The 144179-nt window shown below is 45.3% G+C and overlaps 2 protein-coding genes across 6 annotated transcripts; one reads left to right on the forward strand and one right to left on the reverse strand.

Moving 5' to 3' along the window:
- The first annotated feature begins 4774 nt into the window (after nt 1–4774).
- On the forward strand, nt 4775–67640 carry LOC143171986 (structural maintenance of chromosomes protein 5-like). Of its 5 annotated transcripts, none has more exons than XM_076361181.1 (7): nt 4775–4909; nt 6329–6467; nt 7638–7690; nt 12175–12309; nt 13438–13578; nt 46816–46888; nt 67241–67640. In XM_076361181.1, exons 4-7 carry the CDS (start codon nt 12253–12255, stop codon nt 67255–67257), a joined length of 288 nt encoding a protein of 95 aa, XP_076217296.1. In that variant the 5' UTR covers nt 4775–4909; nt 6329–6467; nt 7638–7690; nt 12175–12252; the 3' UTR covers nt 67258–67640. The 5 variants fall into 5 exon arrangements, 4 of the variants coding, with proteins under 4 accessions (XP_076217296.1, XP_076217293.1, XP_076217294.1 ...); XM_076361178.1 differs by lacking the exon at nt 67241–67640 and adding an exon at nt 65171–65991; XM_076361179.1 differs by lacking the exon at nt 67241–67640 and adding an exon at nt 65171–65991 and having other exon boundaries at nt 6329–6454.
- LOC143171985 (Krueppel-like factor 9) lies at nt 58717–75994 on the reverse strand. The gene is made up of 2 exons (XM_076361177.1): nt 75257–75994; nt 58717–59602 (listed from the first exon to the last, which is right to left on the reverse strand). The coding sequence occupies exons 1-2, from the start codon at nt 75720–75722 to the stop codon at nt 59379–59381; spliced, it is 690 nt and encodes a 229-aa protein (XP_076217292.1). The 5' UTR covers nt 75723–75994; the 3' UTR covers nt 58717–59378.
- Between the last annotated feature and the right edge of the window lie 68185 nt (nt 75995–144179).

The raw sequence follows: 144179 nt of genomic DNA on the forward strand, positions 1-144179 counted from the left end.
GAAAAGAATTCAAAGTGAACTCTGTGATAGACCACCCAACCAGGATGAAGGGGCGGATGAAGCATTCTACAAGCGGCTGGCAGAAGTCTCTCAATCGCTAGCCCTTCTTCTCGTGGGGGACTTCAACTTCCCGGACGTCTGCTGGAAATACAACACGGCAGAGAGAAAGCAGTCTAGGAGGTTCCTGGAGTGTGTGGAAGACAACTTCCTGACACAGCTGGTAAGTGAGCCTACCAGGGGAGGTGCCTCGCTCGACCTGCTGTTTACAGAGAAGGACTGGTGGGAGATGTGGTGGTCGGAGGCCGTCTTGGGCTTAGCGACCATGAAATGGTAGAATTCTCGCTTCTTGGTGAAGTAAGGAGGGGGGGCAGCAAAACCGCAACCATGGACTTTCGGAGGGAGGACTTTGGCCTGTTCAGGATGCTGGTTGAGAGAGTCCCTTGGGAGACAGTCCTGAAGGGCAAAGGGGTCCAGGAAGGCTGGATGTTCTTCAAGAAGGAAGTCTTAAAGGCGCAGGAGCAGGCTGTCCCCATATGCCGTAAGAAGAACGGGCGGGGAAGACGACTGGCCTGGCTGAACGGGGAGCTCTTGCTGGGACTCAGGAAAAAAAGGAGTTTCCCACTTGTGGAAGAAGGGGCAGGCGACTCAAGAAGTGTACAGGGATCTCGTTAGGTCATGCAGAGAGGAAATGAGAAAGGCAAAAGCCCAGCTAGAACGCAATCTGGCTGCTGTCGTTAAAGACAACAAAAAAAGTTTTTACAGATATATTAATGACAAGAAGAGAGCCAAGGAGAATCTCCATCCTTTATTGGATGCAGGGGGGAACATTGTCACCGAGGATGAGGAAAAGGCTGAGGTACTTAATGCCTTCTTTGCCTCAGTCTTTAATAGTCAGACCAGTTATCCTCAGGGTACTCAGCCCCCTGAGCTGGAAGACAGGGACGGCGAGCAGGATGAACCCCCCATAATCCAAGAGGAAGCAGTCAACGACCTGCTACGCCACCTGGATGCTCACAAGTCTATGGGGCTGGATGGGATCCACCCGAGAGTGCTGAGGGAGCTGGCGGAGGAGCTTGCCAAGCCACTCTCCATCATTTATCAGCAGTCCTGGTTAACGGGGGGAGGTCCCGGACGACTGGAGGCTTGCCAATGTGACGCCCATCTACAGGAAGGGCCGGAAGGAGTATCCGCGGAACTACAGGCCTGTCAGCCTGACCTCGGTGCCGGGGAAGATTATGGAGCGGTTCATCTTGAGGGCGCTCACAAGGCATGTGCGGAACAACCAGGGGATCAGGCCCAGCCAGCACAGGTTCATGAGAGGCAGGTCCTGCTTGACCAACCTGATCTCCTTCTATGACCAGGTGACCTGCCTAGTGGACGAGGGAAAGGCTGTGGATGTGGTCTACCTGGACTTCAGTAAGGCCTTTGACACCGTCTCCCACAGCATTCTCCTAGAGAAGCTGGTGGCTCACGGCTTAGACAGGTATACTCTTTGCTGGGTAAAAAACTGGCTGGACGGCTGGGCCCAGAGAGTTGTGGTGAATGGAATTACATCCAGTTGGTAGCCGGTCAGGAGCGGTGTTCCCCAGGGCTCAGTTTTGGGGCCAGTTCTGTTCAATATCTTTATCAATGACGTGGATGAGGGGATCGAGCGCACCCTCAGTAAGTTTGCAGACGACACCAAGTTGGGCGGGAGTGTTGATCTGCTCAAGGGTAGGAAGGCTCTGCAGAGGGACCTGGACAGGCTGGATCGATGGGCCCAGGCCAACTGTATGAGATTCAACAAGGCCAAGTGCCGGGTCCTGCATTTCGGCCACAACAACCCCATGCAATGCTACAGGCTTGGGGAAGAGCGGCTGGAAAGCTGCCTGTTGGAAAAGGACCTGGGGGTGCTGGTTGACAGCCAGCTGAATATGAGCCGGCAGTGTGCCCAGGCGGCCAAGAAGGCCAATGGCATCCTGGCCTGTATCAGAAATAGTGTGGCCAGCAGGAGTAGGGAAGTGATCGTGCCCCTGTACTCGGCACTGGTGAGGCCGCACCTCGACTACTGTGTTTAGTTTTGGGCCCCTCACTACAAGAAGGATGTTGAGGTGCTGGAGCATGTCCAGAGAAGGGCAACGAGGCTGGTGAGGGGTCTGGAGAACAAGTCTTATGAGGAGGGGCTGAGGGAACTGGGGTTGTTTAGCCTGGAGAAGAGGAGGCTGAGGGGAGACCTCATCGCTCTCTACAACTACCTGAAAGGAGGTTGTAGCGAGGTGGGTGTCGGTCTCTTCTCCCAAGTAACTAGCGATAGGACGAGAGGAAATGGCCTCAAGTTGCGCCAGGGGAGGTTTAGATTGGACGTGAGGAAAAATTTCTTTACTGAAAGAGTGGTTAAACATTGGAACAGGCTGCCCAGGGAAGTGGTTGAGTCCCCATCCCTGGAAGTATTTAAAAGACATGTAGATGAGGCGCTTAGGGACATGGTTTAATGGGCATGGTGGTGTTGGGTTGACGGTTGGACTCGATGATCTTAGAGGTCTTTTCCAACCTTAATGATTCTATGATTCTATGGTTAAAGTCACAGAGCTCGTGATTCTGCATACTTCTGATGGTACTTTTCTATAAATGAAATCAAGCACAAAGTCTAACTATTGGACTCATATCAGCAACACTGTTATGCAGCTCTGCTTCATTCCATCAAAGTAATCAGATTTAGATTGATACGAATGAGAACATAATCAATTACTTTATTCTGCTCTCAGTTATTCTTTAGAGACCTTGCTGATATGATGATTTTGTTGGTATCACTGAGGGTAATATTTATCCCTAGAGTATGAAGTGCTATCCTGACTGCAAATAAAAAGCCCAAGTTCTTCCTTCACCAGGAAACAACAGCACCTTTCTGTCCGATTCTGCCTTTGCAGGAATTAAAGAATGGAAGGAGGATTTGAAAGATGACTTTAAATTAGTTCCACATCTGCTGAGTTTCAGTCTACAGAATAGGCAAATTGCTAGACTAGTGAAAGAAGGGCTGCAAAACATCTGAAAAAGAACAAATGCATTAAGATTCCTGTACTGGCAAACCTCAATTGTACGGTGAGGTAAAAAAACATTCTATCAGCTCTGCCCATAGAAACTCCCCATGCAACTAATTTCTGCCCTGGATCCATTTTTATTATTTGTTCCTCTCCTGCTGCTGGAATAGCTGTAAAGGGACCACAGCAGGGCAAAGAACAGTTCTGAGACTGTGTTGTACTAGGCATGTTTACTGTCTGAAAATGTCTTCAAAAGCTGTAAATATGAGAGAACCCACAAGTAATTGCTTTGAGCCCAGTATAGTACATCTATAAAAAAGAAACCTTCAAAAACAACTATAACATCCCAAACAGTAAAGGGCTTGCATTTGATTGCTACAAATGTAGCTTAATGCTTAGCGTCTCAGTGACACTGGTGGTAATCCTGTAGTCCAGGTGCCAAAATCTCACAGATCTCTAGGATCTTTTCAAAAGGACATCTATGCTTCCTGTGGACTTCCAGATCTCTTAAGTAACACATGTAAAAAATATTTTTTCCATTATTTTATCAAAAATTAAGAAAAAATAAACAAACCCAGACAAATACTGCAGTCTAGAAACAAGAGGACTTCACTTGACCCAAACCTAAGCCTTTCCCTATTAAGGAGTGAGGGTATTTAGAAGACACTCACTTCAGAAGAACTGACTTCAGAGTGGCTGCTGCATGCCCAGAACTGATCACGCTGCCCGTGCCCCAACTGCTTGGTCATGCTGCCATCTCATGGGAAAGCCACTAACATCACTCTCCTACAATACGTTACGTTGTCTGATAAAGGCAATTAGGGGTAGCACTCGATAACAGCTAAGGATACCTCGGTTAGCATGGTGGTATCAACAGCCCTGAGGCCTGCTAAGCCTCATCCCACTCCTCTGAGGAAAGGCTGCCGAAAAGAACCGAGGCCCTTATTGCCACCTCACCTCCTCCATCTGCCTCCCACGCCTCAGCAACTTAACAGCAGACCCCGATACCACTCACACCTCTTCTGAGAGGCAGCTGTTGAGGGGCCACCTCAGGGACCTCCTCTTCCCACACACAAGACCAGAGCAGAAAAACACACCCAAATAACGCCCTATTATAACTTAACACCACAACCAGAGGCACTTCCATTCAGTACAGCGCGCCGGTCCCAACATGCATTGCGTCCCCTCGGCAATGCACGCTGGGAAGCATAGTCCTCCTGTCGCAGTGCCCACCGGGAGATGTAGTCTTGTAAGGCGGAAAGGGATTTCCGCCGGCCGCGCTTTGTGTCTGTTAGGCCAGGCGGCTGCCTGAGCCTGTCCTGAACGGGCAACTCCCGTTACAACTAGGGGAGCACGCAAGCAGCTTAGCACCACTAGCCATCTTGTTTTCTGAAACTAAAAGTAACGCAAAAAAACCCAAAACCCTCCGCCTCTCTTCTAAACGAACTCCTCTTTACGGCCTCGACCCTCCTCCAGCCAATAGGCACCAGCGTGGCATTCTGCGAGCCAATGACCAGCTTCACAGTAGCTTGATCACGCACCTTCAGCCAATGCGTGCACCTTTCACCACAGGACGAATGTCCTGTCTCTGTTTTCTTGCCTGTCCATGGGAGGGAAGGGGAGGGGAGGGGAGGGGAGGGGAGGGGGTGGGGTGGGGTGGGGTGGGGTGGGGTGGGGTGGGGTGGGTGTGTAAGCAAACGTAAGTGGGTTCCTTTGCAGATGTACAGCGTGGGGAGGGGGTTGGGGGGGGTGAAGATGGCAGCGGCAGGCAAATGGAATCTGGGCGCTTGTCAGCTCGGTAGGAGCAGCACTTAGCAGACAGCGAAGGCTACTGAGCTGTGCACCCGTTTCGTCGAGAGCTCCATAATAAGGATCTTCATGGAGAATTTTCAGTAAGTGGCAGGTGTTTTGTTACTTCAGGTGATGATGGCTGAGTGGCTGGCGTTGGCCGTGGGATGTCTTTGAGCGTTGTTATGCGGTCTCCCTGTTGGAGTCGTGCCAGAGGTCGCTGGCTAGCATGAATGCTCTAGGTTTCCTCCCCTAATCCTCCGTTTTACAGTGGATGCAAGGTTCAGGAACTGGCTGTTAAGTCAGAAGAGCTAAACTTCAAGCACCAGGTTTGCAAGACAGGGAAGTACTTGCTGCAGCTGTTACCAACTATGGTGTAATGAGCGGAGCGTCCCTCAGTTAATGGAGGGCCTTAATAAGGTCTTGGATCTCAAGATGAGCCAGGGCTGGAGGAAAAAGCTGTGTAAAACTTTTTTTTTTTTTTTTTTTTTTTTTAAATGCTGGACCTTATGCTCAATAGGAGGAGAGGATCTGCTGTGTGGACTATGGAATCCTATAGGTTCTTTGTGCAGTACTACTACTCTGACAGCTGTGTTCTCCAGCAGAGTCCATGTGAACCTTTCTTCCCCTAAGGTGTACTAAGGATTTAACTGCCTTCTCTTCTAGAAGTACTTAAGATATGTTATTGTCTTATCACTTACTGTATCTTGTTTCTTTTTTGGTGTTAGTGCTTCAGTTTCTCTCTGTGTCTGGTATGGTGTGGGAACAGAACAGCAAATGGTGAAGTTCATTATAAATGTGGGGGTGTTACTAATCATGCTAATGTTATTTAGTTTGTCTTGAATTTGTATGCTAGTGCTTGTTTTTTTCCTGTAGTTCCTATTGCACTAGACCTGCTGCATGCACCCAATGAAAGATAATGTCTAATATAAGTAAAACTGTAAAAAAAACCCCAAACAAACAAAAAACCCCACTGAAACCAAAAAGAAATGGTAATAGGCTAATGCTTTAAGTTGTTGCAACTAGAAAAAGGTACTGCACAATATCCAGTCTATGAATAGGGAGTACCACAGAATCCATAGACTTCTTGCAGAACTTGAGATCCATATGCATCATATGGATTGGACTTGAGTAGAATCTCCTTCTGTGACTGCAGTGCAGGAGTCACCTGGAATCAAATATAACAGACTTAGCTGAACTCACTTTTTTTAAGCTGTAAAATAATATGAAGTCCTAGTTAAGTCACTAGAAATTGTCTGGATTTAACATTTCATTCTTTATAATCTTGTTGTGAAGAAAGCTGTAAATAACATGGCAAGTAGGATTTTATTCCACATTGTTTTAATGTAGTGTTAGTTTTCACTCTGAGGATTTCTTATCATATTTGAGGGTTGAGTCTAGGTTTGATAAAAGTATGTCTGTAATGTAAATATAATCGTAAGGTGGCTTTAAGCAAGTGAATTTTTTTTTTAACCTTATAAACAATATGTTACATTAGAAAATAAAATTATTGTGCTTTCCAGAACGTATGACATATGTGAAGTACATCCGGGATCCAAATTGAAGATGATTGTACGTGTTAGTGGAACAGCAAAGTTGAGCATTGTTTGTGCTATCTGCCTGGGATTGACTGGAAAACCTTTTATCGTGTAAGCTGATAAGGTGAATACAAAGTTTTGTAAAATTTTGATGTTTAATCTGAGTTTTATTGAGGGCTCAGCCCATCAGAGGGGAAAAAAAAAAAAGACTGTCTTGTTTTTTTTTTTTTTTTTTTTAATTTTTATTAAAAAAAAAAAAAGTGTCTGAATTGTAGAATAACCCTGGTCCAGAGACAAAGGCTTTTACCAAAGGGATGGGCTTATTTAACTGTTTGTTTGTTTTGGTTGAATTGTGAGATGGAAACGTGAATTCTCCTAGAACCTTACTAGGCTAGGTGTTACATTGGAAGATTTCCAGGCTTCTGTAGTGGGGTAAGAAAATGCCTCCTATTATGTAAATAACACTCAAATAAGAATGCCAACTAAAATTAAGGAAAAATTATAATTGTCTACCATAAATTTCCAAATCTATAAGATCTATAGAAATAATGTCATTGCTGTGTCTGAGAATTTATCTAAAAGCCTGGAGCCATTAAACTTTGATTTAAATGCAAGTTGGATGATTTGGGGATAAGTGTTCCTATTATCTTTAATGGGACTATCATTTTTACTCACAAGAGACAATGTGCTGGCATAATAGTAGGAAGCTTGTTTGCATTGTCAGATGTTCTAGTTTTTCCTCTTGTTTTGTTGGATATTTTGTATAGATGGAATATGTTTCAGTAGAACTTTGAAACACTAAATCTGAGTAGTTAAATGATTTTGTATATTCTCCAGTTACAGCTCAGTCTTGAGCAAATGTAAATATGGAAATTGTCTGCATGGCAGTACTGTATGTTAGTATTATTTATTGGCCCTTCATATATATATATATATTTTAGACTATTAGAGTTAACACTTGGACGTGTTTTTCATTTGTATTGCCTCTGTTCCATTAATTCATGGAAACTCTTTCATCTCTGTGGATCTGTTGATTATAATTTGTTCACTTTTGGAGGTTGAAATTGATCAGAAATTAACATGTAGAGGAAGTTCTAATACTGCTAGTTAATGAAGTTAATAGTGTCTTTAGTTATTGTTAATAGAAATCCAAAATAAATTTTTAATTTTACACTGTCAGTTTTCAATAAAAATATACCGTTACAGAAACCATATTCCACAAATACATATTTTTGTAAGAGAGGCTTTTAAGTAACTGTTATTTTGCAGTAATTTCTGTGATTTCATTTTGTAGGTTTGTCTCTCCGTAAAGCAGGGCCACTTGAAAGGTGTAGTTGAAACTGAACTGTAAGTAGTAAAATTATATTTCCTCATGCATTTTAATAAGATTATTTCCCCACACAGTCATGGGGGGGGATATCTAATATGCAGAGATCTTTCTTTAAGCAGGTGCCTCCCCCCCCAATTTTAAGCTTAAAAACTTATCTGTTGTGGGTTGACCCTGGTAGGCAGCTGAATGCCACACAGCTGCACACACCCACGCTCCCCAGGTGGGATGAGGGAGAGAACTTGTGGGTTGAGATAAAGATAGCTTAATAAGTGAAGGAAAGAGGAAGGGGGGGGGGCAAGTGGGAAACACACCGAAACAAGTGATGCAAAGGCAATCACTCACCACTTCCCACAAGTAGACCAATGCTCAGCCAGTCTCTGAGCAAATGACTACCTACCCAATCCCCCTTCTCTTCCATTTATATTGCTGAACATGATATTATATGGCATGGAATATCCCTTTGGTCAGTTGGGGTCAGCTTCTTGCCCACCCCCAGCCTACTTGCTGGTGGGGGCAGAATGAGAAACAGAAAGCCTTGACCATGCAAGTACTACTTGGCAATAGTCAAAACATGGGTGTGTTAATAACACTGTTTTAGTCACAAATTCAAAACATTGTGCCATAGGGACTGCTATGACAAAAATTAATTCCATCCCAGCCAGACCCATACACTTGTATCACAAGAAATGATCAGTGATGGCTGGTCCTGACTTTCACATTCTGAAGCATTTTACCTTGTCTTGCTTGGTGTTCAAAGAATGTATAGAGAAAGAATGACTTATGTGGCATGTTCAGCTTTTGATTATATTTCAGGTTCAGATGATTCAGTACTGCCGTCATGATGTAGTAGTTGGAATTCATTTTTAAAAAAGTCTAAAATTATGAAACAAATTGCTCTGCTTTTACTTTCTCATACTGATAATGCTTATGTGAGGGGCTCATCTACATTCTTACTGAAGCAAAACAGAAGAAAAAAATAGATCTAATTCCAACTAATGTAATCTTCTAGGTAAACTTTCACAAGACAGAGCAACTGAAATATCATTTGGACTTGATCTGTGAAATTACACCAGTATGATACCAGGACTGTTGTGAGAAATATGCCCACCTAACCACAGTTATCGGTATGCAAATATGACTGAGTCAATCATCTTACCCCTATAAATAGTGAGCAGCCCAAGAGCCCTTTGAGCTCTCCTGCACGGCGGTGGGCTGCATGACAGGATCTCCCCTCGAGTAGGGACACCTCTCAAGGTTACTCCTTGAGGTTGAGAGATTCCTTGCTGCAACAGATCCTTGGTAAGTGACTAATAACGTGCTAAACTTTGAAATCTTAGCTAAGTGATATAAAGGATTAACTGTGCATATATAATCCTGTAGACATGAACTGTTGACCAAGTCTGGGACTAGGACTGGATCCAGCTGCACCTAGGCTCCTGTCTGAGAAGGAGTCTAGAAAGCAAGGGGGTCCTTTCTGAACCTCGTGACTCAACGGGAGGGTCTCCCTGACAGTTCTGTCTGACCCTGTCCTCTATGCAGTAAATAATCAAGTGTACCTTGCCATCGAATCTTGTTAAACCACTGTTGCATTTACCATTGAACTTTGTTAACTCACTGTTTTCTATCAATAAAGTGTATTATTGCACTTCACTCATAAGAGAGAAGCAGTCTCGCTCTATCCGTGACAGACTGATGTCATCTACCTGGACTTGTGCAAAGCATTTCATACTGTCCTGCACAACATCCTTGTCTCTAAAATGGAGAGATGTGGATTTGACGGGCGGACCACTCAGTGGATAAGGAATTGGCTGGATGGTCGCACTCGGAGTTGCGGTTGACAGCTTGATGTCTGGGTGGAAACCAGTGATGAGTGGGGTGTCTCGGGTCAGTATTGGGACCAGTATTATTTAACATCTTTGTCGGGGACATGGACAGTGGGATTGAGTGCACCCTCAGCAAGTTTGTGGATGACACCAAGCTGAGTGGTGTGGTTGATACTCTAGAGGGAAGGGATGCCATCTAGAGGGACCTTGACAGGCTAGAGAGGTGGGCCTCTATGAACCTCATGAAGTTCAACAAGGCCAAGTGTAAATTCCTGCACCTGGGTTGGGGCAATCCCAAACATGGATACAGGCTGGGGGATGAGTGGATTGAGAGCAGCCCTGCGGAGAAGAACTTGGGGGTACTGGTGGATAAAAAACTGAATATGAGCTGGCAATGTGTGCTCGCAGCCCAGAAAGCCAATTGTATCCTGGTCTGCATCAAAAGAAGTGTGGATAGCAGGTCGAGGGAGGTGATTCTGCCCCTCTACTCTGCTCTGGTGAGTCCCCACCTGGAGTACTGCATCCAGCTCTGGGGCCCCCAGCATAAGAAAGACATGGACCTGTTAGAGCAGGCCCAGAGGAGGGCCATGAAAATGATCGGGGGCTGGAGTGCCTCTCCTCTGAAGAAAGGCTGAGAGAGTTGGGGTTGTTTAGCCTAGAGAAGAGAAGGCTCCAGGGAGACCTTATAGTGGCCTTCCAGTACTTAAAGGGGGCCTACAGGAAAGATGAGGAGGGACTCTTTATCAGGGAGTGTAGTGACAGGATGAGGGGTAACAGTTTTAAACTGAAAGAGGGTGGATTTAGATTAGATATTCGGAAGAAATCCTTTACTGTGAGGGTGGTGAGACACTGGAACAGGTTGCCTGGAGAAGTTGTGGATGCCCCCTCCCTGGAAGTGTTCAAGGCCAGCTTGGATGGGGCTTTGAGCAACCTGGTCTAGTGGAAGGTATCCCTGCCCATGGCAGGGGGGTTGGAACTAGATGACCTTTAAGGTCCCTTCCAACCCAAACCATTCTATGATCTTGTAGCACTTGGGAAATTTAATGGGATCACACAACAACAAATGAGAGGGAGGAGGTAGCCATACTGGTGTGACGATGGAAGAAAGAAGGAACTGTGTGACCTTTAAGGCTTGCTAATTAGATAGTTTTGTATGTGCTGTCAGTTGAGACTGACAAGGAAAGCTATTGATGTTCCCCATGTATTTGTTTAGGTAGCAACACTAGCAGTGGTATCTCGCTATCCCACTAGTTCTGCTGTTGAGGTGTTCTTAAACAATAAAGCTGTAGGGAAATGTGTATGAAGTCTTCAGGTCTCCCAGCACCTTCCCCGTGCCTTTACCTGCGTGGCTTCTGCAGTCCTGCATCCCTGACTTTCCCAGTCAGTCTCTGCATGTACTTTATGTACTTTTCACTGGTTACATCCAGTCAGTTCCTCAGAGTTGGATCCTGTAGTCGGTAACCAAAGGGGAAGAGTTGTTTGGGCTTCTTTCTCTGGAAAGGAGAAATGGAGGCAGTCCTGCTAAATGGCCCTGCAGCTATAACAGGGACTGCTACCAGAGCCTTTTTGGTAACTTCTGTGGCTCAACAGTTTCTTGAGCATAGAGCAGGACTTAAAGGTGTTCAGGATCAAATTATGTAAAAGTAAAATTATCCTGATGGAAAGTAGCCCATAAAGGAGGGAGAAGACTAAAGAATGCCACATGCTGCTTCTGAATTTATGCTCAGACAGATTAGGGTTTTTGTGAGAATATCTAAGTTGTCTCATAATTGCACCTTAACAAAAAGTTATGGCGGGGTCCTTCCCAGTTCTTATGGATCATCAGGGATGGTAGTAAAACAAAACCTTGTTAGAGCTTAGACAAGCATCTATTTACTCTTCTGTTCAAGAAGAAAAGCATTCAAGAAAACATGATGAAAAAAGTTAAAATTTAGAAAATTAATACTTGTTTCCACAGTATTTTCTTGTGTATTCACAATATTTGTTTAGAGTAGAACTTTCTGCAGACTCTACCAACATAACTTGCATTTAAAATGGCTTTTCTTTAGTACATATGTCAGTTTAGTGGATATTACTGTGTTATAAGTCTAGTTAATTTGCTATCTGTTAATTTGCTACAGGCAATGGGAAGCACGCCTTTCCCTCCAATCATGTTTTGAGCTGTTCCTTTGCCTTGGATGCTGCCATCCTGATATCCTTAGCTGATAGGCATATTCTTAACTTCCATGTTACATAATTTTTGAGTTAATCATAGCATTTGTACTGGAAAGATGTGGCAGCAACAGTGGAATAGAATCTTTAATTTTCTGAACTAAAATATCTTGTTCAGAAAAATGATAGCTAATTGAAAAATAACCAACCAATCCTCACCCTTAACAGCTACCCTCAAAAGCTGCCAACGAAGCCAAACAGCCCTGGGCAAGAACAGCTAAGGTTTAAGCTTAAGATATGCCAGAACAGCTCCAACAAAACCACATAGGGAATCCCTACAAATGTTTGGAGGGGGGTTGGGTGACTGTTTTAGGAGATAGCTCTGAAAGTTAAGCAGAGTATGATTATCTGACATGGAACTGTAAGTCAGGTGATCTTGATGAGAAATAGGTTGCTGTATTTAAATTCAATATTGATGTATTGCATTATTTTAACTAATGCTGCATCTTTATAACTTTATTTTGTAGGACAAAGTTTGAGAACTTGCAAAACTGAGTAAGATTAAGTTGCTTGAAGCCACTGAAGAATCTATTGGTCCTCTAGAAATGTACCAATTTCACTGCGAACCGAAAAACTTCAGAAACAAAGGAAGAGAACTGGAGGTAAACGTGCACATTCTAGAGACATAGAAAAGTGACTGTAGGGAAATTAGCATAATAAAATTTAACGTGAGATCTTATAGAAGAGGTAGGTGATATTTATTTACAAAATCTGTAAGTGGGTTGACTTTACCCACTCATGCTCATCTCTTCTCAGATTTCATTTACTCACACACTTATGCTTGCAAGCATTAAGACATATCTATGCAAGTGGACTGGATACAGAGTACAAGGGATACCCATTGTCAAGTCCTCATCGCTTCTCTGGGATTCTTGACTGTCAATAACAAACTGTTTTCTGGACAGATCTTTTGTGCCCTTTAGGAGTCATCAACTGTTATGGGGTGATCCTTTGCCTCAGTCTTGCTGACTTCAATTTTCATAAATTTTGGACAAGATTGTTGCCTGTTACCTGTTTTTCCTTGTTTGGAGTATAACAGATGGGCTAACAGGAAAAGGACTGGTGTATGCAATGTGCTGCAACCTTGTTGCCATCCTCCTGGCATTAGGATGCAGGGTCTTTCCCTGATAGTCCCCTGTGCTGTGATCTTACCAGAGAACAGGCTCTTTGATCTTGACAGAAATAACGTGTTTCTCAGTGTTACTGCTGGGAGCAGTGTTTTGGGAACAGTGTCTGTCTTTATCTGTACAGGCCATTCTTGTAATCTTCTCTTGTGCTTATGCACACACGTGCATTTCCATTCATACATGCTGCATTCATCTAACAACCTTAATATTTCTGTTACAAATCTCTGAGATCTTTCATAAGCATTTTTACTACTTGTATTTAGCAGAATCAGTTATGGTTGTTTAGAAGCTTCTAGATTAATGGAGGCTTGACCTGTAAGGAATAACTTAATTGGGAAATGTTTAAGCTCTTTTAAAAGGTTTTCATCAGATTAAGGCTGCTGTTTAAATTAGTTTTGTTTTCACAGAAAGTATGTGATAAGGTACTTGAAAGAGCTGGACAACTATTCCTAGTTGGATTGTTCCCCTCTAATGACTGCTGTACTAAAATGTCCTCCGTAGTGTTAAATTTCTGCTTAGTTATTGTACAGGTGAGGTATGGACTATTTCTGAAAAGTATTTTCATGGAGTTAACGTAAAATATAAAAATATATATTCTTATAGAACTTGTGCAAAGACAAAACTAACTCTTTGGAGAAAATGAGACAGACGATTGAACAATACAAACGAGATGTTGAGAGATACCATGAATGCAAGTGCCACCTAGGCTTAATTGAGATGCTTGAGAGGAAAAGGCCTTGGGTGGTAAGCTTTTATTTTCTTTTTATTTTTCTTACCTAAACCATTTTTCCTAAAACTGCAATATTAGAAATATGCCAAAAATTTCTTTAAAAGAATTTTGATCAGAGTAGCTTGAATTGCTTGGTGCAAACAGGACAGGTCTTGAAATACTGTTCTTGGCCTAACTTTGATCAGAAGTCATCTTGCATATGTAGCTATACTTAAGAAGTTACTTAAAACGTAACTTAAGAAGTTACTGCCCATTTAGCAAAGCCAGCAAAATGGGCCAAAAGCAGTACTCCTTTTATTTGTTGCAGACACAAATGGCTTAATTTAAACTGTTTCTAGCTAGTTCCACTTTGTTCTTCCAACTGTAACTTTTTTACAGGTGTTCTGCATCGGAGGGAATGGTGCAGTGCAGGTTTCTTCGCAGATCTCAATAAGAAAGGCCCGACAACAAATAGCTTAAAATAGATGTTTTAATAAGATAGAATAAAAAGAGGAATATAGATAGCGAGTAAATCTTACGACCCTTCAGATGCTGGGAACCTTGCTTTCATGCAGCATTGGATGGACCCTGGATGGATTTTCCCACAGCATGCTGTGCAGATCCTGTCTGTGGAGAGGTTCCTCTTTCCTTCCGTACCGTGGTGCCTTTTATTTTGTGTAACAAAGCCATGTATCTTCTCCTGATGGGTTGGAATGATAACATCCACCAGCGCACAACGCAGGCCGGCATGGGGCATTCCAGCAGATTCCCTTACAGCAGCTACTCATGCTAACCTATGGGCTTCTCAAGCCTCAAGTACAAGGCCCAATAGAGTAGACATGGCTTGCCCAAGATCACTAACTCCTTGAATACAATGTCTTCCACAAGGCTCCGAATATACCTGGCATTTACCAGGTACACATCAATTCTTTACAACCAGCTGATAGAAACAGACTCATTTCACTGTTTCAAATTCTGGCATAGCTTTTGCTTGTAGTTCTTTATGCTGTTGTCTTTTGAATAGTCTTTTAACTTCTTCTATGTTTTCATTTCCTTTAATTAAGACTTTTCAGTTGACTTCTCTGATTTTCAAGCTGCTTAAGTTTATTGGAAACCACAAAACTTATTTTTCTGTCCAAGTTCATACTGGACTTCTGTGTGTTCTTTCAAGCACCTTCCAAAGAGGAGACGAAGTTGAAATACTGGGAACTGTGTTGAAATGAGACATAGTAAAGATCTCTGACCTTGACTCAGTACTGTGGTGTGGTGGGTTGACCTTGGCTGGCTGCCAGACACCCCCCCCACACACACACCTAGTTGCTTTCTCACTCCCCTTCCTCAACAGGACAGGGGGAGAAAATAAGATGGACAAGCTCGTGGGTTGAGATTTGGTTTCTTCACCGAAAGGGTTGTCAAGCACTGGAGCAGGCTTCCCAGGGAAGTGGTTGAGTCACCATCCCTGGAGGTATTTAAAAGATGTGTAGATGTGGCGCTTAGGGACATGATTTAGTGGTGGACTTGGCAGTGTTCCGTTTATGGTTGGACTCGATGATCTTAAGGGTCTTTTCCAACCTAAATGATTCTATGTTTCTATGATTCTAAAGGCAGTTTAATGAGAAAAGCAAAGGCCACGTGTGGAAGCAAAGCAAAAAGAGGACATTTATTCTCTACTTCCCATCAGCAGGTGATGTCCAGCTACTTCAGTATGCATAGCAGTTGCTTTGGAAGACAAATGGCTTAACCACAAATGCCCCCCCTCCTTTCTCTTAGCTTTTATTGCTGAGCGTGACATCATATAGTATGGAATATCTCTTTGGTCAGTTTAGGTCAGCTGTCCTGGCTATGCCCCTCCCAAACTCTTGCCCACCCCCAGCCTACTGGCCTTTGGAGGGTGGTTTGGAGAGAAAGCCTTGATGCTGTGGGAGCACTGCTCAGCAGTAGCCAAAACATTGGTGTGTTATCAACATGGTTCTAGCCACAAATGCAAAGCATAGCATTATATGGGCTGCTATGGGGAAAGCTAACTCTGTCCCAGCCAGACCCAGTACATGTGGTCAGAGGCTACCACTCAAAACTTCATCTTGCAGGTCCCCTAGGTCTGCAGCTGGGACCCTGTGCTCTGTTTCCTTAAGAGTGTAGTTTCCTTTGTATTTATATGACAATCATAAGAAAATTGGTGAACCTGCCTTCAGTGCCTCATACTTCCAGGCTTGAAGCTATCCTTCACACGCTCAAGAATATATTGATGATTTTGAAGCTGCCTTGACCATCCCTGAGGCTGACCCTTTTAAAAAAAACAACTGTGTTTGTCAAAGTTGTCAAACCAGATTGTGGGGCTCACTAAAGTCTGTTACGAGACTTCTAAAATAGAACCTCTTTCTGTTGTCATATCTTGTCCAAGTTACACTAAGGTACTAGAGTACATCTGCCAAGTGATTACTGTGCTAGTAGAGGGGCGTCCAGAGCTTGTATGATACTTGGTAATTGTTGCTTTTGTGAAAAGACCGCTCCTATGTTCCTGAATGTCATAGCTTCTGCCGTGTAGTTCACATCCAGTCACTCATCTTGTACTACCAATGAGAGAGGAATATATCTTATGTGTTTATTTCTTGCCCTTTTTCAGTCTCTGTTTTTGAGTTATGAAATCTACCTGTTGGATTCTCTCTGAGAAAGAATTGAGATGGCTTTGTGTACTTTGTGTATTCTCACACTTCATATGTGAATATACGATGTAGGGAAAGAGAACATGCTTTTTTGATGCACAAGCATAAATTGTTTGATCACAGGTGATATGCATATGCCTGCAGAGTAAGAATACATGTGGACTGTGCATCTTGAAGAACTGGGGTCACCAGTAAGTCACGCTTTATATGCACGCACACATTTGAATTTGAAAGAAAATTCTGAAGAGTTTGAACATAGTTTGAGGTTGTATGCTGTAGCTAAAAAAAAAGCATAGTTTCTAAAGCCTGATAGTGATTATATCAGTTTTGAGTCTCTCATGGAAAAAAAATTGACACTTTCTATTTTTCTGTCTAGAATTGCATAATCACTGAACATCCTCAAAGCAAACTTAGTTCTTCAGAGCACTACAGTGGCTGTAGAGAAGAACAGAGTAGAATCAGAGTATAAAGCAGTAAGTGTATAGCTAAGAGCTTCAGATGTAACTCTTTCTGTGAATACTGGGATATCCACCGTGGAAAATATCTTGTGTGGAAGCCTTTATAGCATAGAATAAAGATGCTTCTGTGCCTCTCTTTAGGAATGGGTGTTACCATTGCTTTAGCCCTGATTTCTGTAGCTTGATTCACTACTTCAGCTTCTTCATTAAAAGCTGAATAGGAACTTTGCTTTCCTCAATTAAGACAGCTAAGCATCTGTGAAAACATGGTGAACATTCATTATGTCCTGGATTTTGTTATTATCATACGTAGTCCAGGTACAAAGGCTAGCTATTCTTTGGAAGTGTTCTTTCTTCTGAGTCTGTGGTAGACGAATAGACCCAACCCACGTGGGAGATGTAGGCTCAAGATGAACCAGAAAGTACTTTAGAAGAATAGAGCAGAGCAGTTTTACCCTTTGTTTCATGGTTTACATTCTCATACTGTAATTAAATGCCCTTCTTGGAGGAGAGAAAACAGCATAACCAATCCTTCCATTGATAAGATTAGGAAGCTATGCAATTGTATTGGGTTTACATGGCAAGGTTTTGGGGAGGGGGCCTGCAGGGGTGGCCTCTGTGAGAAGAGACCGGGGCTGCCCCCCATGTCAGACAGAGCCAGTTTCAGCCAGATCCAAAACTGCTGGCCAAAGTGAAGCTGGTGGTGCCTCTGTGAGAACATATTTAAGAAAGGGGAAAAAACTGCTGCGCAGCAGCTGGGAGAGAGAGGAGTGAGAATATGTGAGAGAAACAACCCTGCAGACACCAAGGTCAGTGAAGAAGGAGGGGGAGGAGGTGCTCCAGGCGCCAGAGCAGAGATTCCCCTGCAGCCCACGGAAAAGACCATGGTGAAGGAGGTTCTTCTGTGCATTATAAGTTTTTACTTAAATGGAAATCCAAAGTCAAGCTTCCCCACGTGCTGCATGAAGAAGTCTTTGAATTAAGTCTTTAGCCCCTTCTAAGAAGTTTCCTCTCCTGTATTCCCCTGTGAGTAATATGTGTTGCACTCTGGGGTTTGTCTATTGTTTTCTACTTTAAGATGCCCTGTCATGGGGAAAACTCAGTATATCTTAGCTGAATTATGTATTATCTCAAATGAAGTATATCTTGAAATAATACATTTCAAGTGTCCCCTTCCCTTCCAACTTCTTAGGTTTTTGGCTGTGATAATTTTTATTTTCTTCTACAGCAGTTCTGCAGTAAGAGAGTCTTGCCCCAAAGCTGACCTTGAAGTGCTAAGATGAGATTTATCTCCCAAACAATTTTGAGCCTTTAGAACATCTGAATAAATATCTGGTTAAGATTTGAAGCAAACACAAAACCCACTTATTCCATCTAAGAGAAGATGATCATATATGTTCCTTTTGTGAGGTCTTAGCACTGGGATATTGTGGAGAGAGCAGCATATTCATTGTGTAGGTGTCTGTGTATGTGTTGTGGGTTTTTTTTTTTTTTTTTTTTAAAACACTTAGATGGAAAGGCCAAAAAAGCATGTATTCTTGAACAAGTCAAACTAGCAACAACAGATTTCTGGGGGTTTTATTTTGCCGTGACAGTTTAAGTGAGAACCTTAGTGTTATTTTACCAACTTCTGGTATTTAATTCATTTAATGAGCCTAAGAAGCAAATCTCTGTTTGACCTGCATTGAACATTAGGGAGGACTATTAGCTCCATCTGCTAATTGTCACAGTTGCCTGCATGTTTATGATGATTGTTTGAAAGAGCCTTGCTAAACTGTCTTGCTTTGATAGCTTGTTAATTTTTAGGTTCATTTGTTGCAAATTTGTTTAAATAATTGATGTTAATACTCAGTATGTACATAGCAGCATTTACTACTTAAGCCAAGTTTTAAGAAAATGCAAATTCTGTTTTTCTATGTATAAATTTCCAAACTTTAATTAAATACTGTCAACAAACATACGTTCAAACACCAATTCATGAGAAAACATTGGCTACTGGTAACTATATTTTCTTAAACTAGCTTCTCATTTTGCACGTGCTGGTTTTGTCTGGGATAAAGTTAACTTTCTTCATAGCAGCTAGTATGGGGCTATGTTTTGGATTTGTGCTGAAAACAGTGTTGATAATACAGGGATGTTTTCGTTACTGCTGAGCAGTGCTTACACAGAGTCAAGGCCTTTTCTGCTTCTCTCACCACCCCACCAGCGAGTAGGTTGGAGTTGCACAAGTAGTTGGGAGGGGGGGACACAGTTGGGACAGCTGACCCCAACTGACCAAAGGGATATTCCATACCATATGACGTCATGCTCAGCAATAAAACTAGGAGGGAGGTTGGTGGTGGGGGGTGCTGTTCAGGGCATCGGTCGGTTGGTGGTGAGCAATTGTTTTCATTTGCATCACTTGTCTTTCTTGGGGTTTATTTTTCTCTCTTTATTTTCTCTCTTTATTTTCATTTTCCTTACAATTTATTATCCTCCCCCCCCCCCCCAATTATTAAACTGTCTTTATCTCAACCCATGAGTTTTCTCACTTTTACCCTTCTGATTCTCTCCCCCATCCCACCGGGGGGGAGTGAGTGAGCAGCTGTGTGGTGCTTAGTTGCTGGCTAGGGTTAAACAATGACAGCACAAAACCAATTGTACCACTGATGAGCACAACAGAATACAAATTGCTTATGAATACAGAATGTAAGTGGATTCTGTTGTTTGGTAAATGCCTTCCAATAAGTTGTGATTGGAGCCCCACACTAGTATAGAACTTTCCCCAAGTGCCCAGATGGAACTCTTTCCAAGTTGGTTCTTATGCTGTTGGCTGAAACAAATTTAAAGTTCTTTCTAGGCTAGGTTTTTTTCCTGGTAGTATCTCTGTTGAAAACAGTATTCTTTCTACTTAGAGTTACTTTTATATCTACGTGGCTTTCATTGAGGCACCTTTAGAAAATGAACAGGAACCTGTAACATTGCCATGCACTTTAGAATACATAGGAGGGAGTGGGAATCAACGCTTGTGTATTTTTTGTATTTATTTGCATATATTTAGCATGTGGATATGACAATCAAGTGGCAAAGCTGAATGAAAATTGACTTAACTTGCTGTTGACTTGTCAGTGCATTTATTCTAGCATGTCCTTCACAGCCACATCAGATGTCTATTGTTTTCCAGTCTTCCTGTTGAATGTTGAAGTTTTCCTCTGCCCAAATGCGGGTTCTCTTTGTACCCTGAAGAATTTTACTTGCCTCAGGCTTGGATCATGCATATTCAATGTTGAAACTGTTTCAGATTTTCGGTGCCTAGAGATGAACACAAAATCCTACTTCATGCAGCTTTCCAGGGCTTGAAGTGGGAGCTTTTATGTACAATTGAAAGCTGAGGTTCCCCACTTAAGATGATTCAGAATTTACTTTGGCTCTGGAAATGATAGAGGCATAAGTATAAAATTGATGTTTCTTTTATGGAGGAAAAAAAACCCACCACAACCACATGGGTGTGTTGCCTTTCCCTGGATCCTTTGCATTCATTATCATGAGGTCAAACTCATACATTTCAAATGAAACCAATTGGCTTTTAAAACTCTGGGATACAAAATAGACTTCAGTTTCAATTTAGAAGCTTCTAAAATGTTCCTTTAAAAATGTGGGGTTTTGAATGTAATACAGGGCATATATAGATATGTAATGGAACATAAGCATTACCTTGTACAGTTTTATTATGTCATTTTGAACTGGCATAAATATCTTGGCTGTGACTAAAAGGGCCATCCTCAACTTCTGGCTACATTATCTGTATAGCTTTAATGCCAGTCCTTTATGCCCCTGTGTAACACTTGCCTCCTTTTCTAGCATTAACTTTGTAGAAGTGGAGAGGGGGGAAAAAAAAATCTAAAAAAAGGTTATGCTTTTTTTTTTTTAAACCTTTCTGAAAATATCAGCACAGTATAGGAAAATATCTTTCCCAGTGTGTTTGTGAAGTTTGTGAAGTGCTTAACTGTATTGCACAATCTTTCCTAGTGCTCTGTGGAGGGAAGGGAAAACAGAACTTTTGAGTTGATGTATGCTATACAGAACAGCAGCCCTAATTCTTCAGTGAACATAAAAACTCTGTTGCTGATCACTCATGATAGCACCTGTTACTACTGTTTCTGTTGTACTCAGTAAATAGATAAGTTAAATTGCCAGAAAGTAATGTGAGCTGTCTATCGATGATTGATTGTGTCCCATATTTAAAAAATGTAGAAAAAACACTTGTCCAAATATATAGTTTCCAAATGATGAACACTTCAGGGTTTGGGGTTTTTTTGCCACTGGAGGGGCTCCCATATTATACACAATTTTAAAAATGGGGTGATAATTATAATCCTATGCTTTGGAGAGCTTTCTTTAAACTTCCCCAACTGTCAGAAGTTTTGAAGCAAAATATTGTGCAGATGGATTTCAGCTTAGGGTTTTGTGCCTCTAGAAAAAGTGAAAACAGTGCATTCCTACGGTGTAACCGTCCATTAAAAAGATGAATTGCATGTGTAATCACTGAATAAATGTATAGAAAAAAAATCTTTTGGATTAAAAGCTCCCAGTCTCTTGGTACATAATCCTTTCCAATTCAGAGTTGTTGGCAGCTCCCACCTATCTGCAGCTCAGTGCTCACTTGAGCTAGAAGACAGCAATAAGCAGTTATTCCCAAGCACTTCCTATTTTGCTTGTGGAAGCAACAGGTCTGAGGTAGGGAGTGCACATGTGGGAGATAGGTAGGTGAGATTTCTGGGCACAGAGAGGAAGAGATACTTAAGGCTCTTCAAGCTCTCTTGCCTGGATACTGCTGTTTTAAGATAATCTTTAGCTTAGTGTTTTATGAAGGTAGTAGCATTGTATTATAGAAGTGTATTGGGTATATACGGCAAGGTGTTTTGGTGGGGTGGGACACAGAGGTGGCCTCTGTGGGAAGAGGTTAAGGGGCTGCCCTGTGCTGGGTACAGACAGTTCTAGCCAGCTCCACAACAGACCCACTGCAGGCCAAAGCTGAGACAATCAGCAAAGTTGGTGGTGGCTGTGTGAAAACATATTTATAAAAACAAAGGGAGGAGGAAGGAATAAAAAGAACGATGAAACAGCAGAGGGAACACTGAAGTCGGAGAAGGAAGGGGAGGAGGTGGTCCAGGGGCCAGGGCAGTGATTCCCTGCAGCCCATGGAAGAGCCCGTGCTAGAGCAGATGGATATTTCCTGAAGGAACTGAGGCCCATGGAGAAGCCCATGTTGGAGCAGAGTTTTCCTGACAGGAACTGCAGCTCATGGAGAACCTGTGCCAGAGCAGGGGAAAAGTGTGAGAGGGAAGGAGCAGCAGAGAGAAACTGCTGTGTACTGGCCATACCCATACCATGCTGCTTGCAGGGGGGGATAGAGGAGTCTGGAGAGAAGGACTGAAGTTGAGCTTGGGAGAGAGGGAAGAAAAGGTGGTATTTTAATGTTTGGTTTTGTTTCTCACTACCCAAATCTATTTTAATTAACAGTAAGTTAAATTAATATTCCCCAAGTTGAGTCTGTTTTGCCCATGACAGTAAGGGGTAAGCAATCTCCTTGTCTTTATCTTGAGCTTTCTCATCCTATTTTCTCCCTCTGCCCTGTTGAGGAGGGGAAGTTAGTGAGTGGCATGTAGGTGTTTGGCTGTTTGCAAGGGCTAACCCCTCTTCCCCCCCCCCCCCCCGCCCCGCAAAGTCATAGGACTGGGCCAGTTATCTTACCTATAGTAAGTTCTGAAGAGTTTAGACTTAAGACTAATGTTTAAAATAGAAAACTGTATCTGCTTTTCACTTATTTTACAATATTGATTTAAAAATTGTAGGTATTTTTGTGTTTTGGTAGTTGTATTATAAAGGTCTGTTGTGGTTCAACCCTAGTCGGCAACTAAGCACCACGCAGCCGCTCGCTCACTCCCCCCACAGTGGGATGGGGGAGAGAATCAGAAGAGTAAAAGTGAGAAAACTCATAGGTTGAGATAAAGACAGTTTAATAGGTAAAGCAAAAGCCGTGCGTGCAAGCAAAGCAAAACAAGGAATTCATTCACTACTTCCTATCAACAGGCAGGTGTTCAGCCATCTCCAGGAAAGCAGGGCTCCATCACGTGTAACGGTTACTTGGGAAGACAAAATGCCATCACTCCGGATGTCCCCCCTTCCTCCTTCTTCCCCCAGCTTTTTATTGCTGAGCATGACATCATATGGTATGGAATATCCCTTTGGTCAGTTGGGATCAGCTGTCCCAGCTGTGTCCCCTCCCAGCTTCTTGTGCACCCCCAGCCTACTCGCTGGTGGGGCAGTCTGAGGAGCAGAAAAGGCCTTGACTCTGTGTAAGCACTGCTCAGCAGTAACGAAAACATCCCTGTGTTATCAATATTGTTTTCATCACAAATCCAAAACATAGCCCCATACTAGCTACTATGAAGAAAATTAACTCTATCCTAGCCAAAACCAGTACATTCTCCACCCCTTATTCCATACCGTTGACATCGTGCTCAGGTCCCACACTATCCAATACATCCTCATTAACCACATCTCCCCTTCCTGTCCTTTGATATATACACAGATATCATTACCTTACTCTATGGACCACCCCTGTCAAATGTCCATTAATGTCCACAAAATGTCCACTGAGTTAATTTAGTTCATGACTTTGGGCTCCATTTGTTATGGTGGTCACTCAGGACAGGAGAGATGGTGCGTTGCGTGGAGTTATTGGGCACCAAAGCCAGCTCAGGTTAGGTCACTGCTGCACTTGCGCTGCTTCTTGTAAGGCTTGTCCTCCATTGGTTCAGGTGGTTCCTGCTATAGTAATTCTTATAACATGCAACTCAAATCATGGGTTACAAAAATTTATATCTTTTACAGTTGCCACCCCAATCCCTTTGGAGCAGACCATTGGGTTTAACATTGCAATGAACTCCTCCCCTTGCCCCTGCTCCGGCTTGGACTTATCCATGGACCACAGTCCCTTAGGGATGTACCTGCTCCAAGTGGAGACTTTGAGGTGCACCTGTTCCAGCGTGGCCTTCTCCATGGGCCACAATGCCTTCAGAGATATACCTGCTCCAGCGTGGCCTTACCCACAGCCACAGTCCCATCAGGAGTGAACCTGCTCCAACATGGCCTTACCCATGGCTGCAGTCCCTCCACAGGTGTACCTGCTCTGTGGTGGGCTTCTCCATGGCCACATGCTTTGAGGTGCTCCAGCATGACCTCATGCACAGACACTGATGCTTCGAGATGTACCTTCTCCAGCGTGGACTTATCCCTGGGCCACAATCCCCTCAGACATACACCTGCTGTGGCACAGACATAACCACAGCCACAGATGCTTCGAGATGTACCTGCTCTGGCATGGGCTTATTCACGGCCACAGACACTTCGGGGTGTCCTGCTCCCGTGTGGACTCATCCTCAGGTCACAGTCCCTTCGACTTGAGTTCACCCTGGAGTTCCAGCCTGTCCAGTACAGCAGCACAGAAACAGCAGCGATGCCCTGGCCATCTGCCAGCCCAGGCACATCGCCATTGCTGTTATCAAAATGTTCCCAGGTACAGCAGAGTAAGATGATAAGCAGTACAGCAGTACAGCAAGCAGTGAAAGCAAAAAGCAGCCACTAACGAGCACTAGACTCTAATATACAGTAAGGCAAGCAAGCCCCATGGCAAGCACAGGAGCGTGCCAATTAATAGCTAAACAGCAATAACAGCCATAAATTCGATCTAGTACATTCCAATCAAATCTGTCATTATCTCGAACCCCTAGTGCCCCGCGTTGGGCACCAAAAAGGACTGTCGTGGTTTAAAGCCAGACGGCAACTAAGCACCACACAGCCGCTCACTCGCTCCCCCCACAGTGGGATGGGGGAGAGAATCAGAAGGGTAAAGGTGAGAAAACTTGTGGGTTGAGATAAAGACAGTTTAATAGGTTCTGCTGGTTTTGGCTGGGATAGAGTTAATTTTCTTCATAGTAGCTAGTATGGGGCTATGTTTTGGATTTGTGATGAAAACAATATTGATAACACAGGGATGTTTTCGTTACTGCTGAGCAGTGCTTACACAGAGTCAAGGCCTTTTCTGCTCCTCAGACTGCCCCACCAGCGAGTAGGCTGGGGGTGCACAAGAAGCTGGGAGGGGACACAGCTGGGACAGCTGATCCCAACTGACCAAAGGGATATTCCATACCATATGATGTCATGCTCAGCAATAAAAAGCTGGGGGAAGAAGGAGGAAGGGGGGACATCCGGAGTGATGGCATTTTGTCTTCCCAAGTAACCGTTACACGTGATGGAGCCCTGCTTTCCTGGAGATGGCTGAACACCTGCCTGTTGATAGGAAGTAGTGAATGAATTCCTTGTTTTGCTTTGCTTGCACGCACGGCTTTTGCTTTACCTATTAAACTGTCTTTATCTCAACCTATGAGTTTTCTCACTTTTACTCTTCTGATTCTCTCCCCCATCCCACTGTGGGGGGAGTGAGCGAGCGGCTGTGTGGTGCTTAGTTGCTGGCTGGGGTTAAACCATGACATAGGTTGTCTCCCTGCAGCCCATGGAGGTCCACGGTGGATCAGATATGCTCCCTGCAGCCCGTGGAGGACCCCATGCCAGAGCACTTGTCTCCTTGAGGCAAGAAAAATTTAGCTCTATTACAAGAGCATGCTTTTGATCAGTTTACCTTGGCACCTTTTGACTCTGAGCAGAAAAGCAGAATGCGTTCTGATTTCACGTACCTTTGCTGATTCTGATGTTTTCTATGGCTGGTATGCTAGCATCACCTCTGCTTAGAACTGGAATTAGAATGTGAGAAAATGACTTGTGGCATTTAAATGTTGAGCTCTTTCTTAAGGAGTTAGTGAAATACAATGCAAAGTCACAGGCAGTAGTGAAAAGCAATAGGAAGTTTAAAATAAAAAGATGTGTATTTTAATATCTCTTCTAATAGCAACAGTTTCGTGAACTGGATGATAGAAAGCATGTTCTTATTAAGAACTGCAACGAATTGCTGAAAAAGCTTGACAGGTGTGCAAACTGAGTCCAGATCACTATTTTCCAAAATAATTTCAAAAAGTGTTTACAAAACAGGAATCTCCAGTACATTTCTTAAGTTTTGTTACATGTACACCATTATAACTTTTCTAACAAAAAATATTATATACTTAATACTAGAAGTGTACCAGTAAAGGATCATATGTATTTCTGGTAGTACTGACTTGTATGAAGTCAGGCAAAAATGCCAGGAGGCCTGCATGGATGAACAAGGAGCTCCTGGACAAACTCAAACACAAAAAAGGAAGCATACAGAAGGTGAAAGCAGAGACAGGTAACCTGGGAGGAATACAGAAACATTGTCTGAGCATCCAGGAATGAGGTTAGGAAAGCTAAAGACCAGATGGAATTGAATGTTGCCAGGGATATCAAAGACAAATAGAAGGGCTTTTCTAAGTACATAGGTGACAAAAGGAAGACTAGGGAAAATGTGGGCCTGCTGCTGAATGAGATGGGGGACTTGGTGACACAGGACATGGAAAAGACTGAGGTACTGAATGCCTCCTTCGCCTCAGTCTTTACTAGCAAGACCGGCCTTCAGGAATCCCAGGTCCCAGAGCCCAGGGGGAAAGGCTAGACAAAAGAAAATGGACCCTTGGTGGAAGAGGATCAGGTCAGGGAATACTTCAGCAAACTGGACATACATAAGTCCATGGGCCCTGATGGGATGCACTCACGAGTGCTGAGGGAGCTGGCTGATGCCATTGCAAGGCCACTCTCAAAAATCTTTGATCAGTCATGGCAATTGGGAGAAATGCCCGAAGACTAGAGGAAGGCAAATGTCACTCCTATCTTCAAGAAGGACAAGAAGGAGGACCCAGGGGACTACAGACCGGTCAGCCTCACCTCGATCCCTGGGAAAGTGATGGAGCAGCTAATCCTGGGAATCATTTTCAGGCACATGGAGGACAAGGAAGTCATCAGGAGTGGTCAGCATGGATTCACCAAGGGGAAGTCATGCTTGACCAACTTGATAACCTTCTATGATGAAATGACTGGCCTGGTGGTTGAGGGGACAGCAGTGGATATTGTCTACCTAGACTTCAGGAAGGCTTTCGATACTCTCTCCCATAAGATCCTCATAGAGAAGCTGATGAAGTATGGGCTGGATGAGCAGACAGTGGAGGTGGATTGAAAACTGTCTGAATGGCCGGGCCCAGAGGGTGGTGATCAATGGCACGAAGTCTAGTTGGAGGCCAGTAACTAGTGGTGTACCCGATGGATCAATACTGGGTCCAGTCCTGTTCAACATCTTCATTAATGATCTGGATGATGGGGCAGTGTACCCTCAGCAAGTTTGCTGATGACACAAAACTGGGAGGAGTGGCCGATATGGCAGAAGGTGGTGTTGCCATCCAGAGGGACTTCAACAGGCTGGAGAAATGGGCTGACAGAAACCTCATGAAGTTCAACAAGGGGAAGGGCCAAGTCCTGCACTGGGGAAGGAACAACTCCAAGCACCAATATATGCCGGTGGCCACCCATCTGGAAAGCAGCTTTGCAGAAAAGGACCTGGGGGTCCTTGTGGACACCAAGTTGAACATGAGCCAGCAATGTGCCCTTGTGGCAAAGAAGGCTAACGGTATCCTGGGCTGCATTAGGAGGACCGTTGCCAGCAGGTCAAGGGAGGTGATCCTTCCCCTCTACTCAGCACTGGTGAGGCTACACCTGGAGTCCTGTGTCCAGTTCTGGGCTCCCCAGTACAAGAGAGACATGGACATACTGAAGAGACTCCAACGAAGGGCCATGAAAATGATTAAGGGTCTGGAGCATCTCTCCTATGAGGAAAGGCTGAGAGAGCTGGGACTGTTTAGCCTAGAGAAGAAAAGAGAAGGCTCATGGGGATCTTATCATTGTGTACAAATACCTAAAGGGAAGGTACAAAGAGGACAGAGCCAGGCTCTTTTCATTGGTGCCCAGAGACAGGACAAGAGGCAATGGGCACAAGCTGAAACGCAGGAGGTTCCACCTGAACATAAGGAAACATTTTTTTTTACTATGACGGTAACTGAGCACCAGAACAGGTTGTCCAGAGAGGTTTTGGATTCTCCCCCTTTGGAGCTATTCAAGGGCCATCTGGACATGGTCCTGGACAACCTGCTCTAGGTGGCCCTGCTTGAGCAGGGGGGTTGGACCAGATGATGTCCAGTTGTCCCTTCCAACATCTACCATTATGTGATTCTGTGTGATTCTGTGTATTAGAGGAAAAGAAAAATTAATTAGACAACTAACAGCAAAAATAAAATAGCACTTCTGTATAAGTATGTGATTATTAGAATAGAATGTATGTAGCAAAATAAAAGGTAACATTTCAAGTTTTCTTGAGTGTAAGCTCATCTTTTAGCTTTTGTAATTACAGTATTTTTGTATTTAATTGCTCTCCCTAAAGGAAAATTCAATTATTAAAAATGGTTTTACATGGTTATTTCTAATTCTAGGTCCAAGTTAGATGGCTAAACCTCTTGAAAAAGCTGGTCAAGCAAATTAATGAGAAGTCCAATAACTTCTTTAGTTCTATGTAGTGTGCTGGTGAAGTTGATCTTCATGTAGGAAGTGAGGTATGACTTAATTTTCATATAGAAGAAGAAATTCATGTTGTCGTGCATCTTCCTTGTGGTTAGTCTGGCTGAGATGGAGTTAATTTTCTTCATAGAAGCCCATATGTTTCTGTGTTTTGTATTTGTTACTACAACAGCGTTGATAACACACCAATGTTTTAGCTATTGCACAGCATCAAGGCCTTTTCTTTTTCCTGCTCTGCTCTGCCAGCAAGTAGGCTGGGGGTGTGCAAGAAGGGAAAGGGACACAACCAGGACAGCTGACCCCAACTGACCAAAGGGATATTCCATACCGTATGACATATTGCTCAGCAATAAAAGCTGGGAACATGTTAGTGGTTATGGCATTTGTGTTCCCAAGCAACTGTTACACGTGCTGAGGCCCTGCTTTCCAGGAAATGGCTAAACATCTGCCTGCTGATGGGAAGTAGTGAATGAATTCCTTATTTTGCTTTGCTTGCGTGTGCAGCTTTTGCTTTCCCTATTAAACTGTTATTATCTTGATCTGTAAGTTTTTCTCGCTGTTTCCCTTCCGATTCTCTCCCCCTTCCTGTTGGGGGGGGAGTGAGTGAGTGACTTGGTGGGGGCTTAGCTGCTGGTCAGGGTCAATCCACCACATGTTAAGTGTTGTTCATAAGCCATTCAGGCTGTGGGTCTGTTGAGACTGATCTGACCATCACGTACCAAATCCTATTCAAATGGAGAGAGTCCATCTAAGTGGTGGTGCTATTATCTCTGCCAATTAGGAGAATCTCTCATTAGCTCCCCTCAGTAAGATACCACCCTCAAAAAGGTCAGCGCAGCACCATTTGTTTTGAAAGTGTGCCACATAATTTTTCCACTTAGGTTCCTGATCATCAGGCGTGGTTATCAAAATACAATCTACAAATCTGAGAAGCTAATTATTTGTTTGATAAGCTGCATTAGAAGAGAATTCTTCCTTAATGGGGGAGAATGAAATGGTAACCAAAACCAGCTTGCAAATGGTTTTAGTTGCAGTAAGTATCACTTTGCTCCAGCACATCTGTCATGGTCATACAGCATTCATCAGCATGGCTGGGCTTCAGTTTTCCTTGGAAATGCTAACCTGTTGCCAGCAGGGGAAACACTGAGGGTGAGAAAGGTGACCTTTCTTCAAAATCAGAAAAACCTTGCACTTGGGCAAATTGAGTTTGTAATTATGTCAAATCATCTTAATTCTCTTCCAAAGTCTGTATGCATTTGCCTAAACCTCAAGGATTCACAGTTCCATGTTTCTATAATAGAGATTTTTAGTATATGAAAGTAAATACCTTACACTTTGCAGTCCTGAGGATGTTTGTCTGCCTGTGGTTGTAGTAAAACACTGGGAACACCAAAAGATTGCTTGTTTTCCTGACTTAGCAGATCAGCTGATAAACAATAAATCCTATCAAATATTAGATGCTATCTGGTCTGTACGTTACTCATCCCAAAGCAAGACATGAAGGTAGCAAAGAAGCCAAACACTGTTCCTACAGACTTAAAATTCATTAAGACAGTTTTAAGACTCTAAGGGGGTATGGCTTATTTACTTTATGGCAAGTTTTAGACCTTGTCAAGCCTACCGTTATCCAGGGACTCTGCTCTGATGGGTCACCCAGATTCATATGCATTTTGATGTCTGTGGTATGCAGCAATCTGAACCAATCTGGCATGTGCCAGCTTCTATGGGATGGGCTTCTCATTGTCTCCTTGCCACAACTCTCTAAAACTAGAAGTATTCTGCAACTAACCATCAGGGAGTCACCTTCACTTCTTTCTTTTACCCTAAGTATTAGTGTTGCATATAGAAGAACAAGCACGGATGGCCTCAAACTGCAGGATTTCTGCTTCTACAATAAATATAGAAAAACATTAACATCTTAGAACCCAAATTCCTGAAACTTGTGAATCTTCAATGTAGCTCTCATTAAAATGATAGGCACAGATAAAGATTGTCTTATGTAGACCAAATTGTAAGCAATCAGTATGGACTTTCTGCACTGGGGACTATAATCCCATTCCTGCACTGAGTTTACATGAACTTCAGAAAGATTAGCAAGTACTCCAGAGATTTTTGTTCTTTTTTTTCTCTTAGAATCATGAATTTATTTCCTTGCATGGGCCTTCTTTGAACCACATCTGTTATCCCCGCACTTATGCCTCATTGACTCAGACTACTGTCAAGCATCAATTTTCTGTTAAAGAAAAGGCCAGAATTGGAATCCTTGTGTGTGGTTTTCCTGACTCCACAGATAAAAGGGAAATTGTAGGGGCTTTGTATCTCATCTGCTAGTGGAGGAAAAGTAGCCTCCCATGTTGTTTTGGGATAAAGTTTCAGAATAATTAAATTAGAGTGCTTGCACTTGGAAGGCATCAGATGTTGCCCTGGGTGCTTAATGTGTGTGTGTGTGTGTATACATATGTACACGTTTGTGTATATAGAATCATAGAATATCTCAACTTGGAAGGGACCCATAAGGATCATCAAGTCCAACTCCCTGCTCCTTGCAGGACTACCTAAAACTAAATCATATGACTAAGCATCATCCAGATGCTCCTTGAACTCTGACAGGCTTGGTGCCGTGACCACTTCCCTGGGGAGCCTGTTCCAGTGACTGACCACCCTCTCAGTGAAGAACCTTTTCCTAATGTCCCATCTGAACTTCCCCTGACGCAGCTTCATTCCATTTCCTCATGTCCTATTGCTGGTCACCAGAGAGAGGAGATCAGCACCTCCCCCTCCGCTGCCCCCCTTGAGGAAGTTGTAGACTGCAATGAGGTCTCCCCTCAGCCTTCTCTTCTCCAAGCTGAACAAGCCAAGTGACCTCAGCTGCTCCTCATAAGTCTTGCCCTCAAGACCTTTCACCATCTTGGTCGCACTCCTCTGGACACACTCTAATAGTTTGATGTCCTCCTTATATTGAGGCGCCCAAAACTGCACACAGTACTCGAGGTGGGGCCACACCAGTGCAGTGTAGAATGGGACAATCGCCTCCCTCGTATGGCTAGCTATGCTGGGCTTGATGCACCCCAGGACCTGGTTGGCCCTTTTGGCTGCCAGGGCACGCTGTTGACTCATATTCGACTTGCCATCAACCCAAACCCCCAGATCTCTTTCCGCGGGGCTGCTCTCCAGCCTCTTGTCCCCCAATTTGTATGTATAAGCAGGATTACCCCATCCCAGGTGGAGAATCTTGCACTTGCTCTTGTTAAATTTCATACAGTTGGCGATTGCCCAGCTCTCTAGTCTATCCAGATCTCTCTGTAAGGCTTCTCTATCCTCGAGGGAGTCCACAGCTCCTCCTAGTTTAGTATCGTCGGCAAACTTACTTAATGGACATTCGATTCCTGCGTCCAGATCATTTATAAAAACATTAAAGAGCATTGGCCCTAAAACTGAGCCCTGGGGCACCCCACTGGTGACTGGTCACCAGCATGATGTAACCCCATTTACTATAACTCTTTGAACCCGACCCATCAGCCAATTGTTCACCCATCGTATTATGGACTTGTCTAGCTGTGTGCTGGACATTTTGTCCAGAAGGATACTGTGAGAGACAATATCAAAAGCTTTGCTAAAATAAAAAAAACCCCACATCTACTGGCTTCCCTTGGTCAACTAGATGGGTGACCTTGTCATAAAAGGAAATTAAGTTAGTTGAACAGGACTTTCCCCTCGTAAACCCGTGCTGGCTATGACCAATGACTGCATTGTCTCTCAAGTGTTTTTCAATAACTCCCAGAATAACCTCCATAATTTTACCAGGCACTGAAGTGAGACTGACAGGCCTGTAGTTTACTGTAGTTTACTGCGTTTTAGAAGATCTGGCTGGTACATGCCATTCTTTTCTTTAAAGAACACAGTTGAAGGACCTGTGATAAGCCACCTACAGCATTTACCTGACTGAAAGTAGCAGAAAAGTGGTGCTTGCTGTTCCTTCTGATCTTGCAGTTTCATTATCTCCACACAATTTGCTCATTTCTCTTCCATGTTACTTCTGTCTTACTTGTTCTGTACTTGTAATCTTTCCCCTTTTGTCTAATTGTGTTTTTTCTCCTTATCATTGGCTCTGCTTTTCTATGTTTTCTCCTACTTTGAGAAATAAGAGAGTGGATTTGGATTTTATAAGGATAGAGGTAGCTCTACCATAAATAGTGCTTCCAACATATGAGAAGCTGTAGAAGATGATTGTGTAGGGTTCCAAGTCAGTTTTAAAAGTTGTGTTCGCTGTCAAATGACTAAGAATAGTTAAGGAGGAAAATAGAGTGTGCAGAGCTAACCAGAAAAGTCAGAGTAAAAATAAGAAACAAGCAAGAAACTTCAGAGGCTTTAAAAAAAATAATAATCTATTTAACATTTATGGTAAGAGGAAGGTCAAGGAGTCTGTTGGATCACTATTCATCAGGAAGAGATGGCTGAAGGTTGGGGTTTTTTTGTATGATCAACCACAAGTAGGTGACCACAATAACATATGGTGAAGCTATAATGGCCTACCACAAAGAACAGTATTGATATGGCACTTCATATAAAGATATTAGCTGATGAGGTGGTTCAGGTGAGCTGCATCAGAGGATAATTAAAAGGCTGTCAAGAGCAGGCTGAGGAGAAAGCCAGACCCTGCAGTTCCAATGGCTTATCTGCAGTTCCTCAAAAAATTACTGGAACCTAAGCTATATATAATCACTTACTGAAAAGTGAGATATGGAATAACAGGCAACAAAGTGTCATACTAATCTACGTTCTTTTTTATGTATCCTATGGATATAGGAGTAACTGTTACCTCGATTTTTTTTTTTATGCTTTTGACACTTTTCCTGGATATTATTTTAAGCAAACTACAGATGGGAAGGGATGTAGATTAATATGCAGTAGGCTTGATCAGGAAAAATGTATTCTGAATAGTCATGATTAAATATCAGGATGAGTAGATGAATTGAATATGTTCTTCAGGACTGAGTCTTGGGTTTGAAAATCAGTATTTTTAATACCAATCTGTGATGAAATAGAGTATGCTTATTAAAATTGCAAATCAGCACTGTGTGGGAAGTGACTGCAGATTTGCTGTAGAGCACGATTAGAATTCAAAACAATCTTAGATAATTTTATTTGAAAACAGAATGCGTTTCAGCACAGACAAGGATAGGGCTTGGTATTTAAATGGGCATAACCAACAGCAACATCCGGTCTAGGGCATAAATGCCTAAATGAAGGGGGCAGAGAGGAATTACTGTGGATCATGAGTTGAGCATCAGTTGCAAGTAAATGGTTAAAAGTCATCCTGAGTACTACAAATAGCCGTACAGATTGCAAAATGCATGAAACTTTTCAGTCTGTTGGGCTTGTCACTAACAAGATTTTGACTAGGGTAAAAGTGTTCAGCTATGGCTACCACACTTAAGAAAGGTAGTACACTTGGCTGGAGATACTCCAGAAGACAACTATGCAACTTGTGAGAAGTTTTGAAACCTTGACTTTGCACTAATGCAAATAGCTTAGCTCAGAGGAGGGGGAGACTGAAGAGAGACATCATAATTGTGCCCAAATATCTCCCACTCCCACCCTGCCCTGGCACAAAAAAGAAAAGCAGCCAGTGTTCTCTGCCCATAATGGATAGGGTAAAAAGTAATGGTCTCATTTGCAGCAAGAAGGTACAGATTAAATATGAAGAAACATTTTCTCGTAGTAAGAATAGTGAAGCATGGAAATGTATTGTCTAAAGGGATGAATGGAGTCTCTTTGGGGGTTTCTAGGAATAAATTAAACATACTCTGTCAAAAAGGTTATAAAATTGATCCTACTATATTGACCGACCAATCAGCCTCACCTCTGTGCCCAGTAAGATCATGGAACAGATCCTCCTGGAAGACATGTCGAACCATATGGAAGGCAGGGAGGTGGTTAGAGACAGCCAACATTGCTTCACCAAGGGCAAATCGTGCCTGACCAACCTAGTGGCCTTCTATGATGGAGTGACTACATCAGTGGACAAGGGAAGAGCTATGGACATCATCTACCTGGACTTCTGTAAGGCCTGTGATACGGTCCCCATTACATACATTCTGGACGCTAAATTGGAGAGATATGGGTTTGATGGATGGACTGTTAGATGGATAAGGAACTGGCTGGATGGCCGCATCCAAAGAGTTCTAGTCAATGGCTCAATGTCCAAGTGGAAACCAGTAACGAGTGGTGTCCCTCAAGGGTCTTTGCTGTGATCAGTACTATTTAATATTTCATCAGTGACAGAGAGAGCAGGATTGAGTGCACACTCAGCAAGTTTGCAGACAACACCAAGCTGAGTGATGCAGTTGATTCACTAGAGGGAAGGGATGCCATCCAGAGGGACCTTGACAGGTGTCGTGGTTTAACTTCAGTCGGCAACTAAGCACCACGCAGCCGCTCGCTCACTCCCCCCCACCCGGTGGGATGGGGGAGAGAATTGGAAGAGCACAAGTTAGAAAAACTCGTGGGTTGAGATAAAAACAGTTTAATAATTGAAATAAAATGATAATAATACTATGATGATGATAATAATAATAATAATACACAAAGCAAGTGATGCACAGTACAATTGCTCACCACCCGCCGACCGATGCCCAGCCAGTCCCCGAGCAGCGGCCCCCCCGGCCAGCTTTCCCCAGTTTATGTACTGAGCATGACGTCACATGGTATGGAATGTCCCTTTGGCCAGTTTGGCTGTGCCCCCTCCCAGCTTCTTGTGCACCTTCAGCCTTCTCAGTCGGTAGAACATGGGAAGCTGAAAAGTCCTTGGCTAGTGTAAGCATTACCTAGCAACAACTAAAACATCGGTGCGTTATCAACTTTGTTCTCATCCTAAATCCAAAACACTGTACCAGCTACTAGAAAGGAAATTAACTCTATCCGTGCCGAAACCAGGACAATATCCACCCCTTATTCTATACCATCTGCGTCATGCTCGTCTCATATTTTCCAGTACATTTTCATTAATCACCACCCCTTTATATATATATATATATATACACACACAGAGATATCATTCCCTTCGTCTGTGGGCCATCCCTCTAAAATGTTCGGTGAGTTCATTTAGTCCATGACTTCGGGCTCCATCTGTCATAATAATCTTTCAGGGCAGGAAAAATGGAGATGGTATGTGGTGTTGGATTGTTCCATGTTGAAGTCAGTTCTGGTACCATCATCACTGTGCTTTGCTTGGTTTCACTGAAGTTATTCTTCATTAGTCTGGGTGATTCTTATTGTAATAACATTAGTATGGCATATAATATTATTAGTATTATTAGTATATCTGTGTATTATTAGTATAACTATTATAACTATAATTAGTACTTAACATCACATAATTCAGATCATTGGCTATTCTCACCCAAAATCAAATCCCCTTGAGGTACACATCGGACTTCCCCATCCTCCCGCATTATCCACCAAGTGCACCCAGGTCCTTGAGCAAAAGCAATCCCATGGATGGGTCTGCCTCTGCCTGAGGCAGGAATAACCCAGACTGTCTTCCCCAGCATATTTTTTATGTGCACTACAGGGACTTTATTCCCATCTACAGTACGTAAAAGTTCTGACTGGGCAGGGCCTGCTCGATTGGCAGATCCCCTCGTGTTGACTAAACAGGGGGGCTTTGCTAAATGTGTATCCCAAAGTTTGAATGTCCCGCCACCCATTGCTCTCAGTGTAGTCTTTAACAGTCCATTGTATCGTTCAATTTTCCCAGAGGCTGGTGCATGATAGGGGACGTGATACACCCACTCAATGCCGTGCTCTTTGGCCCAGGTGTCCATGAGGTTGTTTCGGAAATGAGTCCCATTGTCTGACTCAATTCTTTCTGGGGTGCCATGTCGCCATAGGACTTGCTTTTCAAGGCCCAGGATAGTGTTCCGGGCGGTGGCATGGGGCACGGGATATGTTTCCAGCCATCCGGTGGTTGCCTCCACCATTGTAAGCACGTGGCGCTTGCCTTGGCGGGTTTGTGGGAGTGTGATATAATCGATCTGCCAGGCCTCCCCATATTTATATTTCAACCATCGTCCTCCATACCAAAAAGGCTTTAACCGCTTGGCTTGTTTGATTGCAGCGCATGTTTCGCATTCATGGATAACCTGCGCAAGAGTGTCCATGGTCAAGTCCACCCCTCAGTCACGAGCCCATCTGTATGTTGCATCTCTTCCTTGATGGCACCCTGAGGTGTCATGGGCCCACCGAGCTATAAATAATTCACCCTTATGTTGCCAGTCCAGATCCACCTGAGCCACTTCAATCTTAGCAGCCTGATCCACCTGCTGGTTGTTTTGATGTTCTTCAGTGGCCCGACTCTTGGGTACGTGAGCATCTACGTGACGGACTTTTACAACCAGGTTCTCCACCCGGGCAGCAATATCTTGCCACAATGCGGCAGCCCAGATGGGTTTGCCTCTGCACTGCCAGTTGCTCTGCTTCCATTGCTGCAACCACCCCCACAGGGCATTTGCCACCATCCATGAGTCAGTACAGAGATAGAGCACTGGCCACTTTTCTCAATCAGCAATGTCTAAAGCCAGCTGGATGGCCTTTACTTCTGCAAATTGGCTCGATTCACCTTGTCCTTCAGCAGTTTCTACAACTTGTCGCATAGGACTCCATACAGCAGCTTTCCACCTCCGATGTTTTCCCACAAGACGACAGGACCCATCAGTGAACAGGGCATATTGCTTCTCATTTTCTGGTAGTTCATTATACATTGGGGCCTCTTCAGCACGCGTTACCTCCTCCTCTGGCAATATTCCAAAATCTTTGCCCTCTGGCCAATCCATGATCACTTCCAGGATTCCTGGGCGACTGGGGTTTCCTATTTGAGCCCGTTGTGTGATCAGTGCGACCCACTTACTCCATGTAGCATCAGTTGCATGATGTGTACAGGGGACCCACCCTCTGAACATCCAGCCCAGCACCGGTAGTCGGGGTGCCAGGAGGAGCTGTGCTTCAGTGCCGATCACTTCTGAAGCAGCTCGAACCCCTTCATATGCTGCTAATATCTCTTTTTCAGTTGGAGTATAGCGGGCCTTGGATCCTCTATATCCCCGACTCCAAAACCCTAGGGGTCGACCTCGAGTCTCCCCTGGTGCTTTCTGCCAGAGGCTCCAGGTAGGGCCATTCTCCCCGGCTGCGGTATAGAGCACATTTTTTACTTCTTGCCCTGCCCGGACTGGCCCCAGGGCTACTGCATGAACTATCTCCCGTTTAATTTGTTCAAAAGCTTGTCGTTGCTCAGGGCCCCATTTGAAATCGTTCTTCTTTCGGGTCACTTGATAGAGAGGGTTTACAATCAGACTGTAATTTGGAATGTGCATTCTCCAGAAACCCACGACACCTAAGAAAGATTGTGTTTCCTTTTTGCTAGTTGGTGGAGACATGGCTGTTATTTTGCTGATCACATCCATTGGGATCTGACGACGTCCATCTTGCCATTTTATTCCTAAAAACTGGATCTCCTGTGCAGGTCCCTTGACCTTACTTTGTTTTATGGCAAAACCGGCCTTCAGCAGGATTTGGACTATTTCCTTCCCTTTCTCAAAAACTTCTCCTGCTGTGTTGCCCCACACGATGATGTCATCAATGTATTGCAGGTGTTCTGGAGCTCCACCCTGTTCTAGTGCAGTCTGGATTAGTCCATGGCAAATGGTAGGGCTGTGTTTCCACCCCTGGGGCAGTCGGTTCCAGGTGTACTGAACACCCCTCCAAGTGAAAGCAAACTGTGGCCTGCACTCCGCTGCCAAAGGGATTGAGAAAAACGCATTAGCAATATCAACTGTGGCATACCACTTGGCTGCCTTTGACTCCAGTTCGTATTGAAGTTCTAGCATGTCTGGCACAGCAGCACTCAGCGGTGGCGTGACTTCATTTAGGCCACGATAGTCTACTGTTAGTCTCCACTCTCCATTAGACTTCCGCACTGGCCATATGGGACTGTTAAAGGGTGAGCGGGTCTTGCTGATCACTCCTTGGCTCTCCAGTCGACGAATCAGCTTATGGATGGGAATCAGGGAGTCTCGGTTGGTGCGATATTGCCGCCGGTGCACTGTGGTGGTAGCGATTGGCACCTGTTGGTCTTCGACCTTCAGCAACCCCACAACAGAGGGGTCCTCCGAAAGACCAGGCAAGGTGGACAGCTGTTTAATTTCCTCCATCTCCAAGGCAGCTATACCAAAAGCCCACCGGTACCCTTTTGGGTCCTTGAAATACCCTCTCCTGAGGTAGTCTATGCCAAGGATGCACGGAGCATCTGGGCCAGTCACAATGGGGTGCTTCTGCCACCCGTTCCCAGTTAGACTCACTTCGGCTTCCAATACAGTTAGCTGTTGGGATCCCCCCGTCACCCCAGAAATACAGATGGGTTCTGCCCCTATATAGCTTGATGGCATTAGGGTACACTGTGCACCGGTGTCTACCAGAGCCTTATACTTCTGTGGGTCTGACGTGCCAGGCCACCGAATCCACACAGTCCAGTAAACCCGGTTGTCCCTTTCCTCCCCCTGGCTGGAGGCAGGGCCCCTCTAATCCTCATCACAGTACTCATTTCTCATTTCTTGTACGTACGGGTCAGAAGTTTCTTCATTAAGATCAGGAGTAAGATCAGCCCTTCTACTCTCTCTGGGGAACTGCCCGCTGGAAACTGGAGCAGCAATTTTCCTGGAAGAACCTCTTTCTGTGATTGTTTTCCCTTGCAATTCGCGTACCCGTGCCCCTAGGGCTGCAGTAGGTTTCCCATCCCACTTCCTCATGTCCTCTCCGTGGTCACGCAGATAAAACCATAGGGTGCCCCGTGGTGTGTACCCTTTATATTCTCTCTCTTGAGCAAAAGAACGCTTACTTCTAATAGCCGAGATACTGGTCCGTACAGGTGAGGAGTAGGACCTATCCTCTCTGAGTTGCTGGATCTCCCGGGACAGTTTTTCGGACAGTTTCTCCACAGCCGAGACGAGGGAGGAAGAAAGACTTTCCTCGTATTGCCGGAGTTGACTAGCGAATTCATCCACTGTTTGTTCCTCTCCATCTTTCCAGGTCATCACTGCCAATGAATTGGCGTATGACGATGGTGAGCTCCTTATAAACTTCCGCCACATGGGTCGTGTGCACTTGACTTCGTCTGGATCTTTGGATAGTTGTTTATTGTTCAGGTCATCATAAATCACCTCCAGCACAGCTAATTCTCTCAGAAACTGGATACCCTTCTCCATGGTGGCCCACTTGCTTGGGCGACATATGACATCTTCCTTAAAGGGATACCTTTCCTTCACGCTTGACAAGAGTCGCCTCCAAAGGCTGAGGATACGTGTCCCTTTTCCAATTGCTTTATCAATGCCCCCTTCCCTAGAAAGGGATCCCAGCTGCTTGGCTTCCCTACCCTCTAATTCCAGGCTACTGGCCCCATTATCCCAGCATCAGAGCAGCCAGGTGACAATATGCTCACCTGGACGACGGCTGAAATCTTTTCGTATATCTCGCAGCTCACTCAGGGATAGAGATCGGGTGGTCACTGCCTCGTTTATGAGTTCTTCCTCTTCCTCCTCCCCGGTCAGCGGCCGGCTCTCCTCCTCCCGTTCTCGTGATGGCCCTTCTCCAGGGTAGTCGTACAGTTCTTCCTCCGGTTCCCTTTTAGAAGAAGCTTCTTCCTCCCTTACTAAACGAGCCGACTTCTGCTTCCAAAATTTCTTCTTGTGTACAGGGGCGACTGATACCGGCACAGGCTGGTTCTTTGGTTCAGCCACAGGGCCTGTTGCCGGGGTTGGAGTGGCCGCAGTGCAAGTGCATGTCACCAGAGTCCGAGTAGCCGCAGGGCCTGTTGCCGGGGTCTGAGTGACTGCAGTGCAAGTGCATGTCACCGGAGTCTGAGTGGCCGCAGGGCCTGTTGCCGGGGTTGGAGTGGCCACAGTGCAAGTGCATGTCACCGGAGTCTGAGTGGCCGCAGGGCCTGTTGCCGGGGTCTGAGTGGCCTCAGTGCATGTCGCCGGGATTGGAGTGGCCGCAGTGCATGTCGCTGGGGTCTGAGTGGCCGCAGTGCATGTCGCCGGGGTCTGAGTGGCTGCAGTGCATGTCGCCGGGATTGGAGTGGCCGCAGTGCATGTCGCCAGGGTCTGAGTGGCCGCAGGGCCTGTTGCCGGGGTCTGAGTGGCCGCAGTGCATGTCGCCGGGGTCTGAGTGGCTGCAGTGCATGTCGCTGGGGTTGGAGTGGCCGTAGTGCGTGTTGCCCGGGTTTGAGTGGCCGCAGGGCCTGTTGCCGGGGTCTGAGTGGCTGCACGGCCTGTCGCTGGGGTCGGAGTGGCCGCAGGGCGCGTTGCCTGGGTCTGAGTGGCCGCAGTGCGTGTCGTTTTACTGTCAGAGCCAGAGACCTTCCCTTTCCTTTGAGGGCACTGAATGGTGTTGAACAGGGCTCGGTAGGCATGGGCCAGGCCCCAGCACGTTGCAATGAGCTGCATCTCTCTGGAGTTGCCAGGGTGACAGCATACTTTGTCCAAATATTCTACTAACTTTTCAGGATTCTGCACTTGCTCAGGGGTGAAGTTCCAAAACACTGGGGGTGCCCATTGGCCTAGGTACTTGCCCATCTTGTCCCACACACCCTGCCACTCATAATTATTCAGCCTTGGGGCAGATCTCTGGATGATATTCTTAAATTGCTTACCAACTTTAGACAAAACCGAAACAGTATTCCCAAGAAGTATTAATAGAAGTATCTTAACTGCCCAAGGCTGTTCAAAATACTGAAAAATTACTGTAATGAAGGAGGAAACATTATAGAAGAAGGTAGTGACGCTGCCATTCTGTATTTCCTCCGTAAAAAAACTCTCAGAAAAGTTACTGCAATTGCTAGTTGTCTCCACGAAATGATCTCCGTGGTACAGTAACGGCTTCATTGCGAAGTTTACATACCACACTAACGTCAAGGTCAATGTTCTAAAAACAAACCTCACAAGCGAGACATTACTATTCACTGCAGACCACAGCAAACTGCAAAACCCAACACCAATCTTTAACATGTACAGCAGGAAAAAGAGCGCGATGCAGATTATACAAATCAATATCGAGAACAGAGAAACCAACATTGTGACCCACAACTACTAACAGATATAAGTTCTTTAATACACTCCGGTTAACCTGTTATTATCTCAAACCCTTCGAGCCCCACGTTGGGCGCCAAAAAGGACTGTCGTGGTTTAACTTCAGTCGGCAACTAAGCACCGCGCAGCCGCTCGCTCACTCCCCCCCACCCGGTGGGATGGGGGAGAGAATTGGAAGAGCACAAGTTAGAAAAACTCGTGGGTTGAGATAAAAACAGTTTAATAATTGAAATAAAATGATAATAATAATAATAATATGATGATAATAATAATAATAATACACAAAGCAAGTGATGCACAGTACAATTGCTCACCACCCGCCGACCGATGCCCAGCCAGTCCCCGAGCAGCGGCCCCCCCCGGCCAGCTTTCCCCAGTTTATGTACTGAGCATGACGTCACATGGTATGGAATGTCCCTTTGGCCAGTTTGGCTGTGCCCCCTCCCAGCTTCTTGTGCACCTTCAGCCTTCTCAGTCGGTAGAACATGGGAAGCTGAAAAGTCCTTGGCTAGTGTAAGCATTACCTAGCAACAACTAAAACATCGGTGCGTCATCAACTTTGTTCTCATCCTAAATCCAAAACACTGTACCAGCTACTAGAAAGGAAATTAACTCTATCCCTGCCGAAACCAGGACAACAGGCTTGAGGAGTGAGCCCATGTGAACCTCATGAAGTTCAACAAGGCCAAGTGCAGGGTCCTGCACCTGGATCAGGGCAATCCCCAGTATCAATACAGAGTTGGGGACGAATGGATTGAGAGCAGCCCTGCAGAGAAGGACTTGGGGATACTGGTGGATGAAAAACTAGACATGAGCTGGCTATGTGCGCTCGCAGCCCAGAAAGCCAACCGTATCCTGGGCTGCATCAAAAGAAGCGTGGCCAGCAGGTCAAGGGAGGTGATTCTGCCCCTCTACTCCACTCTCTTGAGACCCCACCTGGAGTACTGTGTCCAGCTCTGGGGCCCCCAGCACAAGAAAGACATGGACCTGTTGGAGCAGGTCCAGAGGAGGATCACAAAAATGATCAGAGGGATGGAACACCTCCTCTGAAGAAAGGCTGAGAGAGTTGGGGTTGTTCAGCCTGGAGAAGAGAAGGCTTCGGGGAGACCTTATTGCAGTCTATCAGTACTTAAAGGGGGCTTCTAAGAAAGATGGGGACAGACTTTTTACTAGGGCCTGTAGTGACAGGACAAGGGGCAATGGTTTTAAACTGAAAGAGGGTAGATTTATATTGGACATAAGGAAGAAATTTTTATGATGAGGGTGGTGAGACACTGGGACAGGTTGCCCGGGGAAGTTGTGAATGCCCCATTATTGGAAGTGTTCAAGGTCAGGTTGGATGGGGTTTTGAGCAACCTGATCTAGTGAAAGATGTTGGGGGGTTGGACTAGATGATCTTTAAAGGTCCCTTCCAACTCAAACCATTCCATGATTCTATGACCTTTTGAGGTCTAAAGCTTTATGTAGACCTCCATCATTTTTTTAGATAACACACAACACCTTCTGTTCTAGCTATTTTGACTGTTTTTTTGTTTTTACCCAGCTGTTGCAGAATCTCATTTACAATGACAAGGTGAGAGTGTTTTTTGTCTGCAACATTTTATGATGGATGCAAGGAAATGGAACTTAAAGGCTTTTTGTAGGTGACAGTGTCATGGAAATAACTGGAATTACAATTTAGATCAGCTTAGAACAGCAGCAGTTTATTGCTATAGCTATAGGAGAGAGGACAGTGCAGCAGAGTGACAGCCTTTACTGATATGAACTCTGCCCAACTGGGGTGTCGTGGTTTAACCTCAGCTGGCAACTGAGCACCACACAGCCGCTCGCTGACTCTCCCCCCGCCCTGGTGGGATGGGGGAGAGAATCGGAAGAGTAAAAGTGAGAAAAACTCGTGGGTTGAGATAAGAACAGTTTAATAATTGAAATAAAGTAAAATAGTAGTAATAATAATAGTAATAGTAATAAAATAATATACAAAACAAGTGATGCATTATGCGATTGCTCACCACCTGCCGACCGATGCCCAGCCAGTCCCCGAGCAGCGGCTCCCTGGGCAGCTTTCCCATAGTTTATATACTGAGCATGATGTCATATGGTATGGAATATCCCTTTGGCCAGTTGGGGTCAGCTGTCCTGGCTGTGCCCCCTCCCAGCTTCTTGTGCACCCCCAGCCTTCTCAGTCGGTAGAGCATGGGAAGCTGAAAAGTCCTTGACTAGGGTAAGCACTACCTAGCAACAACTAAAACATCAGTGTGCTATCAACATTATTCTCATGCTAAATCCAAAACACAGCACTATACCAGCTACTAGGAAGAAAATTAACTCTATCCCAGCCAAAATCAGGACATGGGGCAGTTGCAGAGTTTATATTCTTTTAGGTTATACAACCCATTCTTCACCAAAACTGTGTCAGATAAGCAAGATCTAATAAATAACAACAGTGATTGAAATTCTGCAGATAAGGAAGCTCTAGACAGTACATCCTTTTAGAAATAATCCACTCCTTTTATGAATAATCCACTGATTTTTTTATTTTTTAATGAGTCTTCTTGCCAGTGCTGACTGTCAAGACCATTAGCTGCAAATGTTTCTTAACTGGTGAGGCCTGCAAAGGCCTATGAGACGATAACTATTTTGCTTCCACAGCAGCAAGTTGGAAGGATGGATGAACAGTGATATATATCTATATATACACACACACATATATGTGTGTCTATATATATATAATTTTGTTGTAGAACACCTGGTAGTCAAGACTTAAAAAGTTGTAAACAATGAGAACCTGCAAAGAACTGATGATTAAGAGCTTTGGTTTTTAAACTTTGTGTAAAAGCATAAAAGCATAAAAGGTTTGATGTGCAAGATTTTTTTGGGTTTTTTTCCCCTCCAAATCTCATAGTGGCTTGCTTCTCCAAAGAACCTACTTTTTCTCAACTGTAGTTTTAAATGAAAAAGAATGTTTCTTGTATCTTGCTATTTTATCAGTAAGGGCTCCTCCAATGTAAGCATGTTGCATCAAAAATATAGTTGTTAAATTTTCTGGATTATACCGTGTCTGTTTTTTTCCAAAAACTGGGATTTGCTTGTGGTAAATAGTGTCCCCCTAACTCACTTTTCCTATTAAAATGGAAAGGCTTCAGCTGAATTGGACTCATTGTATAGACAATAGCTTTTTGGCAAATAGCCATAAAAATTCATTAGTGCCATTTTGGATATAACTGTTAAATATTTGAAAGTACATGTTATCGATAGAATGTTGAATACCTAAAATAAAATATCAGTTATTTAGTTAACTATTAAAAAAATTAAACTTAATACTGAATTGTGAAGAGTATGATTTGTAAAGAAATTGAAACTGCCATCTGTATGTAAAATGTACTTAAAAATGAATGAGTCCCAAAACACCATCTGAAAATATGCTGTATCCTAATTTTCACCAGAAAAGTAGCCATTGATAGAATTTTATACAAAGTTTGGTATCCACTTGGGTGGGAGTTTTACTTATCAATTTAATTGACAAAGTTCACTGACAGAATGCTGTTATGTCTGGCTTTCTCATGAAAATGAGATGTTAAAAATAAAATAACCCTCTGAAAGGGTTATGGTCTGAAAGGTTTCAGGTATTAAAAGTACTTTAGTTCTTATTTTGAATAAAGGAGCCTTTAAGGGAATAGAAAACTACATATTTCTACATCCCAGCCCAGAATACGTCACTGTTGATCAATGGATCTCTGTCTTACTGTGAAATGAGTTGATAGAATTAGTTCCATGAAGATTAGTGTTCATATAGAAATATTTGATAGAAGTATTAAATGAGTGTGGAAACTTGGGCTGTAGCTCAGGGACTGAGTGGGCAGGAAGAGTCTCCTTGACTTAATTGAAGATAAAAGGCCTATCTGTCCACCTCATTGCAAGATCTGGGTTTCAAATGTGTTTGTTGATTTTCAAAATATTTGGCTTCTTGGAACCCTGAACTTGTATAGTTATTTTTTTTTTTTAATTCAAGGAAAATGTTTCTTCTGTTTAGTCTCTGAGGATCACTATGTCAATTTATTTTCAATATCTAAATAGGTAAAGCTACATACATGCACATGTGTTAGGACTTGATTTTTCTATGGCTAAATAGCATTGATTATCTCTTCTTAATGCTGTCCTTGTAGAAATTAATGGGATTTCTTCCTAGAGTTCTGTTCTTTTCTCATGTTTCAGGCTGAGGTATGTAATATAAATCTGACTACTTCTTTCAAGAGAATGGTACTTCATTTCCTGTTTCAAAAATTCAATCTTCTGGATGTATGCCTGCCATGTTGCACAAGTGAAGAGGATAATAGGGTTGTGAGTGTTTGCTTTTCCCTTGGAGGTCTGTCACTATAGACCAGAGGTCCTATTCTTGACATTTCCAGCTACAACCTTAATATGACAGACACTCATATTACTTTTCCCCAGACAGTGTGACAAGCAGCAAAACCATGCAACACTGTCATGTTACTGGCCAATAAAGATTCACTGTCCAGTAGTGCTGCTAGCTAAAGCCTTTAAACAAACAAACAAAATCCTATAAAACCAACTTTGTATACAAAAGCAGCTATTGCTATTTCCAAATGGGCTATAAGACTGCATGCCTCCCATGCGTATGTTCCAGTTAGTAACTTGATGATTCATTTGGCAGATGCATCCTTGCCATGTTTAGAACTCTTCTAGCTTACAAGTAAGTCTTTTGAACTGGACAGTGTATTTAACCACAAAAAAACACACTAAGTCACTTAGTGGAGCTACAGCATTATTTAGCGGTCCTTATCTGTGTATAGGACCCCTGTGTTGCTGCCAGTTTTCTTGCTGCTCCTCATGCTTTTCTACTGCCATTCAGCTCCTCTGGGACTTTTGCTTTAAAAACACATAGAATTAATTTCAGCATAACTTTGAGGAGGAGGGGATGAGTGGGAGCTTAGGTTAAATATACATACAGTATCCAACTTTTCCTGCTGACTAGGCATAATTTCTTAAAAATGTAGAAATGGAAGTACCCCAAATAGTTCTGACAGTTGAAGTATAAGTTGAGCTTTCTCCAAAAATAAGTACTCTTCCCTGCTGTTTAGATCAGCTGATGACTATGATAAAGATCTTCCACCATCTGTTGTTCTGACAAACATCTGTCTGCGCATGTATTGAGACAGAGGAAAAAAGCAGCATGGAAACTGTGACTTGCTGTAAGAAATAAAAAAAATATTGAGAAACTAAATACTCAAAAGCCCTTATTTATAAATCACCTTTTACTGTATTTTATGACTGAAAATGGTATTTGTGCATGTACATTATTGTTAATTAGGAAAGACTAAAAAACAGTACTTAGGCAGATGGGGCTGGGCTTCTATTGGAAGAAAAATAAATGAGATTTCTTAAGGCTGTTGCTGATTTGAACTTCTGTGTTCCAGGCTTTGGAATTAGTGAGAGATGATCAAATGCACCGAGCTGGTCTGGACTGCAGGATGCTTGCTAAAAAGTATGGTAGGTGCTTTTTAGAGGCCAGAATATGCATCTGCTCCTGGTCCAATAGCAAATTTTATTTAGAATTAACACTACTGGAGGCTCTTGTTTATCATTCGTGTCAAGGTGCCCGCTCTTTTGTTACTAAGCACTCTGGGTGATGCTTCCTTTCTAGAAGCTTCTGGACCATCTTCAAACACTACTTCCTATAAACTGACTGACTTATGGTTTCTTTCATGAGCCCGCAGTTACTTGCTTGTTCCCTTAACAAGGCCTCTTAATTTTTGTAACATCTCTTACAAGTAGGTCTTAATTTTCACCTTCCTTGTCCAATTCCAATGCCATTCCATTATGTCTTCTAGAAAGCAAAGTGTTAGAGCAAGCAAATATGTAAGATGTGAAATTTGTCATTCAATTTAACAAACATGCATAATATTAACATGTTATCTGATACTATCTATGCTGTCCACGCTTAGGGTTTAGGTGGGGGAAATGAGGGAGAGCTGTAATTAAAGATGCTTACTGTTTGCTAAGCTGAGAACGGATCCTGTGTCCATCCCCAGGGAGTGGTTAAGGGATGGTCCTGGGCAGTGCATAATTCCCACTTTTGTTCTTGTGCTCCCAGAACCTTTAGCACCACCTGTGCTGGAAAGGAGCACCATGCTGAGCTGGAGAGCTATATTGGCTCAGTAGTATCCCAGTAATTTTACATCAAAATGTTTTGTAATTTTATAGGAGTTGTTTTGATGTTTCGTGCATCATTTCCCTATCCTCTCACCTGTCTTTAATTGACCTTCTTGAAAGATGCACTGTAGTTTCTTCTGATTTGACTGACACAGTACATGATGGGAGGTGTTGGGTAGGAGACCCTACATCACAGGAAGGAGGGAACCTTAGCACTACAGCTTCACTATAAATAACACAGAGCCAAAGTTACCATTTTCAGTTCTGACTCACTGAAACAAAATGTCCAAAATAAAACTTTTCTAGATATTTTTTTTTTTTACGGAAGCATTTTTCCCAGTGCCTTGCTAATTCAAAATAAAGCCAGGATTCATTACATCATAAGGCTTATTGATCCAGCTGTCCTTTGCATGTTACAACAGCCTGGACTAAATATGGTGTTTCATATGCAGGGGGTTATTTAGGAGTACTTACTATACTTAAACTTCATTTTAATTCCGTGTTAACTTAATCATTGACAAGGATGAATTGTTAACTGGAGAGACAGAGGAGAGGGATGTAGGAACTGGATGCATTTAGCTGTTGCAAGTTTTTCAGGCACTACTGTCATGGTCTGTTTGGATCTCTCAAATTTACAGGACAACGTACTCTGTGAATTAAACTTTATTTTATGAGCTCATTAGGAAAGAAAACAAACACACGACAAACAAGGGCTCAATCCCCTTTGTACAGACTAGTCTAACACGTGAATTCACTAATTCATCACTTAAGTCATGAAGTTTCTCACTCACAAGTTCTCTAATTCATAACTCACAACTCATAACTTATAACTTGTAACTCGTGCACCTATGAGCAAAATAGTTACCTAGCCAATGGTGAGAGTGCTCATCCTTCCTCCTCCATCACAGTGTGGGTGTCCCCTGTATCACACTGTGAAGCATGAAAGCCTCAGCAGTCCAGCTGCTGTTGGATCTGCTTCAAAAACATTTTGGGTAAGCTGACATATTTATACCATCCAGCTTTGAAGTTTGGTCTATACCGTTTCCATGAGTTAGCGGATTCTGAAGAAACTGCCAGACAACCAATATGCAAGGATGATGGCTGCAGGAGACAGCAAGCTGCAGGTGATAATGGCTGCATAATGACCTTTAGCCCTTTCTGGCCACCATGTCCTGCCTATGTGTTGCCTTTTTCTTTGACCTAATGGCGCTGCTCCCAGTATGCATCAGGCCTTAGTATGAGCTGCGTGTTAGCCAAAATCTGAGCAGGAGTTGAGTGAACAGTCACAACTACTGTGGCAGATGTTGAAATTCAGCAGGGAAAACGTGGAAAAATAAAGGCAAGTAGCAACAGCAGAGGCAAAAGATGAGAGGTGATAACCAGTCTACCTTCTCACTATAGCAGCATACCAGCCATCTTCCTCTCCTATGGCCCTTTCCCAACAGCTCAATCTCCTGCCAGCAATTCCTGTCTCTGTGCTTTCCACCAAATTCCATCAGCTTTTCTCCACAATTCTGCTCCCCAGTTGCTCTCAGAGTAATTCCTTAGTTATCCAGTGTTCCTTCTGTTACTCTATTCCCCCCACTAATATTTTGTCGACAGTGTATGTTTGTTTCAAAATGAAGAACGTGGCCTTATACATGTCATTAGCTAGAGTTTAGTATTGCAAATCATTTGCATCCACTATTGCACCTGGAACTACACAAAATCTTGGAAAATATGCCCAGTGCTTATCTGTAGAAGAGCAAGTCATCCGTTCTCAGAGACTGATAGTCTTTTTGGGAAGCATGGAGATGAGAACATTGCAAGTAAGCTGGAAAAGAATTACAAAATTCACTTTGTTGGGGGAAAGTAACTATGGGTGGCAGTGGACAAAGCTGGCTTTGCTAGAAGCAAGAATGAGAGAACAGATGATAACTGAGAAGATGGTTGCAGAAGACAGATAACAAGGAGCTTTGGAAAAGAAGAGAGAGCAGAAGATGACACAGGTGACATGCAACGTGGATGGCTCAAAGTAAATACATGCTTTAAGGTAGTCAGGATTATGTAATTTAAAAGTATATGATTAGACATCTAGGATGAAAGCTTGGAGGAAAAGAAAGACTATGATGAAAATAAATAAGGATATTAGACAATGAGGGGAAGAGAAGTAGAGGAAAAAAGCTAGAACAGGAGAAATTCTAAACTTGACATTATTTAGCAGACACATGGCATACAGTATTATGCAATAAATAGTGTAGAAGAGGCAGGTGTCTTTGGGAGACATGACTGTACTGGAGAATTAGTGTTTTCAACAGAACATAAAATCCATCTTTTTCCTCCACCTAGTGATGGGAAGGAACATTTGCCACCTTCTGGGATCATAATGAAGAGGCAAGGAACATATGCACTAGGAAGGGACCTCATGTTCATCTTTAGATTCTTCCCTTCCCCAGTTTGCAACCAAAGCTTTAGACTGTGATCGTTATGTTGCTTGATCTTAACTGCAATCCATTAATACTGCTTTACCTCAATTTGGGTCATGTTATAGCTTTGTTATGGACAACAAAGGGTTTTTTTTTCCCCCAGAACTGCAAACTGTGAACAGAATAAATCCAAAGGAGATGATCAGTTGAGAAAGCAGAAAGGGACTTGCTCTCACACACCACTAGCAGTATCAGCCCTGCTCTGTACTGCTGCAATGATGCTTAAAGGTTTGTTTAGGCCAAAAGCCACTGATGTTAAAGAGTTTTCTATGGGCCCCAATGGCTGAGGAATCTGGATCCACTTAGTAACTGCTTCTGAATCTAATTGTGCTGTTCATGAAGGATTTTTGTGGTCAGAACTTTTGTACTGTTTAAAATATGCTTTGCTGTATAACATGTACTGGTTTGATGCCAGTATAAAGTGGTACAGGCTCCAGTGTGTATGCAGCTCCTCAAACATCATTATGCCTTAGACCAGTTTACTCACATAAAATTACTGGAATAAATTATATTGAGACAATCTCCTTTACTTCAGTTTAAAGGAATTTACAGTAAGGCGTTCCCATTTGAAATGTTTCAGTTAAAAATCATACCCCTGAGAAAAATGGTTCACTGGATGTAAGCTGAATGTCGCTTAGCTTCTAGGTAAGGCCTGGTTCATCTGTCTGTGATCCAGTAAAACAGGCACAGTGATTTACTACCAACTTTGCATATATTAATAACACAGTTGTGGTTTTCCCTGTCTTTGTGTTTTTGACAGAGCAGTTATACATGGCTTTTCATAGGATCTCAAAAATGTTTTCCATTTAGAAACACTGTTCAAGGCCACTGAAACAGTGGTTAGCAACAGAAGAGCCCACATATGCTCTCTACAGGGAGCTCTCATGTTACTTACACCTTCCTCCTCATCATCTCGCCTGAAACCTGCTGCTGTCTTTATGGGCTCTGCCCATTAGCCACAAGAGGAGGAAAAAGCCGTTTGGAAAGCCTAAGACTTTTCTTTGCACATTGTTAGCACAAGATTAGGAGGTGTCTGATATTGGCAATGCTCTTTGGTGTCTTTGTGCCTTCTGAATTCTCATGAGGCCTTTTGGGATCTCTGGGTTGGTATGTAAGAATGATAAGTTGTCCTTATCTACTAAGTGTTTTCTTAGTCCTGTACTTTACACACTCCACTTCTCTTATATCTCATGTTCAGCAATGCAGATTTTTAGGTGTTGTTTTGATCAGCACTGCATGGCCTAAGAGGCAACAGACAATACTGAAACAGAGGCTCACAGTTTTTGATATGGAAAGCAATAGGATATTTATCAGTTATAAGTTGGGGACTATAAGCCAATAGAAACCAGAAATGGTTGTAGCCACTTCAAAAATAGAAGCTAAAAGCAACAAGGACTCTGATCTCTCCCTGCAAAAGGAATAGGTGAGCTCCATATGAACAGTGTATAATAATACAGAAACAAATGTTTATTAAGGATTAAAAAATGGTGTCAATCAAGAAGTTCCTGTTTTGACAGGTGAAGAGTTCCATAATACCTGTGGGAGTGTTTGAGGAGGTATTTTAAGGGACAAGGAAGTTTTCAGTTGAGGACAGAATGGCACTGAAAGCACTGCAATTGCAAAATTCATGCCATTGTGAAAGCTTCTTTCACTTTAAGGCAATCCCTTAAAGCAGACTTCGATAAGTACATTGTTCTGACAATTACGACTTTGCATTAAGTTATTGTTGATGCAATTTGTCAGATATGGCTAGGAGATGTGAGGAGCTCAACCTGGAAGAGATTTTTTGCCCCACAGAAAAAAAACATTGGGAAAGTAGCAGTTGTTATGGAGCTCTGTTGCAGAAAGGAAACCTCCTTGGCTCTGAATGAGTGCTGAACAATATGTGTTTTAGACTCTCATGGAAGTGAAAAAAGTCATCCTAGCAGGTAGGAAATTATGTAGCTTTCTGAACCATGCTGTGGGCATTTAACTGAATTTTTATGGCATTGTATGTCATATTTCATTTCTTCTTCCCTTGGAGGATGGGGGGGGGGTCTCCTTGTAGAAATTGTGTTCTCTGAATCAGTTGGTCTGTATTGAGGGTCACACCTCCTCATATCACAGCTGAAGTCTTACTGCTAGCATTTATTGGAATGCTTCCAGTCTTCATATATTGTGACTATTCCAGGCAAAATTTACACAATTCCTGGGAGGACTAGTCTGTAGAATCTATTAGATCCCATTGGCTGGAAACATCCAAGGCTAAGGCCTTGTCTACACTGGGAAGATTTTGGTAGCTTTTCCGATTAGACCACTAGAGACAAAAATTAATGAGTTTTAAGGTGAGGAATGATAAATTTATGAAAAGTGCTATATGATGAGATTGCAGGGAAATGAGCTCAATGCCCCAGTTCTATGTATGTTATCCTAAAAGTGATGGGGGTGGGGGGGGTGGGGGGAGTGAGAAAACTCCATACTGAGTTTGTTTTATTTCTCTTTTGGCTGTTCAGCCTGAGGACAGAAAATAAGGTCTCCCCTATAGCCATCTCTTCTCCAGACTAAACAACCCCAACTCTCTCAGCCTTTCTTCAGAGGAGAGGTGTTCCAGCCCTCTGACCGTTTTCATGGCCCTCCTCTGGACCTGCTCCAACAGGTCCATGTCTTTCTTATACTGGGGACCCCAGAACTGGATGCAGTACTCCAGGTGGGGTCTCACCAGAGCAGAGTAGAGGGGCAGAATCACCTCCCTTGACCTGCTGGCCATGCTTCTTTTGATGCAGCCCAGGATACAGTTGGCTTTCTGGGCTGCAAGCATGCATTGCTGGCTCATGTCCAGTTTTTCATCCACCAGTATCCCCAAGTCTTTCTCTGCAGGGCTGCTCTCAATCTATTCATCCCCCAGTCTGTATTGATACCGGGGGTTGCCCCAACCCAGGTGCAGGACCTTGCATTTGGCCTTGTTGAACTTCATGAGGTTCACACGGGCCCACCTCTCAAGCCTGTCAAGGTCCCTCTGGATGGCATCCCTTCCCTCTAGCAAATCAACTGCATCACTCATCTTGGTATCATTCACAAGCTTGCTGAAGGTGCACTCAGTCCCACTGTCTATGTCATTAATATCATGTCAAAACCTGAAGTCTGCTTATATATCTTGTTCTAGCTGCAGATAGCACTATCCCATCCCTCTGTCTCTGCTTGCCTTGCCAGAGGGCTAACTATTGCTAGAGGGTTAAAATATTCCCTTGGGTCAAGGGTCTAATTTTGCTCACACCCTAGCACAGTTCAGGTACCAGGTTAAGTTACTGTAAGTAGTTGCTCTTAACTAGTTCTGACTATAAATGTCAGTGAGCTTTTTGGGGCAGGGCTCCTTGTCTTTCCTTCCTTCAGAGGCTGAACAGGTAGATTTTCTCCTTACATTCGTGAACCCATCCAAATCCATGTAAATCTCAAGGTAGCAGCATGGTTGCACAAGCTTAAGCACATTAACTCATGGGGCGGCTGCATGGTGCAAGGAGGAGCATCAGCTTGAGCTCAAAAGCCACTGAGCAATGGGAGAGAAACTTCTTAGTAGCTGGAGCATGCTAGTGAGGTAATATTCTTCCCCCACTGTAAGTTATGCCACAATTAGTCTTTGTCTCCCTGGAGTAGTGGGAGAAAGAATACCTGGGAAAATACTTTGGCCTGTTCAGGACGTTGGTTGAGAGAGTCCCGTGGGAGACGGTCCTGAAGGGCAAAGGGGTCCAGGAAGGCTGGACGATCTTCAAGAAGGAAGTCTTAAAGGCGCAGGAGCAGGCTGTCCCTGTACGCCGTAAGAAGAATGGGCGGGGAAGACGACCGGCCTGGCTGAACGGGGAGCTCTTGCTGGGACTCAGGGGAAAAAGGAGAGTTTACCACTTGTGGAAGAAGGGGCAGGCGACTCAAGAAGAGTACAGGGATCTCGTTAGGTCATGCAGAGAGGAAATGAGAAAGGCAAAAGCCCAGCTAGAATGCAATCTGGCCGCTGTCGTTAAAGACAACAAAAAAAGTTTTTACAAATATATTAATGACAAGAAGAGAGCCAAGGAGAATCTCCATTCTTTATTGGATGCGGGGGGGAACATTGTCACCGAGGATGAGGAAAAGGCTGAGGTACTCAATGCCTTCTTTGCCTCAGTCTTTAACAGGCAGACCAGTTATCCTCAGGGTACTTGGCCCCCCGAGCTGGAAGACAGGGACGGCGAGCAGGATGAACCCCCCATAATCCAAGAGGAAGCAGTTAATGACCTGCTACGCCACCTGGACGCTCACAAGTCTATGGGGCCGGATGGGATCCACCCGAGAGTGCTGAGGGAGCTGGCGGAGGAGCTCGCCAAGCCACTCTCCATCATTTATCAGCAGTCCTGGTTAACGGGGGAGGTCCCGGACGACTGGAGGCTTGCCAATGTGACGCCCATCTACAGGAAGGGCCGGAAGGAGGATCCGGGGAACTACAGGCCTGTCAGCCTGACCTCGGTGCTGGGGAAGATTATGGAGCGGTTCATCTTGAGGGCGCTCACAGGGCACGTGCGGGACAACCAGGGGATCAGGCCTAGCCAGCACGGGTTCATGAGAGGCAGGTCCTGCTTGACCAACCTGATCTCCTTCTATGACCAGGTGACCCGCCTAGTGGATGAGGGAAAGGCTGTGGATGTGGTCTACCTGGACTTCAGTAAGGCCTTTGACACCGTCTCCCACAGCATTCTCCTAGAGAAGCTGGCGGCTCACGGCTTAGGCAGGTATACTTTTTGCTGGGTAAAAAACTGGCTGGACGGCCGGGCCCAGAGAGTTGTGGTGAATGGAGTTACATCCAGTTGGTGGCCGGTCAGGAGCGGTGTTCCCCAGGGCTCAGTTTTGGGGCCGGTCTTGTTCAATATCTTTATCAATGATCTGGATGAGGGGATTGAGGGCACCCTCAGTAAGTTTGCAGACGACACCAAGTTGGGCGGGAGTGTTGATCTGCTCGAGGGTAGGAAGGCTCTGCAGAGGGACCTGGACAGGCTGGATCGATGGGCCCAGGCCAACTGTATGAGGTTCAACAAGGCCAAGTGCCGGGTCCTGCACTTTGGCCACAACAACCCCATGCAGCGCTACAGGCTTGGGGAAGAGTGGCTGGAAAGCTGCCTGTTGGAAAAGGACCTGGGGGTGCTGGTTGACAGCCGGCTGAATATGAGCCGGCAGTGTGCCCAGGTGGCCAAGAAGGCCAATGGCATCCTGGCCTGTATCAGAAATAGTGCGGCCAGCAGGAGTAGGGAAGTGATCGTGCCCCTGTACTCGGCCCTGGTGAGGCCGCACCTCGACTACTGTGTTCAGTTTTGGGCCCCTCACTACAAGAAGGACGTCGAGGTGCTGGAGCGTGTCCAGAGAAGGGCAACGAGGCTGGTGAGGGGTCTGGAGAACAAGTCTTATGAGGAGCGGCTGAGGGAACTGGGGTTGTTTAGCCTGGAGAAGAGGAGGCTGAGGGGAGACCTCATCGCGCTCTACAACTACCTGAAAGGAGGTTGTAGCGAGGTGGGTGTCGGTCTCTTCTCCCAAGTAACTAGCGATAGGACGAGAGGAAATGGCCTCAAGTTGTGCCAGGGGAGGTTTAGATTGGACGTGAGGAAAAATTTCTTTACTGAAAGAGTGATTAAATGTTGGAAGAGGCTGCCCAGGGAAGTGGTGGAGTCCCCATCCCTGGAGGTATTTAAAAGACGAGTAGATGAGGTACTTAGGGACATGGTTTAGTGGGCATGGTGGTGTTGGGTTGACGGTTGGACTCGATGATCTTAGAGGTCTTTTCCAACCTCAATGATTCTATGATTCTATGAAAAAGTAGAGAAACAAGACCCAAGCATAATAACTAGCAATGCTAAGATCTTTGAAGCTGGCTCATACATCACTCAACTCATGGATTTCATCATGTGCAGCAGTATTTTTTTATAATTCAGATTGGTTTACGTGATCACTCTCTCTCTGACTCCAATCATGCAAAACAACATTCGTTTTTGTATTTTTTTTTATTTGAACATTATATATATATGTACAAAACCATCTATGCCTACTTTTTTTTCCTTTTTTTTTTTTTAACAATTTTATGTTATTTACAAAACAGGACAGCAAAATAACTTATAAAGAATACCGATACTGTACAAAAAGAAAACTGATAACTGATTAAACTGTTGGAAAGTTGGTATTTTACAGTGTTACAGATCGCTAATCTGTAAACCAGCATTTTGAAGTATGTGTCCAGTCTGGTGTATGGTGGGCTAAGTCCATCTGCAAACTGAAAATAGATCTGCAATACAGGTCATGAAAAATTGTTCAAAACAGATGTTGTATAGCTATACCTTCAAAGCCATGGCTTCTCTATAGTAATGGGCTTTCTCAACCAAGGAGAGGAGCTGTCCTAACTTCAGCACTATAAAGTATTTCCAAAATAGTACAAGTACATACAGTATTAGAGAACCTGATTTTCCTTTCTTTCCCAATATTTGCAACACTTTTTCAAAACTTAACTTCAAGATGCAAAGAACTAACCTGGAGTTTGTTTCATATGTTAGATTTGTTGTTTGCTTTTACTAAAAAAAAAAACCAACCAACTTTAAAAAGCCAAATGAACAAAACAATAAAATATAAATCTCTAAACCTGATCATTCCCAATATATTCTATTAGTGGTTAATGAATCACATTAATCCCATCTGTCCTATGCTGAAATACAGTATACATTAGAGCAAATCAGTTACTGTTTAGGAGTCGGGTTTGTTTTGGTTGGTTGTTGTTTTTTTCAGAAACAGGATTTTGTCACAAGTAATAACGACATGAGTCTATATGTTCCTTTGTTTCATGGACCAAAGTACCCCCCCATCTGTTAATTCCTTTAGAAAGCGAAGAAACAATGACATTTCTTTAAATGTGCATTCTACCCCGACTATTCAAGCTGGGATCCCTAAATTTGGACATTTACATCCATATGTAGGTTATTCCTGGTAGCCAAAACATTTACATATTGATTTAAGAGGTGTTTATCAGCTGTAGCTCCCCATTGTAGTTGATAGGATGTGAGGATATTTCACATTTCACAGGCTCAGGCCTTAATTTTCCAAGTACTGCATTTGTCCTACAAAATGGCAACAATACAGACTATATGACAGACTCTATAAAGTTTGTGTGATCTTCATAGAGAAGAATGAAGATGAATGTGAATGCTCCTTTGAATGTCATGTCATTGGGTTACACATGGCCCTGACCCCACTCAACAAGGCAGCATTAACAGTACTGGTAAGCAGAACATTCTTTATATTTCTAGATCAATAGAAATACTGCTGCTACCTATTTTTATTAGGAAGAACACATGTTCCTACAACTCAATTTGGACACCAGAAATAAAAGTTTGGTTTCTAAAATAAATGTTTCAAAAAGCTGAAATGGAGGTAGAAAATGTGCTTGGTTTCCTGATGTCTTCACTGAAGAACACACATCCCTTTTTATTGCATAGACTGCTCAATATCCCTAATGCCTTAAAAGCAGTTCTCCTCACATAGACGGAATTTATCATGAATTATATGCAAACTATTTCTAATGCTGAAAGCTATATACAGCTGTAGAAGAAAATACTCTCTGAGTTGATTTTTTTATGTTTGTTTCTAGGAAGCAAGCTTTTTATCAGGTAATGCAATAAGATACTGTAATTGTAGGTGTACTAACAAGATTGTTATGTAAAAAATTTTACAAGATGACCTAAATTCATTTGTGGGGGAAAACACTTTGGATTTCAGTGTGATTATCCTGAGATTAATTTGGCCAAAAGACTCTAAGGGCTGCACATCCCCTTCCTCTTCTTGAGGGGTGAAAACAGAACAGAAGAATGTTTCTGGAAAGAAAAATGTGTAAACATAATTATTCCCCTATAAGTAGTTGGGGAGGGAAAAAATCACTGATAACCTCTTACAGTTCATGTTTTTAACATAGCAAAGATGGAATACTCAGATAATGACAATGATTTAAAGTTTTCCTTCAGTGATGGTTTTGCTCCTCTTAAAGAGCAAAACATAGTTTTAAAATAAATATTGCCTTTCTCAGTATTTGATGTGTCATGCATGACACGGGTACAATGCAAGGTACCTAGAGAAGCTTATGACACTAGGAATATTATGACACACCTTCTGTGTTGTATTTCCAATTAGCTCATGGGTTTCCCCCATACTCTACAGCAACAGCTATAAAGAGATATAGGAGCCCTTTCAAAATGCTCTTTACAATAATTTTAGCTGTTTACATTAATAGAGTGCTCTTAAGGAAATGTCTACTCTCTCCATAAGCACACACACCTGCCATTGGATTTTGCAGGAGTTAGATAAGCATATGAAGAGAATAAATCTTTAAGGCAAGTGTATGAAGAGAAAAAAAACCTTTAAAAAGGAGCAGTTTATAAAGATGACAGCTGCTGTTATGCATCCATTCAAACAAAACACAGCAAAATAAAGCACTGTTAGTGGCATTTCTATAGTACAGTACTGTATTTCTTGTCAAATGAAAGTATAGGGTTAACTGAGAGATGTATTTTTTCTGCCCTCATACCCCTGCCACATTACACAGGCTGATTTCTATTTTTTCTAGGTAAGTAAATAATAGAGCTAAATACACATACTGTCAGAAAATGACTGAGCTGTTGTGGATTTTTTTTGCTTTAAGTATCTGCTTGAATTATACACATTTTTACTGGAAAAAGTGCAGCTTATATTCAAAAGTATAGTTAATACAAAGAAAAATTGAAAAGACACATTTACTTTAATTGGTCTTCTTGAGTATAAATTCACCTTTTTTTTGTGTATCAATCAGATGCTATTAGTAACAAATACAATGTTTCTCTTAACCGCCTTTTTAAATGAAGGATCATTCTGAAATAGAAGTAAACCCACTTTTAAAATGGAGTTTTTACTTGAGAATTATTTAAGCGACTCAGAATGTGGTTTTACTCAATAAATTTTAAATATAAGCAGCATTACATTGTTCAACAAAACATGTTCATGACACAGCAATCACAAAGACCTTGGAATCATGCTACTGTGGTGTCACAGGCCAAACCATCCAGTCAGTATATACACCAGTGTCAATGCTTTAAATTACAAAAGAAAGTCATTGCCTAGTCCAATCACCATCCCTTCCCTCACTCACTCTGCAATTCATTTGCTTAAGACTGTTGTTCCTAGCAAAGGGTGGGGAGGGGGACACAGAGTACTTATTTTTTAGACTTCAGCTACATGTGCTTTCAAACCGTGAGTAGAGACTGTGAACAGCACGGCAGCAGACTACTCTTGCACTGTTCACCATGTCCTTGTCGCAGCTTGCTTCCCCCACTCCCCTCCCCAGGCCAGCTCTGCCTTCACAAGGAGCTGGACTTTTTGGATCGCTTGATCATGCTGGGATGAAACTCAGTGTGGCGCCGGGCATGCTTTGTCAGGTGGTCGCTCCGCATGAACCGCTTCTCACAGAGGGGGCACCGAAACTGTTTTTCACCTGTGTGGGTTCGGTAGTGCCGGGTGAGCTCATCGGAGCGAGAGAACTTTTTAAGGCAGCTGGGCCACGTGCAGGGGAATGGTCGCTCACCTGCAGGGAGGAAAGGATGACAAGAAATTTAGGGGAGGGATATAAACACCAGCACATACAAACTTTGCTGCAGCAGGACAGCTGAGAAGCTGGGGAATATGCTGCTGAGGGGAAAAACTGCCTTTATTTCTTGCCATGGTGTCAGTGTCTGCAGATCTGTTGATCACTTCATCAGGTTTCAGTCTCACCTCTAGCAGAAGCCAAAACCCCCTCCAACCGCGTGAAACTCTCTCTAGTGCAGAACCTTACATGACTGAATGCTGTCATAACAACAGATGAGCTCTGCCTATTCCTGTACATTTTTTATGTTGTGCTCACTACAAAGGTTTGAGAAAGGAACACTACTATTATTCCTCTAACACTTCCATTCGGCTGAATAAAATAATCTGTAACTATTAGAAAAGAAGCAAAAAAAAAATCTCACCTAGGACAAGTAATTCCAGTCTGGGAAGAATTGAGTGGGGAGGGGATTGGGAGAGCTGTGCAGACCCAGGGCTACAAATATGTACAGCAAAAACGCTGTGGCTGTAGAGAGAGAAGGCCTATGCTCCCTCTCTTTTCCTTTCCCTTTCTCCCAGAAATCCAAGCTGCTCCACAAAATAAAGGACTCCCCTCAATCTCTTAGATGGCTGATTTGAGGGCAAGAAAATTATCTCATTATTCACAGCTCTATCAATATAAACGTTTGCTATGATGGTAAAGAACAAAACCAAACACCTTAACCTAAAATACACTGCACCTTTGTTTTAAAAGCAAGGATGTGAGGAGTGAACAGTACTCACTATAATTTCCCTAACACCCCAAACCCCTGCAGTTAACCTCTGCAGGTTGCATGGGCCCTGCATACAGTCACAGACCCAATTTTTCCTGATCTGCAAAGCTGACTGTAGTGGGTTGACCTTGGCTAGCTGCCAGACCCCCACCCAGTCATTCTCTCACTCTCCCTCCTCAACAGGACAGGGGGAGAAAATAAGATGGACGAGCTCATGGGTTGAGATAAAGGTAGTTTAATGAGAAAAGCAAAGGCAAAAAGAGGCAGATGCCTCCCATCAGCAGGCAGATGTCCAGCCACTTCCTGGGAAGCCTTAACCATGAATGCCCCCCCTCTTCCTTTCCCTCAGGTTTTATTGCTGAGCATGACGTCACATGGTATGGAATATCCCTTTGGTCAGTTTAGGTCAGCTGTCCTGGCTATATCCCCTCCCAAGATCTTGTGCACCCCCAGCCTACTCCTTAGCAGGGTGCTGTGAGAAGCAGAAAAGGCCTTGACTCTGTGTAAGCACTGCTCAGCAATAACAAAAACATCCCTGTATTATCAACACTGTTTTGGTCACCAATCCAAAACATAGCCCCATACTAGCTACTATGAAGAAAATTAACTCTATCCCAGCCAAAACCAGCACAGTTATCAACCCTTGTTTGGTCACCAATCTAAAACGCAGCACGATATGGGCTACTATGAAGAAAATTAACTCCATCCCATCCAGACCCAGTAGAATCTCCACCCCTCATTCCAAACCATTTGCGTTATGCTCAGGTCAGTACACTGACTCAATTATATGACACAGAAGGAAATGAAAACTTTTAAGTTTGCATGAAAGCTTTCAGTCACAGACATCACATGCCAGTACATTTTGATGCCTTAATTCCCTTTCTTAAGAGTCTCCCAAAGGGAATATAAATAACAGCTATGTGACAGCTAGTTATAGTCAACCATGAAATATAAAAACTATCCCAGGAGTGTTTCCAACTTGGAAGAGCTGGAAAGAAATTCAAGAACTCCAGTGTTTCTTGATACTGTGAAGTTTGACACAACACACAAGCTTACTTTATGTTTACAGATCACAAAAAAAGGAGTCATTTACAAGCAAGTGTGCCTTGGAATAACTCCTCAGACACAGCAGCAGAGATGAAAGACCAGACTAAAGACTTGAGGAATTAATAGCCCAGAAGCCAGGATGACAACTGGTAATGGAAAGCATTGCAAAGCTTTAGAGAGAAGAATGGGGGCAGAGGAGTGGGGAGAAAATGACTGATGGCATCCAGAAGATGTGATGTCAAAGAGGAAGATGATAGACTAAATAAGCTGAGATTTAGCCACACAATGGGCCCTTAAAGCCCTAGTGAAATTCTCATAAGTTATGTAGTAATTTTAATGGTTTAGGCTTCTAATTATATGGTATTCCTTGACAGGCAGACTACTCTGTCCCAGAATGACCAGCATTTGGTAGTTTTAGCTAGATGAGTAAGAGTTTGCACATTAAGGCAGCCTCTTAGGCCAGCCACAGCATAATCTGCTTCCTGTGCAATTTCTTTCCTCATCTCACAGCAAGACTGGCTCTTGGTCAAGGAAGAAGGAAGCAGAAATAGCAAAATGCCAATTTAGCCTGGTGCATTAACCCAGACCAGGGTGGAAACATCACTGCAAGCTATTCTGACCTGTGGGTTATTTTTTACAGATTTCTTGGCTTCCTGCTGTACGTTTTTAAACGTGGTTGGAAGCCTTTTGGAATAAGCATTGCCTGTATAGAAGAAATTAAAACTGTATGTTTGCTCATATACACGTGAAGGCCATGATCACAGCTACAACCCAGGGCAACACTAGGAGGTGTGCACAACCATACAGAGCACTTGTGTGATGGCACCATGCTAACCAGTCTCTTCTGGCTTTGCTCTGCTTGATGTCTGCACATGACATTTGAGTCAAGCATTTCACTTGTACTGCTCTTTTACTATCTCATGGTTTCTGTCATAGCTTCTTGAAGCAGGCATCAGTAGGAGGCGCAGAAAAGCTTTCTGGATCCCCCAGGGAGCGTGGGAGAAATGCTATAAATCTTGCATGTGTGGAGGCATCTAGTATATGGCTCTATATCAGGTACCTAACACTCCAGAGCAGTGGAAAAAGTTCAGGCATCCTGCCCCTTCCCCAGAAGCAACATTTCTTATAATCTACCTCAGGACAGCTCTTCAGCCTGCAGAAATGCCTAATTCTATTAGAGAGAGATTAGGTATCTAGGCTGGCAATAACAAGGTGCTACTGACTTCTGTGCTCTAGTCAGACATTCCCCTTCCCCGCATGTTTTTCCCCTTAGTACTGCTAAGGCTTGAAATGAGCAGAATAAACCCTTAAACTGAAGTGGTATTATGTACTATTTCCTTTGTTGTCAGTATGCTACTTATGTTTTAAAACATGTCTTAGCTTGGATTTCAACCAAGTGATGGAGGAATGGCCACTGATGTATCAACAATACCTTAAAACCATATGCGATAGAATCTGAACAAGAGATAAAACTTTATTCAAAAGACATATCCAGGGCAGCTTACAGAAGTAACAAATGAAACAAATTCATTTAAAGGTTATTGGAATAGGTGTCTTCAGAATGGTGGACATAACAGCACAAGCTAACATTGGTTCTCCATAGATCTTTTTTGAAGTCTAAAGAACTCGCACTTCTGCATCAGATCCTGTATGGATATAAAGCCATTGTGGATCCTTTTGATCTCTGTTCTCTTGCTCCAGTTGATCTTTTCTCCCTGTTCCTTCTCACATGTTCTCCCTCAAATAGAAGGTTTTTAATTTCTCTACAAGTTTAAACTCTGTATCTAAGCTGCTTTTTATGAGCTGAGGCAGGTAACTTTCCATTTTTTTCTGACTAGGGGGGTCAATTATTTAGCTTTTTTTGGTCCTGCCCTGAAACATTCCAGATTTTCCACACTGTGGTCTTATGCAGGGTTTCTGGGGGAGGAAGAAGAAAAGAAAAGAAAAGAAAAGAAAAGAAAAGAAAAGAAAAGAAAAGAAAAGAAAAGAAAAGAAAAGAAAAGAAAAGAAAAGAAAAGAAAAGAAAAGAAAAGAAAAGAAAAGAAAAGAAAAGAAAAGAAAAGAAAAGAAAAGAAAAGAAAAGAAAAGAAAAGAAAAGAAAAGAAAAGAAAAGAAAAGAAAAGAAAAGAAAAGAAAAGAAAAGAAAAGAAAAGAAAAGAGAAAAGAAAAGAGAAAAGAAAAGAAAAGAAAAGAAAAGAGAAAAGAAAAGAAAAGAAAAGAAAAGAAGAATATAAAGTCTGCATTAGTAGATTCATTAATAGTACAGGTATTATACCAAATATCCTGATTCATCATTTGTCTTCTCACTACAAGACGCTGTTTTAGATGTGGATGACTGAGGTTAGGAGCTGCAGTTCAGTGGCTTTAACAAAGATGACTTAATTTAGACAAGCAAGTGTCTGGGCTGTCTTATTTTTCCAGATGGAAAATGAAAAAGTGGTGTTTGAAAAAGCCAAAGACAAAATTGATAATCACACACTTAGGCTACTAAAGGCTTATAAAAGGACATGCACTAGGACTGGAACAAACTGAGCTTCTGTGGTGCAAACTTAATTTTAAGTTAATACACCATGGAATGAACTTAATTTTAAGTGAATTACTGGAATTGTTTGAGCACTGACTTTACAGAAGACTTTCAGAAATTGCTGTTGGTGTGGATGGAAGTCTGGCCAAGATGAGCTGTTTGTTAGACTTGCTTTGTTTTTCTGGCTGACAGTAGTGAAGTTGGACACAGCCATGAGTCCAGAGTCTGGGATCTATGTTAGCTAATGCAGAACAGTTTGTTATCAAATAATGCTAATGATACTGCTTCACACATTAACTAGGAAGTCAAATGGACTATAGTTGCAGCTGCATGAACAGACAGCTAATTAGACACCCTTGACTGATGTATGTACAAAACAAGATACCATCAGGTACATGGTAGGACTGTGCTGCCTAGGATGCATAATAGCAACTATATTAAGTATCAAAACTGAAGAATGGTTCCGAGTTTGACTTATGGGATGCAGTGTCTGTACTCGATTCCTATTCTGTGTCTAGCCATGTGACATGGCATAGCTGTAGCTATTATCTACTGCTGCAGGGACTTCCACCTCTGCCTGCAGCACCTGCCCTAAAATCGAGAGGTACAGAACTACAGCAGGACTGACCCCTTCCTATCAGGGATTTGAGGGAGCTGATGGGAAAGAGGGAGATGGGAAAGCACACAACTATGGAAAGCTGAAAAGGAAATCTTTTGCCATCAGGCAAGAGCAAAACTACTTAGGAAAACAGGACTGTTTGCATTAAGTCAGAGGGGGGGAAGGGGAGAGGAAAAAAAAAAGGGGGGGGGGGGAAAGACGACAGTATTTCCACAGCTTCAACACACAGATTCAACTCTGCGTGGTTCAAATAGGAGAATCTAGCATACCTTCTTGTCTTTGTCTTCCAAGATCCTTCTGAAGCTCTGTGGCTGCTGGAACTCGAACTTTCCAAAGAAATCTTGGTATCCCGAAAAGATCTGGTCCTGAACTACAATCCTTGACTTAGACACGACCACAATAAGCATTTTTTTTTTTTCTTCTTCCTGTGAACCCACTCAGCCACCACTCTTGTGTTTCTCAGTGTCTCACAAAGTATCACAGGTTCTGTAGATGGATGAGTGCAAAGAACATGGTCCAGCTTATTGCAGAAAAAAAGATGGACAGGCTTTCTTCCTTGCCTCAGAATAGCTGTTATCTCAGGTCTCTCTTACTTTTGTCTTCCAGTGTCCTTGTTTCCCCCCCACACACTGAATGAGCAGTTTCCTGTGGGACATGTGGACACTCATTCAAAATCCAAGATATTCTGATGAAGACTAATCTCACAGGCATCTGTACACCCACTTCTGAGCAGTGGACTGGAGACATTTCAAGCAGCCTTTTTCCTCTTCTGAGAGAGTCCAAAATTGGATCATTAAAACATGGCAACCAAAGCTACAGATGATGGTGAGAAACAGCACACAGCAAGATCAGCAGTGAGGATGGGATGTACTATTTGTATAAAACAAGGACTTCTAGAACACTTAAACCTCAACCAGCTAGTCTTGCAATGGATTTAACAGACCCCTAATCAATGTCGGGTTGATTAGGATAGGCAACGGATGGATAATTTGCATCAATAAGTTTATTCCACCAGCACTCAGGACTTAACACCACAAGTTGATTAAGGTGTTAAAAATGCCACCTTCAGCAAGTAGACTGCTCTGACATCCTCAAAACCACCACTCAACAGCTGCTTACATGTGCAGCTGTTTGAGTTTCTTTCAAAAAAACCAACAAAACAAACAAAAAACCAACCAAAACCAAACCCAGATGCAAAACCACCCACTAAAACCCAGCTCTACTGAGCTGTTGGGAGTCCTAGCTCATGCCTGAATCCCAGTGAGACTCAATCTTGCTGTTACCCCTATCTGATACAGTGTCAGATGCAAGGAATATCCTTGTAGCTTCTCTACTGGATTATATCCCTCCTAGTATGCCTTAGAAAAGGCTTTATTTGGGGGATTGTGCTCCCTTATGTCTATCAGTCAGGGAAGCTACCTGGGAGATGAAAGACCTCACCTGAGAGTTAAATTCACACTTTTCATAGCTGAGAGGAATATCCTCAGCAATGGACTCTTGGGTACTCTGGGGCAAGTCTCTAACCTCTTCTCCTTTTCCATCTTTTCTCTATTTGAACTTCCTCCATTTTGTAGTAATATTTAAATATTAACTGAGCAATGGAGAGAGACCAACTCATAGCATGGTGCTTAGGGCACTTAACCTGGTATTGAGAAGCACTGGGTTTAGGTTCCCATTCCATCTAAATAATTAAATGCTTGTTAAAGAGGAACAGCTTCAACAGGGTAAGGAGCAGAAACTTTCTCCAATCAGAGGGGTCTCTTTCTAAACTCTACAGAGCAGGGACTTGAAAACTGGTCTTTCAGCTACTGATGGCATTTTCTAATTACTGAGCTACTGGGTATAATAGCGTTATGGAACTTGTCCCCTCCCTCCTCTCTAGCACAAAGAGGAATGACTTGGCATAGGCGCTTTGCTTCAGAAGAAGGTTCGTGGTTAGGTATCCTGAGCAAAGATAGAACCATCTTTCTCTCCAGCCTGGAGTCAGGCACTGAACTACCGACATGCTAACACAGACAGCCCTATGCACAGCTGGAGCTCCCTCTTTGAGGTGCTTGGCTCTCCCTTATGCATTTGCGTTGCAAAGGAAGACCTTTCTTCGGATTCCACTTGGTGACCTGGCTCTGCAGAGATCAATGTTGCAAGCATCTGTGGGGCTAGCTGAAAGTAACTACAGTCAACATGTCTGTAGGACCTACCACAACTAGGTAGACAACAGCTAAGCTCAGCTTGCTCAGAGCAAGCATTGTCCTCACTGCAGTGTACTCTTCTGTTCTCTGAAGATGTGTGTGAAGGAGGTTAAGTGGTGGTTATCTTATCAAGTTGCTCATGTACAGACAAGCTTAACACTTGTGGCCAGAAACACACATGGTTGCTGTACTTAATGCCTTCTGTCCATCTTTGATAAAACTGAGGTACATTACTGGTCTCAATTTTATGTGTATTCAGAAAGATAATATAATTTTGATTATTTTAATATTAATTCATTAGTCAATATTTCAACAGACTCTTCCTTCAAGTTTAAGGTATTTATAGAGTGTTCTCAGGCTATTCACAGTCACCATAGCTTACATCTAGATGATAAACTACATTACCACAAATAAACATTTGAAGTGTGCTTTACCATCACTACCCCAGAGTTTGGCCTTTTAATCTTAACTTGGCTTCTGCCTGCAGGTTTGGGAGCTCTGTGAGGCAATGAATGACAGCGCGGTACAGAACAGCACTGCAATTAATGAAGGGGAATGATCATTCCCACATGGATCCTAACGCCTAGGAGTGCAAGAGACACAAACTTAAAAAAAGCACAGGTGATGCCTACCACATGGTCTTCAATATCATAACACAACAGCATGCAGGAACTCAGTAGAGCTGCATTTTCAATACATCCATCTGGCAACAGGAGTCACATCCTTATGGGCAATGCCTGCTCACTGCTTCTTTCCTACATGTGTACTTCCTTACATGGATTGAATTAATATAACCCATGCAAGCTTTTCTGAGGTGTTTTCCCCACTGTGAAACATACACTCACTTAACTTTATTTTTTGAAACAGAAATAAACCACAACTGAGTCAGACAACACTGGACTTAATCTTTATGATTTCTGCCTACCTTGCTCAGCTAGCAAGGCTTCCAGTTAATATGATCATATTTCTCCAATACCTGGAAATATGCCTATTAGAACCCTAAGAATTTGCATGTTTTTATAAATCCTTGAGAACAGGGGTTGCAGACAAAGGTCTGGGTTTAGCAAAAATGTCCTGCTGGCTCCACTTTCTGCTCTTCAGTCTTATTGTAAAGGAACTGGCAATGTGTCATTGCATTGCATAAATTTCAGATTATGCTCACATAAAATACTCAAAAAAGCTCAAGCAGAGGACTGCCAACATATCTATATGTGTACAGTCTGTCAATCTAGTGATAATCTAGAATACAAATAACAAAGCAGTACAGTCATAGAATCATGGAATCATTTAGGTTGGAAAAGACCCTTAAGATCATCGAGTCCAACTGTTAACCTAACACTGCCAAGTCCACCACTAAACCATGTCACGTCTACACAGCCTTTAAATACCTTCCCTGGGCAGCCTGTTCCAATGCTTGACAACCCTTTTGGTGAAGAAATTTTTCCTAATATCCAATCTAAACCTCCCCTGGCACAACTTGAGGCCGTTTCCTCTCATCCTATCATTTGTTACTTGGGAGAAGAGACCGACACCCACCTCGCTACAACCTCCTTTCAGGTAGTTGTAGAGAGCAATAAGGTCTCCCCTCAGCCTCCTTTTCTCCAGGCTAAACAACCAAACTAAACTGATATGGCACCTGGATCAATATTATGATATCTATATTGCAGCACTAATCAGCTGCTGTGTGTGTCTTTCCCTTCTGCCAGAAATGCTCCTCAGATTCACCTTGTAGAATGGCCATCTATGGATCCATGCTTCTGCCTACAACCTACTACTGACTATCAATTGGAGCAAAATTGATACTTCTCCCAAGTAACTAGTGATAGGACGAGAGGAAATGGCCTCAAGTGGCACCAGGGGAGGTTTAGATTGGATGTGAGGAAAAATTTCTTTACTGAAAGAGTGGTTAAACATTGGAACAGGCTGCCCAGGGAAGTGGTTGAGTCCCCATCCCTGGAAGTATTTAAAAGACGTGTAGATGAGGCGCTTAGGGACATGGTTTAGTGGGCATGGTGGTGTTGGGTTGACGGTTGGACTCGATGATCTTAGAGGTCTTTTCCAACCTTAGTGATTCTATGATTCTATGAAAATGTCTGAAGAGTTTAAGGGTGTATCAACTGCCTAATGTTACAAACTTTGTATCGTTTGGACCTGATTTACAAGATGGCAGTTGGCTATAAAACCTAGTTAGAGGGAAAACTTTTCATACAACAGGATTTTTTGTGCATCTAACCTTAATTAAGAGTACCTGATGTAGACATGAACTTCCCACCAAATTGTAGCACTAAATTTTGGGAAGTGTCTGGAATTTACACCACCCCCACCCCCCACCCCCCCCGGTGAGTTAACTTCTAAAGGTCCTGTAAGAGGCATCTCACAAACTAACATCATGGTACCTTCTCTATCCCTCTTTTCTAACCAGGAGGATCTGCTATGAGCTGCCATATGCCCTTTAACTGGCTTGCATTCACACCATCATAGCAAGTGTACATTCTTTAATTTAGTTTCTCCTGCCATTCTTCTCCTTTCTTTTGGTATCTTGTCCTTTGCTCAGTGCTCCCTGCCCAGGCCTTCTGGCTGAGATTGCTTATTTACTCTCATACGTCTGTCTTTATTTTCCCTGGAGATCCTCTGGTCTGCACATCCTCCTCTGTTAAGTTCACCCTCCCCCCTCCTCATTTTTGAGGCTAACAGTAAACCTACATATTACTGGCCATATCAAACCTCTAAAACTACCTATTTAAAGAAGTCTTTGCATTTTCAAGCTAATCCTCTGCATATCTGCTCTTACTTCCAGGGCTCTGGTCTTGTGCACATCTTGCCTATGTCTGGGCCTTTTTCTATGCTCAGAAAGCCCTCAGGGGAAGTCTGCAAGACTTGCCCATGCCACCTCAATACTCAAGACTGTTATGCAGAAAGACCACTCTTGTAATCCATCCTGCTACTACCAAACTTGATCAGAGTTTACCTGTCCTATTCTCATAATACTACCTAAGTATTATGAGACTAAGGTAAGGTCACCTCATATTTCATATCCTCCACCTGCCCTCCAGACAAACAGATTTTGGCTTGTGAGCTTTGGGATAACACCATCTTTTATCTTCTACTCAAAGTGCCATGTACCTCAGAGATGCTATGGGAAATAGTTCACACAATCTTACCTGTAATAGTGCTCCTGTCCAAGACATCAGAATTTAAATAATAAATTCCAAGTTAGTTTTGGACAGTAGTGATAAGACAGGAAAGGCAGTAGTTTAGTTTCAGTGATAGGCTTGTCCTTGTATCACAGGCTTTTGCAAGTTAATAAATTTTGAATTTCGGTATACATCCAAGATAGAATGAAGAAGTATCTGATTATATCACAGAAACACTGGGGGTCTGGCAAGAAATGAAAGGCCTACCCTCTGGAAAAGAGAGTTCAGACTTCCTTAGCTTCCTCCTGCAAATCCTATTCTAAGTCATACTGAGTTCAGTAGGAATGGTGGCACAACCAAGGGCTGCTTGCTTAAGTAGCATGTGCAGCACTATCCACTGACTTTTTTGTTAAGATCACCACAGAAGACAGTTTTAGACGGATGTGCTGGGTCTGGCTGAGATGGAATTAACTTTCCTCATAGCAGCCCACACAGTGCTGTGCTTTGCATTTGTGGCTAGAACCATGTTGATAACGTACCAATGTTTTGGCTACTGCTGAACAGTGCTTGCACAGCATCAAGACTTTCTCTCCAAATCCCTCACCTGGCTCAAAGGCCAGTAGGCTGGGAGTGGGCAAAAGGCTGAGAGGGTACATAGCCAGGACAGCTGACCTGAATTGACCAAAGGGATATTCCATACCATATGATGTCATGCTCAGCAATAAAATCTCAGGGAAAGGAGGAGGAAGCAGGGACGTTCATGGCTATGATGTTTGTCTTCCCAAGCAACCATTACACGTGCTGAGGCCCTGCTTTCCAGGAAATGGCTAAACATCTGCCTGCTGATGGGAAGTAGTGAATGAATTCCTTATTTTGCTTTGCTTGAGCACACAGCTTTTGCTTTCCTTATTAAAGTGACATTATCTCAATCCACAGGTCTTCTTGCCTTTCTTCTATTTTCTCCCCATTCCGCAGGAGAGGGGAATGAGAGGTGCAGGGTAGCTGTTTGGCTGGGGTCAACCCACCAGTCTTCTGGAAATTTAGCTAGACTCAAAGGCTCAAGCAAACAGTTATTATACAGATAGTTTTGGTCTCTGAAATATATAATGCCTTTGGACCAACAGGTTTAGAGAATTACTAGTAAGATACAGACCTTTAACCTCTCAACATCAAGTCTTTGGTCTTCTAACTTTATTTACTCTTTCATGTCTCATTTTCTGTTAGCTGACCAAATACGGTCCAGTGAATTTTTAGATTCTCAACATTACACAGCACAAATCAGTATTCAGAGCTTTCCACCTTGCTTAGTTAGCATCCATGAGTAAAAAGTCATGTTGGTACAAGCAAGATCATAGGTGTGAACCAAAGTCCTAAAGTCATTGTCCAAGATTGAGAGACAGCGGTTAAATATTGAAATTTTAAGAGCAGGAAGTTTTTAATTGATAATTGTGTACCTACTTCAACTAAAGGCTACAAAGCAGCAAGAAACCAAATTAAAGCCTGATTAAGAAGTGGAAGGTAGATGGAAAGGATTCAAAAATTTGAGATGAGATAAAAGATTTAAAAAAAAAAAAATGGTACTGAGGAGGGAGCATTAACACTCCACAATATGTAGTTATGAATAACTCTGGAGGCTCAATCAAATCCCACTGTTGCTATGGAATTGTTCTGCCATTTATAAAAAGTAATTAGCATTAGCAGCATCATTTAGTATTTCAGTTGGTTACTATTAACTGTTTACATTAGAAAGCTCTCAAAGTTTATTTACTGCTGCATTTTTGTAATGTTTTTAATCACACAGAACTACAGTAAAGGTATATTAGTGGGTCCAAGTTAAGCATTTAATACTTGGAGTTATGTGCCACCCGCAAGTGAGTGGCCTTCGTAAGCCTCACACCACTTCAGAAGATACTTAGAACTATATTGCATACAGCAGTGTGGGTTGTACAGTATATTAATTTTCATGTTAAGACCCAAAATGCTATCCCAGTTGATGTCCATTTTGGTCCCCGTATCAGGGCGGGTATCTGAGCACTAAGTGGAAGTGATACTAATATATTTCCTTTGTCACTTGTGAGCCAAAGTTTTGCAAGGCATCAGTTACCTTCAGCCTCCAAAAGAGGATTTGAGCTGAAATCTTTGAGTTGATAACACAATAATCCCTACGGTATTGAGGTGTCCTGGTTTCGGCTGGGATAGAGTTAATTTTCTTCCTAGTAGCTGGTATAGTGCTGTGTTTTGGATTTAGGATGAGAATAATGTTGATAACACACCAATGTTTTAGATGTTGTTAAGTAGTGCTTAAACTAGTCAAGGACTTTTCAGCTTCTCATGCCCTGCCAGGTGCACAAGAAGCTGGGAGGGGGCACAGCCAGGACAGCTGACCCCAACTGGCCAAAGGGATATTCCATACCATATGACATCATGCTCAGTATATAGACTGGGGGGAGTTGGCCAGGGGACAGCGACCGCTGCTCAGGAACTGGCTGGGCATCGGTCGGCAGGTGGTGAGCAATTGCATTGTGCATCACTTACTTTGTGTATTCTTTTATCATCATCATCATCATTATTATTATTTCCCCTTCCTTTTCTTTCCTATTAAACGGTCTTTATCTCAACCCACGAATTTTACTTTTTTCCCCCCAATTCTCTCCCCTATCCCACTGGGGGTGGGGGGGGAGTGAGCCAATGGCTGTGTGGTGTTTAGCTGCCTGCTGGGTTAAACCACAACATGAGGTTATTTAAGGGTCATCACTGACCATCTTCTTTCCTTGCTCATGGAGACAGTCTTAACTCCACCTAAACGCAGAGTCCACCACTGAACCACATCCAGTAATTCTCCTTTCTCCTGACCTCTTGAGCCAAGCACATAACAGATCTCCTAGTAGGGCATAGGTAGATAACCAATTCCAGGTCTCTTCCTTTGCAATACAAATATAGCTAGATGAACAGGCAAGTCAGAGCAATAGAAGTTTAGTCAGTGTTCAGATTTGGCCATGCCCTACTCAGACTGCACTAAATACTAAAACAATAACTTGCAACACATTCCCTCAGTGATAAATTCATTTTTTACTTCACCACTTACTATCACTGCCAATATACAAAATCCAGAAGTCATTTACAAAACAGATATGAAGCACATGGCAGTGTGTTTCCTTTGATCCATGCCTTTCCTTACTCATACACAGCCCTTTAATCTAGAGAAATTAAAAAAAGTCTACAATTACTATGCTCTTAATTGTTAGGCAGAACCAGAGGAAAGAAGAGTTGCTGCAGCAGATTTTTTTTAATCACTAAGTTTCCATTTTGCCACACCCTCTAAACCACTTGGGAGAGTACATGGGTATTAAAGGACACAGTCTTATGAATGAAGCCCTTGTGAAAAATGCCATCTCAGTTGAGATGGGTTATGATAACAGGAACAGCTGAGCAAAGAAGCCAATCCCATATGGACAGTGGCTAAATCCTCTAAGTTGAATGAATCACATCTAGGGAGTACAAGTTAACCTGCTGGTATCATTTGCAAAGTAACCTAAGTCCCTGAAGAAAGTCTCTTCCATGGGGAGTCCGTGGGGCTGACACAGGTTTTTAAGTCTCATACTTTTGGAATTTTCCCCTTAAGTTAATTTTGTCCTTCACCTGCTTGAGGGGGTCTGCCAACAAAAGCCAAAAGGTGTAATTTATAACCATGCAAGGGAGACGTGGCCTCCCCTTTGCAAGGAGCTATGCCAAGATTTAACAGTTCACTTCACATAGCCCAGAAGTAAGACAGAGTATGGTGCCAACATACAACACAACCATCCTACGCTTCAGTACTCAAGCCATTACTAGGATCCTGAAACATCCAGTTTCCCTGGCATGAAGTAAAGCTTAAAGATACTAAGGGCTATCAAAACACAGACTGCAAAACTGATGAATTAAACCTGACTTCAAAAAGGTAAAAACAATAGTTGAGCATTACCAAATACACATCCTTTCGAAGAACAGCAGGAGAGCTTTTTTTTTTTTTACCCAAGGCAACTGATTTATTTTTAGAAAATGAGCCAAAAATCTTTACTACTGCAGGTGGATATGCCCTGAAGGAAGCTGCAGCCTGTGGAGAGCTCACACTGGAGCAGGCTCCTGGCAGGGACTGTGGCCTGTGGAGAGGAGCCCATGTTGGAGCAGTCTGTTCCTGACGGACTCTACCCCACAGAAAGGACCCTGTGCTGGAACAGTTCTTGAAGGACTGTATCCTGTGGGAGGGACCCCACATTAGAGCAGAATGTAAGGAGGAAGGAGCAGCAGAAACAAAGTGTTACAAACTGACTGCAACCCCTATTCCCCATCCCCCCTGTGCCGCTTGGGGTGGGGAGGAGGTAGAGAAGTCAGGAATGAAGGAGTGAAGGTGAACCTGGGAAGAAGTGGGTGGTAGTGTTTGAGGTTGGGTTTTATTTATTTTAAAAGTTTTGGGTTTTGTTTCCTCACTATCCTACTCTATTTTTAATTAGCAATAAATTAATCTTCCCCAAGTAGAGTCTGTTTTGCCCATGACAGTAATTGGTAAGCAATCTCCTTGTCCTTATCTTGATCTTGAGCTTTTCCACCTTATTTTCTCCCCCTGTCCTGTTGAGGAGAGGGAGTGAGAGAGCAGCTAGGTGGGGATCTGGCAGCTAGCCAAGGTTAACCTACCACAGCATCTATAATGAAGGTGACTGTTGCATAACCAAGAAACTTATGTGCTGTAGCACTGGATCAGAAAGTCCGATTCAAGAAGCTCATAAATAAAAGCAATACAGCAATCTTAGAATATCAGTCACCAACAGCTTCTCTTCAAGCTAATCTGTTTACCAAAAGCGTATTCCACTTTCCAAAGGTTGCTACTTTTCTAAAACACAAGATTTTCCACAAGACTTGCTCTTCTGCTCCCTGCCTTTTTCTTCCTTGGGCTTTCCTCCATTAATTGCCGGCCCTTTTGCACCAGGGCTATTGGAAGAGCTGAGCTAGGCTCTCCCTTGAGGAGTCAGGAAGCCCACGGGGGTGCGGGAGGACGAGCCACGCCCCGCTGCCGCAGCCCTGCCCAGGGCAGCCGGCACTCTCACCCCCCGCGGTGGCAGGCGGCCTGCTCACCGGCCGCTGGCCTGGCAGATACCGCACCCGACCAAGCCGCGCTATTTTAGACAACCCCGAAGGCTCTCGGCCAGATTTACGGTGACACCGACATAGGGCTCACACGGGACCCCCCTCCACAGGCTCCCCACCCGAACTGTGGGAGGGGAAATAAGTGATATTGCGGCAAACGATCCCCACAGGGTTCACCCGAGGACAAGCAGCTCCCTCGAGCCCCGCCCCGCAACCCCCCCCCCCCCCCCCGCGCGCCCGCGGCTTGCCTGTGTGCACTCGGTAGTGGGCTTTCAAGTGGGAAGACTTCCCGTAGACCTTGCCGCAACCGTTGTAGGGGCACTTGTGCCGCTTCTCAGCCGCCAACTTCCCCTTGGGGGGCACGGCGTCACGCAGGTGGGGGGGCTGCCCCGGCGCCGAGTTGTGTGCCGGGCTCGACCCCGGCTCTGTGGTCGCGTCACTGTCAGAGCCCACATCCTCGTCCGGGCTCTCCACGTTGCCGCTGCAGACGGAGGGGACGGGCAGGGGCCGGTACTTGTTCAGCTCCAGGAGGCTCTTGGCGATGGTCACCAAGGTGCAGTAGTCCTTCCAAGCGTCACGGGGGTCGCACAGCTCCTTTCCCACCTGCTCCTCGCCCGGCACTTTCAGCCGTGCCGCCTCGGGCACGGCAGAGCCGTTGGAGATGGACACCAGGCACTGGGCAGCCACGAAGTCCATGTAGGCGACGGCCGACATGGTACGGGAGCAGCCCCGCCGCCGCCGTGCACAGTCCCACTCCCGCTGCCAGCTGCGCTTCGCCAAGTCCCCAGGCGGCGCAGGGCACCTCAGTACACTCCCTTAGGGCCTGCCGCGCTGTCGCGCCAGGTGCTGCAAGCCATGGTCCGCCAACCGCTGGAGGGTCAGTCCAGTATTGGGCAGCGTGCTGCTGGGACGAGGCTCAGAGACACAGCTGCTAGAACTGACCTCGAGTAGATCACTGGGGGATATTTAATAAAAGAAAACGTGAGGGGAAAAAAAAATTCAAATTGCCCCCAGGGCTCGTCTTTCACCACCCCCCCACCCCCCCGCAAGGCAATATTCAGCAGACGGTGGGCAGTGCTGAGGAACAGCGCTTCGTCGGCCTGGGTCTGGCGACAGCGGCGGACACCGAGGCGCGGCCGCTAGTAGAGAGGAAACTGCTGGCTGCCCCGCGCACTCCTGCTCAGGAACGGCCGCGCCGAATCCCATCACGTTAAGTTCAGAGCCCCCCCCATCAGCCAACAGACAGCACAAGTCAACTCTGTTTACCTTCTTGCCTCTTTCACTCAGATGAGCCTTTTTGCATGGAGGGTGTGCCCACCAGGCGGCAGACCCACCAATCCCTGTGCTCTCTCCCCAGACCGCGTGCTACTCTGGGTGCCTTGGCGCGACCGTTTAAAAGGGCGATGATGCGAGGCGAGCGAGAGGAGGGATCCACGTCTCCCTCGCGGCTCCCTCGTCGCAGCCTCACCGAGGTTCGATTCGCACCACCGACCCCGTGCCCTCCTACGTGAGGGGTGCGCGGTCCTGCCGGCAGGCTGCGGGGGGCCGCCGGCGCCGCCGGCGCCGCGCGGCATCGAGAGGGTTAAGTGTCTTGCTAGAAGTCCTACAGTCCCAGCAACCAGCCGGCTAATGAAAAGTGAGCCAGCTGATGTCACTGGCAAGGGCTCGGCTAATCAGAGCGAAGTTCCGAAGGATGTGCAACACTTGTAAACCCGGTGGGCCGGCCACGGCTCTGCGGGCCAAGCGGCTCACTCAGGTGCTCCAAAACCTCCAGCCGACTCTTCTGTAAAACTAGCAGACCTTCTCTCCACCCAATACAAAAAAGCACAAGTTTAGGCAATGTAAAATTACTTAATGAGTAACTTTTGTATGTATTCATATGTGTGTTTTTAGTCGACTTCCTGACTTTCCATCTGGAGGAATCTCATTGAGTCTCATTTCTCCCTGCCAGGAAAAAAGCAGCCATGCCACAGGCAGCTCTGTATCTCCACGAGGAAACAGGGTCAGCACAAGTTTTTTGAATGAACCTGCTGCTGCACACACATTCCCTCACAGAGAGCTGCAAGAGACTGCTCAGGTCACTGTGCAGTAGATATGAAGTAAAAACAGGTCCATGGTGCATGGGCTGTTCCCTGACACCCTTTGACATATCTAAATCAAGGATTAAAAGTCACACTTATAATATAATCACTGGGAGAGAGGAGGAGGGCTCCAGTCTATTGCCAGTATAGTAGGGTTGGGCAGAGTGGACTACTTCCTCTGTTACAGAGGAGATAAAAAACTAAACAACCTCAATAGTCTCCACAAGTCTGTTGTGGGGAAAGTTTCTTCCTGGACAAATTGTTGGTAACTGGTTCAACCCAAAGTGCATGGGAAAAACTACAAATTGGGTATCTGAGGAATATTTTAATGCACTTTTGCACCCTATCTTGCATTCCTCTTCTAGTCCTATGCTTCGCAGGAACAAAAGAAACTTCCACCAATGCCATTTCACGTATCTCCCTTTCAAAACCCCCAAGCCCAAGAAGTCAAGTTTTGCAACAATGCAGAAAAAAAGGTACTTCCTGGGCCCTGCAAACAATCAGGGAAAAAAAAAAAGTAAAAAAAAAGAGTGTAGGACTTTAATATAGATTCAGTGCAAGAAACAGGAATCCAGTTTCCTTTCAAAGCCCCTTAAAGAAATTCAAACACTTGGTAACATGACTTATTTCAGAGAAGTGTAAGAAAGCCAGCGGCAAAATAGTATGCCTTTAGGTATATGCTTATTTGTAATACGTGTTTTGAAGGTCTGAGCATCATCCATTGAAATATGAGCCGAGAGCACTCCTTGACACTGAGAACTCAGCGGTCATTGTCCAGTCTCAGTCTGTCTAGTCATGCATTCATCTTCATCTTGTTTTTTATAGTTGTCAAAATGCTTGAGTGTCTTGAGGGGATCTGAACAACTCGACAGATAACAAAACAAATCAAGGGTTGTTTACTGGGATTTTCAGGACTCAGACATTAAACTAGTCTTTTCTGTCTGTTTGTGAGACTCTGCATGCCGTTAAAGTTATCACCTGCCTTTGCTACTGTGTGGTGAGCAGTCAAACTCCCACCCAGCTGCTCTCTCCCTCCTACTCCTCCTCAACAGCACAGGGGGAGAAAATAGAATGAAAAAGCTTGTGGGTCGAGACAAAGACTGGGAGATTGCTTACCAGATACTGTCACAGGCAAAACAGACTTGACTTTAGGAAAATTAATTTAATTTATTGCCAACTAAAATAGATTTGGATAGTGAAAAACAAAGACAAAAAAAAACCCCACCACCTTCCCCCCACCCTCCCTTTCCCAGGCTCAACTTCATTCCCAACTCCTCTACCCACCCTGCAGTGCAGGGGGGATGGGGGGTGGGGGGTTATGGTCAATTAATAACAGTTCCTCTCTGCCGCTCCTTCCTCCTCACACTTTTCCCCTTCTCCAGTGTGGGTCCTCTCCAGGGGCTGCAGTCCAGCCAGGAAAAATCTGCTCCAGCATGGATTCTCCATGGGCCACAATTCCTTCAGGAAATATCCAACTGCTCTACCGTGGTCTCTTCCACAGGCTGCAGGGGAATACCTGCTCCAGTGCCATGGAGTACCTCCTCTCCCTCCTTCTTCTCTGACCTTGGTGTTCACACTGCTGTTTCTCACTCTCTCCCCACCCCTCTGCCTATGTGGTGTTTTTTGCCCTTTCTTAAATATGTTTTCACAGAGGCACCACCAACTTCTCTGATTGACTCATCTTTGGCCTGCAGTGGGTCTATTGTGGACTCAGCTGTGTCCAGCACAGGGCAGCTCCTGACCTCTTCTCACAGAGGCCACCCCTGCAGCCCCCCCATCAACCTTGCCACATACACCCAATACAATACTGTTACTCAGTAGCATTATTCAGTTCACTTTTTATCCTGTCTTTCTGAGGAAACAAAATGTATGTTGCCATGCTATCTGTCCACCTGTCTTTCTGTTTATTTGGCTCATAATACCTCTGAGCCCATTATCCAGTTTCAAGTGAATTTCATATTGAAGATATGAACTTCCTTCAAATTTAGTGAAAATAGGTGTTAAGCAGAGAAGAGAGAAACCCCTTTAGTACCTTCACTGAGGACGTAGTTGAAATATGAGCTTGCTCTTTGTTAGACATTCAGATATCTTGACAAGAGCCCACAGTTTGAACATACACCATAGGAGACCAGGATTCCTTGGTTCCACTGCTCAGGGGACTTTTATTATCTTATAAAATGTTTTTACTACTTTGTTGCCAATATAAGCCACAGTTAGCAAATAAAAGTAAGGTTGTTTAAAGTAGTTTCCTATCATCCAGAAAAGCTACCTTCTCTACCCAAATAACATATCCTTCACCTCTATCCATTCTGGCAAATATATAGAGCTTATAGTGTGCTGTCAGGGTTAACTGACTTTGACTCTATAAGAGTAGAAGGAAAAATGATTTTCTGGACCAAGTGCTATTAAAAAAAAGGAAGGAACTTGCTATCATCCATAAACCATGAATACCAAGACATGAAGTATGTTAGTTTGTGTATTTTTCTGTTTCTCAAGTGTCAGGAGAGAGCATAATGGGGAAACACTCTGCCTTTGAAATTATTTGCATAGGCATTTATAAAGCATTAATCAAAGTAAAAACAGGGTGCCTCTCAAATCTTTGTATAGATATAAAATATTCCTTTCAGACAGAGGAGTTTTACTCTTCTTTTATCAGTGGCGAATTGAGGCCCAGCAAGACTGAGCTATCCATAACCCAGTGTCACCAAGGCCTTATAAAAGGCAAAGAATCAATCAAACCTCAATTTCCACTGCTTCAACCACAGACCATCCTTCCTTGCAAAAATAGACAGGGCCCAAACCGTAAAGAGCTTTATAGATTGCTTTTACTCTCTTTAATGGAATATGGAAATAATTAGGAAGTGAGTAAAGAATATGAAACAGCATTGCTTTCTTCCCACAAGAAATAAAAATTAGTAGATGTCAGCCATTTTGTACACTAGCTCACTAAATGTCTAGGTACAACCCCATGCAATAATAATCCTTTGCTATGGATAATTGGTGTAAGGGTGAAATCATTTAGCATATTATAGCTGGGAGAAAAAACGTAAAACAAATGAACTAGTGGTTCCATCTGTTACTGGATGATCTGTAAGTTGATGAAAATCAAATAGAAAACATGAATAGAACAATTTGTCTAACAAGGCAGCCATCAAAGCATGAAGGCCAGTTTTACCCTGTTCTTTGAGCATTTTTCCCAACTGATCCTGCATCTGTTGGTCTCTGGTGCTTACAAGGCACTAGGCAGAATAACAGGCCCTGTTATCCAGATCTGATCAGAAGGGGGTACAGAATGGGTTGTTGTTCATGTACCACTAATACTGTAAATAAATATGGTATGTTCTCTGTAGTACCAGTGGCTAAAACCTTCTCTTTCCTTAAGAGGGGCAATAACATTTTCCACTGAGAGCTGACCCCCTGGTTCATTAAATTGGATATAAGGAACATAGTTTCAAGTTGCAGTTTCGTCAGCTTTTTAATAGCACTTCCAGAACTTCTTTGGCTGACACTGTCCAAAACTTGCTAATAGGAAATGTCATAGTATGTCTTTTACTGACATGACAATGACTTCCCAGAGGTTGACTTGCTGAATCCAAATCTGATTGTCATGTTAATAAATACTCAGATATATACCTAGAAGAGACAACTCTGATTTCATTGGGCTGTCAAACAGAAGGAGCTGTTCTGGTGAAAAGGATTTCACAGATGCTGTGCTGGTAGAGAAAAACTAAAAGCATTTTTCTTCCTAAGAAGCTATTTGGAGAGAGGTAGGGAATCATTAAGTTTAAATTTGATGCACAGCAGGGTAACACAACAAATTCAATTCTTCGGATCAAATGTAACATGTAAACTGAGTCGGCTTGAGGTAATAGTGCTGGTGATGATGGGATACAGAGGAGAAACATACTCAGAAACTTCAGACTGATGGCTCAGGGCCACTAATAATCAAAATTATCACACTGTCTAGGCATAGCAGGATTGAGTTCATTCTCTTTCTCATTATCCCTTGCCTTTCTTCTCTCTTTGTTCTACTATCTGTTACTACATCTAGCAGTACCTCACATCTAACCTCACTACTGCAGAAATATTTTTCCTGCAGAAAACTGTAGTTAAATCATAGATTGCCATAATTATTCTTTAGGAATTATGTTATCTTGAGATATTTGGGACAAACTCATGTTTCTCTTAAGGCTGTTATTTTAGGTTTTCTGCAGGCTCAGAAAAATTGCTCCATATTAATTTATACTGTTCAGGGAGGGAAGTGTTAATAAGCAAAAAAAAGAGAAATATTACCTTTTTTTATCTGTTAGCTTGTTTGGTTTTAAGCTAACTCTTGGCATTTAGTTTAAAGGCTAGAAAATAATCTCTGATAAATTCCATAATGAGGAAGCATGCTGAGCTTTTAAAAATAATTTCAGTATGCCTCCAAAAATACATTCTCTATTAAAGAAAAAATAATGTATTTCATTTTGATATATGTAGTAGTCCAAAGCTCTGAGACTCCAAACTGACTAGGTCCAAACATCACTTACTAAGTGATGTTAGCAGAATTTGATACTTCGAGACAGTTTCAAAATGACCACAATTACTTTGTAAACAACATTTTATACACACAGTGGAATGGGATTATGCTTGTAAACTCCTTTGTCTCCAGTTGATCACAGATAGGGGCCATAAGCTGGATTTGATTGTAGTGGTGATAATATTTGGGTTTTATTTCAGAACATCCATTTAATCAATAGCTCAGTTTTTAATTAATAACAAAACTAATTTTTTGCAATATTTAGACTATATTTGGATGATCAAGGATGATTATCATAGCTTGTAGAGATAATAGTTTAAACCCAGTACAGCACTTACTTTGATAAAAAAGAAAGATGGGGCACTTTCAGGACCAAGTGGCACTCACTTGTCAAAGTCTAGAGTCCAAATTCAGCTTACTGTTTATGACCTCAAACCTGCTTCTCATTGGCAGGTATTTGCCTTCTACACTGGCCATACATATAGGAATATAGCATAACTGGCACCTCCTCCTCAGGAGCAGCTACTTTGTTCATATCAGGCTTGAGGTCATTAGCAGAAGTTTTTGAGGAGGCTGCTTGTTCTCTGACCCAGAGAAAATGCACATTAATAGGAGCCATATGTTACAGAGGGCATAAAAGAGAAAGATGGTGACCCCCAAGATGAATGAGAAAAGAATGGATTAGGACTCAGATCACAGCAAGAGAGTCAAGCTTCAATGACTAACAGGGAGACATCACAGGGGTGCAGCAGAAGGGAAGTAGCAAAGAGGAAATGAAAAGTGAGATTCAGGCACATGTAAGAAGGAGAAGAAGAAGTTGTTTGCATGTTCACATATGCGAAGGAAAAGGTAATCCTATTATGTGGTACCTATGTTTTTCCTATAAGAAAGATGTGTATAGGTTCTGTGAAAGAGGAGAGGTCATGATGGGAGCAGAGTTCTTTTATTTATTATTTTTGAGAATTTAAAAAATGTTTTCTATTTGCAAAACCAGAAGTTTTTCTTCAGAGTAAAAAACTGTCCTGGTTTCGGCAGGGACAGAGTTAATTTCCTTCCTAGTAGCTGGTACAGTGCTGTGTTTTGGATTTAGGATGAGAACAAAGTTGATAACACACCCATGTTTTAGTTGTTGCTAGGTAATGCTTACACTAGCCAAGGACTTTTTAGTTTTCCATGCTCTACCGACTAGAGAAGGCTGGAGGTGCACAAGAAGCTGGGAGGGGGGCACAGCCAAACTGGCCAAAGGGACATTCCATACCATGTGACGTCATGCTCAGTACATAAACTGGGGAAAGCTGGCCGGGGGGGCCGCTGCTCGGGGACTGGCTGGGCATCGGTCGGCGGGTGGTGAGCAATTGTACTGTGCATCACTTGTTTTGTGTATTATTATTATTATCATATTATTATTATTATCATCATTCTATTTCAATTATTAAACTGTTTTTATCTCAACCCACGAGTTTTTCTCACTTGTGCTCTTCCAATTCTCTCCCCCATCCCACCGGGTGGGGGGGAGTGAGCGAGCAGCTGCGTGGTGCTTAGTTGCCGACTGAGGTTAAACCACGACAGTCCTTTTTGGCACCCAACGTGGGGCACGAAGGGTTTGAGATAATAACAGGTTAACCGGAGTGTATTAAGGAACTTATATCTGTTAATAGTTGTGGGTCACAATGTTGGTTTCTCTGTTCTCGATATTGATTTGTGTAATCTGCATCGCGCTCTTTTTCCTGCTGTACATGTTAAAGATTGGTGTTGGGTTTTGCAGTTTGCTGTGGTCTGCAGTGATTAGTGATGTCTCGCTTGTGAGGTTTGTTTTTAGAACACTGACCTTGACGTTAGTGTGGTATGTAAACTTCACAATGAAGCCGTTACTGTACCACGGATACCATTTCGTGGAGACAACTAGCAATTGCAGTAACTTTTCTGAGAGATTTTTTCGGAGGAAATACAGAATGGCAGCGTCACTACCTTCTTCTATGATGTTTCCTCCTTCGTTACAGTAACTTTTCAGTATTTTGAACAGCCTTGGGTAGTTATGATACTTCTATTGGTACTTCTTGGGAATATTGTTTCGGTTTTGTCTAAAGTTGGTAAGCAATTTAAGAATATCATCCAGAGATCTGCCCCAAGGCTGAATAGTTATGAGTGGCAGGGTGTGTGGGACAAGATGGGCAAGTACCTAGGCCAATGGGCACCCCCAGTGTTTTGGAACTTCACCCCTGAGCAAGTGCAGAATCCTGAAAAGTTAGTAGAATATTTGGACAAAGTATGCTGTCACCCTGGCAACTCCAGAGAGATGCAGATCATTGCAACGTGCTGGGGCCTGGCCCATGCCTACCGAGCCCTGTTCAACACCATTCAGTACCCTCAAAGGGAAGAGAAGGTCTCTGGATCTGACAGTAAAACGACAGGCCCTGCGGCCACTCAGACCCGGGCAACACGCCCTGCGGCCACTCCGACCCCAGCGACATGCCGTGCAGCCACTCATACCCCGGTGACAGGCACTGTGGCTGAACCAAAGAACCAGCCTGTGCCGGTATCAGTCGCCCCTGTACACAAGAAGAAATTTTGGAAGCGGAAGTCGGCTCGTTTAGTAAGGGAGGAAGAAGCTGCTTCTAAAAGGGGGCTGGAGGAAGAAGTGTACGAGACAGATGACCCTGGAGAAGGGCCATCACGAGAACGGGAGGAGGAGAGCAGGCCTCTGACCGGGGAGGAGGAAGAGGAAGAACTCATAAACGAGGCAGTGACCACCCGATCTCTATCCCTGAGTGAGCTGCGAGATATACGAAAAGATTTCAGCCGTCGTCCAGGTGAGCATATTGTCACCTGGCTGCTCCGATGCTGGGATAATGGGGCCAGTAGCCTGGAATTAGAGGGTAAAGAAGCCAAGCAGCTGGGATCCCTTTCTAGGGAAGGGGGCATTGATAAAGCAATTGGAAAAGGGACACGAGTCCTCAGCCTTTGGAGGCGACTCTTGTCAAGCGTGAAGGAAAGGTATCCCTTTAAGGAAGATGTCATATGTCGCCCAGGCAAGTGGATCACCATGGAGAAGGGTATCCAGTACCTGAGAGAATTAGCTGTGCTGGAGGTGATTTATGATGACCTGAACAATGAACAGCTATCCAAAGATCCAGACGAAGTCAAGTGCACACGACCCATGTGGCGGAAGTTTATAAGGAGCTCACCATCGTCATACGCCAATTCATTGGCAGTGATGACCTGGAAAGATGGAGAGGAACAAACAGTGGATGAATTGGCTGGTCAACTCCGGCAATATGAGGAAAGTCTCTCTTCCTCCCTCGCCTTGGCTGTGGAGAAACTGTCCCGGGAGTTCCAGCAACTCAGAGAGGATAGGTCCTACTCCTCACCTCTACGGACCAGTATCTCGGCTATTAGGAGTCAGCATTCTTTTGCTCAAGAGAGAGAGTATAAGGGGTACACACCACGGGGCACCCTATGGTTTTATCTGCGTGACCACGGAGAGGACATGAGGAAGTGGGATGGGAAACCTACTGCAGCCCTAGGGGCACAGGTACGTGAGTTGCAAGGGAAAACAATCACAGAAAGGGCATTCTTCCAGGAAAATTGCTGCTCCAGTTTCCAGCAGGCAGTTCCCCAGACAGGGTAGAAGGGCTGATCTTACTTCTGATCTTAATGAAGAAACTTCTGACTTGTATGTACAAGAAGTGAGAAACGAGTACTGTGAAGAGGATTAGAGGGGCCCTGCCTCCAGCCAGGGGTAGGAAAGGGACAACCGGGTTTACTGGACTGTGTGGATTCGGTGGCCTGGCACATCAGACCCACAGGAGTATAAGGCTCTAGTAGACACCGGTGCACAGTGTACCCTAATGCCATCAAGATATATAGGGGCAGAACCCATCTGTATTTCTGGGGTGACGGGGGGATCCCAACAGCTAACTGTATTGGAAGCCGAAGTGAGTCTAACTGGGAATGGGTGGCAGAAGCACTCCATTGTGACTGGCCCAGAGGCTCCGTGCATCCTTGGCATAGACTACCTCAGGAGAGGGTATTTCAAGGACCCAAAAGGGTACCGGTGGGCTTTTGGTATAGCTGCCTTGGAGATGGAGGAAATTAAACAGCTGTCCACCTTGCCTGGTCTTTCGGAGGACCCCTCTGTTGTGGGGTTGCTGAAGGTCGAAGACCAACAAGTGCCAATCGCTACCACCACGGTGCACCGGCAGCAATATCGCACCAACCGAGACTCCTTGATTCCCATTCATGAGCTAATTCGTCGACTGGAGAGCCAAGGAGTGATCAGCAAGACTCGCTCACCCTTTAACAGTCCCATATGGCCAGTGCGAAAGTCTAATGGACAGTGGAGACTGACAGTAGACTATCGTGGCCTGAATGAAGTCACGCCACCGCTGAGTGCTGCTGTGCCAGACATGCTAGAACTTCAATACGAACTGGAGTCAAAGGCAGCCAAGTGGTATGCCAGAATTGATATCGCTAATGCGTTTTTCTCAATCCCTTTGGCAGCAGAGTGCAGGCCACAGTTTGCTTTCACTTGGAGGGGCGTCCAGTACACCTGGAACCGACTGCCCCAGGGGTGGAAACACAGCCCCACTGTTTGCCATGGACTGACCCAGACTGCACTGGAGCAGGGTGGAGCTCCAGAACACCTGCAATACATTGATGACATCACCGTGTGGGGCAACACAGCAGGAGAAGTTTTTGAGAAAGGGAAGAAAATAGTCCAAATCCTGCTGAAGGCCGGTTTTGCCATAAAACAAAGTAAGGTCAAGGGACCTGCACAGGAGATCCAGTTTTTAGGAATAAAATGGCAAGATGGACGTCGTCAGATCCCAATGGATGTGATCAGGAAAAAACCAGCCATGTCTCCACCAACTAGCAAAAAGGAAACACAATCTTTCTTAGGCGTCGTGGGTTTCTGGAGAATGCACATTGCAAATTACAGAATGATTGTAAACCCTCTCTATCAAGTGACCCAGAAGAAGAATAATTTCAAATGGGGCCCTGAGCAACGACAAGCCTTTGAACAAATTAAAGAGGAGATAGTTCATGCAGTAGCCCTGGGGCCAGTCCGGGCAGGGCAAGATGTAAAAAATGTGCTCTACACCGCAGCCGGGGAGAATGGCCCTACCTGGAGCCTCTGGCAGAAAGCACCAGGGGAGACTCGAGGTCGACCCCTAGGGTTTTGGAGTCGGGGATATAGAGGATCCAAGGCCCGCTATACTCCAACTGAAAAAGAGATATTGGCAGCATATGAAGGGGTTCGAGCTGCTTCGGAAGTGATCGGCACTGAAGCACAGCTCCTCCTGGCACCCCGACTGCCGGTGCTAGGCTGGATGTTCAGAGGGTGGGTCCCCTGTACACATCATGCAACTGATGCTACATGGAGTAAGTGGGTCGCACTAATCACACAACGGGCTCGAATAGGAAATCCCAGTCGCCCAGGAATCCTGGAAGTGATCATGGATTGGCCAGAGGGCAAAGATTTTGGAATATCGCCAGAGGAGGAGTTGACGCGTGCTGAAGAGGCCCCAATGTATAATGAACTACCAGAAAATGAGAAGCAATATGCCCTGTTCACTGATGGGTCCTGTTGTATTGTGGGAAAGCATCGGAGGTGGAAAGCTGCTGTATGGAGTCCTATGCGACAAGTTGTAGAAACTGCTGAAGGAGAAGGTGAATCGAGCCAATTTGCAGAAGTAAAGGCCATCCAGCTGGCTTTAGACATTGCTGACCGAGAAAAATGGCCAGCGCTCTATCTCTGTACTGTCTCATGGATGGTGGCAAATGCCCTGTGGGGGTGGTTGCAGCAATGGAAGCGGAGCAACTGGCAGCGCAGAGGCAAACCCATCTGGGCTGCTGCATTGTGGCAAGATATTGCTGCCCGGGTGGAGAATCTGGTTGTAAAAGTCCGTCACGTAGATGCTCACGTACCCAAGAGTCGGGCCACTGAAGAACATCAAAACAACCAGCAGGTGGATCAGGCTGCTAAGATTGAAGTGGCTCAGGTGGATCTGGACTGGCAACATAAGGGTGAATTATTTATAGCTCGGTGGGCCCATGACACCTCAGGGTGCCATCAAGGAAGAGATGCAACATACAGATGGGCTCGTGATCGAGGGGTGGACTTGACCACGGACACTATTGCGCAGGTTATCCATGAATGCGAAACATGCGCTGCGATCAAGCAAGCCAAGCGGTTAAAGCCCCTCTGGTATGGAGGACGATGGCTGAAATACAAATATGGGGAGGCCTGGCAGATCGATTATATCACACTCCCACAAACCCGCCAAGGCAAGCGCCACGTGCTTACAATGGTGGAGGCAACCACCGGATGGCTGGAAACATATCCCGTGCCCCATGCCACTGCCCGGAACACTATCCTGGGCCTTGAAAAGCAAGTCCTATGGCGACATGGCACCCCAGAAAGAATTGAGTCAGACAACGGGACTCATTTCCGAAACAACCTCATAGACACCTGGGCCAAAGAGCACGGCATTGAGTGGGTATATCACATCCCCTATCATGCACCAGCCTCCGGGAAAATTGAACGATACAATGGACTGTTAAAGACTACATTATGAGCAATGGGTGGCGGGACATTCAAACATTGGGATACGCATTTAGCAAAGGCCACCTGGTTAGTCAACACGAGGGGATCTGCCAATCGAGCAGGCCCTGCCCAGTCAGAACTTTTACGTACTGTAGATGGGAATAAAGTCCCTGTAGTGCACATAAAAAATATGCTGGGGAAGACAGTCTGGGTTATTCCTGCCTCGGGCAGAGGCAGACCCATCCGTGGGATTGCTTTTGCTCAAGGACCTGGGTGCACTTGGTGGGTGATGCGGGAGGATGGGGAAGTCTGATGTGTACCTCAGGAGGATTTGATTTTGGGTGAGAATAGCCAATGATCTGAATTATGTGATGTTAAGTACTAATTATAGTTATAGTAGTTATACTAATAATACACAGATATACTAATCATACTAATAATATTATGTGCCATACTAATGTTATTACAATAAGAATCACCCAGACTAATGAAGAATAACTTCAGTGAAACCAAGCAAAGCACAGTGATGATGGTACCAGAACTGACTTCAACATGAAACAATCCAACACCGCACACCATCTCCATTTTTCCTGCCCTGAAAGATTATTATGACAGATGGAGCCCGAAGTCATGGACTAAATGAACTCACCGAACGTTTTAGAGGGATGGCCCACAGACTAAGGGAATGATATCTCTGTGTATGTATATATATTTATATATATTGAAAAAAAGGGGGTAGTGATTAATGAAAATGTACTGGAAAATGTGAGACTTGAGCATGACGCAGATGGTATAGAATAAGGGGTGGATATTGTCCTGGTTTCGGCAGGGACAGAGTTAATTTCCTTTCTAGTAGCTGGTACAGTGCTGTGTTTTGGATTTAGGATGAGAACAAAGTTGATAACGCACCGATGTTTTAGTTGACGCTAGGTAGTGCTTACACTAGCCAAGGACTTTTTAGTTTCCCATGCTCTACCGACTGAGAAGGCTGTAGGTGCACAAGAAGCTGGGAGGGGGCACAGCCAAACTGGCCAAAGAAACATTCCATACCATGTGACGTCATGCTCAGTACATAAACTGGGGAAAGCTGGCCGGGGGGGCCGCTGCTCGGGGACTGGCTGGGCATCGGTCGGCGGGTGGTGAACAATTGTACTGTGCATCACTTGTGTATTATTATTATTATTATCATATTATTATTATTATCATAATTCTATTTCAATTATTAAACTGTTTTTATCTCAACCCACGACTTTTTCTCACTTGTGCTTTTCCAATTCTCTCCCCCATCCCACCGGGTGGCGGGGGGAGTGAGCGAGCGGCTGCGTGGTGCTTAGTTGCCGACTGAGGTTAAACCCCGACAAAAACAAACTATCCTTCCTTCTCTCCGTCCCCCCCCCCCCCAATCTCCTACATTCTGATCCTGAACTTAATGTTACCCTAAAAAGTTGCAACTTTTTTGCTTGGAGAAAAAGCACAGTACACAAGTACCTGGCAAGAATGCTTGAAGAGACTTGCAGTCTACATGAGCACTGAAGTTTTTGTGCTCCAAATGCACAAATGCAATGCAATTCCCTCTTCATGTAAATGACCTTAGTGCTGCTGTGACTGAGAAGCCTTTTCCTCAGCCAACAAATGAGTGTATAAAGGCATACAGGAGTCAGTCATTTTGCTTCAAACTTTGTTCAGTTGTTCTCCCGGGCTCTTTTGCAGAGTGCAGAAGTTTCTTCTCTGCTGGTGCCTTCTCACTAAAGATAAAATATAGAAATCCCTTTTGCTCCTGTATTAATATTTGCTAATGCTTTGAACACCAGAAGTTTCAACTATTATTTCAGATTCTGCTTTGACTTTTTTCATTCTCCAGAGCCCTTAAAACTATGTTTAATATAAGCTCAATATGATTTGACAAATTAGTGAGAAATGACCAATGGCAAGAAGGCTGGAAATTGCTAAAATAATATGCTGGCATAAATGACCTATTTGCCGATCTGTTTTCTTAACATTTGTGACAATGCTGAAAATTTGTTACATGTTATTGATATTATGGCAGCATTACAAAATAGCATTCAACAATCATATAAATATGAACACATCATAAAATAGTTTACATGTATATAGTATCTTTCATACCAATGTGTTGCACAGATTCTCTGCATACATCACCAGTGAAATATGGCTACCTCTTCCACGCAACAACAGCAACTACCCATTGCAGAGCCTAGTGCAATAAGGAAGCATTTTAACCTTTTGAAGAAATGCCTCTTTGTCACTGAAAATGTGAGACAGACAAAAAGTTGCTTTAGAAAATCATCTGAAGTAACAGAAGCCTTCAAATTTGATTTTTGTAGATCAGAAGCGGAAAATGAGAGTCAGCACAGCTGATTGATTGCTAAATAAATTCTTGCAAGATAAAGTAAGTATGCTGAAACCAGTTTTTACATTAGCAAACTGACCTTCCATTTTAAAAGCACACAGTAGAAGGCTACTGATGGAAGATACATCTGGCCTTAAAATCCAGGACCATGAGGATTAAAGATCTGTGTGCAGCTGCAGGGCTATGATCTTGTTGGAATCACGGAGGCGTAGTGGTCTGGCTGGAGTATTGCAATGGACGGATACAGGCTCTTCAGGAAGGACAGGTTGGGAAGATGATGAGGGGGAGTTGCCCTTTGTGTGAGAGAGCATCTAGAATGCATGGAGCTCTGCCTGGGGATGGATGAGGAGCCAAATGAGAGCTCCTGGGTAAGGATTAAAGAGAGGACAGGTAAAGGTGACATTATAGTGGGTGTCTGCTACAGGCTGCCTGATCAGGAAAATCAAGTGGATGAGGCCCTCCTACAAACAGATAGGAGCAGCCTCACATTCGCAGGCCCTGGTCCTCATGGGGGACTTCAGCCACCCCAATATCTGCTGGAGGGATAACACAGCAGGGCACAAGCAATCCAGGAGGTTCCTGGAGTGCATCGATGACACCTTCCTGACACAAGAGAGAGAGGAGCCAACAAGGAGAGTTGCTCTGCTGGACCCCATACTCACCAACAAGGAGGGGCTCGTTGGGGTTGTGAAGGTCAAAGGCAACCTTGGCTGCAGTGACCATGAGATGTTGCAGTTCAGGACCCTGAGGGCAGGGAGGAGGGCAAAAAGCAGGCTCACAACCCTGGACTTCAGGAGAGCAGACTGGCCTCTTCAGGGACCTGCTTGGAAGAGTCCTGTGCGATAAGGCCCTAGAGGGAAAAGGAGCCCAAGAAAGCTGGTTAATATTCAAGGATCACCTCCTCCAAGCTCAAGAGTGGTCCATTCCAATGAATAGGAAGTCAGGCAAAAATGCCAGGAGGCCTGCGTGGATGAACAAGGAGCTCCTGGACAAACTCAAACACAAAAAAGGAAGCATACAGAAGGTGAAAGCAGAGACAGGTAACCTGGGAGGAATACAGAAACATTGTCTGAGCATCCAGGAATGAGGTTAGGAAAGCTAAAGACCAGATGGAATTGAATGTTGCCAGGGATATCAAAGACAAATAGAAGGGCTTTTCTAAGTACATAGGTGACAAAAGGAAGACTAGGGAAAATGTGGGCCTGCTGCTGAATGAGATGGGGGACTTGGTGACACAGGACATGGAAAAGACTGAGGTACTGAATGCCTCCTTCGCCTCAGTCTTTACTAGCAAGACCGGCCTTCAGGAATCCCAGGTCCCAGAGCCCAGGGGGAAAGTGGAGCAAGGAAGACGTGCCAAACTGGACATACATAAGTCCATGGGCCCTGATGGGATGCACTCACGAGTGCTGAGGGAGCTGGCTGATGCCATTGCAAGGCCACTCTCAAAAATCTTTGATCAGTCATGGCAATTGGGAGAAATGCCCGAAGACTAGAGGAAGGCAAATGTCACTCCTATCTTCAAGAAGGACAAGAAGGAGGACCCAGGGGACTACAGACCGGTCAGCCTCACCTCGATCCCTGGGAAAGTGATGGAGCAGCTAATCCTGGGAATCATTTTCAGGCACATGGAGGACAAGGAAGTCATCAGGAGTGGTCAGCATGGATTCACCAAGGGGAAGTCATGCTTGACCAACTTGATAACCTTCTATGATGAAATGACTGGCCTGGTGGTTGAGGGGACAGCAGTGGATATTGTCTACCTAGACTTCAGGAAGGCTTTCGATACTCTCTCCCATAAGATCCTCATAGAGAAGCTGATGAAGTATGGGCTGGATGAGCAGACAGTGGAGGTGGATTGAAAACTGTCTGAATGGCCGGGCCCAGAGGGTGGTGATCAATGGCACGAAGTCTAGTTGGAGGCCAGTAACTAGTGGTGTACCCGATGGATCAATACTGGGTCCAGTCCTGTTCAACATCTTCATTAATGATCTGGATGATGGGGCAGTGTACCCTCAGCAAGTTTGCTGATGACACAAAACTGGGAGGAGTGGCCGATATGGCAGAAGGTGGTGTTGCCATCCAGAGGGACTTCAACAGGCTGGAGAAATGGGCTGACAGAAACCTCATGAAGTTCAACAAGGGGAAGGGCCAAGTCCTGCACCGGGGAAGGAACAACTCCAAGCACCAATATATGCCGGTGGCCACCCATCTGGAAAGCAGCTTTGCAGAAAAGGACCTGGGGGTCCTTGTGGACACCAAGTTGAACATGAGCCAGCAATGTGCCCTTGTGGCAAAGAAGGCTAACGGTATCCTGGGCTGCATTAGGAGGACCGTTGCCAGCAGGTCAAGGGAGGTGATCCTTCCCCTCTACTCAGCACTGGTGAGGCTACACCTGGAGTCCTGTGTCCAGTTCTGGGCTCCCCAGTACAAGAGAGACATGGACATACTGAAGAGACTCCAACGAAGGGCCATGAAAATGATTAAGGGTCTGGAGCATCTCTCCTATGAGGAAAGGCTGAGAGAGCTGGGACTGTTTAGCCTAGAGAAGAAAAGAGAAGGCTCATGGGGATCTTATCATTGTGTACAAATACCTAAAGGGAAGGTACAAAGAGGACAGAGCCAGGCTCTTTTCATTGGTGCCCAGAGACAGGACAAGAGGCAATGGGCACAAGCTGAAACGCAGGAGGTTCCACCTGAACATAAGGAAACATTTTTTTTTACTATGACGGTAACTGAGCACCAGAACAGGTTGTCCAGAGAGGTTTTGGATTCTCCCCCTTTGGAGCTATTCAAGGGCCATCTGGACATGGTCCTGGACAACCTGCTCTAGGTGGCCCTGCTTGAGCAGGGGGGTTGGACCAGATGACATCCAGTTGTCCCTTCCAACCTCAACCATTCTGTGATTCTGTTATTAAAATCAAATTCAACTTTCTGGAAGAACAAGTGTTATAGATACACAGTCATATCAGAGAATATGTTCCCTTCCTGTTTACTATTCAACATGGCAAACTCTTTGCTATTTTGAGCGTTAGCATTTTTCTCTTTTTACATTTAACTTTTTCTACTGTAATTCCATACATATTTTGCACTACAGTATTATTCACAGGTCTTGGTCTTGAGCTCTTTCTAGTATCTCCTGAATCACAGCTAATGTCCTTAACTGTGACCAGTTCTGTTGATTTTGAACCTCAGAAACCAGAATGACTCCTCCCTCCCCGGGGCTTACCTATGCATGTGATAAGTACCCAAGGAATGTCTATGCTTCAATTAAATTATAGCCTACGTGGGTGAAATAGATCTAGATTTAAGCTTGTTTTGAATACTGGTAGCAGTGTAGGCATAGCAGCACTGAACTCAGCGTGGGTTAGCTGCTTGAGTATGTACTCAGGATCCCAGATGGATTTTACAGCCTGCATCAGACACTATCTTTCAGTGCTTATATGGGTGTGTGAGCTTCAAGTTCATAAATAGAAAGTTAAAGTTAATTTGGAAATGTCTACCTTTGAATGCGGTAAAGACAACCAATGAATAATAACTTCACAACAAAGCCAGCACACAATATACATGGAGAATGTGGACTGGGAATCACTTTATGGTTAGGTTTAAAGGACATAATTTCTTTTCATTCAGTGATTCACACCATTTTTATAAACTGATCAAAAAAACATTCCTCCTCCTGCTTCCTCAAGATTGTACTACAATGCTAACTGAAAACAGTTTTTTGTCATTTCTATCACAGAACATTGGCTCATCAGGTGAGTTTGTTATGTGCCTTTGCATGTAAGGCCTTTAAACTTTGTAATATCTACTTGATAGTAAGAATCAATATCTGACAGCACTACTGTTTCAATGGAAGGCCGTCACTGAGAAGGGGTGCTGCAACACAGTCTATCAACATTATCACCAGTTCACCCCATCAGATGGGTTGTGTAAATTACACAGACAAGGCGTTGAAATGTTTAATTAAAAAAATAGTAGAGGGATTGAAATTCAGTGAGTTAAAGTGTAATTCATGATGTTTTGAATAAGGAGTGAGGTCTTTTAAGACTTCTACCTTTCCAAGTGTGAAGGAAAATACTGTTCCTAGGATATCACTGCATAATAAAGTACAATGGAGCATGTACACAATTCTACAGCCAGCTTTGCATTGACTATTATCAAGTTCATTAAGTGGAGATGGCAATAAAATGGCAGAACTGTTGCTTATACTGGTTTCCCACCAGTGACCATCCTCCAGGATCTCTGCTCAGCCCCCTGCTCAGCATATCTTATGTGTTAATCTAGACAGGTATCTCTAGCCTTGCAATCATATTAGTTCCTGTTGGCTGACCCTAGAACTTTTCTTCCCTGATCACTATGTTTAAATGTAACTTTTCTTTCTCTACTTTTGGAACCGACTCCAGATTCCCATATTGGTCTGCACGTTTTCCAGCAGTGGCTTTCCCCAGCATTGATGCACCCCCCTCTTCCTTCCCCCAGGAAAAATCCCAAGAAAAGTTATTTGCTTTTCAACGTGATTTTTTTTTTTCCCTCTGCACATGGTCTCCTGGAAGAACGAGGTTGAACAGCCATAGGTGCAGGCGCAGGGGGCCAGACAGAGGTGTCGGGGTTGCCCCGGGGAAGCGATGGGACCGTGCGGGCAGCGCTGCTCCCACCGCTCCGGCCTGCGCGCAGCCCCCCCGGTGTGGCGTGGCACCACCCCTCACTGAGGGGTACATGGGGCGCAGGCGAAGCCGGGGACGGATCGGCACCGTGGCATCGCCACTTTAAGGCCGTGGCGCAGGCAGCGGAAGGGAAGGGGAGGAGAAGGAGCTGGGTTCATCCGAGGACACATTCTCTGTTCTCAGAAATCCCTTCGCTGCGGGAACATTAAGTTCCCGTTACTGCAGTTAAACAAACTGCCCTAGATTGGGAGCTGCTGGGCCCGCCCCCCGCCTGTGCACCGGCCCCACGTGAGCCGCACTGAAATTAGCACTCCCCTCCCCCGGCGGGCAGCGGGGGTGGTTAGGCTCTGGGTTTCGAGTCGCTCTCGGGGCTTCTGTCAGCCGGTGCCAATGTGGAACCACCGCGGCCCCTTTGGGTTGGCTCTTGATTTTTGTTTTGGTTTTTTTCTTCTTTTGAGGGGAGCTCCCTGCAAATCCACAGCGTAATCCTTTTTAACCCTCTCAGCCGCACGGTAGCCATTGGACTTTTATCATCGAAGATGGAGCTCAGTGATTGGCAGGCTGCGGGAACATGTTTGGTGGTGGGTTATAATAATAACCTCTTTCGAGGGTGGGGGAGTTTAAAACGCACCTGCCCCACGGTGCTCACTAAATAAACGACAGGCTGCTGTGAATTTATAAAGAGCTATGGCAATACCTGTTTAGGAAAAACAGATCACTCCCCCCATACTTGTTTAAAAAACAATAGCCACCATTGCAGCCTGCATATGAGCGACACACATTTGCAGGAATCTTTTTTTTTAATTATGCCGCCTCCTCCTCTAGCCTGTAGCGGTTACCCGTGAGTCAGATTTATGCGTTTCCTGTGGCTGCTTGCTTGAACACTTTGTTCCACTTTCTCCCCACGCTGCTCTAACCCCGCCCCCCGGAAAGAGATGGATCTCTTCCCCCTCCGATAGCCCAACCAAATACCTTCCGCTCCCCCTTCTTCCCGCCCGCTGCCTCCATTTTATACCCCCGCGCCCTCCCCCACAATGTCATGGGGACCGTAGCGGCCTCCGCTAACGTGTCCGCCCCCACCCCTCCGTGTGGGTACGGTGCCGCTACGGCACCAATCGCTGCCCTGGCGTGCACGGGGTCGCTGCCGCCTGCCCTCAGTGGCAGCCCGGCCCTCTTCAGGCCACCCTCTGAGGGAGTCCGCGGGGGAAGGGGGTGAGGACAGTTAGGGAGGGGGGTTGATGCTGCCCGAAGCAGGTAGCCCAGCTTCCTACTTTGCTTACTCCTTCTTCCGTCCTCCTCTTCCGTGACGGATGGGGCTTCCTCGTTGCCAACGGCTGGCGGCCATGAGGTGTCTCCTCAGCCACCTGTGGCAGTGGTAGGCTTGGCATGCCGAGGTTTTACGCAGGGCCCTGGGTGAAATTCAGGAGTTTTCAGCATTGCCACCAGGGTTTGTGGGAACCTCTCTGTTCGCCTCATGCACCCAGGGCTCCTCTCTGCAACAGTGTGTTGTGGCAGTGTTGATTAAATCACTTTAAAAGATACAGGGTGTCAGTTTTTAAAACAAAATGGTATGTCTCATTCCCAAGCCAAACACCACGTTACAGCTTTTGATTTAGGAAGTTACAGCTAATATATAAAATCTTGCAAGCTGAGAGCTTCACAATTGGGTATTTCTGTGATACAAGCTGATTATTTTAAAGTCATTTTTCCACACAGTGAGCAGGCCAGGTTTGTTCTTCAGCCCTTCCTTTCATGATCTCCTTGTCCTCAACACAGTCCCTTGGCTCTTTCAGGGTAACGCTGCAGCGGCATCCCTGGGTGGACTGGCTTGTCTTTTGGCGGTGCTCCTGGCTCTACCCTGCACATCCACTGGTCCCTGGAAAGAATTCACAGCCCTCCCTGATTCCACATAAAACCCACCACTCTCAAAATTGAGCTTCTTGCTAGCATTGGGTAAGGCTGGTGGTTTTAGACAGCAGCTCCTACCGTTTCAATCACCCCATCCCAAAAGAAGCTCCACAATTGAATTAATTTATCCTGAATGAAGGATGCCTGTTACACTCATCACCTTCAATGATGTTTTGCTCAGATCTCAAGATAGCATTGTAAAGGCAGAAACCTCTCCACGTCAGGCACCCCTTCTGCTCCCACCATGCCACATGAGCTGGGCAGCAGAGATGAAGAGGTATCCTTCAGATGCCAAAAGGTGGTGAAGGGAGGTTTCCCCATGGGTGAAAAAACATCTGCAAATAGAGTATTCTTTGCAGAAATCTCCAGAGTACTTTTCAAGATGTATACCTTGCGTACATTTTTAGTGTCGAGAGAAGATGAAATGTGTGGTGCAAGTTACTCAAGTATGTTTGGCTATTATTAAATTAGTTGCTAGTTTGTTTTAATTATTTCAGTTGTTCTTTGAGTTAGGCCATACAGTTTTGAAGCCTGCTAGTCATTATCTAGGAGATCATGCCGCTTAATAAAAGCACATGCTGAAAACATCTGGCCTGTACCTCAACATGTCTGGGCTTTGAAATGGCCTATAGCTTTTTTCAGTTTCCTTTGCTTAGTACTGTGGATTTATTTTGTAAAAAGATTGCCTTTCTCCAGATAACTGTCCTATGAGTTTAAAGTTTTCATTGGTCTAGTCACATTAACCTTAAACCATCACTGAAAGGCTTTCAAACTGAAAATATGCTAAGAGGTGAGGAATCATCTCTGCTTCCTGTTGCAAAAAGGCAATAGCGATACTATATTGCAGTGTCAAGATCTCTCACATTTCATCACAGCTATTGTCCTCAGCGTATGTACAGTTCTTGAAACCATTAATTTTCTCCTGATTGTCTGCAATGCTAATATCTCCTAATAGGCTATTCTTCTTTAACTTATAGTTCAAGAATTTTTGCATGACAACAGTTCTTGTCAAGAAGGTTCTAAGGAGGGGGGAAGGAGGGGAAACAATTTGGGGAATGCTTGTATTATCCTAGAGATTAAATTTATTTTGTTAAATGTCTTCCAATATAATATTTGGTTTCTGGTTATGTACAGAAATTAGTCTAATTTTCCTCCCCTTTATTGTGGTGGGTTTTTTTTATAGATCAGAAAACAAAATAGGTGTTTGGGGGATTTGTTTGGTTTTGCATTCAACATCTGGAGTTTTCTAGTTAAAATTGAAGTAGTCTGTGGTTTTTTTTTCCTTGGCCAATTCTCCTTAAGAAGTAAGCATCCTTGCAATCTCCCACCATTGCATTACTGCTACTACAGTTCCTCCAGCAGTAGGAGTGCTGAAGCATTAACATAGGCTGGCTTTGGAGCTTTCTCAACTATACTATTGAGAAGCCATGCTAGATGCTACCTAACTGTAGGTGTACTTGCAACTAAATTTACAATAATGTTGTAATTGCCATTTCTGGTGGCATTACACAGTGCTATTGTGAGAAATTTCCTTAGGAAGTCTAATTTATCATCAGTGGAAATTCTTTCCAGACAAACCAAAGATCTGATAGTTGGATGGGTCAGTCAGTGCAGGTTCAGAGTCAATATTTGGGAGTATATGACAGAAAAAGCAAAGGGTTAAACATATTAACTTCCTTTCATAATTTTGGCTACTGCTGGATAATATTCTTATACTGATTCTCCTGTGTTTACTAGTATCAGTGAAGAGGTCATGTGGATTCTACAGCTCAATCCCCTGATGCTTTTTCAGCTTTTAGGTTTTACTTCTAAGAAACACAGCCTTTCAAATATCAATTCCTAATCTTAAATAAAAAGATAAATGCAAAATTAATATACCTGTCCTTGCACATGTGCCACATTATCATAAATCCTCTCTAAGCACAGCAGAGTGACTAAAAAAGCTTCTCTTGCCCTAAATTCACCCTCTTAGTTCCTTCATTTTTCTAAAAGAAGATATCCCTGTTAAAGAAAATTTTGTCTCAAAGATGTACTCTAATACAATACAATAGCAGATCCTGTTTTGTGGTTTGGTTGTACCAACTCAAGCTTTGTTTAGTAATAATCAGTTAAGAACATTGACTTACTGATTAAAGATATCTTAAGAGTTCCATTTTCCCCAGAATGTGAAAAATACTATTATATCCCTAAACTGATGAAAATGTTGGATTGTTAGTTTAGACTTATAAAATGCTTTTCTGCATAACAATCAACCATCTACTTTCACTGTAGCACCTTTCCTATGCCTCTGTTTTAACATTAGCTTATACTGAGTTTAGGTAAAATATCTTTTAGTCAATTTTGCTTTGAGATCAATTTAAGTTACTTGACTGTATTAAGCTGAAATCTGTGGCAAATCAACTTTAGCTAACTTGCTTTTGGTGGTTTTGAGAAAGAACCAAAGGAGGTTTTAGATACCTAGAGTAGGATAAAGGCACCTAAATTCCACACAAATTCAAAATTGGAAAGGCCCATCCCAGCTGACTGTTAATGCTAAAAGAACCTAACCGCTAACTTCTCTTACATTTCCTTGCAATTCCGCTCATGTATGGGCCCACAAAAAATTCAGTCTTCATATAAATACACATTCAGTTTGTATATTATATTTTGCCTAGATTTCAGACCCTGCTAAGAACATCAAGACAGCTATATCAAAACCATTAGGCCCATCATGCTGTCGGTAACAGTGGCCTAGGGAAGAGTTTAAGATACTGCTTCAAAACATTCTCCAAGCTTCTGGGGATTTGCAGCTCAGAGGCTTTGTGATATCTTTGATGTTTGATTGCAAAACACTAAGGAGCCACTAGGAGATCAGGGCCTAGAATTCAAATCTTGACCTGTTCCAAGTAAGAATCCTAAGGAAGAGATTCATTCTCAAAGTCAAATGATTTTAAAAAGAAGGATGGATACTATCTTTTCCAGAATAGCCCAACAGCCTGAGCACTTGGTATCAAGGTGGGAACTGTTGCTGTGAATCCCCTCAGGAAACAGGAAACTCAAGTTCTCTCTAAGGACTGATCTACTGCGGTCAGCCACAGCCTCAGAGATAATCAGGGTTGATGTGGTGGTCGGAGGCCGTCTTGGGCTTAGCGACCATGAAATGGTGGAATTCTCGCTTCTTGGTGAAGTAAGGAGGGGGGGCAGCAAAACCGCAACCATGGACTTCCGGAGGGCAGACTTTGGCCTGTTCAGGACGTTGGTTGAGAGAGTCCCGTGGGAGACAGTCCTGAAGGGCAAACGGGTCCAGGAAGGCTGGACGATCTTCAAGAAGGAAGTCTTAAAGGCGCAGGAGCAGGCTGTCCCTGTACGCCGCAAGAAGAATGGGCGGGGAAGACGACCAGCCTGGCTGAACGGGGAGCTCTTGCTGGGACTCAGGAAAAAAAGGAGAGTTTACCGCTTGTGGAAGAAGGGGCAGGCGACTCAAGAAGAGTACAGGGATCTCGTTAGGCCCTGCAGAGAAGAAATGAGAAAGGCAAAAGCCCAGCTAGAACGCAATCTGGCCGCTGTCGTTAGAGACAACAAAAAAAGTTTTTACAAATATATTAATGACAAGAAGAGAGCCAAGGAGAATCTCCATCCTTTATTGGATGCAGGGGGGAACATTGCCACCGAGGATGAGGAAAAGGCTGAGGTACTCAATGCCTTCTTTGCCTCAGTCTTTAACAGGCAGACCAGTTATCCTCAGGGTACTCGGCCCCCTGAGCTGGAAGACAGGGACGGCGAGCAGGATGAACCCCCCATAATCCAAGAGGAAGCAGTCAATGACCTGCTACGCCACCTGGACGCTCACAAGTCTATGGGGCCGGATGGGATCCACCCGAGAGTGCTGAGGGAGCTGGCGGAGGAGCTCGCCAAGCCACTCTCCATCATTTATCAGCAGTCCTGGTTAACGGGGGAGGTCCCGGACGACTGGAGGCTTGCCAATGTGACGCCCATCTACAGGAAAGGCCAGAAGGAGGATCCGGGGAACTACAGGCCTGTCAGCCTGACCTCGGTGCCGGGGAAGATTATGGAGCGGTTCATCTTGAGGGCGCTCACAAGGCATGAGCGGGACAACCAGGGGATCAGGCCCAGCCAGCACGGGTTCATGAGAGGCAGGTCCTGCTTGACCAACCTGATCTCCTTCTATGACCAGGTGACCCGCCTAGTGGATGAGGGAAAGGCTGTGGATGTGGTCTACCTGGACTTCAGCAAGGCCTTTGACACCGTCTCCCACAGCATTCTCCTAGAGAAGCTGGCGGCTCACGGCTTAGACAGGTGTACTCTTTGCTGGGTCAAAAACTGGCTGGACGGCTGGGCCCAGAGAGTTGTGGTGAATGGAGTTACATCCAGTTGGCGGCTGGTCACGAGCGGTGTTCCCCAGGGCTCAGTACTGGGGCCGGTCTTGTTTAATATCTTTATCGATGATCTGGATGAGGGGATTGAGGGCACCCTCAGTAAGTTTGCAGACGACACCAAGTTGGGCGGGAGTGTTGATCTGCTCGAGGGTAGGAAGGCTCTGCAGAGGGACCTGGACAGGCTGGATCGATGGGCCGAGGCCAATTGTATGAGGTTCAACAAGGCCAAGTGCTGGGTCCTGCATTTCGGCCACAACAACCCCATGCAGCGCTACAGGCTTGGGGAAGAGTGGCTGGAAAGCTGCCCAGCAGAGAAGGACCTGGGGGTGTTGGTCGACAGCCGGCTGAACATGAGCCGGCAGTGTGCCCAGGTGGCCAAGAAGGCCAATGGCATCCTGGCCTGTATCAGAAATAGTGTGGCCAGCAGGAGTAGGGAAGTGATCGTGCCCCTGTACTCGGCCCTGGTGAGGCCGCACCTCGACTACTGTGTTCAGTTTTGGGCCCCTCACTACAAGAAGGACATCGAGGTGCTGGAGCGTGTCCAGAGAAGGGCAACGAGGCTGGTGAGGGGTCTGGAGAACAAGTCTTATGAGGAGCGGCTGAGGGAACTGGGGTTGTTTAGCCTGCAGAAAAGGAGGCTGAGGGGAGACCTCATCGCTCTCTACAACTACCTGAAAGGAGGTTGTAGCGAGGTGGGTGTCGGTCTCTTCTCCCAAGTAACTAGCGATAGGACAAGAGGAAATGGCCTCAAGTTGCGCCAGGAGAGGTTTAGATTGGATGTAAGGAAAAATTTCTTTACTGAAAGAGTGGTTAAACATTGGAACAGGCTGCCCAGGGAAGTGGTTGAGTCCCCATCCCTGGAGGTATTTAAAAGACGAGTAGATGAGGCACTTAGGGACATGGCTTAGTGGGTGGTGGTGTTGGGTCGACGGTTGGACTCGATGATCTTAGAGGTCTTTTCCAACCTCAATGATTCTATGATTCTATGATTCTATACGGTTGGGTCCAGGCTGTAAACTGAGAGTGGGGGGAAGCATTTCTCTGGCTTACTAAATAAGATTCCTAATTTCATAGAATCATAGAATGGTTTGGGTTGGAAAGGACCTTTAAAGATCATCGAGTCCAACTCCCCTGCCATGGTAAGGACATCTTTCACTAGATCAGGTTGCTCAAAGCCCCATCCAACCTGACCTTGAACACTTCCAGGGATGGGGCATCCACAACTTCTCTGGGCAACCTGTCCCAGTGTCTCACCACTCTCATCATAAAAAATTTCTTCCTTATGTCCAATATAAATCTACCCTCTTTCAGTTTAAAACCATTGCCCCTTGCCCTGTCACTACAGGCCCTGGTAAAAAGTCTGTCCCCATCTTTCTTATAAAGCCCCTTTAAGTACTGGAAGGCCGCAATAAGGTCTCCCCGAAGCCTTTTCTTCTCCAAGCTTGTCGTGGTTTAATTTCAGTCGGCAACTAAGCACCACGCAGCCGCTCGCTCACTCCCCCCCACCCAGTGGGATGGGGGAGAGAATTGGAAGAGCACAAGTTAGAAAAACTCGTGGGTTGAGATAAAAACAGTTTAATAATTGAAATAAAATGATAATAATAATAATAATATGATAATAATAATAATAATACACAAAGCAAGTGATGCACAGTACAATTGCTCACCACCCGCCGACCGATGCCCAGCCAGTCCCCGAGCAGCGGCCCCCCCCGGCCAGCTTTCCCCAGTTTATGTACTGAGCATGACGTCACATGGTATGGAATGTCCCTTTGGCCAGTTTGGCTGTGCCCCCTCCCAGCTTCTTGTGCACCTCCAGCCTTCTCAGTCGGTAGAACATGGGAAGCTGAAAAGTCCTTGGCTAGTGTAAGCATTACCTAGCAACAACTAAAACATCGGTGCATTATCAACTTTGTTCTCATCCTAAATCCAAAACACTGTACCAGCTACTAGAAAAGAAATTAACTCTATCCCTGCCGAAACCAGGACAATATCCACCCCTTATTCTATACCATCTGCGTCATGCTCAAGTCTCATATTTTCCAGTACATTTTCATTAATCACCACCCTTTTTTTTTATATATACACACACACACACACACACACACACAGATATCATTCCCTTCGTCTGTGGGCCATCCCTCTAAAATGTTCGGTGAGTTCATTTAGTCCATGACTTCGGGCTCCATCTGTCATAATAATCTTCCAGGGCAGGAAAAATGGAGATGGTATGTGGTGTTGGATTGTTTCATGTTGAAGTCAGTTCTGGTACCATCATCACTGTGCATTGCTTGGTTTCACTGAAGTTATTCTTCATTAGTCTGGGTGATTCTTATTGTAATAACATTAGTATGGCATATAATATTATTAGTATGATTAGTATATCTGTGTATTATTAGTATAACTATTATAACTATAATTAGTACTTAACATCACATGATTCAGATCATTGGCTATTCTCACCCAAAATCAAATCCCCTTGAGGTACACATCGGACTTCCCCATCCTTCTGCATTATCCACCAAGTGCACCCAGGTCCTTGAGCAAAAGCAATCCCATGGATGGGTCTGCCTCTGCCCGAGGCAGGAATAACCCAGACTGTCTTCCCCAGCATATTTTTTATGTGCACTACAGGAACTTTATTCCCATCTACAGTACGTAAAAGTTCTGACTGGGCAGGGCCTGCTCGATTGGCAGATCCCCGAGTGTTGACTAACCAGGTGGCCTTTGCTAAATGCGTATCCCAATGTTTGAACGTCCTGCCACCCATTGCTCTCAGTGTAGTCTTTAACAGTCCATTGTATCGTTCAATTTTCCCAGAGGCTGGTGCATGATAGGGGACGTGATACACCCACTCAATGCCGTGCTCTTTGGCCCAGGTGTCTATGAGGTTGTTTCGGAAATGAGTCCCATTGTCTGACTCAATTCTTTCTGGGGTGCCATGTCGCCATAGGACTTGCTTTTCAAGGCCCAGGATAGTGTTCCGGGCGGTGGCATGGGGCACGGGATATGTTTCCAGCCACCCGGTGGTTGCCTCCACCATTGTAAGCACGTGGCGCTTGCCTTGGCGGGTTTGTGGGAGTGTGATATAATTGATCTGCCAGGCCTCCCCATATTTATATTTCAACCATCGTCCTCCATACCAAAAAGGCTTTAACCGCTTGGCTTGCTTGATTGCAGCGCATGTTTCGCATTCATGGATAACCTGCGCAATAGTGTCCATGGTCAAGTCCACCCCTCGATCACGAGCCCATCTATATGTTGCATCTCTTCCTTGATGGCACCCTGAGGTGTCATGGGCCCACCAAGCTATAAATAATTCACCCTTCTGTTGCCAGTCCAGATCCACCTGAGCCACTTCAATCTTAGCAGCCTGATCCACCTGCTGGTTATTTTGATGTTCTTCAGTGGCCTGACTCTTGGGTACGTGAGCATCTACGTGACGGACTTTTACAACCAGGTTCTCCACCCGGGCAGCAATATCTTGCCACAATGCGGCAGCCCAGATGGGTTTGCCTCTGCGCTGCCAGTTGCTCTGCTTCCATTGCTGCAACCACCCCCACAGGGCATTTGCCACCATCCATGAGTCAGTACAGAGATAGAGCACTGGCCACTTTTCTCAGTCAGCAATGTCTAAAGCCAGCTGGATGGCCTTTACTTCTGCAAATTGGCTCGATTCACCTTCTCCTTCAGCCGTTTCTACAACTTGTCGCATAGGACTCCATACAGCAGCTTTCCACCTCCGATGTTTTCCCACAAGACGACAGGACCCATCAGTGAACAGGGCATATTGCTTCTCATTTTCTGGTAGTTCATTATACATTGGGGCCTCTTCAGCACGCGTTACCTCCTCCTCTGGCAATATTCCAAAATCTTTGCCCTCTGGCCAATCCATGATCACTTCCAGGATTCCTGGGTGACTGGGATTTCCTATTCGAGCCCGTTGTGTGATTAGTGCGACCCACTTACTCCACGTAGCATCAGTTGCATGATGTGTACAGGGGACCCTCCCTCTGAACATCCAGCCTAGCACCGGCAGTCGGGGTGCCAGGAGGAGCTGTGCTTCAGTGCCGATCACTTCTGAAGCAGCTCGAACCCCTTCATATGCTGCCAATATCTCTTTTTCAGTTGGAGTATAGCGGGCCTCGGATCCTCTGTATCCCCGACTCCAAAACCCTAGGGGTCGACCTCGAGTCTCCCCTGGTGCTTTCTGCCAGAGGCTCCAGGTAGGGCCGTTCTCCCCGGCTGCAGTGTAGAGCACATTTTTTACGTCTTCCCTGCCCGGACTGGCCCCAGGGCTACTGCATGAACTACCTCCCGTTTAATTTGTTCAAAAGCTTGTCGTTGCTCAGGGCCCCATTTGAAATCGTTCTTCTTTCGGGTCACTTGATAGAGAGGGTTTACAATCAGACTGTAATTTGGAATGTGCATTCTCCAAAAACCCACGACGCCTAAGAAAGCTTGTGTTTCCTTTTTGCTAGTTGGTGGAGACATGGCTGTTATTTTGTTGATCACATCCATTGGGATCTGACGACGTCCATCTTGCCATTTTATTCCTAAAAACTGGATCTCCTGTGCAGGTCCCTTGACCTTACTTTGTTTTATGGCAAAACCGGCCTTCAGCAGGATTTGGACTATTTCCTTCCCTTTTTCAAAAACTTCTCCTGCTGTGTTGCCCCACACGATGATATCATCAATGTATTGCAGGTGTTCTGGAGCTCCACCCTGTTCTAGTGCAGTCTGGATTAGTCCATGGCAAATGGTAGGGCTTTGTTTCCATCCCTGGGGCAGTCGGTTCCAGGTGTACTGGACGCCCCTCCAAGTGAAAGCAAACTGTGGCCTGCACTCCGCTGCCAAAGGGATTGAGAACAATGCATTAGCAATATCAGCTGTGGCATACCACTTGGCTGCCTTTGACTCCAGTTCGTATTGAAGTTCTAGCATGTCTGGCACAGCAGCACTCAGCGGTGGCATGACTTCATTTAGGCCACGATAGTCTACTGTTAGTCTCCACTCTCCATTAGACTTCCGCACTGGCCATATGGGACTGTTAAAGGGTGAGCGGGTCTTGCTGATCACTCCTTGGCTCTCCAGTCGACGAATCAGCTTATGGATGGGAATCAGGGAGTCTCGGTTGGTGCGATATTGCCGCCGGTGCACTGTGGTGGTAGCAATTGGCACTTGTTGGTCTTCGACCTTCAGCAACCCCACAACAGAGGGGTCCTCCGAGAGACCAGGCAAGGTGGACAGCTGTTTAATTTCCTCCATCTCCAAGGCAGCTATACCAAAAGCCCACCGGTACCCTTTTGGGTCCTTGAAATACCCTCTCCTGAGGTAGTCTATGCCAAGGATGCACGGAGCCTCTGGGCCAGTCACAATGGGGTGCTTCTGCCACCCGTTCCCAGTTAAACTCACTTCGGCTTCCAATACAGTTAGCTGTTGGGATCCCCCCGTCACCCCAGAAATACAGATGGGTTCTGTCCCTATATATCTTGATGGCATTAGGGTACACTGTGCACCGGTGTCTACCAGAGCCTTATACTCCTGTGGGTCTGACGTGCCAGGCCACCGAATCCACACAGTCCAGTAAACCCGGTTGTCCCTTTCCTCCCCCTGGCTGGAGGCAGGGCCCCTCTAATCCTCATCACAGTACTCATTTCTCATTTCTTGTACGTACGAGTCAGAAGTTTCTTCATTAAGATCAAGAGTAAGATCAGCCCTTCTACTCTCTCTGGGGAACTGCCCGCTGGAAACTGGAGCAGCAATTTTCCTGGAAGAACCTCTTTCTGTGATTGTTTTCCCTTGCAATTCGCGTACCCGTGCCCCTAGGGCTGCAGTAGGTTTCCCATCCCACTTCCTCATGTCCTCTCCGTGGTCACGCAGATAAAACCATAGGGTGCCCCGTGGTGTGTACCCTTTATATTCTCTCTCTTGAGCAAAAGAACGCTTACTTCTAATAGCCGAGATACTGGTCCGTACAGGTGAGGAGTAGGACCTATCCTCTCTGAGTTGCTGGATCTCCCGGGACAGTTTTTTGGACAGTTTCTCCACAGCCGAGAGAAGGGAGGAAGAAAGACTTTCCTCGTATTGCCGGAGTTGACTAGCGAATTCATCCACTGTTTGTTCCTCTCCATCTTTCCAGGTTATCACTGCCAATGAATTGGCGTATGACGATGGTGAGCTCCTTATAAACTTCCGCCACATGGGTCGTGTGCACTTGACTTCGTCTGGATCTTTGGATAGTTGTTCATTGTTCAGAGCAGGAGAAAGAGCGCGATGCAGATTATACAAATCAATATCGAGAACAGAGAAACGAACATTGTGACCCACAACTACTAACAGATATAAGTTCTTTAATACACTCCGGTTAACCTGTTATTATCTCAAACCCTTTGCCCCACGTTGGGCGCCAAAAAGGACTGTCGTGGTTTAATTTCAGTCGGCAACTAAGCACCACGCAGCCGCTCGCTCACTCCCCCCCACCCGGTGGGATGGGGGAGAGAATTGGAAGAGCACAAGTTAGAAAAACTCGTGGGTTGAGATAAAAACAGTTTAATAATTGAAATAGAATGATGATAATAATAATAATATGATAATAATAATAATACACAAAACAAGTGATGCACAGTACAATTGCTCACCACCCGCCGACCGATGCCCAGCCAGTCCCCGAGCAGCGGCCCCCCCCGGCCAGCTTTCCCCAGTTTATATACTGAGCATGATGTCACATGGTATGGAATGTCCCTTTGGCCAGTTTGGCTGTGCCCCCTCCCAGCTTCTTGTGCACCTCCAGCCTTCTCAGTCGGTAGAGCATGGGAAGCTGAAAAGTCCTTGGCTGGTGTAAGCATTACCTAGCAACAACTAAAACATGGGTGCGTTATCAACTTTGTTCTCATCCTAAATCCAAAACACTGTACCAGCTACTAGAAAGGAAATTAACTCTATCCCTGCCGAAACCAGGACAAGGCTGAACAACCCCAACTCTCTCAGCCTTTCTTCATAGGAGAGGTGTCCCATCCCTCTGATCATCTTTGTGGCCCTCCTCTGGACCCACTCTAACAGGTCCATGTCTGTCTTGTGCTGGGGGCCCCAGAACTGGATGCAGTACTCCAGTTGGGGTCTCAAGAGAGTGGAGTAGAGGGGGAGAATCACCTCCCTCAACCTGCTGGCCACGCTTGTTCTGATGCAGCCCAGGATATGATTGGCTTTCTGGGCTGCAAGCGCACATAGCTGGCTCATGTCCAATTTTTCATCCACCAGTACCCCCAAGTCCTTCTCTGCAGGGCTTCTCTCAATCCATTCATCCCCCAGTCTGTATTGATATTGGGGATTGCCCCAACCCAGGTGCAGGACCCTGCACTTGGCCTTGTTGAACTTCATGAGGTTCACATGGGCCCATTCCTCAAGCCTGTCAATTTCCAGAGAGGCGTGTGACTAAAGACATTAGTTCATCCTCGATATTTTCCTCTCAGTTGCTCAAAATGGCCCTGTACTCAGCACACTCTCATGGACTCTGAGGTCCATGAGAAAGTCAGAATCAGAGTGTAGGACTTCAAGATTAGCAACATGCTATTTGACATTTCAAGTAGTGTTTGTTTTTTAAAGACCTTTAATGAAAACAAACATTTTGCTTGTCTATTTTGGATTCCAACATCTGAAAGCCCAAAGGCATTTAAGTATGCTTCCACTGTGAGAATAGAATTATAATAAAATTAACACTTAGCTGCTGCAGCATTTCACATGAAGTTCTTTATAAATATTAATCTAAATGACCTAACTTGTCACTAATTAAATAGTCATTTGCATACAGCAAGTGCTACTTCATGGTATGCAGTGGGTGTTTAGCTCCATCCACTAGTTACATATACAAGAAACTTATTACCCACAGTGCTGACTCTGCCAAGAACTTCATTCAGATCCACAACTTGTCCTGCTTAGAATGCAATATAAAAATCAAATAATAAAGGTCAACTTCAGAAAACATTTACCCATAGAAATAACATTAAATAACCATGCTGTTCCTCTTAATATCCATCATGCTGTATTTTTGTGCAAGACTGAATTGAAATTCAATTTACCTGTTGATGTTTGCATCAGCAACTGTTTTGAGAATTTCAGCTTTCATTTCATCAAGTAAGTAAATATTTACTACTCTATTTCTCCCAAGGCAGCAATGGCTATTAAAGTGGTAACAAAGGCAGTTTTAGTATTTCTGCAGAAATTAATACATCTTGAATTTTCCTCCCAGGAGTCACCTGACTATGAAAGGCAGGAAAAGTGATTAAATGTGCTTTTAGGTAGATTTTCACATGTATCTACATCTTTGGGAAGCCTACTCTTTGTTAAGAATCACAGCTGTTGATTTCAGTGACTATCTTGTACTATTACAGATGCTATTTCTGAAGAGGAGCAAAAAACCGAGGGAATTATAACTTGCATCAATATAGAATAGAATAGAATAGAATAGAATAGAATAGAATAGAATAGAATAGTTCCAGTTGGAAGGGACCTACAACGATCATCTAGTCCAACTGCCTGACCACTTCAGGGCTGACCAAATGTTAAAGCATATTATTATGGGCATTATCTAAATGTCTCTTAAACACTGACAGGCATGGAGCATCGACCACCTCTCTAGGAAGCCTGTTCCAGTTTGAAAGGTCCAGTTTGACCATCCTCTCTGTAAAGAAATGCTTCCTAATATCTAGTCTGAACCTCCCCTGATGCAGCTTTGAGCCATTCCCACATGTCCTATCACACATTCAAGTACCTTAACATCCTTTTTAAATTGTGGGGCCCTGAACTGCACACAGAGTACTGAAGGACCTAGCAGATGTTTCCTGAAGGACTGCACCCCATGGAAAGGACCCATGCTGGAGCAGTTCATGAAGAACTGCAGCCTGTGGGAAGGACCCACATTGGAGAAGGTCGTAAAGGACTGTCTCCCGTGGGAGGGACCCCACACTGGAGCAGGGGAAGAGCGTGAGGAGGAAGGAGCAGCAGAGACAAAGGTTTATGAACTGACGGCAACCCCCCCATTCCTCATCCCCCTGTGCCACTCGGGGGGGGGAGAGGAGGTATAGAAGTTGGGAGTGAAGTTGAACCCGGGAAGAAGGGAGGGGTGAGAGGGAAGGTGTTTATAGATTTGTTCTTATTTCTTATTATCCTACTCTGATTAATTGGCAATCAATTAAATTAATTTCCCCAAGTCGAGTCTGTTTTGCCCATGACAGTAATTGGTAAGTGATTGTACTGGTTTTGGCTGGATGTATTGGGTTTGCATGGCAAGGTTTTGGTAGCGGGGGGGGGGGGGGCTACAGGGGTGGCTTCTGTGAGAAGCTGCTAGAAGCTTCCCCTATGTCTGATAGAGCCAATGCCAGCTCCAAGACGGACCCGCCGCTGGCCAAGGCCAAGCCAATCAGCAATGGTGGTAGCGCCTCTGTGATAACATATTTAAGAAGGGAGAAAAAAAAAACCCTGCAGAATTGCAGCTGGAGAAAGAAGTGAGAATACATGAGGGAAACAACTATGCAGACACCAAGGTGTCCTGGTTTCGGCAGGGATAGAGTTAATTTCCTTTCTAGTAGCTGGTACAGTGTTTTGGATTTAGGATGAGAACAAAGTTGATAACACACCGGTGTTTTAGTTGTTGCTAGGTAATGCTTACACTAGCCAAGGACTTTTCAGCTTCCCATGCTCTACTGACTGAGGAGGCTGGAGGTGCACAAGAAGCTGGGAGGGGGCACAGCCAAACTGGCCAAAGGGACATTCCATACCATGTGACGTCATGCTCAGTACATAAACTGGGGAAAGCTGGCCGGGGGGGCCGCTGCTTGGGGACTGGCTGGGCATCGGTCAGCGGGTGGTGAGCAATTGTGCTGTGCATCACTTGTTTTGTGTATTATTATTATTATTATCATATTATTATTATCATTTTATTTCAATTATTAAACTGTTTTTATCTCAACCCACGAGTCTTTCTAACTTGTGCTCTTCCAATTCTCTCCCCCATCCCACCGGGGGGAGTGGGGAGTGAGCGAGCGGCTGCGTGGTGCTTAATTGCTGACTGAGATTAAACCACGACAGTCCTTTTTGGCGCCCAACGTGGGGCACGAAGGGTTTGAGATAATAACAGATTAACCGGAGTGTATTAAGGAACTTATATCTGTTAATAGTTGAGGGTCACAATGTTGGTTTCTCTGTTCTCGATATTGATTTGTATAATCTGCATCGCGCTCTTTTTCCTGCTGTACATGTTAAAGATTGGTGTTGGGTTTTGCAGTTTGCTGTGGTCTGCAGTGAATAGTAATGTCTCGCTTGTGAGGTTTGTTTTTAGAACATTGACCTTGACCTTAGTGTGGTATGTAAACTTCGCAATGAAGCCGTTACTGTATCATGGATACCATATCGTGGAGACAACTAGCAATTGCAGTAACTTTTCTGAGAGTTTTTTTACGGAGGAAATACAGAATGGCAGTGTCACTACCTTCTTCTATGATGTTTCCTCCTTCATTACAGTAATTTTTCAGTATTTTGAGCATCCTTGGGCAGTTAAGATACTTCTATTAATACTTCTTGGGAATATTGTTTCGGTTTTGTCTAAAGTTGGTAAGCAATTTAAGAATATCATCCAGAGATCTGCCCCAAGGCTGAATAATTATGAGTGGCAGGGTGTGTGGGACAAGATGGGCAAGTACCTAGGCCAATGGGCACCCCCAGTGTTTTGGAACTTCACCCCTGAGCAAATGCAGAATCCTGAAAAGTTAGTAGAATATTTGGAAAAAGTATGCTGTCACCCTGGCAACTCCAGAGAGATGCAGCTCATTGCAACGTGCTGGGGCCTGGCCCATGCCTACCGAGCCCTGTTCAACACCATTCAGTACCCTCAAAGGGAAGAGAAGGTCTCTGGCTCTGACAGTAAAACGACACGCACTGCGGCCACTCAGACCCGGGCAACAGGCCGTGCAGCCACTCAAACCCGGGCAACACGCACTACGGCCACTCCAACCCCGGCGACATGCACTGCGGCCACTCCAACCCCAGCAACATGCACTGCGGCCACTCCAACCCCGGCAACAGGCCCTGCGGCCACTCAGACTCCGGTGACATGCACTTGCACTGCGGCCACTCCAACCCCGGCGACATGCACTGCGACCACTCCAACCCCAGCAACACGCCCTGTGGCTGAACCAAAGAACGAGCCTGTGCCGGTATCAGTCGCCCCTGTACACAAGAAGAAATCTTGGAAGCGGAAGTCGGCTCGTTTAGTAAGGGAGGAAGAAACTTCTTCTAAAAGGGAACCGGAGGAAGAAGTATACGAGACAGATGACCCTAGAGAAGGACCATCACGAGAACGGGAGGAGGAAAGCCGGCCGCTGATCGGGGAGGAGGAAGAGGAAGAACTCATAAACGAGACAGTGACCACCCGATCTCTATCCCTGAGTGAGCTGCGAGATATACGAAAAGATTTCAGCCGCCGTCCAGGTGAGCATATTGTCACCTGGCTGCTCCGATGCTGGGATAATGGGGCCAGTAGCCTGGAATTAGAGGGTAGGGAAGCCAAGCAGCTGGGATCCCTTTCTAGGGAAGGGGGCATTGACAAAGCAATTGGAAAAGGGACACGTATCCTCAGCCTTTGGAGGCGACTCCTGTCAAGCGTGAAGGAAAGGTATCCCTTTAAGGAAGATGTCATATGTCGCCCAAGCAAGTGGGCCACCATGGAGAAGGGTATCCAGTTTCTGAGAGAATTAGCTGTGCTGGAGGTGATTTATGATGACCTGAACAATGAACAACTATCCAAAGATCCAGACGAAGTCAAGTGCACACGACCCATGTGGCGGAAGTTTATAAGGAGCGCACCATCGTCATACGCCAATTCATTGGCAGTGATAACCTGGAAAGATGGAGAGGAACAAACAGTGGATGAATTGGCTAGTCAGCTCCGGCAATACGAAGAAAGTCTTTCTTCCTCCATCGTCTCGGCTGTGGAGAAACTGTCCCGGGAGATCCAGCAACTCAGAGAGGATAGGTCCTACTCCTCACCTATACGGACCAGTATCTCGGCTATTAGAAGTAAGCGTTCTTTTGCTCAAGAGAGAGAATATAAAGGATACACACCACGGGGCACCCTATGGTTTTACCTGCGTGACCACGGAGAGGACATGAGGAAGTGGGATGGGAAACCTACTGCAGCCCTAGGGGCACGGGTACGTGAATTACAAGGGAAAACAATCACAGAAAGAGGTTCTTCCAGGAAAATTGCTGCTCCAGTTTCCAGCGGGCAGTTCCCCAGAGAGAGTAGAAGGGCTGATCTTACTCTTGATCTTAATGAAGAAACTTCTGACTCATACGTACAAGAAATGAGAAACGAGTACTGTGATGAGGATTAGAGGGGCCCTGCCTCCAGCCAGGGGGAGGAAAGGGACAACCGGGTTTACTGGACTGTGTGGATTCGGTGGCCTGGCACATCAGACCCACAGAAGTATAAGGCTCTGGTAGACACCGGTGCACAGTGTACCCTAATGCCATCAAGATATATAGGAACAGAACCCATCTATATTTCTGGGGTGACGGGGGGATCCCAACAGCTATCTGTATTGGAAGCCGAAGTGAGTCTAACTGGGAATGGGTGGCAGAAGCACCCCATTGTGACTGGCCCAGATGCTCACGTACCCAAGAGTCGGGCCACTGAAGAACATCAAAACAACCAGCAGGTGGATCAAGCTGCTAAGATTGAAGTGGCTCAGGTGGATCTGGACTGGCAACAGAAGGGTGAATTATTTCTAGCTCGGTGGGCCCATGACACCTCAGGTCACCAAGGAAGAGATGCAACATATAGATGGGCTCGTGATCGAGGGGTGGACTTGACCATGGACACTATAGCCCAGGTTATCCATGAATGCGAAACATGTGCTGCAATCAAGCAAGCCAAACGGTTAAAGCCTTTTTGGTATGGAGGACGATGGCTGAAATATAAATATGGGGAGGCCTGGCAGATCGATTATATCACACTCCCACAAACCCGCCAAGGCAAGCGTCACGTGCTTACAATGGTGGAGGCAACCACCGGATGGCTGGAAACATATCCCGTGCCCCATGCCACTGCCCGGAACACTATCCTGGGCCTTGAAAAGCAAGTCCTATGGCGACATGGCACCCCAGAAAGAATTGAGTCAGACAATGGGACTCATTTCCGAAACAACCTCATAGACACCTGGGCCAAAGAGCACGGCATTGAGTGGGTGTATCACATCCCCTATCATGCACCAGCCTCTGGGAAAATTGAACGATACAATGGACTGTTAAAGACTATGCTGAGAGCAATGGGTGGCGGGACATTCAAACATTGGGATACGCATTTAGCAAAGGCCACCTGGTTAGTCAACACTCGGGGATCTGCCAATCGAGCAGGCCCTGCCCAGTCAGAACTTTTACGTACTGTAGATGGGAATAAAGTTCCTGTAGTGCACATAAAAAATATGCTGGGGAAGACAGTCTGGGTTATTCCTGCCTCGGGCAGAGGCAGACCCATCCGTGGGATTGCTTTTGCTCAAGGACCTGGGTGCACTTGGTGGATAATGCGGAAGGATGGGGAAGTCCGATGTGTGCCTCAAGGGGATTTGATTTTGGGTGAGAATAGCCAATGATCTGAATCATGTGATGTTAAGTACTAATTATAGTTATAATAGTTATACTAATAATACACAGATATACTAATCATACTAATAATATTATATGCCATACTAATGTTATTATAATAAGAATCACCCAGACTAATGAAGAATAACTTCAGTGAAACCAAGCAAAGCACAGTGATGATGGTACCAGAACTGACTTCAACCTGAAACAATCCAACACCACATACCATCTCCATTTTTCCTGCCCTGAAAGATTATTATGACAGATGGAGCCTGAAGTCATGGACTAAATGAACTCACCGAACATTTTAGAGGGATGGCCCACAGATGAAGGGAATGATATCTGTGTATGTGTGTATATATATATATAAAAGGGGGTGGTGATTAATGAAAATGTACTGGAAAATGTGAGACTTGAGCATGATGCAAATGGTATAGAATAAGGGGTGTATATTGTCCTGGTTTCGGCAGGGATAGAGTTAATTTCCTTTCTAGTAGCTGGTACAGTGTTTTGGATTTAGGATGAGAACAAAGTTGATAACACACCGGTGTTTTAGTTGTTGCTAGGTAATGCTTACACTAGCCAAGGACTTTTCAGCTTCCCATGCTCTACTGACTGAGGAGGCTGGAGGTGCACAAGAAGCTGGGAGGGGGCACAGCCAAACTGGCCAAAGGGACATTCCATACCATGTGACGTCATGCTCAGTACATAAACTGGGAAAAGCTGGCCGGGGGGGCCGCTGCTCGGGGACTGGCTGGGCATCGGTCAGCGGGTGGTGAGCAATTGTGCTGTGCATCACTTGTTTTGTGTATTATTATTATTATTATCATATTATTATTATCATTTTATTTCAATTATTAAACTGTTTTTATCTCAACCCACGAGTCTTTCTAACTTGTGCTCTTCCAATTCTCTCCCCCATCCCACCGGGGGGGGGGGGGAGTGAGCGAGCGGCTGCGTGGTGCTTAATTGCTGACTGAGATTAAACCACGACACAAGGTCAATGAAGAAGGAGGGGGAGGAGGTGCCAGAGCAGAGATTCCCCTGCAGCCCATGGTGATGACCATGGTGAAGCAGGCTGTCCCCCTGCAGCCCATAGAGGTCCACAGTGGAGCAGAGATCCACCCTGCAGCCCATGGAGGACCCCACGCTGGAGCAGGTGGATGCGCCCAAAGGAGGCTGTGACCCCGTGGGAAGCCCGCGCTGGAGCAGGCTCCTGGCAGGACCTGTGGCCTTGTGGAGAGAGGAGCCCACGCTGGAGCAGGTTTGCTGGCAGGACTTCTGACCCCGTGGGGGACCCATGCTGGAGCAGTTCGTGAAGAACTGTAGCCTGTGGGAAGGACCCACGTTGGAGAAGTTTGTGGAGGACTGTCTCCCATGGGAGAGACCCCATGCTGGAGCAGGGGAGGAGTGTGAGGAGTCCTCCCCCCGAGGAGGAAGGAGCGGCAGAGACAACGTATGATGAACTGCCCACAACCCCCATTCCCCATCCCCCTGCGCTGCTGCGGGGGGAGGAGGTAGAGAAAATCGGGAGTGAAGTTGCGCCTGGGAAGAAGGGAGGGGTGGGGGGAAGATGTTTTAAGATTTGGTTTTTATTTCTCATTATCCTACTCTGATTTGATTGGTAATAAATTAAATTAATTTTTCCCAAGTCAAGTCTTTTTGCCCGTGACGGTAATTGCTGAGTGATCTCTCCCTGTCCTTATCTTGACCCACAAGCCTTTCGTTATATTTTCTCTCCCCTGTCCAGCTGAGGAGGGGAGTGATAGAGCGGCTTTGGTGGGCACCTGGCATCCAGCCAGGGTCATCCCACCACACTGGAGAAGAGTTAAATTTCTTCATAGTAGCTTGTATGGGGCTATGTTTTGGATTGTGCTGAAAACAGTGTTGATAATACAGGGATGTTTTTGTTACTGCTGAGCAGTGCTTACACAGAGTCAAGGCCTTTCTGCTTTTCTCACCACCCCACCAGTGAGTAGGCTGGAGGTGCACAAAAAGTTGGGAGGGGACACAGCCAGGACAGCTGACCCCAAATGACCAAAGGGATATTCCATACCATATGACGTCATGCTCAGCATTAAAAATAGGGGGGAGGTTGGCGGGGGTGCAGCTGCTTGGGGACTTGCTGGGCGTCGGTCAGTTGGTGGTGAGCAACTGTTTTCATTTGCATCACTTGTCTTTCTTGGGTTTTATTTTCCTCTCTCTGTTATTTTCATTTTCCTTACAATTTATTATTATTATTTCTTTTTAATTAATAAACTGTTTTTATCTCAACCCATGAGTTTGTTTCTCACTTTTACCCTTCTGATTCTCCCCCCATCCCACCGGGGGGCGGGGGGAGTGCATGAGTGTGTGGTGCTTAGTTGCCGTCCAGGGTTAAACCATGACAGTGATCTCCCTGTCCTTAGCTTGACCCACCAGCTTTTTGTCATATTTTCTGCCCCATGCCCTGTTTAGAAGGGGGAGTGATAGAGTGGTTTGGTGGGCACCTGGCGGTCAGCCAAGGTCAACCCACCACACCCTTCTAGTACTTCACAAGTGTCTGTAGTATTGGGGCAGCATATTAACTGTGAATAATAAAAGACAGAAAAAACTTGTGAGATCATTCCTTTGAAGCTGAAATAAATACATGGTTACACACAGAGATTAATTATGAATAATTGGATACTAATGCACTGGCAGTATGCATAGAGACTCTAATCCATTCAGATGAGGAGGGAAGCATGGATGAGTTGAGGAATATTTTTCCATCTTAAAATGATCAAAGTCTTTTTTTATATTTGCAGAAATTGATGGAGACAGATGATAGTCAGTGACGGGGAAAAGGGTGACAATTTAAAATGAATGATGATATCAGATGAAATGTGATTAACACAAAAAATGTCAGGAATTTGTACTGGAGGTTATGCAAAAATTCTGCATAGTTTTGTAGAAAATATTAAACTCTCAGTGTCCTTATAATGTCCTTCTATCTCACTCTGTGGAAATCCAGTTGTTTTCGGCTTACAATACTACATTTATAAAAATAGCACAATGTAAAACTAATACACATATAATAAAATGATAATAATGGCCAGGGCCTGTTTACTAACTGACCAGGCCAATGCTCAAGCTATTCAGCTGGACTTTCTATTTTCTTTGGGCTGTATATTTCATGATTAATTTCATAGTTTCTCACTACCCTTTCTGAAACTTCTACACCAATGAGCCAGAGGTTCAGTCTTGGAGGAGAGAAATTAAGAAATAATGTGTTTGGGCCAGTTACGTATGTTTGTTAGAGAAGGAATGAATAATGTTTGTTTTTTTCAACCTTCCAATGGCTCTGTTAAATCTAAGGAGATACCTTTCTCTGCCGGAGTGCTCCATTTATTAAACAGCAAGGAAGACGCTCTTGCACCATAAGACTGAAAAGACAGTAAATACCAGAAACTTTTCAACATACACCTTGGAAAGTGTTCCTGTGCCCTGGAGCTCTCATCCTAAAACATGGCACCACTGTCTGAAGCTGCTTCCACACAGGGATCCTAATGGAACCACAGCCTGGACTGTGTCTCTCCACAGACTCCTGCTTCTTGCTTGACTGCCTTCTCCTATCAGGCAACTTTAGTCTCCAGTTATTATCTCCATTATTAAAAATGATAAAGGTTCCTTCTTCAGGACCTTTTCTCCCTCTCAGCCTTCACTCTAGTGACCTTTGGTTTCATTTTGCTGACAGCCCCTTACAGTAGGAACTGACTGTCAGAAGAGTATTGTTGGGGTTTGTTAGTGGTTGTATTTTTTTTTAAACTCATACTTTTTCATACCCAGGGATTGTTTTATTACAGGTTATTCTGCAAGAATAAGCCTCAAGGCTCTTATATATGTGGGATGCTTGTAGCTGTTGCAGTTTCTCCCACCTCTGCATTTCTCCAGAAACAGGAAAAAAAGATATATTAGATAATGAGAGTATAGTACAAATCTCACTGCTGAAGTAATGAATCACTGTAATTTACATATAGAGGTCAGCGGAGGACATTAGCACACAGCTGAAAACACCCTTTCAATCTACACCCTCCTTTACTACTCCCATATCAGCCACCTCAGCAAATCCTGCCAAATATGTATGCATTCCTATTATTGATCCTTTTAAACAGTAAACAGGCTGCGAGATGAGGTCACACTTTTCATCGCTGGGGGAAGGCTTGACAACAGAACCCTTGCCCCACAAAAGAAATAGTAATGCTTTTTTTTGGCTTCAGTTAAAAAAAACCAACAACTTGGGCGGGGGGGAGGAGGTGTTTCCAGTTTATTCTGTGAATTTCCTCTGAAGTCAATGAGATGAAGTCAGTAATGTATCCAGGCTACAATTCCGGAGTTCAGGTGTTAGTGACACACAAAAATACTTTATCTAATCCCTGGCCAAGTCATGTTTGAGGGAATGGGGAAGTGAGAGGGGCAGGCTTGTTTCCATGGAAATGTTTGTGCTACGATCAAACTTGGGTGGGGGGAGGGGGCATGGAGAAGGAAAGGACCCCCCCACCCCTTTTTGAGTGAGGGGAAAAAATGTAACTATTCACATCCTAGGTTGGAAAATCTAAGAATCCACTGGCCTCGATCACCTATCCATGTGTACGTGTCTAAGTGTGTGAGTGTGTTTTCTGGAAACAAAGCAATCTTTGGACAGCTCAGATATTGTGAATGTCCCTGTTGTAGTGCTGCTGCTGAGATCATGTTGTTGATATAGTTTTACAGCAGTCCTGACTGTTGTGCAGAGTACAGAATGTTCTCTCCTGTGAACTGAGATTGAACTTTTCCAAACCACTTTGTCTCAGGAACTGCACAGATATACAAATGCAGGGGCAGGGGGGTGGGGGCGGAGAGTATAAAAAAAACAAGAGGGGTGGAGGAAAGGAAGATCCCAAAGGGTTTGTTTCACCATAAATATTTAGGTTTGTTTTTTTTTTTTTCTGTTTAAGTTAAAAAACCCCAAACCTCCAAGCCAATAAGCTTCCCTAAACAAACTTATTTTGGGAAAAGATGGAAAAAAAGGAAAAGACAAGGCAAACCTGCTTTTACAGAAATAGATTAATGAGTGCTGTTTCTTTGACTGTCTGTCATTGTTAAACAACTAGTTCTCTTACTTTGCTGCATCTCTCCCACCTGTCCATCACATTACACTTCAGTTCCTTTTCCAAAAGAAACTGAAAGTGCGGCTGACTTCACCTGATAAAGAAAAGGCCAAAGGTTTGAGGAACACCTCACTCCCACAATTTTTTTTTTAAAGAGTATGTCTTCAAAGCTGGTAGCTCTCAGATGTTTCATGCCACTGTGGTGTAGTTCTCAGGTAAGGCTGTGTGGGACTGTCAGGACTGAAATACTGTATTGTCAAAAGTGTAGAAGAACAACTCAAGCAGTTTTAGTCTGCAACAGGTTAACATATCAGCAGACTCTGGAACATGGTGCCTTGGTATCACAGACATGTTCCAAAGTACTGCATTACTAAAGGCTGTCTTTATAAAAGCTTAGTTAAAAAGAGTGACTGGAATAGTAGCAAACTTAGGCATTTTTCTTGTTTAATGCAATCAGTTCTGTGCCAATCTTAGATCAAAATGAATTGGGAATCTCAGGAGATTTTGGCAGCTCTTTTGTATAATTTCTTGGATTTCATGGAAATCTCACACTTTCATAGCTTGTGAAAGACCTTCTGCCTTCTAATTAGATTTCATTATGTAGAGCATAGAGTTAATCCACTCACTCAATGTCTGTGTATTCTTCACAATAGCTAATCTCACCACCTAGTCCAGTTTAACTAACTTCTAATTTATTTCTCAGTGCTGACTGGATACCATCTGCATATAGTTTTTGGCAGCAAACGGGGATTTATATCATTGCAATGTGTTATATCCTTAGTGTGTTCCAGTCCATTAAGCACTTTATCAAATCCTTTAAGAATATTTTTTGTAGCCTGTTCAATAGCTAAATGATGCACCCTCTTATAGTCTGCTGTTCAACCCCAGTGAGCAAGGACTTTTTTTCCCCTTGTTTTACTATTTCAGGACTATTTCATTACTACTATATTACCCCAAATATAGGGTAAGCTTCTTGCCTCTCAAATGTGAAAACAAGTACAAAACCCCCACCACTATCACTTTGGAGTTCATCCCCTGTGCACCATGAGGAAAGGTATACCATGCCCCCTTTAAAAGTTTCTCTGGTTGCATCCTGGCAGATGTGTTCAGCAAGTGCAAGAACAACCTCCCAGGAAGCACATGCCCCAGACCTTGCTCCAAAAGGCGGCGATGCTGCAGCACCCTTTTGGTCTGATCTGGACCTTTTGCCATCCATAGCTCCCCACCTCTGCACTGGAAGATAGACCAGTAAGAACGATAGGCAGAGAGGAGGCACACTGGGATCGGGTAGGACTCTGGCAGTTGTGTAGCCTTGTTAAAGGCTGCAGGGCTATGCATGGGTGGGGGATGTGTGTAGGCCCTGCCTCATGCATTCCTAGCCCGCTAGAGAAGGGGACTCCCAGTCTGGTTCCTTGTTGGGACAAATTTGTCTTCCTTGTTTTCTTTCAACCACACCAAACCCCATGTCCTTGTCCCGTATCCCATTGATACCCTTCTCCCTCTGCACTTTGTCCCTTATCTTCCAGCTGCCTTGCTTTATGGCTTGTCTCAGACATTAGAACCTATCATTGCCTTGGTCTCTGCTGCTTAGCAGTTAATGTGGCTGTTTCATAGCCCTGTGCATTTGATCTTATTCACAGCCCTTAAGAGCTATATTAGTTCTCTTTCTTTTTGCTTTGCAAAGCTACTGTGCCATAACTATCCAAAACCTGTGCAAAAGTAATCCAAGGTCACTTCCTCTCTGTGAAAGAGGGATAAACTACTCTGTGTAGGCCATGGGCCAGGATCATAGATACGGGCAGTTATTACTGAGCAGTAGGGCATGGTAATTTCACAGGGGGGATGGTGGATGGGTCAAGTTTATGGGTACCCCAGAGGTGCAGTGCTCCAGGAAATCACTTTGTTGTGATTTTTTGTGCCTGCAATCACTGAAACTGATCCATGTTCAGGACGTTCCCAAAAAAGAACAGCCTTGTTCTCCCTCTTCTGAATGTGCATGAATTGCAGCACTAGCATCTGTACAGCTGAACAGTGATTTGGATCAGGGAGCTGATCTGTCTGAAAAACGGTCTTTTTTGAGTTGTTTCTCTACTGGATCAGGTCAGTGATCTGACTGTGCCAACAGACCAGAGGCTGTGGGAGAGAGAAGAGCTGGAGGTATGACTAATAGAGGTGGGACAGCCCTTTTTTAAAAAAACTCTCTTATGTATGTTTCAAGTCACCTATTTAGAACTAATCTGTGGGCAAGATAAGGCTCTTTGATGAGACACATTGGCCTCCAGGCCATAAATTTGTGTTTCCAGTATTAGGCAGTGCTGAATCTAAGCCATGGACAAAAAGGCAGAGGTTTAAGACAAACTTATCTTTTTAGTGTTTGCTAATTCAGCTTATTTGCCTGGCTCCCATCATTTTATTGCTAATGCACTAACACTTTCCATACACTGTAGAACAGGGCAGTGTCCTTAACACAGAGCTATGGAATTGGCATGAGGACTAAGAGGTTAGAGTTTATTGTAGTTTTTCATGCCACTTTGTGAAATAAGCTGTGATTTCAATTCTAACATTATATATGTGTCCCTGTAGATCTTGATTGTGCTAACATTGCATTTGGAGCTACTGCATTCAGGAAGTTCCATTTTTCTTTATTTTCAGATCTAGCTGTCATAGTATCCTTTTTTATCATTAAGAATGACATTTTTTTACTTCATGATTATCACAGATTTGTCCTCTAGGTGCATATATTTAACTGCTGTGGTGGGTTGACCTTGGCTGGTTGCCAGATGCCCACCCAGCTGCTCTCTCACTCCCCCCTCCTCAACAGAACGGGGGGGAAATAAGATGGAAAAACTTGTGGGTCAAGATAAAGACAGGGAGATCACTTATGAATTACTGTCAGGGGCAAAACAGACTCGACTTGGAGAAAATTCATTTAATTTATTGCCAGTTAAAAGAGATTTGGATGGTGGGAAACAGAGACAAAACCTAAAACACCTTCCCCCCACCCCTTCTTCCCAAGTTCAACTTCACCCCTTCATTCCCAACTCTACTACCTTCTCCCCCACCAAGCGGCACAGGGGGGATGGGGAATGGGGGGTTGTAGTCAGTACATAACAGTTCATTTCTGATGCTCCTTCCTCCTCACACTTTTCCCCTTCTCCAGCATGGATCCTCTCCATGGGCTGCAGTCCTTCAGGAAAAATCTGCTCCAGCATGGGTCCTCTCCACGGGCCACAGTTCCTGTCAGGAGATCCTGCTCCAACATGGGTTGTCCATGGGCTGCAGCTTCCTTCAGGGCATATCTACCTGCTCTGGCATGGGGTCCTCCACAGACTGCAATGTGTATACCTGCTCCACTGTGGTGTCCTCCATGGGCTGCAGGGGAATATCTGCTCCTGCGCCTGGACCACATCCTCCCCCTCCTTCTTCTCTGACCTTGATGTTTGCAGGGTTCTTTCTCACATTTTTCCCCCTCATTCCTCACACTGCCATGCGGCGTTTTGCTCTTTCTTAAATATGTTTTCACAGAGGTGCCACCAGCTTCTCTGATTGGCTCAGCTTTGGCCTGTAGTGGGTCCTTAATGAGCTCTTTGGAACTGGTTGTGTTCAGCACAGGGCAGCTCCTTACCTCTTCTCACAGAGGCTACACCTGCAGCCCTCCCCGGCTAACCTTGCCATATACATGCAATACAACTGCATTTTGGTTTTTTTGTGATTCTTTGCAGTTTGTTAAAGCAGGGTCACGCCCCTGCAAAACAGTTGTTTTATGTTCATGGTACTCCCGCCATTTGCAATGGGCACTTTTTTACATCAGAGAGATTGCCTTCACATTTGTGCCAGGAAATGGCATGTTTCTTTACCCCTCTATTCTGTCTTCATGTCCTGCGATGCATTTATAATTGTATGGACTCAGTTTTTCAATAGTCACTAATGCTTTCCTCTTAGAACCTCAATTTCCCCCAAACCTGTAAATATTTAATATTCTTCACAAAGCCATGGCCATTTGTAACAGTAGTTTTGCTTTGACCTGACCATTAGCTACACCACAAAGTAATTTAATCCCTAATTAGTCCATTTGCTAGCTGTTCAAATTTGTAGGACTTAGTCTTATTCATTGGGGTCACCTGGCACCTGGATCTTACGAAGAAAATGTACCTTCTCCAAGTGAATTCTTTTGCACAGGTAGCAGAAGTCTCAAATTTTTTGAGTAATTCTTTCCAGTTTGCAATTCTCTTCATGCACCCATGGGAGTAGATTGTAGGTCTCCAATAGCTCTGGGTTTGCTGCATGCAGCAGTATGGAAGATTTAATTCTGAATGATTTTCTTTCAGTACCACTTTATCAGGCAATGATTGGAAGTGTTGTAACTATTTCCAGCAATTTTTATACTGTTGAACTATTTCCAATCTGGAAGTTCCAAGCAACATCATTTTCTCCTTTTTCAGTTGTCTTTGGCACTGTGCATTACTATGTTGACACAAGCTCCAGTATCTACCATGGGCTAAGATTACCATACAAGGAAGATGACATTATTGGCTCAGTTGATAATGATGGCTGTCGTGGTAGTCTATGGACCACCCCTGTAAAATGTCCACAAATGTCCACAAAATGTCCACTGAGTTAATTTAGTTCATGACTTTGGGCTCCATTTGTTATGGTGGTCACTCAGGACAGGAGAGGTGGTGTGTTGCGTGGAGTTATTGGGCACCATAGCCAGCTCAGGTGAGGTTGTTACCATAAGTCGGCAGATGAAAAACTCTCTAAGACTCAATTTGGAGTTTTAGAAAGCAGGCATTCTTTATTGCGGCGCCAGGCGCACAGGGGATCGCTCCACCTAATGTGCGCACCGGGCTGCTCAACTATAGGAGTTATGTACAATCAGAATATACATATTCATTAGATTTCTGAGAAATGATTAGCATATTCATGTTATTTCCTGGAACTCATTAACATATGCAAAAGTCTTTAACGCATGTGCTCTTATGTTCATTGGTGGTCTTTCAGGGTCCTCTGGTGGTCGTCGATAGTCTTCCTCACCGTGTCCGCTAATTGAACTCAGTCTTTTCTCCTGCACAGTTTGTCTTTTGGCCCAGTTGCACTAGCTGATTTCAGCATAACTTCCTTATCTATTCCACGCCTGTACACAGAGCTTCAAGGATTCCTTTTATCTATGGAATGTCCAGTCTACGGAACATTTAGCTACTTTGTTTCGACAAAGAGAACCATATGTCTCCTTAGGATTTCTTTATATTCGGTATCAAGGTCACTGCTGCACTTGCACTGCTTCTTGTAAGGCTTGTCCTCCATTGGTTCAGGTGGTTCCTGCTATAGTAATTCCTATAACATGCAACTCAAATCATGGGTTACAACAATTTAAAGGTATATCCATTACAATCTCCATCCCGGTCCCTTTGCACCAGACCATCGAGTATAACATTGCAACGAACTCCTCCCCTTGACCCTGCTCCAGCTTGGACTCATCCACAGACAGCAGTCCCTTATCATAGAATCATAGAATAGTTTGGGTTGGAAGGGACCTCTAAAGGTCATCTAGTCCAACCCCCCTGCAGTGCACAGGGACATCTTCAACTAGATCAGGTTGCTCAGAGCCCCATCCAACCTGACCTTGAATGTTTCCAGGGATGGGGCATCCACCACCTCTCTGGGCAACCTGTTCCACTGTTTCACCACCCTCAGCGTAAAAAATTTCTTCCTTATATCTAGTCTGAATCTACCCCCCTTTAGTTTAAAGCCATTCCCCCTTGTCCTGTCACAACAGGCTCTGCTAAAAAGCTTGCCGCCATCTTTTTCATAAGCCCCCTTTAAGTACTGACAGGCTGCAATAAGGTCTCCCCGAAGCCTTCTCTTCTCCAGGCTGAACAACCCCAACTCCCTCAGCCTGTCCTCATAGGAGAGGTGTTCCATCCCTCTGATCATTTTTGTGACCCTCTTCTGGACCCGCTCCAACAGGTCCGTGTCTTTCTTATGCTGAGGGCTCCAGAGCTGGACGCAGTACTCCAGGTGGGGTCTCACCAGAGCAGAGTAGAGGGGCAGAATCACCTCCCTTGACGTGCTGGCCATGCTTCTTTTGATGCAGCCCAGGATATGGTTGGCCTTCTGGGCTGCGAGCGCACATTGCTGGCTCATGTCCAGCTTTTCATCCACCAGTACCCCCAAGTCCTTCTTGGCAGGGCTGCTCTCAATCCCTTCATCCCCCAGCCTGTATTGATACCGGGGGTTGCCCCGACCCAGGGGCAGGACCTTGCACTTGGCCTTGTTAAACCTCATGAGGTTCACACGGGCCCACTTCTCGAGCTTGTCCAGGTCCCTCTGGATGGCATCCCGTCCCTCTGGCATGTCGACTGCACCACTCAGCTTGGTGTCATCTGCAAACTTGCTGAGGGTGCACGCGATCCCACTATGTCATTAATGAAGATACTAAACAGTACCGGTCCCAATACGGACCCCTGCGGGACGCCACTCGTCACTGATCTCCATCTGGACATTGACCCGTTGACCACTACCCTCTGGATGCGACCATCTAACCAATTCCTCATCCATCAAACAGTCCACCCATCAAATCCATACCTCTCCAGTTTAGAGAGAAGGATGTTGTGGGGGACCGTGTCAAAGGCCTTACAGAGGTCCAGATAGACGACATCTGTAGCCCTTCCCGAGTCCACTGATGTAGTCACTCCCTCATAGAAGGCCACTAGGTTGGTCAGGCAAGACTTGCCCTTGGTGAAGCCATGCTGGCTGTCTCGAATCCCCTCCCTGTCCTCCATGTGCCTTAGCATAGCTTCCAGGAGGATCTGTTCCATGATCTTCCCAGGCACAGAGGTGAGACTGACTGGCCTGTAGTTCCCCGGGTCTTCCTTTTTTCCTTTTTTAAAAATGGGGGCTATGTTTCCCCTTTTCCAGTCAGCGGGAACTTCACCGGACTGCCACGACTTCTCAAATGTGATGGATAGTGGCTTAGCAACTTCATCCGCCAGTTCCTTCAGGACTCGCGGATGGATCTCATCGGGTCCCATGGACTTGTGCACCTTCAGGTGCCTTAGATGGTCTCGAACCTGATGTTCTCCCACAGTGGGCGGCTCTTCATTCTCCCAGTCCCCACCTTTGCCTTCTGCGGCTTGGGCAGTGAGGCTCAAGCACTTCCCAGTGAAGACCGAGGCAAAAAAGTCATTGAGTACCTCAGCCTTCACCATATCCCAGGTAACGAGGTCTCCCGTTTCATTCCGGAGAGGGCCCGCATTTTCCCTCGTCTTCCTTTTATCCCCGACGTACCTATAGAATCTTTTCTTGTTGCCCTTGACGTCCCTGGCCAGATTTAATTCTATCAGGGCTTTAGCTTTGCTAACCTGATCCCTGGCTGCTTGGACAATTTCTCTGTATTCCTGCCAGGCTACCTGTCCTTGCTTCCACCCTCTGTAGGCTTCCTTTTTGTGTTTGAGTTTGTCCAGGAGCTCCTTGTTCATCCACTCATGCCTCCTGGCGTTTTTGCCTGACTTCCTCTTTGTTGGGATGCATCGCTCCTGAGCTTGAAGGAGGTGATCCTTGAATATTACCCAGCTTTCTTGGGCCCCTCTTCCCTCCAGGGCTTTGTCCCATGGCACTCTACCAAGCAGATCCCTGAAGAGGCCAAAGTCTGCTCTCCTGAAGTCCAGAGTAGTGAGCTTGCTGTGCGCCCTCCTCGGTGCCCTAAGGATCCTGAACTCCACCATCTCGTGGTCACTGCAGCCCAGGCTGCCCTTGAGCTTCACCTTCCCCACCAGCCCCTCCTTGCTGGTGAGAACAAGGTCCGGCATAGCACCTCTCCTCATTGGCTCCTCTACCACTTGGAGAAGGAAGTTATCATTGACGCATTCCAGGAACCTCCTGGATTGCTTATGCCCTGCCGTGTTGTCCCTCCAACAGATGTCGGGGTGGTTGACGTCCCCCATGAGGACCAGGGCTTGAGATCGTGAGGCTGCTCCTATCTGTCTATAGAGGGCCTCATCCGCTCGGTCTTCCTGGTCGGGTGGCCTGTAGCAGACCCCCACCGTGATGTCACCTGTCCCTGCCTTCCCTTTAATCCTGACCCATAAGCTCTCGGTCGGCTCCTCATCCATCCCCAGGCAGAGCTCCATGCACTCCAGCTGGTCATTGACATAGAAGGCGACACCCCCTCCTCGTCTCCCCTGCCTGTCCTTCCTAAAGAGCCTGTATCCCTCCATCCCAACACTCCAATCATAGGAGCCATCCCACCACGTCTCCGTGATGCCAATAAGGTCGTAGCCCTGCAGGCGTGCGCACGTCTCGAACTCCTCTTGTTTATTCCCCATGCTACGTGCGTTTGCATAGAGGCATTGAAGTTGGGCCCCCGATGAAGCTGTCTTACTGGCTGGAGTTCCTTTGTGCTGCTCTTCAGGCGCTCTCCTGCTGACCCTTCTCCAGGCTCTAGGCATCTATTGCTGGCCCTGGCATCAAACTGGTAGGAGTGGGATGGACTGAGGTTCCCCTCCCCCGGCATCTCTAGTTTAAAGCCCTCTTCACCAGCTTGGCAAGCCTATGACTGAAGATGCTCTTCCCCTCCTCTGACAAGATGGACCCCGTCAGCCCCCAGTAGACCAGGTTTCTAAAAGCGAGTCCCATGGTCTAAGTAGCCGAACCCCTGGCTGTGGCACCAGTCCCGTAACCATTTGTTGACTCGCCAGATTCGACTGGCCCTTTCAAACCCCTTCCCTTTGACCGGCAGGACTGATGAGAAAACTACCTGCGCTCCCGAGTCCTTTACCGCTGCTCCCAGGGCTCTGTAGTCCTTCTTGATAGTCCTCAGACTGCTCCTGGCTGTGTCACTGGTGCCCACGTGAAACAGCAGCAGCGGATAATAGTCAGTGGACTGTACGAGGCTTGGTAGCCTCTCGGTGACATCCCTGATGCAAGCCCCCGGTAAGTAGCACACCTCTCTAGAGTGCGTCCGGTCGGCAAATGGGTGCCTCCGTACCTCTCAGAAGAGAGTTGCCTACTACTATCACCTGTCACCTTTTCTTAGTTGCGCTGGTTGTTATACGGGGGGCAGATCGGGCTGCATTACTCAGCTCCAGCGCTTCTCCTGGTGTGACAGGACTTTCCTCTTCAGCCTGCAGAGCGGTGAAGCAGTTCTGCAAGGGCACCTCAGGCTTCAGGGGAAGTGTCTTCCTCCTGCTGGTCCTTGCCTTTGCAACCGTCTATTCTTCTGCATTATTGGCCCCCTTGCTCCCTTCTGCGTGTGCCAGTGGGGGAGTTTTTGGCTGTTTGGCCGTGGGCTGCGGGTCCGCTGCAGATTGCACTTGGAACCAGCTATCTAGCTCCTTCTCTACCTCCCTGATGTTACACAGTCTTCTCACCGCCTCCTGCAGCTCAGCCACCTGCTGCAGGAGGTCCTCAACCTGGGCACACCTTTTGCAGGCAGGTCTGCCGCCTGTCCCTCCCCCAGGAGAGAGGTCTAGGCACTTCCTGCAGCCTGAGGTCTGCACTGCAGCCTCTCCCTTCAGCAGTTCCATCTGCGTGGAGGCATCGGTCGCCGCTGGGGTAGATGGTGCAGACCCCCCAGCCAGAGCCACGGCCTTTACCCTCAGACGAGTGCCCACCATTCTGCCTTGAGGGTCGGGTAGGATGAGTGCCCTTGACCTGTGCCCAGTTGCTGGGTTATGTGTATGCCGAGTCCACCACTCAGCCCGTGGAATACCTCTCCTTTGAAGAGGCGCCCTCCCTGCGCGCCCTCCCTCGCGAACTGCCGCGCAAACTGCCACGACACATCCTAGCTGACACGCCACGCCCTGTTTGCCCATCATGGTCACTAGCGCACCCTGGGGCTGCCTTTAGTGGGAGTGGGGGGTGGCAGCTGGTACTCCTGGCCCCGCCCATGCCTCGTCAGCCACCCTCGTGAGAGCTGCCAGCTCCCAGCGGGTCTCTGCACTCCTCTGTGGGTTTCCTGGCTCAGGAATCCCCACTGTACGCCGCGATCCACCGCTCCGCTGTAGGACGCGCCTGCACCGGAGCTGATCGCCTGTCCTGGTGTCGGCAGGGATAGAGTTAATTTCCTTCCTAGTAGCTGGTACAGTGCTGTGTTTTGGATTTAGGATGAGAACAAAGTTGATAACGCACCGATGTTTTAGTTGACGCTAGGTAGTGCTTACACTAGCCAAGGACTTCTTAGTTTCCCATGCTCTACCGACTGAGAAGGCTGGAGGTGCACAAGAAGCTGGGAGGGGGCACAGCCAAACTGGCCAAAGAAACATTCCATACCATGTGACATCATGCTCAGTACATAAACTGGGGAAAGCTGGCCGGGGTGGCCGCTGCTCAGGGACTGGCTGGGCATCAGTCGGCGGGTGGTGAGCAATTGTACTGTGCATCACTTGCTTTTTGTATTATTATTATTATCATATTATTATTATTATTATCATTTTATTTCAATTATTAAACTGTTTTTATCTCAACCCAAGAGTTTTTCTCACTTGTGCTTTTCCAATTCTCTCCCCCATCCCACCGGGTGGCGGGGGGAGTGAGCGAGCGGCTGTGTGGTGCTTAGTTGCTGACTGAGGTTAAACTACGACAGGCCCTTATAAACTTCCGCACATGGGTCGTGTGCACTTGACTTCATCTGGGTCTTTGTATAGCTGTTCATTGTTCAGGTCACCATAAATCACCTCTAGCACAGGTAATTCTCTCAGAAACTGGATACCCTTCTCCATGGTGATCCACTTGCCTGGGCGACATATGACATCTTCCTTGAAGGGATACCTTTCCTTCACGCTTGACAAGAGTCGCCTCCAAAGGCTGAGGACTTGTGTCCCTTTCCCAATTGCTTTGTCAATGCCCCCTTCCCTAGAAAGGGATCCCAGCTGCTTGGCTTCTTTACCCTCTAATTCTAGGCTACTGGCCCCATTATCCCAGCATCAGAGCAGCCAGGTGACAATATGCTCGCCTGGATGACGGCTGAAATCTTTTCGTATATCTCGCAGCTCACTCAGGGACAGAGATCAGGTGGTCACTGCCTCGTTTATGAGTTCTTCCTCTTCTTCCTCGTCGAGCAGTTGCCGGCCCTCCTCCTCCTGTTCTCGTGATGGCCCTTCTCCAGGGTAGTCTGCCTCATCCACTTCTTCCTCCGGCTCCCTTTTAGAAGAAGCTTCTTCCTCCCTTACTAAACGAGCCGACTTCTGCTTCCAAGATTTCTTCTTGTGTATAGGGGCGACTGATACCGGCACAGGTGGGCTCTTTGGTTCAGCCACAGTGCCTGTCACCGGGGTATGAGTGGCCGCAGTGCCTGTTGCTGGGGTCGGAGTGCCCGCAGGGCCTGTCGCTGGGGTCTGAGTGGCCACAGGGCGTGTTGCCCGGCTCTGAGTGGCCGCAGTGCGTGTAGTTTTAATGTCAGAGCCAGAGACCTTCTATTCCCTTTGAGGGTACTGAATGGTGTTGAACAGGGCTCGGTAGGCATGGGCCAGGCCCCAGCACGTTGCAATGATCTGCATCTCTCTGGAGTTGCCAGGGTGACAGCATACTTTGTCCAAATATTCTACTAACTTTTCAGGATTCTGCACTTGCTCAGGGGTGAAGTTCCAAAACACTGGGGGTGCCCATTGGCCTAGGTACTTGCCCATCTTGTCCCACACACCCTGCCACTCATAACTATTCAGCCTTGGGGCAGATCTCTGGATGATATTCTTAAATTGCTTACTAACTTTTGAGAACGATGAAACAATATTCCAAAGAAATACCAATAGAAGTATCATAACTACCCAAGGCTGTTCAAAATACTGAAAAGTTACTGTAACGAAGGAGGAAACATCATAGAAGAAGGTAGTGACGCTGCCATTCTGTATTTCCTCTGTAAAAAACCTCTCAGAAAAGCCACTGTAATTGCTAGTTGTCTCCATGAAATGGTCTCCGTGGTACAGTAACGGTTTCATTGCGAAACTTACATACCACACTAACGTCAATGTCAATGTTTTAAAAACAAACCTCACAAGCGAAACATCACCAATCACTGCAGACCACAGCCAATTGCAAAAACCAACACCAATCTTGAGGAGGTGCATGATGCAGATTAGACCAATCAATATTGAGAACCAACATTGTGACGCACAATTATTAACAGATATAAATTCCTTAATACACTCTGGTTAATCTGTTATTATCTCAAACCCTTCGTGCCCCACGTTGGGCGCCAAAAAGGACTGTTGCGGTTTAACCTCAGTCGGCAACTGAGCACCACACAGCTGCTCGCTCACCCCCACACACACCGGTGGGATGGGGGAGAGAATTGGAACAGCACAAGTCAGAAAAACTCGTGGGTTGAGATAAAAACAGTTTAATAATTGAAATAAAATGATGATGATAATAATAATATGATAATAATAATAATACACAAAACAAGTGATGCACAGTACAATTGCTCACCCCCCGCCGACTGATGCCCAGCCAGTCCCCGAGGAGCGGCCCCCCTGGCCAGCTTTCCCCAGTTTATGTACTGAGCATGACGTCACATGGTATGGAATGTTTCTTTGGCCAGTTTGGCTGTGCCCCCTCCAAGCTTCTTGTGCACCTGCAGCCTTCTCAGTCGGTAGAGCATGGGAAACTAAAAAGTCCTTGGCTAGTGTAAGAATTACCTAGCAACAACTAAAACATCGGTGCGTTATCAACTTTGTTCTCATCCTAAATCCAAAAACACAGCACTGTACCAGCTACTAGGAAGGAAATTAACTCTATCCCTGCCGAAACCAGGACAGGAGCACACCATCATCATATGCCAACTCATTGGCAGTGATGACCTGGAAAGATGGAGAGGGACAAACAGTGGATGAATTGGCTAGTCAGCTCCGGCAATACGAAGAAAGTCTCTCTTCCTCCCTCGTGTCGGCTGTGGAGAAACTGTCCCGGGAGATCCAGCAACTCAGAGAGGATAGGTCCTACTCCCCACCTATATGGACCAATATCTCGGCTATTAGGAGTCAGCGTTCTTTTGCTCAAGAGAGAGAATATAAAGGGTACACACCACGGGGCACCCTATGGTTTTACCTGCGTGACCACGGAGAGGACATGAGGAAGTGGGATGGGAAACCTACTGCAGCCCTAGGGGCATGGGAACGTGAATTGCAAGGGAAAACAATCACAGAAAGGGCATTCTTCCAGGAAAATTGCTGCTCCAGTTTCCAGCGGGCAGTTCCCCAGACAGAGTAGAAGGGCTGATCTTACTTCTGATCTTAATGAAGAGACTTCTGACTCGTATGTACAAGAAGTGAGAAACGAGTACTGTGATGAGGATTAGAGGGGCCCTGCCTCCAGCCAGGGGTAGGAAAGGGACAACCGGGTTTACTGGACTGTGTGGATTCGGTGGCCTGGCACATCAGACCCACAGGAGTATAAGGCTCTAGTAGACACTGGTGCACAGTGTACCCTAATGCCATCAAGCTACAAAGGGGCAGAACCCATCTGTATTTCTGGGGTGACGGGGGGATCCCAACAGCTAACTGTATTGGAAGCTGAAGGAAGTCTAACTGGGAATGAGTGGCAGAAGCACCCCATTGTGACTGGCCCAGAGGCTCCGTGCATCCTTGGCATAGACTACCTCAGGAGAGGGTATTTCAAGGACCCAAAAGGGTACCGGTGGGCTTTTGGTATGGCTGCCTTGGAGACGGAAGAGATTAAACAGCTGTCCACCTTGCCTGGTCTCTCGGAGGACCCCTCTGTTGTGGGGTTGCTGAAGGTCGAAGACCAACAGGTGCCAATCGCTACCACCACGGTGCACCGGCGGCAATATCGCACCAACCGAGACTCCCTGATTCCCATCCATAAGCTGATTCATCGACTGGAGAGCCAAGGAGTGATCAGCAAGACTCGTTCACCCTTTAACAGTCCCATATGGCCAGTGCGGAAGTCTAATGGAGAGTGGAGACTGACAGTAGACTATCGTGGCCTAAATGAAGTCACACCACCGCTGAGTGCTGCTGTGCCAGACATGCTAGAACTTCAATACGAACTGGAGTCAAAGGCAGCCAAGTGGTATGCCACAGTTGATATTGCTAATGAGTTTTTCTCAATCCCTTTGGCAGCAGAGTGCAGGCCACAGTTTGCTTTCACTTGGAGGGGCGTCCAGTACACCTGGAACCGACTGCCCCAGGGGTGGAAACACAGCCCCACCGTTTGCCATGGACTGATCCAGACTGCGCTGGAACAGGGTGGAGCTCCAGAACACCTGCAATACGTTGATGACATCATCGTGTGGGGCAACACAGCAGGAGAATTTTTTGAAAAAGGGAAGAAAACAGTCCAAATCCTGCTGAAGGCCGGTTTTGCCATAAAACAAAGTAAGGTCAAGGGACCTGCACAGGAGATCCAGTTTTTAGGAATAAAATGGCAAGATGGACGTCGTCAGATCCCAATGGATGTGATCAACAAAATAACAGCCATGTCTCCACCAACTAGCAAAAAGGAAACACAAGCTTTCTTAGGCGTCGTGGGTTTTTGGAGAATGCACATTCCAAATTACAGTCTGATTGTAAACCCTCTCTATCAAGTGACCCGAAAGAAGAATGATTTCAAATGGGGCCCTGAGCAACGACAAGCCTTTGAACAAATTAAAGAGAAGATAGTTCATGCAGTAGGCCTGGGGCCAGTCCGGGCAGGACAAGATGTAAAAAATGTGCTCTACACCGCAGCCGGGGAGAACGGCCCTACCTGGAGCCTCTGGCAGAAAGCACCAGGGGAGACTCAAGGTCGACCCCTAGGGTTTTGGAGTCGGGGATACAGAGGATCCGAGGCCCGCTATACTCCAACTGAAAAAGAGATATTGGCAGCCTATGAAGGGGTTCGAGCTGCTTCAGAAGTGATCGGCACTGAAGCACAGCTCCTCCTGGCACCCCGACTGCCGGTGCTAGGCTGGATGTTCAGAGGGAGGGTCCCCTGTACACATCATGCAACTGATGCTGCGTGGAGTAAGTGGGTCGCACTGATCACACAACAGGCTCGAATAGGAAACCCCAGTCACCCAGGAATCCTGGAAGTGATCATGGATTGGCCAGAGGGCAAAGATTGTGGAATATCGCCAGAGGAGGAGGTGACGTGTGCTGAGGAGGCCCCAATGTATAATGAACTACCAGAAAATGAGAAGCAATATGCCCTGTTCACTGATGGGTCCTGTCGTCTTGTGGGAAAGCATCGGAGGTGGAAAGCTGCTGTATGGAGTCCTATGCCACAAGTTGTAGAAACTGCTGAAGGAGAAGGTGAATCGAGCCAATTTGCAGAAGTAAAGGCCATCCAGCTGGCTTTAGACATTGCTGACCGAGAAAAGTGGCCAGCGCTCTATCTCTGTACTGTCTCATGGATGGTGGCAAATGCCCTGTGGGGGTGGTTGCAGCAACGGAAGCAGAGCAACTGGCAGCGCAGAGGCAAACCCATCTGGACTGCCGCATTGTGGCAAGATATTGCTGCCCGGGTGGAGAACCTGGTTGTAAAAGTCTGTCACGTAGATGCTCACGTACCCAAGAGTCAGGCCACTGAAGAACATCAAAATAACCAGCAGGTGGATCAGGCTGCTAAGATTGAAGTGGCTCAGGTGGATCTGGACTGGCAACATAAGGGTGAATTATTTATAGCTCGGTGGGCCCATGACACCTCAGGGTGCCATCAAGGAAGAGATGCAACATACAGATGGGCTCGTGATCGAGGGGTGGACTTGACCACGGACACTATTGCGCAGGTTATCCATGAATGCGAAACATGCGCTGCAATCAAGCAAGCCAAGCGGTTAAAGCCTCTTTGGTATGGAGGACGATGGCTGAAATATAAATATGGGGAGGCCTGGCAGATCGATTATATCACACTCCCACAAACCCGCCAAGGCAAGCGCCACGTGCTTACAATGGTGGAGGCAACCACCGGATGGCTGGAAACATATCCCGTGCCCCATGCCACTGCCCGGAACACTATCCTGGGCCTTGAAAAGCAAGTCCTATGGCGACATGGCACCCCAGAAAGAATTGAGTCAGACAACGGGACTCATTTCCGAAACAACCTCATAGACACCTGGGCCAAAGAGCATGGCATTGAGTGGGTATATCACATCCCCTATCATGCACCAGCCTCTGGGAAAATTGAACGATACAATGGACTGTTAAAGACTACATTATGAGCAATGGGTGGCGGGACATTCAAACATTGGGATACGCATTTAGCAAAGGCCCCCTGGTTAGTCAACACGAGGGGATCTGCCAATCGAGCAGGCCCTGCCCAGTCAGAACTTTTACGTACTGTAGAAGGGAATAAAGTCCCTGTAGTGCACATAAAAAATATGTTGGGGAAAACAGTCTGGGTTATTCCTGCCTCAGGCAAAGGTAAACCCATCCGTGGGATTGCTTTTGCTCAAGGACCTGGGTGCACTTGGTGGGTGATACGGGAGGATGGGGAAGTCCGATGTGTACCTCAAGTGGATTTGATTTTGGGTGAGAATAGCCAATGATCTGAATTATGTGATGTTAAGTGCTACATTGTGGGGATGGGAATCTCACTAACGGACATTCCTGAGTTTGATTTTAATGAGCAAACACTGTACCACCTGACATGACAAGGCACTTAAGCAGAAAACAACGTAGAAAGGAATGTGCAGCTGGAATGAGAAAAACAAGATAAAGACCATGAAGGCATTTCGCATGATCAGAAAAACGGGCCAATCTGCTAGAGCATAGATGCGCGTGAACACAAGGCTATAACTTTGAATCATCGCCTCATCGGAGCAGAGGTGAGCAGCTGGGAAACTTAAAATGGGATCGCAACTAACTAAGGAGGAGGAATCTATACTATGTATTATTAAGAAACTGTTAGAAAAGCACGGAATTAAGTATGATGACCATACCCTCCGCCTATTGCTTTCATGGCTAAAACGAAAGGGAATTCCCCCTGATTCGGCTACTGCTTTTCAGAAGGAAACTTGGGATAAAGCAGGGAACTTGTTGTGGGATGCAGCTACCGGGGGAGATGAGACTGCAAAAACGGTCCTTACTACATGGCGCTTAGTCTCAGATACGTTAAAACAATTGAAGTGTAATCGTACTGCCCATCAAGCTGTGGTGGCAGCCACTGCTCCTGATCCACCGACTCCGGCCACTCCAGACCAGGCTCCCTCGGAACCTTTGCCTGGTCCGAGTGGGACAGATCAGCCTGAGGGAGGGGAAGAATTTCTGACCGAGGCTCTTTCGGCCCTGACGATATCAAGTGATCTCGGACAGTCTCCTAAACAACAGAGCAGAGGGGTCTCAAGCCACGACAATGAACCCTTAAACTATGATCCGGCTGCTACAGTTGAACTGTAGCCGTTCAACTATGAACGGCTGGCAGGCCGTTCGACAAGAAGCTTTGGCAGAAGGAGACCTTTCTACTGTGGCATACCCTGTCATAATTAGCGAACAAGGTCCTAACAGTTGGCAGCCCCTTCAATGGGATTTGGTTAAGGAGTTAAGGCGGACCATCATGCAATGTGGATTGGGAGTGCATTTTACACAGAGCCTATTGCAAAATATTGTGAAGGGACACTTGTTAACCCCTTTCGATACCAAAGCGTTAGCTGATTTAATATTTTCCCCTACACAAAGAGTGCTCTGGCAAGCCCACTGGCGAGAGCTCTGTGATCGTGCAGCTTTACAGAACCTGGAGCGGCGAGTGGGAGACCCGCTACGGGGCACGGGACTCGCTCAGTTAATGGGGGAGGACCCCATCAATACGCCGCAACTGCAGGCACGGCTGGCGCCTGAAATTTTAAGACAATCAGCGGACCTTGCGTTTCAAGCAATGGTAAAGGTCCCTGATACAGGACGACCGGTGAAATCTTTTACTAGCATTAAGCAAGGGACCAACGAACCTTACATGGATTTTATCGACAAGCTCCAAGAAGCTATCCAAAACCAAATACAAAATCCTGAAGCCAAAGAGGCATTGCTTATGAAATTGGCTATAGAGAATGCCAATGAGGACTGTAAAAGAGTCTTACAGACATTGCGAAATCCGACCATAATAGACATGCTTGATGCGTGCAATCGTGTGGGTTCAATTACACATAAGAATGAGGTTTTTGCAGCCTGTTTAGCCACTGCCTTGCGTCCCGGTAACAAAGCGTGTTTCCGCTGTGGAAACTCGGGGCATTTTAAACGGCAATGTCCTGAGAATCCTGTACAGAAGGGAGGATCGGAAGGAATTCAGCGGCCCCCTGGTATTTGCCCACGCTGCCGCAAGGGGAGGCATGATGCTAATCAATGCCGGTCAAAATACGATCTCCACGGTTGACCCTTGTCGGGAAACGGGAAGTCGAGCGCAAGGTGGGGGCGCGCACCGACACAAATGCCACCCCAAAATCCCCAACCCCAAAACCCCATGAGACCACTGTCTCAGCAGGCCTGGATCACCTCAAGGCCAGAACCATCGGCAGTGCCGGAGTGGATGTCTCCACAGCCACCAACCTCTCTATAAGCGATCAGACTGTGCACAGGGTGCCCCTCAATGTGAGAGGCCCCCTTGGCCAGGGGCTGAGTGCCCTATTGGTGGGGAGGTCCAGTGCTACTATGCAGGGTTTGTTTGTGTTACCTGGGGTTATCGACTCTGATTATACGGGACAGCTGCAAGCGTTGCTATGGACCCCGTCTCCTCCAGTGTTTATTCCAGCTGGAAGCAGGATTGCACAGCTAGTTCCTTTTAAGAGCATGGTTCGTAATCGGGATCCTATTTCCCGGGGACTTGGTGGATTTGGATCCACAGGTGAACCAAATATTTTTTGGACTCAGCTTGTCCAAAGAACTCAGCCCACTTTGACCTGCACTCTAAAGAATAAAGGCAGCAAACCGGAACAACTGGTAGTGAAAGGAATGATAGATACAGGGGCAGACGTTACTATCATCAGTACTGCAAAATGGCCTGGATCATGGGAAACCATCCCGGTCAACACGGGGCTAGTGGGAATCAGAGGCCTGTCGACGACCAGGCAGAGTGCCAACTTAATACAGATTGTAAGCCCGGAAGGACAGGTTGCAACTATTCGACCTTTTGTGGTTCCTGCGCCGTTAAACCTGTGGGGACGAGATGTCTTGAGCACTTGGGGACTAGTGATTGGCACTGCTGATCCGCATCAACATTTTTAGCGGGGGTCACTGGCGCTCGGCCCACCGTTCGACTCACATGGCTCACCGATCAGCCAGTGTGGGTGGATCAGTGGCCCCTATCACAGGAAAAGGCCGACGCGTTGCGGACATTAGTGGACGAGCAAGTGAGTCAAGGACATCTGGTTCCCACCACCAGCGCCTGGAACACCCCAGTGTTTGTTATAAAAAAGAAAAGTGGCAAATGGAGACTTCTACATGATTTACGGCAAGTAAATGCCGTGATTCAAGATATGGGGACGTTGCAACCAGGTATGCCTTCACCAACATTGATACCTCGTCAATGGGACATTGTGATTATCGATTTGAAAGACTGCTTTTTCACGATTCCCTTAGCGCCGGAAGATGCTCCCAGATTTGCCTTCTCTCTCCCAGTTGTAAACCATCAAGGGCCTAGGTTGCGATATCATTGGACGGTGTTGCCCCAGGGCACGAAAAACAGTCCCACAATATGTCAAATGTATGTTGCGCGTGCGTTGTCACCCATAAGAAACAAATATCCTGACTTAATTTGTTATCAGTACATGGACGATATTTTAATCGCCGGACGAGACCCAAAGGAACTGGTCACAGTTATGAAAGATATGTTGCAGGGGTTAAAGACATACGGCTTGCAAATAGCTCCTGAAAAGGTGCAAGTGCAAGCCCCGTGGAAGTACTTGGGGTGGAAGATTTTAGAACATACGATACAGCCCCAACCCATAACCTTGCAATCTAACATTAAGACACTGAATGACTTGCAAAAACTAGTAGGGACTATCAATTGGGTACGCCCATTGCTGGGAATAGATAATGACATGTTAAACCCACTGTTCAAGTTGTTAAAGGGTAATCCTGAGTTGACATCTCCACGAGAATTAACGACAGAGGCCAAACAAGCGCTACAAAAAATATCACAGGCGCTTACCGAGAGGCAGGCACAACGCGTAATTGAAGGATTGGGAGTTAACTTGTATGTCCTAAATCAGTCCCGACAAGCAGTGGGCCTCTTAGGCCAATGGGACACCAAGGGTACCCAGGACCCCTTAGCCATCATTGAGTGGGTATTCCTGCCGCATCAAGCACCAAAAACGATAGTGACGAGGGTGGAAATGTTTTCGATGCTTGTGCGAAAGGGACGCGCGCGATGTTTGGAATTAACGGGCACAGATCTTAAAACAATTTATCTCCCACTGACTAAAGACCACCTTAATTGGTGTGAGGCTAATAGCCTAGAACTACAGATAGCGCTGGAAAACTTTAAGGGACAAATTCTAATTCACTATCCATCTCACAAATTATTCTCCCTTAATGAGGAAATTAGTATAATTCCTGAATCGTTGAGTAAGGAGGTACCTGTCGAAGGACCCACCTTATTCACCGATGGATCAGGACGAACAGGTAAGGCAGTTATAGTGTGGTGCGAAAAAGGGGAATGGAAACACCAAGTTCACCATGTTGTAGGAAGTCCTCAGCTGGTGGAAATATACGCAGTAATTCAGGTCTTTCGCCAATGGGAGATGCCATTAAATTTGGTTACTGATTCTCAGTACGTCGCCAATGTTGTCAGGCGCTTGGAAAAGGCTTGGCTCAAAGAAGTTGATAACGAACCAGTGTTTTTAATGTTCAAACAGGTATGGGACTTGTTGAATCGCCGCGTAAACCCATATCACGTGCTCCACGTGAGGAGTCATACCTCTCTCCCAGGGTTTATATCAGAAGGGAATGCGCGAGCTGATCGTCTCGCTGCCCCCGTATGGACAGTCCCTGTACCAGACGTTTCTACACAAGCCCGATTGTCGCACGAGTTTTTCCATTAATCTGCCCGAATGCTGCGTCGACAATTTGGGTTGACTTGGGACACGGCACAAAGTATCGTACAAATGTGTCCTGACTGTCAGCAATTAGTTCCCATACCCCAAACAGGGGTAAATCCCCGAGGAGAAAAGGCCCTACAGATTTGGCAATCCGATGTTACTCATATCGGAGAATTTGGCAAACAAAAATATGTGCATGTTTCCATCGATACGTTCTCCGGAGCTCTATGGGCGACCGCAGAGACCGGAGAAAAAAGCAAAGATATTTTACGGCACTGGAAAAGGGGCCTTTGCTGCTCTAGGGGTTCCACACCAGATCAAAACGGACAACGGGCCCGGGTATGTAAGTGCAAAAACGCAGGCCTTTTTGGCACAATGGGGCATTCGACATATCACTGGTATCCCTTATTCCCCTCAGAGCCAGGGTATCGTTGAGCGGGCTCATCTCACTCTCAAGCAGCTACTACAAAAACAAAAAGGGGGAACGCTAGGGGAATCACCGCAAGCCCGTCTCCATAAAGCAATATATGTGTTAAATCATCTTACAATAAGGGAAGACAGGACAGCAGTTGACAGCCCTAACACGGTAATAGCGAGACACTTTACATCTTGTAACTCAGCTTCTCCGGTAGGAGAAAGGGCTCAGGTGTGGGTCAAGTCATTGGAAAATAGCCAATGGGAAGGCTCTTATGATCTTATAACATGGGGGAGAGGATATGCTTGTGTTTCCACAGATCGTGGACCCCGGTGGATACCTGCCCGCTGCGTTCGACCGTATCTGGACAAGGAGCCCAAGGAGCCCACAGATGCATCAATGGTTTGAAGTAGATTACTGGGACTTACACAAAGTATCTCATTCGATATTCGGGGAACCACCTAGTGGGCCAGGCTGTGCCAGGGTATATAGGGGACCAAGTGGGTTGCCATTAGCTGTGGACTGGGAGCACCAGGCGGCGGAGAACAGTCAACTGAATAATCGAGAGGTGACAGGAATTCCCTGCCTCCAGTGTCCCGGATCAACACATCACGCATGGACTTTGTGCAAATGCGATAATTGCAAAAGAAACTGGTATTGTCACTCTCAGTTCCGGGCGGGAAGGTGCACAAGGTGTAAAGGGCATACCACCGGGAGCGCTGAACCACAGATTCTACAGCTAGTGTGTGGGAGATCACATTGTGTCCCCCAGCTGTGGACTGTGTGGGAAACGGACTGGGAAAGTACCAAATGACAGTGTGACAAACGATTTGGGTGGAAACGGAACAAAAAGAGAACGTAAACCATGACGCCAGTATGGGGGGGTGTCTTGTGGCTAGTATCACTGTGTGTGGTCGCTGTGTTATGGGCACCCTCACAGCCGAAGGAAAATATTTGGGTGACTCTGGCCAATCAGACAGGACAGGATTCCATCTGCCTGTCGATATCTTCCCCCAGCAACCCCTTTTCTACCTGCCTAGTGGGGCTTCCTTTAGATAATTGGGACTTGGGCCTGACTAGTCCTTTCAAGGAGGCCTGCAGGGGGGACGACACACCACTGACAATTGGGATGGATGCCTACCACATCTTAATCACTTGCCAATAGAACCTCAGGAACTCGAGCTATTAGGGTCCATAAAAATGGATTGGTGTTTGTATTTCAATTATTCAGGGGCCAATGTTTCCCGAGCCTGGTCAGTTAACGCTACCCTGGGAATCTATAAAAATGAATCACTGTGGTGTAACCACACAAGCAGCAATATATCTAAATCATCCAATGCACCTATAGGATTACCCAGGGGGGGCTTTTTAATATGTGGAGACCGGGCCTGGCCTGGCATTCCCTCTCATATTAAAGGTGGGCCGTGTTCGTTGGGAAGATTAACTCTACTAATGCCAAACACATCTATGATCCTAGACCACAGAAGGGGCACCCCTAAGACGCGCAGTAAGCGCAGAGCACATGCCTACACTTCACAATGTGATGATGCTGTCGACCTATGGAACCGGAACACTATAGCTGCGGTTGCAATCTTGGCTCCAGGTGTCGCAGCAGCAAAGAGTTTGGTCACATTAAATAAATTAGGATGTTGGCTAGCGAAACAATCAAATGCAACCTCTGAAGCACTAACGGGATTATTAATGGATGTAGATTCTATACGACATGCTACTTTGCAAAACAGAGCAGCGATAGATTTTTTGCTTTTAGCGCAAGGCCATGGGTGTGAAGAGTTGGAGGGAATGTGTTGTATGAACCTATCTGATCATTCGGAATCAATTCACCGCAGCATTCAGATGTTGAAGGAAGGAGTACAGAAGCTAAGAGTGGAAGACCCCTGGAACTGGTTGGATAAATTATTCGGGAAATGGGGTCTAAGTGGCTGGTTAAAAGGACTAGCCAAGCTAGGAGGGCTATGCTTAGTAATGTTCCTTTGCATCCTGGTTTGTGTGCCGTGTCTGTTACAAGGTATGCGAAAAATGATTGAGAGATCGGTTTCAGCAGTGTTTTTAGTAAAACAAAAAGGGGGAGATGTGGGGATGGGAATCTCACTAACGGACATTCCTGAGTTTGATTTTAACGAGCAAACACTGTACCACCTGGCATGACAAGGCACTTAAGCAGAAAATAATGGAGAAAGGAATGTGCAGCTGGAAGGAGAAAAACAAGATAAAGACCATGAAGGCATTTCGCATGATCAGGAAGAACGGGCCAATCTGCTAGAGCATAGATGCGCGTGAACACAAGGCTATAACCTATCTGCAAGCTGCAGGTAGCGCGTGTACACTTCTGCTTGCTATAAAAGATGCTAACAAAGAGCAATAAAGGTCTTTGGTTGCCGTGTCTGCCGGAGTCCGTGCCGCTTTTCACCCCCACAAGTGCCCTTGACCTGTGCCCAGTTGCTGGGTTATGTGTACGCCGAGTCCCCCACTCGGCCCGTGGAATGCCTCTCCTTCGAAGAGGCGCCCTCCCTGCGCGCCCTTCCGTGGGAACTGCCGCGCCATGCCCTAGCTGATGCGCC

This window comes from Aptenodytes patagonicus, chromosome W (genome assembly GCF_965638725.1).
Source record: "Aptenodytes patagonicus chromosome W, bAptPat1.pri.cur, whole genome shotgun sequence".
In the NCBI taxonomy this organism is placed as follows: Eukaryota; Metazoa; Chordata; class Aves; order Sphenisciformes; family Spheniscidae; genus Aptenodytes; species Aptenodytes patagonicus.

Coding starts and splice junctions, on each gene's coding strand:
- LOC143171986 (XM_076361178.1), top strand. CDS start 12,253: ATGTACCAATTTCACTGCGAACCGAAAAACTTCAGAAACAAAGGAAGA. Junction 12,310..13,437: donor ACAAAGGAAGAGAACTGGAG/GTAAACGTGCAC, acceptor ATATTCTTATAG/AACTTGTGCAAAGACAAAAC. Junction 46,889..65,170: donor GATGCTTGCTAAAAAGTATG/GTAGGTGCTTTT, acceptor TTTGTCTTCCAG/TGTCCTTGTTTCCCCCCCAC.
- LOC143171985 (XM_076361177.1), bottom strand. CDS start 75,722: ATGTCGGCCGTCGCCTACATGGACTTCGTGGCTGCCCAGTGCCTGGTG. Junction 59,603..75,256: donor CCACTACCGAGTGCACACAG/GCAAGCCGCGGG, acceptor TCCTCCCTGCAG/GTGAGCGACCATTCCCCTGC.